At 41.4% G+C, this 144,179-nt stretch overlaps 1 protein-coding gene across 1 annotated transcript; it reads left to right on the forward strand.

Annotated features, from left to right (window-relative positions):
* The first annotated feature begins 40,410 nt into the window (after positions 1-40,410).
* On the forward strand, positions 40,411-105,319 carry LOC139465127 (calcitonin receptor-like). The gene is made up of 13 exons (XM_071246816.1): positions 40,411-40,543; positions 47,347-47,457; positions 59,164-59,264; positions 63,315-63,406; positions 73,753-73,879; positions 86,037-86,190; positions 94,467-94,533; positions 95,267-95,330; positions 97,214-97,299; positions 99,676-99,811; positions 100,754-100,795; positions 103,802-103,969; positions 105,269-105,319. The coding sequence occupies exons 1-13, from the start codon at positions 40,411-40,413 to the stop codon at positions 105,317-105,319; spliced, it is 1,332 nt and encodes a 443-aa protein (XP_071102917.1).
* The last annotated feature ends 38,860 nt before the right edge of the window (positions 105,320-144,179 follow it).

Here is a 144,179-nt window from a genome sequence, read left to right on the forward strand (position 1 = left end):
GTGTTAAACATCAGTCACTCTCGGACTATGCCTTCAGCAAGTGAACTCTGGTAATGGTGTCGAGTTTGCAAGAGATTTATAAATGCTGTACGATCAGTGAACAGAACGGTATAGAACAGAGGTTTATTCAAAGAAATGAAGACTTGGGCTACAAGCCCTGGTATTACAATTCAGATGCATGGCGGGGGAGTCAACAGTTATTAATACATGCAGGATATGTTTTTTTGTATTTATAGGGTACGATTCTTACTGTTACGTTTTAACAACTGCAGCATTTCAAATTCATTTGGATTTGTCAGTAATATTCAGTGAAACATTTAACTCTATATTTTGTTACCCTTTTGACACATTAATAATACGCATCCTCGATAACATCAATGTTAGATAACCTACACAAATCACAGTATCTAGAACTCGTTATGTCAACATGTCGTCTAATAAACGTGTCATTATGACCTTGGAGTTGTCCTTCATTGATAAACAATTGTTCCTTGGATTTGTGATAGGCGGAAATGATAGTACAATTATAACTTCCATTCGGAACAAGTTTTAATGTTCTGATCAACATAGCAAATACACTGCTTTGTCCAGAGGGCAACTAACGGGATCGGGTGGTCAGGCTCGCTGACTTGGTTGATGCATGTCATCGTATCCGAATTGCGTGGATCGATGCTAAGGATGTCAATCAATGGATTGTCTGGTCCAGACCCGATTATTTATAGCTGGAATATTGCTGAGTGCGGCATTAAACAGCAAACAAACAGAACAACTATAATCGACCGACCACTTTATATTCTCCGGAATATTAAACAGTCGAATTTAGATTTGAAATGTTAGTGTACAGGTTTCTAATAAATCATAGGATTACAATCTGGTCGTCAAATAGTCACAGTATATATATATATATATACAAAAATGAGGTAAATGTTCACTCGGTGTACATGTAATATATAATAAAATAATAAAGTCCACGTTAGTCCATCATCTTCTTTATATCTGTTAAAACTGATATAAAGAAGATGATGGACTAACGTGGACTTTATTATTTTATTATATATATATATATATGTGTGTGTGTGTGTGTTCTTACGGATATGGGTACATGTATCGTAGAAGCTCTATCTCTTGTTGATATTGATGAATACTGTAAGTCACTAAATTATTGCGAAAAATGCGAGTCCCTTGTTCTGATCATTGGTGAGTGAGTGAGTGAGTGAGTATGGATTTACGCCGCTTTTATCAATATTCCAGCAATATCACGGCGGGGGACACCAGAAATTGGCTTTACACATTGTACCCATGTCGGGAATCGAACCCGGGTCTTCGGCGTGACGAGCGAACGCTTTAACCACTAGGCTACCCGACCGCCCCTCTGATCATTAACAAAGAGACATATTGAAGTATACTACCATGTCAGGTTCCCTGCACATGGTTGTCGTTGCTTTAGGAGTTTGAGGTCGCCTTCTGCCTTCGCAATTTCGGCAGACCTGTCCGTCTTTGGAATTCATGACATTGTGTGTGAGTAGGGTAAACATATCTATTGCGAGTTTGGTATTCACAGAATTTCTGTTTTGGTATTGATATTATTTCTATTTTCGTATATTGATATAATTTCATTTTCATCTTTGGCTGCTCTGTTTATAAACGTTCGAGTAGCTGTCCATCTCTCAGAAATAGAGTTGGTTTAGCCTTCGCTATTGCATCATTTGTCTTTTGGAGATGATAGCGGATCTAACTGCAATTCTTGTTTAAACCGGGCCCGGTTTGGGGCGTGGTCTTGACATTCCAGTGACAAGTGAGCAAAGGATTCTGGTTGATTGCAAGATGGACAAAGCTTGTCATAGTGCTTTTTGTGACGAGTCTGAGGCGTGTGATGGCAGTTTCAACTTCAATTGATTTGAGTATGAGTATGGCTTTTGGTGGATCTTGGGTGCTGCACATAGCCGGAAACAATGGTTTATATACTAGTATAACAACGCTCCCAATAATCATTGGGATTGAGAGGTAGATTTAGATAGTGTGTCTTCCGCATCAAGTGTGGTTCATTCGCAGAACGTGCGAATTTGTCAAGCAGCTGGCCAAGGAATAATCCCTATTGTCCGGGGACCATCTCAAACACTGTAAGTGTACGACACAATCGCTTCATTTAGACAATACTTCTCATCAAGTTCTGCATCATGTGTGGGATATTGTTTACTCTAGTTGATCAAGCAGTTACCACAATTTGCTCTTGGAAAGCATGTCAAGTTCTGATTACAAGCAAACCACTGCTCACCCACGTTGAGAACATGTCCAGTACACCAACAACGGTCGTGAGGAATACGTACACACTGCTCATTTGCGTGAAGATATATAATGACAGCGCCAGAGAAGAACCAGTCTCGATTATCCGCCGAAAAGTTACAACACTTGGAACCTTACAATTCTCGTCATTGATCCGACCTCTCTCATTTGAATAAGCGTTATTTGGAAATTCCTGCTTTGGATTTGAAGGAGGTGAGATCACATGTCAGGTTGAATTTAGGTTTGTGGAGAAACCACCCAACACTGTGTCACGTGATGGGGGCGGAGTGGGCAAGCGGTCAAAGGCGCCAGGCTTGCAAGCCACAGGTGCTGAGATCGTAGCCCGCTTGTGATTGGGTTGTTGTTCAGCATACGACAGAATACTACAAGGGACGTTGTCGCGTTGTCGCAAGAAAAATGAGTCAAAATTAACCAAATTTTGGCCATTTGTCGCATTGTCGCGCTTTGAATAATCTTTTATATTTTACCAAAGCGCGACAATGCCACGACGCGACATAATTTGACCTTGAAAATGACCTTGCCCCATCAAAAATGTGTAAAAAAGGCGTTAACAAGCGCGACAACGCGACAGTGCGACAACGCGACATTTGATAATGTCACATTGTCGCGTTGTCGCACTTTTCGATTAATGGTGCACATGCGTAGAAAGTGGATTAATCTACGCATGCGCCGAAATGGTTATACTCCTTTTCAAACTCCACTGGTCTTTTGTTAGTTCCAATGGTTCTAAAACCAGCTAGTTCCTGGTCCTGTCGTGGGCGTCTTTCAACCTCATGCCAGACACGTTCTATGGGGGAGAGGTCTGAAGAAACAGCCGACCATGGTCGTACAGCAATGTTTTGCTGCCTCAAAAAATATGTAAGATCACGTGCTACATGTGGGCGGACATTAACCTGCTGCATCGGAACATTACGTCCCTGTATTTGCGACGGTAGAACGTGATCTCGAACGATTCCGTCCCTGTAGCGTACGCCATTCAAATTGCCATTTACAATGATGAGTTGTGTTGTGATGTCACCCAATTACAATTACACTTCCGCCCCTCAACTGACGGCGTTGAGTAAATCAAACGTCGCTAAAACGTTCTGCAGGACTGTAGACCCTTGCACGACCATCAGAGCTGTCCAGATCTCATCTTTAAACAGTATTTTGTCTCACTGTCCCAGTTGTCGCTGGCTACACCAAGCTTGATAGGCGTGCCTGACGCTGACGTGGAAATAAAACTGTACCTATCGCTGGACGTCGGGCGGATGTTGAGCTCCCTCATTATGTTGCGTACGGTTCTGCCATAATTTGGTCTCAACCCGTAAATGTGTCATTTTGGTATCGATTCCGTAGATACACCAACCGAATATGGTTGTCTAAGTGACGTTACGTCACACGTCGCAAGACACAGAGATGATATTGTGTTTCAAAGAAGATGAAAATGTCTCCGTTTTGGGTCCTTTCCTCTTTGCAGCATAACCACGGCACGTAGACATTGATTTTCAGCAAGCGCCGTCCTCATGAACACCTGATAGCTAAACAATCGTTGTGTTCTGTTCACATTCAAAAAACACGTGTGTGAGTATCATGCTTCCAATAAACACGCAAACATGCACGTGCAAATTGTGATTCACGACCTTATTGTGGAGGAAATGTCAGCGAATATGTATTCGAAATATGCATATTTATTTTCAGAATAAACTTATTTGTGTTGAACTTTATATGACGCAGAGCTTCTTTTTATCCGCTAGTATATTTAGTTTAGCGCGGCATGGTGTGTTTTCGAACAGCGAGAAAACGACATAAACTGATATGAAATGACAATTTTGTTTCAAGCGTGGGATGATGCAAGATATCAATTACACTAGTACTGGATGTGGTGAATATTTGAATATTCCTCAATGGATGTTGATTGTCGCGTGGGCGGAGGTACTGCCGTGCGGCGTCGGGCAATAAATACTTACTTTTTATGCAAATTTTATGCATCGCTCCGCCGTTTTAATTGCCTGGCTTCCGACACTGTTCGGCAAAGTCCGGCGGTCCTCGTTGTACAGTGTCATTGCATTCCTTGTCAGAGAATTAGTGACCCGACGATTTCATTCTCTTGTGATTTAATTGCACACTCTTACCATGTATTGATTTGAAGTATGGTATCTCATATATGTTTGCTGCCTTTTTCACGTGTTTTAAATGTTTTATGATCGTTTGTGTCTCCTCAATAATTGTACACAGCTTGTTGTAAATCTTAAGTGATACTGGTAGATAGTTAATGTTCAGCGCTTTACTTTGGTGCATACATAGTTCATATGGAAATAGTAGTAAGTTTGCTATTCGTGTTTTTCCCATGTTAAGTTGTTGTTGTTGTTGTTTGTTTGTTTATTGTTTAACGCACTCGGCAATATTCCAGCTTTTTGACGGCGTTTTGTAAATAATCGAGTCTCGACCAGACAATCCATTTATTGACACCATGAGCCTCGATCCACGCAATTGGGATACGATGACATGCATCAACCAAGTCAGTGAGCCTGACCACCCGATCCTGTTAGTCGCCTCCTACGACAAGCAAAGTCGCCTTTTACGGCAAGCATTGGTTGTTGAAGACCTATTCTTCTCCGGATCTTCACAGGTATGACGAAATGTATGGTGTCAGACTCGGTGACTCGGTCCATCGTTGCTCATAAGGACAGGAATATTGACAGGAGTGCGGCGTTACGGGACAAACATCAAACACATATATTATCAGAATTGTCTTACGAATATTCTGAACTCGGTATGAACACTCTTAGCTGAGAGTTCCACTTAAGAGTGTAGTTGTAATGCCTCTGGGAGCAACTTTTAGCTAGGAGGAAAGTAAAACTCTGAGAGTAACTCTTAGTAGTCCTTAGGGGTAATTTCCACTTTATCTAAGGTAAATCCGTTGCTAATAATAGAAATATTAGAACGCTTAGACTTTGGAGGGAACATTACATGTCCTGTCACGTGTCATGTGACTCAATAATAAGCACCTTTTCAGAGATGAAGTATCTGGAAAATAGGATACATGATTATTTATTCATTCATTTGTGTGTGTGTTGTTTGTATGAATCAATATGTTAATGTTCAATCATTAATTTTAAATTCAATGAACAGGCTATATTTAATAAAATAACTTTAAATATAGATGTATTATCTTTTCTTATTGATTCGAATTAACTCATTTCATCAACATTATTAATACGTAATATATTTTGATCACTTTTAAGAGCAAACTTCTGCACAATACTAAAGAAGTTAACAACACTTCGTCCAAAATTATTTTTTGAAAAACGAATTATATTTTTACCACGCTTTCATATTTCTCAAATCCTTATGATTAATCCCCTCAAATATATTTCTTAAAATAGATACCCAAAAGAAAGTTATGAACATTTTCCTTGACAGTTTTATGAAAACAATTATATTTCAGTGATTTTCCTGTATTAATTTAGGAGCAACCTAAATCGAAGGGGAACCAATCTAATGATCAAAACTTAGAAAGAAGCGTTGCCTGCAGCACAATGCCACACACAGCTGCGCCCCTTGTAATTATTATTTGTGATTGTTCAAAGCCAATACACACACCAAATGCAAGAGAATATCCCAGCAACAGTCGTAAGTGAATACATAGGTCATATATAAACAAATATTATGATACTTAATCATAGCCATTAGTAACATGATCATTTGAGTATTAAGTCAAAGGATGTGGACATCCGAATTAGACATGAATGTGTCATTAAAGTGTGATATTACAGGGTCCAGTGTGGCATATTGCCCAGGTAAGCATCCTCCACGTTTCTTTCCTGCTTCAGTGAGGCCACACCATGTAGTGTTGTTGTCCTTTCCATTTGAGATGCTCAAGTTACATGGTTAAACTCCAATACTATCTTTGTGAGTCCATGTCTGAACATGAAATGATTGTCACAGATTGTATGGATATGAATAAGTACCTAGCAGTGACTTCAAATACCACCAAATACTCTCTCAAAGTTCCCAGGTGGTATATGCGTGTCTGTGAATGACGGCCATTTTGAAGGGTTAAGAAAATTCTGAAATCACTGAAAGTCCTCTTGGGTACTCTTAACTCTTAACTCTTATCTCTTATCTCTTATCTCTTAACTCTTATCTCTTAACTCTTAACTCTTATCTCTTAACTCTTAACTCTTATCTCTTATCTCTTAACTGTTATCTCTTATCTCTTATCTCTTAACTGTTAACTGTTAACTCTTATCTCTTAACTCTTAACTCTTAACTCTTATCTCTTAACTCTTAACTCTCTTAACTCTTAACTCGTAACTCTTAACTCTTATCTCTTAACTCTTAACTCTTAACTCTTAACTCTTATCTCTTAACTCTTATCTCTTAACTCTTATCTCTTATCTCTTAACTCTTAACTCTTAACTCTTATCTCTTAACTCTTAACTCTTAACTCTTATCTCTTAACTCTTAACTCTTAACTCTTATCTCTTAACTCTTAACTCTTAACTCTTATCAAATGTAAAGTTCTTATAAATGTTTTTTTAAGAAAATTCGTGTATTTAAGAGTAACGTTTGGTATTTTCTAGAATTTTCTCAGACTTATGACTTTTTATGAATACGGCCCCTGGTATATAATGATGCCTGGTTTGGTGCCAGGAATACGTGACACGATATATACTGAACAACAAAAGTTCCTGTGACATTGAATAAGATTTAATGCAGAGTTATGTTTTTTACTAAATCTGAAACCATTTCGGTTTGCAAAAGATAAATGACTCCTGTAAGTGTTCAAATGGTTTAATTTGCCACACTGACTTCAGAAAATGCGTGATTTCATAAAAAAACTAAACATGCCCAAATGTCATTTACGAATCAATAACGTGTGTGTCCACCTCTGGATGCGATGCAAGCAACACATCTTCGTCTCATGGAATGGACCAGGCGTCGCACAAAGTCCTGTGGGATATCTGTCCATATCTGCTAGAGCATGTTTCGAAGTTCCTGGAGTGTCTGTGGAATACGTGGTTGACGTCGAAGGCGCCGATACATCTCATCCCACATGAGCTCGATTGGTGAGAGATCAGGGGAACGAGCCGGCGAGGGGATGACATTCACGTTGTTTTGTTGAAGTGAATCCTGAACAAATCGAGCACTATGAGGCCGGGCGTTGTCATGTTGAAATGCCTGGGCCATGACGACGCAAAAACGGTAAAACAACAGGGCCGATGATCCCGTCGCGGTAGCACTGTCCATTGAGATTTACATCTACCACTATCAAACGGGTCCTCTGTCTTGCTGTAATCTCACAACATACCATAACGCTGCCGCCCCCGAACCGATATTCTTCCATGACAAAATGATTGACGTAAAGTTCACCTCGACGTCGGTACACTCGAATCCGTCCATCGCTGTGGCTGAGGTGAAAACGAGACTCGTCAGTGAATAGAACTTGTCCCCATTTCATGGCCGTCCAGCGTAGACGTTGTTTGCACCACTGTAGACGTCAATCCCTTCACATAAGAGGCGGCGACGTACGGTTTGTGAAGATATTCTTCGAAGGCCAGGGATGCTTCTTGCAGTCACTGTTGCTGGTTGGAATCGATTTCGTAGGTGTGTTGTTCGAATCCAGTTCTCTTGTCGATATTTGGTTACGCGTGGCTTACCACTCCGAGGATGGTCTCTGACTGCATTCGTCTGTTGCCAACGTTGCCATAAACACCAAATGGTGTATCTGTGGACGTTAAATTGTCTTGCAACATCACGTTGACTCGATCCTGCTTCAAGCATGCCAATAGCTCGCAGACGCTCATTTTCGGATAGGCGTGGCATTTCGTAAAGATGAATAATTGCGTAATTTTGTTGTTTTTCTGAGTGGTTGTTGTCAGCACAATGCTAAACAATGGATATGGAATCCCGTTAACGCACATGTTGTTAGACCCATTCTTGGGTAGTGAAATGCCTGGGGCTTGCATAAAAGTCAGCTTTTGCATGGAATTCATGCTTTTCTATAGCAGTTGAGTTTTTGTGACTTGATTCCATACATGTACATGTACTACAATATTGAAAACCAAACTTTACTTGTTTGAAAAATACACCAAAATATTGGTGTCACAGGAACTTTTGTTGTTGAGTATATTGACACTCTCCGATATGTTTCATTCGTATCATCAGGGAGAATAGGCTTACACAGATTATGACAGTATGCGACAATACATTGATAGTGGAGAACGGCGCAGGTGTATCGTGCAGTTGTGTGCCAACAGCTTTTGATGTAATATTTATGTTCTTTGGATGCAGGATTGAATTTATTTATGAAATATTGTTCTTTGAGTGTTCCTTTCAGCTTATCCGTTGTAGACATTTTATTAACAGGAAAAAATTGTAAATAGTATTTCCTCTTTCCCGCGCACATGTCGAGATGTACAACTTAAGGCATACCACGTACTTCTGGGTATTTTATTTGTTGCTTGCGCACTCAGATTCCAGCTCAAATATTCAGATTGTCCAACATATGTTTTTTTCCACCCCAGTCGAATTCGAGTGGAGGTGTGGCATCTACATGAAACCATACAAACATATCTTGGTTAAATAATGCATGGTGTGAACATAAATACATAATTAATAAATTATGCAAAGAGAAAAAAATCTGAAAACTCTCTCCTCTTTTGTTCTTTCTTTTTGAATTTCCACTTCTTTCAATTTTAGTTCTCTCGCCCCTCTTTGAAAATCCATTTCCAGCTTTTTTACTTAAAATTCTTTTCTTTGAGCAAAGCCAAAGCTGAATCACCCAAAAGTTCCTCCTCATCCAAATATTCAACAATTTTCTTAATTTCACCTTTTCACTCATTGGAGATTAACATTACGACTAGAACACTAATCCTCAGCTTACAATATTGAGTTCAAAACCACGATTTTCTCCTTACTCGGAAACTACTCAGATGTCTCAAGCTTAATCTCCATGTTACAAATACCGATTTCACAATAATCCTGTGTAAAGCAACGACGGGACATGGACACATCTAGCACTGAAGGATTTGTGTACAAATGTCGAATTTTCGGCAAATTTAATTCGGATCCCGGACGAGCCCCCGCTATCTGTTGAAAATGATTTCCAAAATTAAACGCAGAGGTTTTTCCAAAATTAAACGCAGAGGTTTTCCAAAATTAAATGCAGAGGTTACACAGAAAACGGATAGTACTGAACTAAATTGTGAAATCAGGGAATGATCACACAAAATCAATGAATAATCAATTAATTATATTCACGCACACAGTTTTAGGCATGAACATATAACAGGAAATGCTATGGATCAACTAAGTAACAACAACAATAAGTAACAGGCTCTATACAATGTAAGTACACTCACAAATGTCACGAAATGTGTCACTGTTGAATGTCATAACTGTCTCCCTTCTTGAATACAAAATAGTGTTGGAAGTTGACACGAATTCGATGTTTTTAGGTAGCCAAATCGCACATGGGAAATAAGAATCAAGTCAGGCCGAAAACGGCCTCGCATCGCCTCTTTTATAGACACTGCCAGCATTCTAAAAACTGTCCCATCCTGAAATTTCTCGTACGATCGAGCTTGCCATGTTTGTTGTTCAAACACAAGCGGATTAGCCTAATTATAATTTACGCGAGTACCGTTAGATATATGGCCACGACAGCACCCGACAGCACTCAATGTTTTACCAACGCTTCAATCATTTACTGCCACATAACAGTTAAATGGAAGTCTTTGATCAAATATCTCAGGTGTGGTGCATGCACCCGTGGCAAGCATATTAATGCCTTACGTTTAAGTATTGTAATCTAATACTTAATACTCCTGCCTTCAGTAGGAACTTGAATGAAAGAAACATTATGTTTCAATCTCACTGATCACTATTGAAAACCCTTCAGTGTTTCTTCTAAGTGAGTCTCTAACACAACTTAAGCCAGAACAATATATTTTCTCGATTACGTTAAAAACATTTTTAGCAAATAAGAACGTTAGCAACACCCTCACCAATCCCTACATCCCTGTGAAAACCAAACACTAATAGCAACTTCTGAACAAACAATGTTGCGTCTCTTCCTGCAGTTTCACACAGCTGTAAGTAAATGTTGATAGGAAATGTTCATTTAATAATCTGACCAATCAGCGTCTCTCATTCTTGTCCACCAATTCCATACGTGTAAACCTCTCTACATTAACATTTGTTTACATTGGCTTTAATTGGTCAACACTCCCATCTGATTAAATCCCTTGCCCTCACAGTTAGACTTATTGATCTGAGGTTGGAGCGAAGGGAGACACATTGTACGGGATACAGAGAGACTGTGCTGGGTACAGCAGCGTCGCCCACAGAAGAACAACGTGAAAGCAGGGAGGATATTGAAGGAGTAACATCTGTAAGTTGAATTTGTTTTTTCTTCTTCGGGTGATATTTATAATTAGATAAATAATGACAACATAGGATGGATGATCTATTTCTTATTGCAAACCTTAATAAATGACAGAAGTTAGATATTCAACTTGTATGTCACTCTACGCAATGTTTCATGGCGAGTCTAACACTTAAATAGGAACACGTATGTTTGAACTCGCACCTCAACGAGCGATAGGTAGTGAAAGCGTAGTTCAGGCATCATTGCAATTGCTTGTAATTAGTGACAGTTAATCCCGTCTACACTCCAAAATGTATTCTCTATAAACGTTATGTATTGCCTATGCTCTCTTGCTATAGCTCGCTCATTTCTTCTCCACTTCCATCACATCGCCTAGATGCTTATACGATTGTATCTCCTTTTCTTTGCTTATCCCTTATCTTCTCTCAATACCTTATAAGATCTACCATTTGACTTAAAAATATTTTTAATATACTCTGTATTCTCAATCACTCGCTCAAACTTGTTTATACCTTGCCGAATCTACTCTCAATCTCACTCAAACTCTACCCCTCTCATTTCCCCCAGCCTCCTCCCTAGACAAGAGCGTTTTCGTGCATCATTAATAATCTTGACCCACAGTATCACTATTAGGAAATGAAACAGTTATTTCAATTTGATTCGGGATTTTCAAGGCGTGTAGATGGGTGATAGGTTGACTATTGTTCGCACTATCTGTGACCACACATTTGTTGATTGTAAGGACTTCTTCACACAGGTTAACAGTGCCTTATCATTTCATCATTGATTACCAGTAATTGACACGACACCTTTGGTTTCAGTTATAGTAGTCTTAAAGGGCAAGGCGCGCAACTGAGACTATTTCATCGATCAGTTTCCAGCATAGCTAAGCCTTCGCGACGTTCAAGCCGTAGTTCAGTCCGATATGCACAATCGTACAAGCTAAGTGTATCCTGTTTGCTGAACTAATAATGTATGAATGCTCTCCAAGATAATTTTTGTGCACAACCACCAGTGGTTAAAGTGATGACGTTAATCCTGCTGGGGTATCTTGTAGGAAGCAGAGGTACTGTAAGTCCCCATGATCCCAGCGAGGTGGCCTAGCTTTGGTTACTGGTGGCCTATAGCTCGTGTTTTAACCTGTATAAATAATATTGTTATGGCCAAATACGTGTGACAAATTTGTTTATAAATATATCGTTTTATTATATACTTCAGTATATTACTTGCCTGATAAAGGTGTTAGGATCTACACCGAAACGTCGCACTAATTGTAATAAAGAAGTTGTTCATCCATAGAACATGTCTTTCTTCATCACACCAACTTCTAAATGCCACTGAAAGAAGTCCAGTGTGAAAGATGGATTTTTCCGAAGTTGAGAAAAGTGATATTTTCACTGCAGTGAACATAACACGTGACACTTCACTGTGGTCACACACTAGTTAATTCACCTCTAATGTCCTCCCTTTATCGTACGTGTCTTGCCCCTACACAAACTCTTGACTTCCTGTTTACTTCAGTTTCACATTGACAAGGCAAAATAATGACAGATTGTCATTTATGGAGTAAATATCGCCTCATGCCGTTTGTTATTCTCTAGAAAATGTTTCGTTATAAAATGTAAATGTCTCATGTAAGTCGTCAATCGAGACTGTTCGTTTTGAAAGCGCCATGTTTGTTACTTGACCAGCGTGTATTCTTTCGCTTCCAACAGCAGTCTCGTAGTTTTCAAGCAAAATGTTTGTTGATTTTGTATATAATCATATCTATGTATGATACACAGTTTTCATGTTATACTTTTTAAGATTTTGCAACCACGAAACTACGTTTTTAGTCGCAAATACAATGGGGAGCGAACCGTCCTGTGTGTCAGGTAGCGAGTATTTACTTATCAAGGTATTACATTTGTAATGAGAGAATTTAATTTCCTGGAAGACAACTGCACAAAAAGTACATAATAAATAGGATATTCCATGTGTCTCATGTTATTATTTCATGTTTCGCACATCGAATGACGGAGTTAAAGGATATATTTTCACAAGGGGCTACACGAGACACATGAAATACCCAATATGTATTCATGGTTGGTTGGTTGGTTGGTTGGTTGGTTTTTTTACGCCGCACTCAGCAATATTCCAGCTATATGACGGTGGTCTGTAAATAATCCAGTCTGGACCAGACAATCAAGTGATTAATATCATGGGCATCGATCCACGCAAGTGGGATTGATGACATGTATCAACCAGGTCAGCGAGCCTGACCACCCGATCCTGTCAGTTGCCTTTTACGAAAAGCATAATCACCTTTTACGGCAAGTATGGCTTGCTGAAGACCTATTCTACCCCGGAATGTTCACGGGTCATATGTATTCATGAATCACTTGTACATGTATCACCATGTTCTCGTCATTCAGAGGGAGTGATATGTGCATAAGCGCTGCATCATTGCAGTCACATGATGACGTGCATCCCGAAAAGACGTTCTAGTTCTGGTTCAGAGCCCCTGTCCATAAAGCGTCCGTAGCGCTTCAACATACGTAAGCCTATGGTAAACTACAGCGTAATAATAGGTTGTAAGGCTGTGTGCACTTAGTGGGTCGGGACCCTGGCACACAAAGGATCATATAAGCAAGACAAACTCGGCATTTGAACCCTAGATATCATGTTATTTACACACTGGCGGTATGGTAGCCTGATGTTAAATATTCGTTTGTCAGGCAATGCCATGGAATGTGCAATGTGAAAAGTCCAATTTATGATGTTCATCATCGTAGTATGATGATGATGGACCCGTGAAGATTCCGGGGTAGAATAGGTCTTCAGCAACCCATGCTTGCCGCAAAAGGTGACTATGCTTGTCGTAAAAGGCGACTAACGGGATCGGGTGGTCAGGCTCGCTGACTTAGTTGATGCATGTCATCGATCCCAATTGCGTGGATCGATGCTCATGGTGTTGATTACTGGATTGTCTGGTCCTCGATTATTTACAGGCCGCCGTCATATAGTCAAGACAGTGACTTAAGAAACGACAAGCGAACATAAAATGATTTCATTAACGCCCATATGTTCCTGTTCGTCATATTCACCTTCTTATAATTCGGGGGGCGGTCGGGTAGCCTAGTGGTTAATGCGTTCGCTCGCCACGCCGAAGACCCGGGTTCGATTCCCGACATGGGTACAATGTGTGATGCCCATTTCTGGTGTCCCCCGCCGTGATATTGCTGGAATATTGCTAAAAGCGGCGTAAAACCATACTCACTCACTCACTCTTATAATTCGGGGATGCATATTCATGAACCGTAGAGGTATACCAAGCTATGATTTTGACTGAAATTAAACAGACCCGTGAATATCAGGGCAGGAATAGGTCTTCAGCAACCAATGCTTGCCGTAAAAGGCGACTATGCTTGTCGTAAGAGGCGACTAACGGGATCGAGTGGTCAGGCTCTCTAACTTGATTGATGTATGTCATCGATCCCAATTGCATGGATCGATGCTCGTGGTGTCAATAACTGGATTGTGTGGTCCAGACTCGATTATTTACAGACCGCCGTCATGTAGCTGGAGTATTGCTGAATGCGGCGTTAAACAACAAACCGACCAATTAAATTAAACAGCGGACTTGTGCATGTGCCAATCTACACACGCATATAGTCATTTGCCTGTAAGGTCTACATTTTCTAGAATGACATGGAGAAATATACCCGTGGGGACTTCGCGTTAGATGAGGCCACTTTGTCAGACTTGGAGATTTGGTTGATTGCGTGTCAACGTTCCCCGGTGGTATAGATCGATGCCCACAGCATCATGACGGGAATGCCAGTCCAACTCGATTGTTAACAGTTCGAAATCATATGTAACGTTAAGACTGAGTCACCTGGTTGTTTGTGGCGATCTGCAAGGTGTCAGACACGTTTATGATACTCAGGTCGTCAATATAATCTCATTAATATAAGTATTCCAACCAGGGAAGTAAAGATTTCGATAAGTGTTTCCGTGGATTTCTATCACATTCTTAACAAAAAGAACGCAGCGTGACTTGAGCATCAAATAATTACAATATATATGGTGTTAGCCATTACCACTCACGTGTTGACAATTGATTTGCTCTGATCTCTGTATTGCGAGTATCGATCAGGTAGACTTTTCTATGAGTGCTTACATGCACAGCTCAGCGACAGCTCAAGGAATAGAAATGTATTCATTTTGCACTAAAGCTAACACCTCACTACCGATCCACACTCCTGGTCAGAATTGGCATCTGGCAAAAGCGATCGACAACTGTGTGGATTCTTGGTCGGAATTGGTATCTGGCAATGCCGATTAACACTCGTGTGGATTCTTGGTTAGAATCGTAGCAATAGCGATCTACAACCGTGTGGATTCTTGGTCAGAATTGGTATCTAGCAACAGCGATCCACACCCGTTGGGCTGTTGGTTAGTTTGTTATTTAACGCCACACTCAGCAATATTACAGCTATATGACGGCGGTCTGTACATAATCGTGTCTGGACCAGACAATCAAGTGATTAATATCATGAGCATCGATCAACCCGGGGTAGAATAACAACCCATTCTTGCCGTGAAAGGCGACTATGCTCGTCGTAAAAGGCGACTACCGGGATCGGGTGGTCAGGCTCGCTGACTTGGTTGATGCATGTCATTGATCCCAATTGCGTGGATCGATGCTCATGATATCAATCACTGGATTGTCTGGTCCAGACTCGATTATTTCCAGACCGCCGTCATATAGCTGGAATATTGCTTAGTGCGGCGTTAAACAACCAACCAACCAACCAAGTCTTGGTCAGAATTGGTATCTAGCAATAGCGATCCACACCAGTTGGGATTCTTGGTCAGAATTGGTATCTAGCAATAGCGATCCACACCCGTTGGGATAGGATTCTTTGTCAGAATGGACATGCTCGAATCCTGTGATCGTTGGTTCCGATCATGATGATATTATATTTTGTTGCCAGCACCAAAAGTTCATCAACGTAGCAAATATCCAAAACCTGCGACCCTCCCACATTAAACGACATGCCTTCATACAATTGAAATACTGTTCAAAACGACGTTAAACCGTCGCAATTACGTTCTTTATTTGTCTGCTTGTTTCCCTTGATCCTGCTCAGTAAAGGTAGGATCGAAAAGGAATTAATAACAACCACTGCCATTATACTCTCAAGTTCTCTAGACTCTGTGAAGAAAGGTCCAATGAAAGACCTAAAAAGTATTTTCGTAAAATCATCTGACCAAAGATGAAGCATTTGAGTAATTCCATCTACACATGCTCCTGATATAGTCGGAATCGTACAATAGAGTCTGTTTTTGGCAGATATATGGACACCCGTGAAGATTCCGGGGTAGAATAGGTCTTCATAAAACCCATGCTTGCCGTAAAAGGTGACTAAGCTTGTCGTAAAAGGCGACTAACAGGATTGGGTGGTCAGGCTCGCTGACTTGGTTGATGCATGTCATCGATCCCAATTGCATGGATCGATGCTCATGATATTAATCACTGGATTGTGTGGTCCAGACTCGATTATTTACAGACCGCCGTCTTATAGCTTGAATATTGCTGAGCGCGGCGTTAAACAACAAACCAACCAACCAACCAGATATATGGAACTGGTTTTGTCGCTTTTATTTACACCGTCAAGATTCATGTCCGGTTAAAGGCATTCGATTTAATGAAGTACAATCACATGTGGAAGGATGATTCTTGGCGGATGGACACACTCAAATCGAATAATTGTTTAAACATTTGTAGTGTTTAAGCCTCTTCGATGAAATGCGTTGTGTTTTCAGGAGGTTGCAGCAAGTCCCAAGACACGTTAATGTTTGTTTTCATCAGACATCAGGTACGAACAGATGAATGATTGTACCTCCTGCTGCAGCAGTATGTAGAACATCATTAAGTGCCTAAGACAAAGAAAAGAATTAATATGCAAAGGTTTAGTACCGTAACGTATTCGTTATGTAAGAACAGTTTGAACAGGATAACTTTGATCCACAGGATCAACACGACGCCATATTAATTTTGTCAATTTGTTGTTTAATGTCTTAACGGTATTAAGCAAATACCAGCTTTATGGCGGCGGTCTGAAAATAATTGAGTCCGGAGCAGACAGTCCAGTGTTTGACATCATGAGCATCGATCTTCGCAATTTGGATTTGATGACATGCATCAACCAAGTGAGCGAGCCTGACCATCCGATCACGTTAGTCGCCTCTTACGACAAGCATGGGTTGCTGAAGACCTGTTGTACCCCGGATCTTCACGGGCAAAATCGCTTTTTACGGCAACGCATGCGTCGTGGAAGACCTATTCTAAACCGGATCTTCACGGAAGATAAAACAAATTGTATGTGGTACCTTCAGAATCAGGAACAAAAATACAGCCCATTTCAGTTTAAATATGATTGTCATATAAAAGTAGAAAGCAAACATGAAACACAACTAGTAATATGTTCTCACAACAATGACTTCCTGAAACATTTGTTATAATTGTTTTCAAGGGTCCTCGGCACAATCATAGTGGAATACGTGGTACTGTTGACATTGATATATCTACAGTGCTAAAGTTATTAATATGTTTTCATTATTATAATGAGTAGTAGCTACAATGTTGTAATATTATTTTATAATGAAGCAGATCAGCACATGGAGTGACCCGTGAAGATCCGGGGTAGAATAGGTCTTCAGCAACCCATGCTTGCCGTTAAAGGCGACTATGCTTGTCGTAAAATGCGACTTAACGGGATCGGGTGGTCAGGCTCGCTGACTTGGTTGATGCATGTCATCGATCCCAATTGCATGGATCGATGCTCATGATATTAATCACTGGATTGTAAACATGATTATCAGTCACTGGATTGTCTGGACCAGACTCGATTATTTACTGACAGCCGTCATATATAACTTGACTATTTGCTGAGTGCGGCGTAAAACAACAAACCAAATATTGTAACCCATGTAGCTATATCCCCATGTAATTTTCTCAAACCCATAACAAATAAGGCACCGTGCATGAATTATAACCATCAAAGGTAATTCTTTTTGTAAATTGTTCGGGCGAGGAAGCAATGCGTGCATATTTGGAGTTTTTACCTGAAGCGGATAATGGCAGACACATTTCTTATGAGAACATTAAATTTTCTTTAATTTCACCCCGAAACATTTTGCAAATAACATTGAAGACAATCACAAACTGTCGTCGTTTGTTGCACACAAAAAAATCTCCTCCTCTGTTGCCCCCAGTCTCAATGTCTCGTTATGGAGGCTTACACTGATGCCTAAATAAGCTTCTTATTAAGGAACCCCACAATCCAATTACGGAAAGGCTTTGACATCATTGCGACGGTCACATTTTCTATACCCACTGTGGATTAAACTGCTAAATTGGCTTGGCCTTACGTATAAATCGATCAAATATAGGACCCTTGATTGTTAACTGATGTCAAAGGGTTATTTTTATTCTTCCATAAAGTAGGCTCCCGACAAATACCGAGTCTGAATTGAAAAGCTCTTGAACAAAAGCTTGATTTTTAAACGCCATGCTTTTGTTATAGGTATACTCAGCTACCCGGGATCCCGTTGCCAGTCATCAAACCGTTATCTCAGAGACTGCATATGTCTTAATCTAGTGAGTGAGTGAGTGAGTGAGTTGGGTTTAACGCCGCTTTTAACAGTATTCCAGTTATATCGCGGCGTGTCAGCTTAATGTGGTAGGAAAGCCCGAAGTAATGCAGGTCTCAGACGTTTACCAATTCGGTGAAACCCTAGAGCACGGGTATGGTGCTGAAAAACCTAGAAACATAATCGGGGCGAACCGGGATTCGAACCCAGAATCATAGGTTTCTGGCGTGCCCAAGGGACGCAACTCTGCACAGCGAATCGCGGCGCCTTAGACGACTGGGCCACCCGTGGTTGGTTGGTAGTGTTGAAGCTGTTCTGATGAAGAGTAATGTTGATTATCCCTATGTCTGTATATTCAGCAACCCATGATTGCCGTAAAAGGTGACTATGCTTGTCGTAAAAGGCGACTAACGGGATCAGGTGGTCAGGCTCTCTCACTTGGTTGATGCATGTCATCGATCCCAACTGCGTGACTCGATGCTAATGATATTAATCACTGATTTGTCTGGTCCAGACTCGATTATTTACAAACCGCCGTCATATAGCTGGAATATTGCTGAGTGCGGCGTTAAACAACAAACCAACCAACCAACTATATACCCCAAACCTTGGAAAATACTCGTACATGATTCTCCAATCAGAGGGAAAGAAACCGTGGTTGAAACGGCCTTAACATTATCAGGAAAGTACTTCCTACTCAATCATTGTCGGTGGGGGCGGTCGGGGAGCCTGGTGGTTAAAGCGTTCGCTCGTCACGCCGGAGATCCGTGTTCGATTCCCGACTTGGGTACAATGTGTGAAGCCCATTACTAGTGTCCCCCGCCGTCATATCGGGGGAATATTTCTAAAAGCGGCGTAAAACCATACTCGCTCACCCATTGTCGGTGGGCATTTGTAATACTGGTATGTGGATAGAGCTTACAAAGTCAAAGACCGATGAAGATGCGGGTTAAAGTTTGTCTTCAGCAACCAATTGTAAGAGGCGACTAACGGGATCAGGTGGTCAGGTTCGCTGATTTGGTTGATGCATGTCAGTATATCCCAGCTTCTTAGATAAATGACTCAATTGTTAACATATCAGCTTGGTCTTGTCGCTAAATGGCCGAGATAATGCTGATGCGACGTTAAATTTTAACTCACTCACTCTTAGATAGATGCTCATGATGTCTATCACTAGATTATCTGGTCCAGACTAGATTATTTTCAGACCGTCGTCATAAAGCTGAAATATTGCTGAGTGCGGCGTTAAACAACAAACAAACTAATGCATAGATCAAGTTCTTACACGTACAATATTCGACTTTGGACATGTTATTAATCAACTCTGAGACTGTATTTCAAATTAAGGACTTCTCTCTTACGGCGTCGTCATCACGGCTACGTCACATTGAACAGTGTGACGTTACAATATATATCTGCGTGGGGTTTAGAGGAAAACATTGCAAGATTAGCACCATTCCATTAGAAGTGTCAAAGACATGTTAGCTTTACATGAAACTCTCATATATGCGAGTGAAGGATATTAATGTGAACACGATATCTAGATATAACAGCAACATACTTTCAAGACTTATTGACGTTTCCTTAATTCAAATCAACAACCTACCTAGTGTTAAATTACGCCATTTCCATGGAAAATTGTGATCCCGTCAAAACTTAACGAGACTAAGATGGAATTAAAGCTGAACGCAATAAACAACACAGACTCACAAAGGGAAGGTGATAAAATCGTTTCATGCGAAGTATCTGCCACCGAGTCGTGACATGCTTCTTGTACAAGGCCACAGACCGCTTGTGGCGACAGTCAGACGTCTTCGATATTCATGGAAGGTCCTTGTCCGGTCAACTATACCCTGTAAATGGACCGCTGACTTGGTTTTACAGTTGTTTTAGCGTACATCAATGACGCGGATATATGACGTACGGCATCCCACTGGTCTTTTCAACGGAATTGCTTGGTCGGCCTTTGAAATACTCATAAGTGCCGGTGAGAGTAATGGCCGGAGCATCTCTAGGAGCTGTTAACACACGATCAAATTACATGTGCCATAGAACTTACACAGCGAACCAGTCATCGTTTTATCTGTTTTTATCCTAAGCTTGACGTGACTCGTTGGTTTTTCGCCTCAACATTTCCCCCTTACTTCGATTGATGTTAGCAATAAGTAAAGTGGGAATGTATTTTATTATTTATTCGATATAAAAAGGAAGATTTGGCGTTTGTTTTATCATTCTTTGTGATCAAGAACTGGCGACCGATCACATATGTCGTTGAGGGACTCGCGCGGCAGGAGGAGGTGTGGACTGAACCTACAATCACTCAGGGCTGCATCCTAAACGACCCGTGAAGATTCCAGGGTAGAAAATAGGTCTTCAGCAACCCATACTTGCCGTAAAGGCGACTAACGGGATCGGGTGATCAGGCTCGCCGACTTGGTTGATACTTGTCATCGATCCCAATTTCGTAGATCGATGCTCATGATGTCAATCACTGGAATGTCTGGTCCAGATTCGATTACTTTACAGACCGCCGTCATATGGCTTGAATATTGCTGAGTGCGGCGTTAAACAAGAAACAATCAACATCCTAAAATGATGCGACTTACTTTACAAAGGATGAAAGATAGCACAAGAGTATTATTAGACGTACGGTTAGTGCTACGGTTCGTTCATCAGATCTTGGCTTCAAGGGGAATTAGATTTTGCCAGTTGCATTTCCGATTTCTCGCCGCTTTAAGAACTTAGTATCCAGGACGCTCAAACTTGAAATGTCGCCATCTCCCAATTTCCTTGACTTAAACATGGAGGCCTCTAAGGACTTATTCAAAAGTATTGATGCTCCTATAGACTTGATGCTATCGATAGAGGAGACAAGCTCCACCGTCCTTTCACAATCCACATTGCCATATTCTTCAGACCAGGAAGTTCGCTGGTCTTAATAAGATTTAACCTTTACTGTGGTAGGCATTTGTTAATGTTAAATAATCTAAGCTCTCTTTCAAATTGAAAACAGTAGGGCGTTACTTAGTAATATATTGCGGTTCACAGTCTACTATATGGTATACAGGTAAACCCCTCTCTTAACCAGATGTACACACAAGTATCATTTATAGTATTTAACTTTATAAAATATTTTACCATATAAGTTAAAACGTTCCTCTAAAAAAAGACACCATAATATACATTATGTAAACATACTAAATTCTGAGGAACACGACAATCGCTACCAAAATGTGTAAATGACATTCCAATGACGTAATTTTCACATTCATTTGTGATTTAATAAATACGAAAATAATAGCGTCACAGACTGTATATTTAATCATCAAAAAACCGTATACAGCCTTTCGTACGGAAGCGTAGTAGGGCCACGGAGAAGCATTTTTTTGTCAAAGTATCTCCTACGTAGGACTTATTATGTCCTACGTAGGACTTAATGTAAGTCCTACGTAGGAGATAGTAATTCTAGGCCATACTAAGTCCTACGTAGGAGATAGTAAGTCCTACGTAGGAGATAATAAGTCCTACGTAGGAGATAATAAGTCTTACGTAGGAGATACTTATACAAAAGAAATTCTTTGCTTCCGTACTTTCGAAAATTGTCTAGCGCCTAAGTCCTACATAGGAGATAGTGATTCTAGGCCACGTAGGACAAAGTAAGTCCTAGTACGTAGGAGACACTAAGTACGTACGTAGGACATAGTAAATCCTACGTAGGAGATACTAAGTCCTACGTACGTAGAAGATAATAAGTCCTACGTAGGAGATAGTTAGACAAAAATAATTTCACCGCAATCCTACTACGCTTCCGTACTTTCGCAGTGAATAATGTCCAGCGCAATGAATAGTGCAACATTCCATAATCAGCCAATCAGGAAACAGTATTCCGTTAGACTAATTCTTTTCTGCTTAGCCAATCAAATGCCACAGAATCACTTTTAATTTATTGTTTGATGCTGCATATTCCACTTGCGTTCTAGTCTATGATTCTCGGTTGCACCGCTGCTACAACAATTCGATTTGTGCAGTGAACACCAACCAAAATGATCCAGCCAGGGTCCATGCAGGAAGCAAAGGCACTGTAAGTCCCCATGGTCCCTGGTATGGTGTTCTCCCTTTAGTTACTGACGATCTCTAGCCCATTTTTATATTGTGTTGTTAATTCTTTCTGCTTTTATATGTTCCTCAACTAGTTTTAATACACTCTGTGATATTCTAGTTATTGTACTGTCCTTTGCTGACAGGTTTTTTATCAAGTATATATACTTATTTGTTATTAATGTATTCATTCTCGTCACGATATGGCTGAAATATTGCCGATGTGACGTTAAATATTAACTCACTCACTCACTCACCAACCAAAATGAAACAGAGAGTCATATTGTGCTTTCGTATGAAACCTATGCTAATTAACCCATCCAAGGGGAGACGTTAAAGATAAGAAAATATATTGATTCACCATGACGTTTCCTGCAACAACTCTCAGTAAATTGTTATTTAATGGCTTATACGTTTGTACGTGACAATGTTGTCTTTACACTCAAGACCGCTTTCCGTGGTCTAGTGGACAGAGCACATGCCTTGGAGCGGAAGGGCTGTGGTTAGATCCCCGTTCACGTGTTGAAAGAGTGAGTGAGTGAGTATGGTTTTACGCCGCTTTTAGCAATATTCCAGCAATATCCCGGCCGGGGACACCAGAAATGGGCTTCACACATCGGGAATCGAACCCGGCGTGACGAACTAACGCTTTAACCACTAGGCTACCCGACCGCCCCTCGTGTTGAAAGATGGTACTTCTTGTATCCCTGTCCGGCACTCGACAATTAGGTGATAAAACAAGGTCGCCTCGGAGTCTGTATACACTGCGTCTGAGTAAGGTATTCCTGTTAAAACTATGACATAATATCTCAGCAGGCTGGCATTATATAATCGGCATAAGCCCGAACCAGTATAAGAGCACGCACGCACACGCACGCATGCACGTATCTTGAACACGACCTAAAACCCCATTTGACCTGGGCCCACTTGCACAAAGCGATCTTAGCGCTAAGATGATCGTAACTCCCATACTTTAACATAGGCTTACAATAGTCGTAGTGCTAAGATCGCTTTGTGCAAGTGGGCCCAGGTCTCGTGCCTTAAATGGCCCTTTTTTAAGAGTGACGTTTAAGAAATCGACGGGGTGTACGTCTGCGTCTCACTGTCGTTTGATTGACGAAAATAGTGTGAGCACCTTCTACACGAGGCAGTTACACTGAGATGCATGGCTTCCCGCGGTAACTGAAAAAGACAAGCACTTATGGAGCATGACGGTAAAGACGGCATGGTCGCATCACAAGCGAGGGATCGGAAATACATGTCTTGTTCATACCTTTCACTTTGTATACGCGAACAGATGTGCACTGTCGTCATTTCATAAGCGGCTTGATAAGTGTAAGGAAAGAAAGTATATTATTAACAAGTGCCAATGAGAGACAGGCACATGGTTCTGTGAACGGCGCACAGATCACTGATCGAGAGAAGTGAAGCAACATGGTCGGGGAGAGGAGGTGGTTGGTTTGGTTTGTTTTTAACGCCGCACTCAGCAATATTCCAGCTATATGACGGCGGTCTGTAAATAAACGAGTCTGGACCAGACAAACCAGTGATTGACATCATGAGCATCGATTCACGCAATTGGGATTGATGACATGCATCAACCAAGTCAGTGAGCCTGTCCACCCGATCCCGTTAGTCGCCTTTTACGACAAGCATGGGGTGCTGGAGACCCATTCTACCCCGGGTATTCACGGGTATAAGCAAAGGAATATCTAAAATCAATTCATGAATACAATATTTAAAAACAATTTATGAAACATATTTGAGCATAACAATATAAAACAGTTTTAAAACACGGGCTATAGGCCACCAGCAACCAAAGCTAGGCCACCTCGCTGGGGATCATGGGGACTTACAGTACCTTGGCTTCCTGCACGATACCCCAGCAGGATTTACGTCATCACTTTATAAATTAGCCACTGGTGGTTGCAAACAATACTAGCCAATATTAAACAAATGTCAGCAATGAGTTGGCTTAAAAAACACTGGTTGATGATAGTAACGTCGATTATGATAGGATTACGTGTCACACACGGGGACAATATTTTTACGCTACGTTAACCTCCTGGACAGAGCCTTCAATAATGTCAGTTGATAATAGCATTACACCAAATTTAAGAACAAACAATTAATTATTCACATACATATTTAAAATTTATTACACAGACCGATTTCTTTCAAATAGCTGATAATGAAATGCCCGCTGACACGGGAAAAGGGATCTTACAGATTTTCGCTTTGATAAATTGAATCCCTTACGATTGCAAAGTCCACACAGTCAAGCAATTATTCGCTTGACGGTGAACCTTCAAAAGGGATACACATAGGAGGTTCGTCCTCATCTGTCTTCTGCAGATATTCGTGTGTAAACCGACTGTGGCCAATACGACATCGTCGTAAAACGACCTCATCATGTCTTGACTGACAACCCAAGTCGGTATGACCGATTGTTGGTTTCAATTCTTGTAGTTTATTGCTTCTTACGTGGGTGTCCCACCTCCTTTGCATGAGACCCCGAGTATCAGATTTGATGGTTGGTTTGAAATCACTGTACGGGATCAGAAGTAGAGATAACAGTTTGTCAAGAGCTGCTTTAGCTGCAGCATCGGCTTTTGAGTTGCCTATATGAACGTATATGTGCCTACATGCGCTTACCGTCGGATCTATGGCAATAACTTCTGGTATTTTATACAGCGAAACATATTGAATATTACTGAGGGAAAACGTCAAAGAATCATTTCCATTGACAAAGGATTAGTTGTTCATTGCGAAAGAAGACACTTGTGACATCAATAAGTAAAATAAATTGATATAGATACATCCATCACACTCTATAATCATGGGCTGTCGACTTAATGATGAATAATACTTCATGTTATTAGTCTGGTATAGTAGATTTGCATAACAGACGCAGGGTGGATATGAGAAAGAAACAAGAAACCAAGAGTTTGCGGATCATAAAAGTGACAGCATAGGATCAATAATAACATCGCTGTTTCTCTGTACAAAGATTACATTACATTGCATCACAATACAATGATGTTCTGTGACGTTAAAGCTTCTTCATAGGTTTATTTCTTTACATTACTTTACCTTGGTTGATTCATGTCATCGATTCTAATAGGTCTTCAGCAACCCATACTTGCCGTATGAGGCGACCATGCTTGTCGTAAAAGGCGACTAACGGGGTCGGGTGGTAAGGCTTGCTGACTTGGTTGATACATGTCATCGTTCCCAATTGCGTAGAGACCCGTGAAGATTCCGGGGTTGAATAGGTCTTCAGCAACCCATGCTTCCCGTAAAAGGTGACTACGCTTGTCGTAAAAGTCGACTAACGGGATCGGGTTGTCTCGCTCGCTGACTTGGTTGATGCATGTCACCAATCCCAATTGCGTGGATTGATGCTCATGATATTAATCACCGGATTGTCTGGTCCAGACTCCGTTTATTTACAGACCGGCGTCTTCACGGGTCACAACAAGCATAGTCGCCTTTTACGGCTGAAGATGATTTACCTGCTTGAAGCCGTTATTGTGTCGGGCTTCCGTCAGTCGTGGCATGTTTTCAGTTGCTGTAAGATTGTATGGCATGCAAATGAGAACCCCACGTTTTTCTCGCCCAACAAGTGATGTTGAACGTGTAGGTCATGTGTTTCGGCGTCAGGCTCTCACGTCGTGGTTGTGTTTGATACGATTTTCCATCTGTTCACCAAATTTCTGCAGTGCCTAATTCTTTCCACATAAATCAACCCCAATCCATGCAGAAATAACCAATTCTTCTTTGGTATTAATTTTGTATATACATGTATATGGGCAACACTCTCAGATAAGAACAATTTTACTGTTTTTGCGGTTTTTTTTTGCAGAGTATATTTCCCCAGATTCCAAGGTTTTGTTGACATGATCTTATGCGAAGATACTTTGACAAAGATGTTATTTTGTGCTCGTCTTTTGTGATTATCGTAAAACTGTTCCGGTCTACTACACTCTGCAAGAGTGAGTGAGTGAGTTAATATTTTACGTCACATCGGCAATCCTTCAGCCATATCGTGGCGAGAAGTTAAACATTATCAATATATATATTTAGACTAAATAAAACCCTGCGATCAATGGACAGTAAAATAGCTAGAATATCACAGATTAATATTTAAGACTAGCATACAACCATAAAAAGATGCCACTGTAACATATTAATATAAAAAAGGTTATCGCCAGCAACTGAATGAACATCACCATACTATACTGACTTACAGTACTTTTGATACTTTTGGACCCCCGCAGGATTTACTTCACCCCTTCAACTGTTGGCGATGGCTGACAAATTTTGCCATTTAGAACATTAAAACAACAAATATGCTACGATTAAAAGCGTGGTAGAAATAAATACAAAAAATATATATTCATACTACACAATTCAAGAAAGGAAACGCATAGGCCAACCTTCAAACATTTTACTTTGTTCAGTTAAATGGGCATATGTCATATGTAATCTGATGGACACAAGGATGAAACTTAGCATGTTGATTGTCACATGTTCAGTGGACGCAATGACAATAATGATTGTCCTGTCTGAAGACGCGTACGTCAAGGAGGGGGCGTTCCGTCCGATCAGTACCTCATGTGACCACCGTGTGGTGTTATCACTGCTCTCCACCTCCTTGGCACAGACTAAGTAAGTCTACGGATTCTGTCCTGTGGAAATCGCATCCATTCAACTTGTTGGCCAGTTGTGCAAGTGTCTGTGGCGTATGTTTTGACAAACCCGCATATCGTGTTCATCCCACAGATGCTACATCGGGTTCAGATCCGGAGATCAGCAGGCCATGGCAAGATATTGGCGTTTGAATTATGAAGAAAGTCAACAGTGACAGGAGCTGTATGTGGGGTAGCGTTGACGTGTTGAAACAACTCCCTCTGTCGGTCGATAATCGAAGAAGGTGATGTTGAAGAATTTGGTCGAATTACCGATTTGCTGTGAGATTCCTCTGAATCACCACCAAGTCAGATCTCCATGTGTTGGATGCGGCATCCCACATCATCATACTTCCGCCACCGAATCCGTCGACCTGTTCGAACGCAGTTCGGTGCAAAACGTTCAGTTCGACGTCGGTAGACACGCTGTCTTCCATCTTGGCGTTGGAGAATTATCACTCGCCGCCAGTCCAAGTCCAAGCCTGTATCGTGTTTCTCAATCGCATAAGTTGTCGTAGATTCAAACGTCTCAATGTAGGGACAAATGCCGCTATTCTTGGTCTAATTGGTCACCTCAAGCAGACCATTCCTGATTGTTTGGTCCGATACTGTCAGTTTTCAGTTGAAACAATAAGCCTTACTACCAGTATTGTTTAAAGATAGACGCCTTGCAACAATGTATTTTTGTGTGGCAGACAATTTAGTTTTAGTTTTCTACAGTCTGAAGCATAACAACTCTTTTCAAGCCTTTTGGAACAATTTCATACAGCCGATGAAGTCCAAAATTCATCTTCGAGACTTACATTTACCAGCAGGCTATATTAGGATGTGATTCGATAATGAATGTTGCTTGGAAACACGATGGTTAATTAGCACTGGGACGGGCACCATCCTTACAGCATATAAGCTATTGTCAGTTCACACAATTACTTGCAATCGGAAGCACAGCTGACCGCATGTAGATGAATGTTCGACTTCATAACACCAACAGTGCTGAATCCCTAAGTGTTGGAGCGAACAGGTAAAGCATACATCTTGCTTATAACTGCATGTACTTCAGAGACACATTTAGGTAATAGTGGACCCGTGAAGATCCGGGGTAGAATAGGTCTTCAGCAACCCATGCTTGCCGTAAAAGGCGATTATGCTTGTCGTGAGAGGCCACTAACGCGATCGGGTGGTCAGACTCGCTGACTTGGTTGATGCATGTCATCGATCCCAATTGCGTGGATCAGTGTTCATGATGTAAATCACTGGATTGTCTGCTCCAGACTCGATTCTTTACAGACCGCCACCATATAGCTGGAATATTGCAGGGTGCGGCGTTAAACAACAAACAAACAAACAAACTAACTTAAGGTAATTGTGACTGTTGTCAAGTAGAACATATATAACATCGACACCTATGCTTGCGTAACGTTAAGAAGGGTAAAGATTTGTATTTTGAATTGAGTTTCCATTTCTCTGACAACTAGGTTGAGTTGTGTTAACGTTATTGAACCGAACTAATTCATGGCTCATACGGATCTCTCTCTCTCTCTCTCTCTCTCTCTCTCTCTCTCTCTCTCTCTCTCTCTCTCTCCGAGCGCCACGATCGACGACGCTTTTGTGGTTAATTTGCAGATTAATTCTTCAACACGATTGCCAATCTGTTTTATGAAGGTAGCTCAACACACCGTACAATGCCGTCTCATTGTAGAAAAAGTTCTGAGCAATTTGTGAGAAATTACTTTTTACCACTGTTTATCAAGAAAGATACCATGTATTGAAAATAAAATGTTCTTACAAGTACGAGAATTTCATGCCATTTTGTACGCAATTTACAGGTGGCCAATAATCCAATTTCCCCGATACAGAAAGAAACGTTATTATGCCTGTTTGATCTCAAACGCACTGTCTGAAATACCCAGTGTGTCAAAACACGCGTTGTTCGCTAATTACTTGGACATCTTTCTGTAGTTCAAATGACAAATAGAAACCGAGGATCTCTATTCCTCTCGATAGGTTGAAAAAGCTCCTTTCCTTCGTGAAGTTTCCAATCATTGCTCCCGGAAGGCTGAGAGTTTACAGTTTGGGGTGTTAGTCTCAGTTTCCAAAGATCTTGACAATCATCTAGATGTTGATCTCGACATGCAGCATGTCGTCGTCTGAAATAATCCATATTATTTTTTTCATTGTTTGTAACACTTTCAGTATTACCAAGGTGTTCGTAAGCGTAGTTGCTCTTGGAATGTGAAATAGAACGAGTGACTGAGCGTAGGCTGGAACTCTCACGCTAATACACACTGAACTAAATTTCGTCAGTTCTCATTTTATCCTGACTGTGATGTTTTGTTTGTTGTTTAACGCCGCACTCAGCAATAATACAGCTATATGACGTTGGTCTGTAAATAATCGAGTCGGAACCAGACAATCTAGTGATTGACAACATGAGCATCGAACCACGCAATTGCGATCGATGACATGCATCAAACAAGTCAGCGAGCCCGACCACCCGATCCTGTTTGTCGCCTCTTACGACAAGCATAGTCGCCTTTTACGGCAAGCTTGGGTTGCTGAAGACCTATTCTACCCCGGATTTTCACGTTTTTGGAAGTAAAACATTTGTGTATTTAAGGTAACTTTGTATGCTTCCTGTTTCAAAATGTATAATGATAATGCTCTTTGTTTCCTTAACAATGCAATGATCCCCTGGACGTACATGTAGGTCTTTGGATGATCTTTGGTGTGGTGAGGTGAAATGGGGTTTAAAGTCGCGTCCAAGAGTGTTGCACTTACATATCGACGGACACGATAACATGAATACCAACTCAGACACAGAATTCTGACTCCGAGACGACCAGTCCTTGTTTTAGCCCCTTAATGCCGAGCAACAGGAAGGGTAACAAAAAGTACCATCTGTAAATGTCTTTTGGCAGGACACGGCCGGGGATCGAATATCGAAACTTCCGTTCTCCGGGCGGACGATCTACCACTAGTCCACGGAGGTGGACTCTTTGGTGTGGTAGCATCCTACCCGTGCTTGTGGGTTGCATAGAAGTACATTGTAGCCTTGTGTCATGCTGGACCTTTCAACACTTAAGCTGAAACATTGAAGTCTTAACTTAAATACTCTGTAAATTTGCCTTAAACCAACCTTCCAACCTATCCACGTCTTTCTCCGTGGCTTCGAATCCAAATCTCGTACTCATCTGCCAGTACCATGTCCACGTTTGCAATCCTGAGTTCCACTGAAGTGACAAACGTTTAAAGGAGCACTCAAAGGATGCAACCAGCCGTGGACAGTTTATAGCATGCAATGCAAAGCATCGTGTGTACCTGCAAGTCGAATCAACTTGTTCATGTCACAAGTTGTATGCATGTTTTCACGTCGAAACAAACACGTGAAGCTCCGGGGTAGAATTAGTCTTTAGCGACCCATGCTTGCCATAGCAGGCGAGTATGCTTGTAAGAGGCGACTAACAGGATCAGGTGGTCAGGCTCACTGACTTGGTTCATGCATGTCGTTGTATCCCAATTGCGTGGATCGATGCTCATGATGTCAATCACTGGCTTGTCTAGTCCAGACGCTTCAAACAACAATCAATCAACCAACGAAACTCGCTTCAGTTCAATGTAATTTCATTTTGTCGGACCTATGAAAAGTAGGTACGTAGAATAACTTGTCACAACTCTAGGTTACGCCGCTTTTAGCAATATTCCAGTGACATCACAGAGGGGAACACCACAAATGGGCTTCGCACATTGTACCCATGTTGGAAATCCAAACCGAGTATTCGATGTGACGAGCGGACGCTTTAACAATTAGGCCACCCCACCGCCCCTGGCTATAAAGAGATACCTACGGTAGGTCCATTTCATTTCATATAAGAGAAATACATACGTCCACAAGAACACTTCACAATTTCGGATTCTGCATTTAATCATCTATTGTGTGATATCAGTTACAGTCACATTAGGCAAACCTATAGTACAATAAACGTCAACAATCTAACGCTTGCCATTTCGACATTTTACGAAGTCTCCATTCCAGAGCAATATGTGTATACATAATGGATAGTTAATTTAAGAATTTAATTTCAAATTTAAAAATAGTATTTTGATGTGTGCCCTTTGTCTAAACAACGATAGCAATTCTGAAAGGTCGGCAACATCCCTATTTTCGTGTTAGAAAATTAACGTGTGAGTGAGTGAGTGAGTTACGATTTAAAGTCACATCGGCAATATTTCAGCCATATAGTGACTATATCAAGTTATGCATTAATACATATAGACATTAAAATCTGTCGACAAAGGGCAGTAAAAGAACTAGACTATCACAGATGTAGATTTAAAACTAGCATATCATCATTTGAGCTATTCACAACAGTACACAATAACAATGGGCTACAGATAACCAATAACCAAAGGTAGGTTACAATACTAGATACGTCACAATACTAGATACCACGGGGTCATACGGTACTACTGTTACCTACATGGTACCCCAGCAGGATTTACACCATCCCTCTTGTTAGTAAGTTTTAGCTAAATCATTAAAAAACAGCAAGAATTCTACGATTAAAAACATGGAAATGAAACATGCTTTGAATGAAGTGGGACTTACGTACCCTCTCGGGGGGTCAATTATTTTACGTTACTTCAACCCCCTTTGAAGGCATAGCCATATAACAATGACAGTTATATCATTATTTTACCAATTAAAAATCACATACTTTTTACAATACATCTTATCAAAATGTATCTATTAACTCAATGTCTTTTAAATAACAAAGAATTAAACGAGTACTTATCTGATTAAAAAGATCCTTCATGGATGAAACCTGGAAGAAATTATCTCTTGTGATGGAAAAATCAATACAGTCAAGCAGGACATGCTTAACTGTGATTTGTCATCACAAGGGACACAGAATGGAGTATCTTCACCTTTTAACAAGCATGAAATACTCATATCTCCCGCCAATATGACATGTCCGGTTGTGTGCAATGCATTAGCTCCTGTGAACTATGTTCACTGGGCCATTTTGTAAATGGCCTAGTTTGCAGCACTAAAAAAAAGTAATTACTGGTGTTTCCCATCTGCAGTTTATGATAGAATTTGTAACTGTATTTGGAATGAGTAAGGATGAGACAAATGGACAAACAACTTCTTTATTACAATAAGGATAAATGATTTCGGTGCAGGTTCTAACACCGTTATCAAGCAAGTGAAGTACAGAGTATGGTTGACAAGAATATATACAGAATAGGAGGCAGTGTTTACACAGTTGAGTAGGTTTAACATCAGTTACAATGTTGTTTCTGCTTTAAGTTAGCCAATGAATGCAACAACCTTGTCCATGACACTTTTGGAGGAACATACACACAAGCAATGCAGAACTTACCAACAAGGATGGAAAATTAATGTATTCAATACTGCGAGATGGCATTATGTGCCAAGTTTTGTGAAGAAATATAGTACGGTTTTCAAGATCTGCTCCTGAAACGAGGACTATCGCCATTTTCAGGCTAGTTAAAGTCGTTGCCATGGAAACTCGAAAAATAACTTTAAAAAAAATTCCCAATCTATCAAAAGGCATAAATATTCATGTGTAAAACGCGAATGGCCAATACGACATCGTCGCATAATTACCTCATCAAATCTGCACTGACAACCCAAGAGGGTGTAACCAATAGTTGGTTTTATTGCATATAATTTGTCAATATCTACTTCTTTTGCATTAGGTCTTTGATATAGCATAACAGGTTTATAGTCACTGTATGGTAGAAGAAGTGGTGTCACAGATTTGTTTAGCGCTGCCGCTGAAGTGAAACGCGATGTTCGATAGTGCCACCAAATGTATATACGTTGTCAGTGCAAGAGAATAACCAGCTTAGATTTTCTGCCGAAACCGATTCAACTTAGCGTGAAAGGGAAATAGCTGTGACAATAATATGAATGGGAAATAGCTGTGCCAGTTGTATGAATGGACCACTGAAAACCAGTGATGACACCAGATGTTCGCGAAAAGTTGGTTTGTTGTTTAACGCAGCACTCAGCAATATTCCAGCTATATGACGGCGGTCTGTGAATAATCGAGTCTGGACCAGACAATCTAGTGATTGATATCATGAGCATCGATCCACGCAATTGGGATCGATGACATGCATCAACCAAGTCAGCGAGCCTGTCCACCCGATCCCGTTAGTCGCCTTTTACGACAAGCATGGGTTGCTGAAGACCTATTCGACTTCGGAATCTTTACGGGTCCGTAAACTAAGCAAACGTTCAGTTTTACACTTTAGCATTTTCTACTATTCCGAAAGATCCAGTCGACCATTTGTTGCCTACATTGGCTCAGATTATTGCGACGATGCATGTGGTGTCTCTTTAGGCAAGTCACTTTGTTCGAAATATCCCACTGTTCACCCAGCAGGATAAAAAGGTATTGTGCCTGACAAGGCAGATTGGGTTGTATTCTTCTCAGGGAGCTGAGATTACAAATCGAGTGCACACTGATCCACTGACCCGGGTAATAATGTTGGGGATATGAGCATGCTGCCCGTGTATGGAGTATAACCCAATCCAGGTCCATTTCATTCAATATTTATTAATTGAGGAAGTAACCATTAGATACCTGACAATAATTTGAAACATCAAGACATATCGTCCATGTTTGAGCTATATGTGACTTACACACAAGATCTATTTTTTAATGAAATCTCAAGGCTAGAATGGAAAACACCCTCCTCTGGTCAGTCCACGCGCCATTGTGAAAGGACTGCTCCGAGGTTACCGGCAGTGACGTCATACGAAAATGGTTCTACATATTTGGTGTTTGCTTGGAGGTGCGGCTGAATAAATACACAACAATATTCATTTCATGCTGCAGTTTACAGTTTCAATTGTGAAGTGCAACTTGAATATTGATGGGACTTTCTATATATCAATGCAGATTTGAAATGATATCAAATGACAAGCAGTAAATGAACCAATGTGAAACCCTTTGTTTCAAAATCGACATTTGTGTGAAAACACATTATTGTGACATTTTCGTTACACATAAACAAAAAAAATACGAGATTGAAATGTCGTGAGCCACACAAAAATAATTTTCGTTCCACGAAACCTTAATAAGTGTACGACTATAAGTGGCAACATTTTAAAAGTTTTCTGATAAATAAAAAACAAACTTTAGCACTATCAGCTTTTCAAACAGATTTTAAGGTTACACCCTGTCATAGGAAAATCAACACTTTACGACTCCGTTACATTGTAAAGTCAGAGGTGGGCTCAGTGCCATGCGACCGCAATGTTCGTGAAAAGTTCATTTATCAGAACTTAAAAAAGCATGTGCGTCTGAAAAGCTTTTAGTCCGAGATCTCGGGAGATCCGAGTTGCATAACTCGCAGCCGTGTGAATGCCGAACGATACCTGTACGTTCAATCAGTTCGTACAACAAATGACATACAGTGGTTGGTTGGTTTGTTGTTTAACGTCGCACCCAGCAATATTCCAGTTATATATATGATGGTCTGTGAATAATCGAGTCGGGACCAGACAATCCAGTCATAAATACTGTGAGCATCGATACACGCAATTGGCAAGCCGATCCCGTTAGTCGCCTTTGGGATCGATGACATGTATCGACCAAGTCAGCGAGCCTGACCCTCCGATCCCGTTAGTCGCCTTTTACGACAAGCATAGTCGCCTTTTACGGTAAGCATGGGTTGCTGAAGACCTATTCTACTCCGGATCTTCAAGGCCGTCAATGTTGAAATCCGCGTCCAGCCCTGCTTGGTCATAACCGTTAACATAAAAATAAAACCAGAAGTACTTTATACGCTTCCTGAACTGAACTGACATGCGTTTTATTACGTCCAGGGTGATCTCGACGACATCTCATCTCTCTGTCTCTGTCCCTAACGCTTTCATGGTTTAAGGATTGACAGTGCGGTATATTGATAGTTCCAAAAATATTCCCTTGTCTTCCTCGACGGCACTGGCTCTAGCCTTCTACACCCACAGCATCCGTGACGAGACACTGACACTAATGATCAATAAATGGACCCAGGTTTTGTCAGCGGAAGAAATTAGAATATCAGAATCGAAGACCTATTAAAGGTTGACCCTGTTTTTCAAAAGTAAATACGACAGGCAAATTAGCATCTGTGACGTAAAACACTCCGTTCAGAGGAAAAATCTAGGAAACAACGACCCAGCACATTACATCAGACAAATGCACTGACAAATATTGACCGTTGGTGAACTACAAATTTAAAATGTCTATCATGAAGCAAAAGAAACTCTATGACAGCTGTATTTGGTTACGGTTGACAAATGCTTTGAGACATTTATAAAACATTATGACATTGGAGACAATTTGTTATCATGACTATATCTGCAGATTTCCTTGCGCATCAAGTTTTGATCTAAAGAAGAAAACATGACGTTTATCACCTCCATAAAAGTGCATCATCTCGTGACGTCTTCTGGGAATGGCGTCTTGTGTAATGTGTGCTAGATTAGGGGGCTAAGTTATTTTAAATTAGATAATTATATGAAGTTGGTTTGGTTTGTTGTTTTAACGCCGCACTCAGCAACATGCAAGCTATATGGCAGCGGTCTGTAAATAATTGAGACTGGACCAGACAATCCAGTGATTAACATCATAAGCATCGATCCACGGGATCGATGATATGCATCAACCAAGTCAGCGAGCCTGACCACCCGACCCCGTTAGTCGCCTCTTACGACAAGCAAAGTCGCCTTTTATGGTCAGCATGGCCGGGTTGCTGAAGACCTATTCTACTCCGGATCTTCAGTGCGGCGTTAGACAACAAACAAACCAAACAACCTTTAGGAAACGAACTTTACAAAACTAGCCACATGACTCACGTCGTGGTACTAGGTGACCAATAATAGGGCGTGTGCTTATATATTGCTAGCCTCCGTGCACTCTGTCCATGCTCACAGCGCTATCATTATCACCCCACTCAATATTGGATCAGTGCTCAGTCGATTTTCAAAGCAGCTACCTGAGGAATATACAACCCAAGCTGCCTTGTAACGCTCTAGAAAGTTAAGTTTGTTTGTTTGTTGTTTAACGCCGCACTCAGCAATATTTCAGCTGTATGACGGGGGTCTGAAAATAATTGAGTCTGGCCGACCCAATCCAGTGATTGATATCATGAGCATCGATCAACACAAATGTTTGGTTGGTTTGTTATTTACACCACACTGAAGATCCGGAGTAGAATAGGTCTTAATATATTAAGCAATATTCCAGCTATATGACGGCGGTCTGTAAATAATCGAGGCTAGACCAGACAGTCCAGTGATTAACATAATGAGCATCGATCCACGGGATCGATGCCATGGTTGGTTGGTTTGTTGTTTTACGCCGCACTCAGCAATATTCCAGCTATATGACGGCGGTCTGTAAATAATCGAGTCTGGACCATACAATCCAGTGATTGATATCATGAGCATCGATCCACGCAATTGGGATCGATGACCTGCATCAACCAAGTCATCCCGTTAGTCGTCTCTTACGAGCTCTTACGAGGAGCATAGTCGCCCCTTACGGCAAGCATGGGTTGTTGAAGGTTAAGAGTCACATTACTATCTCATCCTCGTTATTATCTATTAGTAGGTGACTAGGGACATATTCTGACGCTGAATTCTCACAATGGTACTACACCTAAGAAAACCGTCGGGGTAAATACATACAAATGCACTTGTCAGCGACTGTGATGAGCAGCATACTGCTAATTGCCTGTGGCGTCTTAATGCACATATCCAAGCTTGTGACGGCCCTAGACTGCCACTTCCGTGCCTTCTGCCTGAGTGAATTATAAAATTCAGTTGAGTGACGGGAGCCGAGATCGGAGTGGCGTAATTCAGTCACAGGATGTTGAGGTTATTAATCTTTTTCAGAAATGTCAAGTCATAGAGGTCTTAATTCGAATATAACATTTTGAAAATACTCCGACGCTTACAGTGATCTGAAAAACCAGGTACATGTATTTTTTAATTACAACCATGAACCGAAATAAAACAAATTTTTAAAACACCTTGCACCAATGTAATTCTGCAAGGCAGACAATTTCCTTTCTTTAACGATTCCGGGGTAGAATAGGTCTTCAGCAACCCATGCTTGCCGTAAAAGGTGACTATGCTTGTCGTAAAAGGCGACTAACGGGATCGGGTGGTCAGGCTCGCTGACTTGGTTGATGCATGTCATCGATTCCAATTGCGTGGATAGATGCTCATGATATCAATCACTGAATTGTCTGGTCCAGACTCGATTATTTACAGACCGCCGTCATATAGCTGAGTGCGGCGTTAAACAACAAACCAACCATCCAACCAAACCTTCTTCAACAGACTGAAGCATAATTTTTCATAGCATTTCCTGGGACAAAATGTTTTTTTTTGATGAAATTCCAGTCAGAATCGTAAATGCTTTCATTAGATAGTTTTATGATCATGGAAATTTTATTTTCGCTTTTATTCAATTAACAATACATTAGGTTACACGTGATCAGTATGAGGTTTAAATTGGGCCACAAAATGGAATTTGAAACACATTACACAACGCTGTGTTTGCTTTGAATTTGACTTGCTCACACTGTAGATACTGACGTGTTGCAAGTTCCTCATTTCCGTCCATGATGAAGGTAACACTGGGGAAGAATAGGTCTTCAGCAACCCATGCTTGCCGTAAAAGGTGACTATGCTTGTCGTAAAAGGCGACTAACGGGATCGGGTGGTCAGGCTCGCTGACTTGGTTGATGCATGTCATCTATTCCCAAATGCGTGGATAGATGCTCATGATGTCAATCACTGAATTGCCTGGTCCAGACTCGATTATTTACAGACCGCCGTCATATAGCTGGAATATTGCTGAGTGCGGCGTTAAACAACCAACCAACCAACCAACCAACTCAGTGTTACCACTTAAGGTATGTTTACAGTGCTACAACGCTGATACAGATACAGAAATGATTCGGTATTTTAATTCAAGAAGACCCATGAAGTGTCCTGTCAGACCATAGAGGTACATTTAAAGGTTTTTCTAAAAAGGAATGTTTCTAATTTTATTTGTAACTTGACAGGGATTCCAATTCAGTGCTGGTTAATGGTATAATGACGTTGTGATGAACTTTCTGTGAACCTCGCTTAATGATCAATTTCATTTCAGTTACTAATTCATACGTTTCTAAACGCCTTTGAAGTTTCTTGAATCGAGGGAAGAAAAATAGAGATAAAGATATTAAAACTAATCACACTGATTCACACTCAGATGGTTTTACATCCCTTTCAATGTCTTTAAAAGCAACCAAAAAGAATCAATACAATTCTATTCAATTCCTTATGAGTGTGCACGATCGGGCAAATTGAAATCATCCGAAAATATATAACTATTCCAATGTTGACTATATTGTTGATCCGCCACCTAATGCCACATCTGTAGAGATGACAGAATGTAGTTTTGAAAACACTTGCACTTGAAATGAAACGCAAACTGAACAAGCAAAGCTCACATACCCCCGTTTTCCCCGCTGGTCAACAACAAATTGTAAATAGTTGGTTAATTAATGAAATATTACATATTTCTAACTGATTTTAACTTCAATGTTTTAAAAATTAAGATTGAGTTCCAGTGACAATTGACAAGTTGAAGTTTCTAATGTTTCCATGGAAACGGCTAAAATTAAAACATTCAGAATCTTCAAACTAGCAAAAGGCACAAGTACTCATTGTGGTTAATGTGTGTAGAAAGTTTGGTAAAGCTAGGGTGCATAGTTAAAAGGATATAGGCCGTATAAAACACCCACCCTAAAAGTTTAAGTTTCTTAATGTTTCCATGGAAACGGCAAAAATTAAAAAGTTCAGAATCTTCAAACTAGAAAATGTGTGCAGTAAGTTTGGTGAAGCTAGGGTGCATGGTATTAAAGTTATGGGCCGTACAAAAGCTCGGACGGAAGGACGGACGAACGGAACGCTGTATACCCCCAATTTACTTCGTAAACGGGGGTATAACTAGAAATATAATGGAAAATGCAAATATTTGTTTGTTAACGAACCTTTTTGACACTTTGAAGTTTTTATTGAAAACTTTTTATCACTTAATTGTAATATTATATGAAAGAACTATACTCTTCCAAAAAAAGGAGCGCGATTCCAGATTTGTGTGAGGTAGGAAAATACATATATACGAGGAACCGTACAAGATATTGAGCCAAAATGTTGTGGAGTGAACAGTTCGTGATTTTAGTCATTCTCAGTTATCGGTACATTGGAAAAGTCCAAGGTGAAGGTCAACTACCATGGAAGAGACGAGTATGCGAATCACATACTAGGGAATGGTTGCCCACTCGGCCTGCAACGCAACATCCAACTGATGCAACGTCTGGGGTTGTGGTTGACGTCAGCGAAGCCGTCTTTCCAATTCATCCCACAGGTGCTCTATCGGGTTCAAATCCGGGGATCTGGAGGGACAGGGGAGAACATCAACATTGTTGTTGTGTAGCGCTTGTGATCGTGCTGTATACGACCGAGTGTTGTCCTGCTGGATAACACCGTTGCCGTAGGCTGCAATTTGGAGGACGTCTGCGGGGAGAATTTCGTTGATGTATCGTTGAGCCGTAAGACTGACTTTGATATGGAGCCAACCTGTCCTGCTATCATGAGAGATATCCTCCCACATCATAACGCTACCCCTACCAAACATTCCACTTTCTGTACGCAGTTTCTGGCGTAACGTTCTGTAGACCCGTGTTCTTCCATCCCCATCGCCGGAGAAGAAATCTCGATTCGTCGCTCAAACCAGACATCTCTCCATCGCAGTTGAGCCGATACCCTGTGTTGATTACACCAAATGCAGTAGTTGTTGACGACTCAATATGACGCGTCGAACAGGAAGTCTTGCTCAGTTTGATCGGAGATTCTGCGCAGTCTGGGTATTTGGAATGTGGTTGAGGTGGCTGTGGTCGTCCTTTCACGTAGGTGGCGCAGTCGGATGTAGTGACCTTGGGCGGGGGTGGTTACTCTTGGTCGTCCTGACCTTGGAAGATCACGTGTTGACCCATGCTGTTGAAACCGATCCCATAGCCTCGTCATGGTGCTGGGCGCTACATTGAAAACCTTGACTCAAAATAGTATTATGCAAGACATACGTTTTACACCAAACCTAGTACATAGTGTATATGTTTATAATTCGTGAATCCCTTTCTGGTGTCGTGCTAATACTGGAATATTACTAAAAGCGGCGTTAAACCATACTATCTCACTCATCATTTGTATTTCAGACCATGAACAAGACTCTCCTCGCTGCCCTTCGGAAGCTCCTGCTGGAGCGGTTGATGGAGAAATCGCTGCCTCTGTCTGTGCTGGATGAGCTCATCTGTAACTCAACAGTTAGAAACAGACCATATCCCAATGATGGTGAGTAGTTGGACTGTTTGTCTCTTGAAGGACAAATCACAAACTTAACGACAATAAACGTCCTGTATATTGATTATCAATCGGAAGTCATATGCTAATACTTGGTTTGTTGTTTAACGCCGCACTCAGCAATATTCCAGCTATATGGCGGCGACCCATGAAGATCCGGGTTAGAATAGGTCTTCAGGACCCATGCTTACCGTAAAAGGCGACTATGCTTGTCGTAAGAGGCGACTAACGGGATCGGGTGGTCAGACTCGCTGACTTGGTTGATGGGTGTCATCGTATCCAAATTGCGTGGTTTCATACCGCTGTCCTGTAGCTTGAATATTGCTGAGAGCGGCGTTCAACAACAAACAAACAAACAAAATAATAAGGTTCAACATGTGGAGCTCCGTACAATTATATAATTATATATATAGAAACATCTTGAGTTTACGCATTGTTTTATCAATGAAAACATACGGTAGCAACTTTTGAAATTTACGTGGAATAGGAAACTTACAAAAATACGTTTACAGAATCTCAAGTCATTAATACTTTGATTCATGCAGCTCATTACCGTGTACACCTAGGTTGCAAGTATGGATTTATTTCTGGCAATATGCACAACACCATTAATAATGAGTGAGTGAGTGAGTATGGTGTTACGCCGCTTTTAGCAATATTCAAGCAATATCACGGCGGGGGACATCAGAAATGGGCTTCACACATTGTACCCATGTCGGGAATCGAACCCGGGTCTTCGGCTTGACGAGTGAACGCTTTAACCACAAGGCTACCCGACCCCCCCCCCCCCCCCCCCCCCCCCATTTATAATGAGGACATCACAAGGGCGGTGACTCAGTATGCACTTGATGACGTCTGAAAGTTCGCAATTCGTCACGCTGCGGCAATGAGGGCTTTGGAAGAAACGCGGACGTGTTTTCGTTGAAGAGGAGCGCTCCTTCAAAGCAATGATGTAACATAGAAGATAACACAAAACATAAATAGATAAAATACATCAAAGTGAGTGAAGTAGATATAACATAACAGAAGATGATAAGAAAAGAAAAAGACGAAAAGACATGGCGACAAAGAAATATTACAAATAGAACCATACTGATAATGAGGGATAAGGCCATTCTCTTGATGATAACAGTGACAAAGTCCTTTCCATTGCCACAAGAAATCTCTGCCAAAAGTAGAATCGATTGTACCGTTCCGATTGTATCATGAGCATGTGTTTATGAATCACTATCAAATAGTGATGGCACCAGATGATCGCGAAAAAGTAAGCATATTCTGTCGCACCGATGCCACAATTCGTCACGACCCATGAAGATCCGGGGTACAACAGGTCTTCAGCAATCCATGCTTGTCGTAAAAGGCGACTATGCTTGTCGTAAGAGGCGACTAACGGGATCGGGTGGTCAAGCTCGCTGACTTTGTTGATGCATGTCATCGATCCCGACCCGTGAAGATCCGGGGTAGAATACATGAAGGTCTTTAGCAACCCATGATTGCCGTAAAAGGCGACTATGCTTGTAACATGCGACTAAGGGCATGGGGGGGTCAGGCTCGCTGACTTGGTTGAAGCATGTCATCGATCTCAATTTCGTGGATCGGTGCTCATGATATCAATCACTGGATTGTTTGGTCCAGACGCGATTATTTACAGACCGTCGTCATGAAGCTGGGATATTGCTGAGTACGGCGTTAAACAACAAACAAAACAACCAATTACGTGGATCGATGCTCATGATATCAATGACTGGATTATCTGGCGTAAAACAACCAGCCAACCAACCACGACGAAGGCAAACAAATTGTTTACCTGAAAAAACAACAACAGGAGAACACATGGTTTAAGTACAGATAGAGAGTTGCACCGGACCTCATTTTCGTCTCCGAAGCGTCAAATTTGGAAATGTCCTTCACGTGTCTTCCACAAACCTTTTTGAAAGCTTTAATGAGTCCTTGAAGGTTGTAACCTTGATCAAGCAGCTTTTGAGGAAGAGGCTCTTTAAATAAGACAAGGTTACAAAGGGAGATGAGGTGAGGTGAAATTGGGTTTCACGTCACGTGTGTGTGTGCTTGTACTAGTCCGGAGTGATGCCGATTTATAATTTAACATGAATACCCATCTCAGACACAGTATAATGACTCCAATCCTTGTTCTAGCCCCTTAATGTCGAGCGCCAGACAGGGTAACAATAAGTACCATCTTTTAACGTATTTTGGTATGACGCGGTCGGGGATGAAACCCGGACCTTCCGCTCTGGCACTAGACCACGGGGGCGGTCAAAGAGAGATGAAACATGTGACCATGATGATAGTATGTATTGCCGGTCGTATTCAAGGACATTCTCTGAATCTCTGTAGTTATTTGTTGGAACAAGGAGGTTCTTGATGTATAAAAACAGAAATTGCAATTCCTTCTTTAAGATGATGTTGGCTTTCATTCTTAGTTGATAATCTGGCAGCAATAATTTCGGGTCATATCCATTGGGCAGCAATTGTCAAGCATCGAAGATGTATGCATGGCCAAATAGGATAATTCAGATATGGAAAAACGCACTTGGAGCAATTTGAGAAAGAACGTTGTATTATTATGCCTGTAATTACATAGCCAGTATTCCTCTCATACAGATAAAATAACCACTTTTATTATTATATATAAGTATGAAATATATAGATATATAGTGAAAATATAAATGGTATTGTGAAATAAATTTGAAAATTTCGATCTCGAAACAATTTGGTGTTTGAGGCTTCACTCGACGAAATATAAATCGTATTCGACAAAAAGCATGAAGTAGCCTCTATTTATCATGTACTGTAAGCATCTTCCGCAAGATCTATTTTGAAAATTCCAAAAATTTACATGATATCGTTTGAAAGCTGTCCTCATTTTTTTCTTCAACGCTTCTATTTGGCATTTCAAATCAGTGGCGGTGGGGTAGCCAAGTGATTAAAGCGTTCGCCAGTCACGCCGTAGACCCGGGTTTGATTCTCCACGTGGGTACAATGTGTTAGGCCCATTTCTGATGTCCATCCGCCGTGATATTGCTGTAATATAGCTAGAGGACGCGTAAAGTACAACTCACTCCAGCAGCATCCAAGAATGTGGGGTAGTTTTTGGTTACAGCGTCGGCTCCACACAATGTATGAAGGCCAAGCTTGGCGTCCCATCCTTGGTATGACTGGAATATTGTTAAAAGCGGCTTAAAACTACGGAAGCCTTTTAGGGCCATTTGTTTTTTTAATTTTCTTTCGATACTATCTTGAAATTTCAAGACACTAAGTTGAAATTGCAAGAAACTAAGTTGAAATTTCAAGATACTATATTTAAATTTGAAATGTCAAGATAGTATCTACAAATTTCAACTTCTGTATGTTCTAAAGAGTATCATTATTCTTCAAATTTCAACTTAGTATCTTGAAATTTCAAGATAGTATCGAACAAAAATATAAAAAAACAAATGGACCTAAAGGGTTCCGTATAAAACCAAACACATTTAACAACAACATTCACAAGTACATAAATGTCATCAAATGTATGTATTGCTGTTATAGCAAATATGAATTGATAGGTCCTTAATTAAATATCACACGTCTTCGCCAGAGAATATCTGTCTTCATTATCTGTCAAAGACAAAAGGAAAATACAATGAATGGATCATTGAAAAAATCTGTGACGGTAATAGGTGCAAGCGTCTCCTGCGTCATAAAACTGCGTCAGAAAATGTATTGTTTTTCTGGTAAAAATTACATTATGTTCGTGTATTTTTTTCAAATAAACATTACCGAAACACTTAGAAGCGTGCGACGTTTGTAATTGTTATGGATAGGGCAATTCGTGTCCAACAATTGTGACATGACTTCTTCTGTAATGATTATGAATAGCGTGTGAGGGTTGGAGCCAGTGTAATAAGACCACATTGCAATCGAGTTCATCGGGGTTTCACAATGGACTCATAACTCGGAAGGTCTGAATCGACGTTGCATTATGTCAGTAACAAGCAACAAACGACCCACGGGGACGCAATACACGCGAACACCTGGTATCGTCACTATTTCATGTGATTAATAAACACATGCTCCTAATATAGCTGGAATCATGCAATAGACACGGCTTTCGGCAGAGATTTCTAATGACTATATATCGAAAAGGTATTGTCGCTTTATTCACAATAATGCAATAGTACGGAAGCCTTTTAGTGCCAATTGTTTTTTTGTGTTTTTTTCGAGCGGCAAGATAATAAGTTTTTAACATCCTAAGATGTAAAAATACGTTTGAAGTGAATAATCTTGAAATTTCAACTTAGTATCTTGAAATTTCAACTTCTCTATCTTGAAATTTCAACTTAGTTTCTTGAAATTTCAAGATAGTTTAAAAAAAAAAAATAACAAATGGCCCTAAAAGGTTTCCGTACAATAGTCAACCATTACATTTTCAGAGAGAAAGGAACGTCCGTCGTTCCGTCCGTCCGCCCGCTTTACCTAAAAAGTATTTGAGTTAGAGAAATGAATATGTCGCTCATATTACTAGTCCGAAATGAATGACGTGATGAATTATTTTGCATGCTTATCTGTAAGATATTTGTCAAAACTGAATTCGAAAATTGGTCCCGTATATTTTTTTCCAGCGTTACTTCTCTTGCTTCATGTTGGTTGGTTGGTTGGTTGGTTTGTTGTCAGCAATATTCCAGCTATATGATGGTTGTCTGTTTATAATCGAGTATGGACCAGACATTCCAGTGAGTAATATCATGAGCATCGATCCACGCAATTGGGATCGATGACATGTATCAACCAAGTCAGCGAGCCTGACCACCAATCCCGTTAGTCGCCGTTTACGACAAGCATAGTCACCTTTTACGGCTATCATGAGTTGCTGAAGACCTATTCTACCCAGGAATCTTCACGGGTCGCTCGTTAAACAACAAACAAACAAACAAACGGTGTGCATACTCGCAAGTGCATGGCGATTATGTAGACAAAGGAATCTGGTGCTATTACACGATAGTGAAAAAGTAAAAAGATGAAGATGTAAAATGTTCTGAAGACAGGGAGAACCTCAATTATTCGTCGAAATATTCTACTTCCAATTGTTCATTGATTGGAAATATGGAATACTATACACTCTTGCTGGAATATTGCTGAGTGTGGCGTTAAACAACAAACCAACCAACCAACCAGCTACGAGCATGCTGCGAAATATAAAAACAGTTTATTCCACTGTTTGTGTATCCTGGCCAAACCTCTCTCTTTAGTTTTCAACGAGTAAAGGAAAAGAAGATATATGCTCCTGGCATTACTGAAAAAAAGTCCACAATGTAATTAGATTCGTTACATTTATTTCATACACTTATCAAATTAGGCCATTGGCCGTGTTTTTCAAATAGTGTGCGTTAAAATAATTCAGATAATACTTCCTTCATCTTGTAATAATTTTTTCAAATGCATTTTTGAAATGTCTCGTCTTTAACTATGAGTTCTTTGTGCACTTTGTCCGTTTTATTTAAATTTGTTTCAAGATACAAAAACTCACACGGGTTAAGAGTATTTACGGTAATTCTGACAATCTGTCCCTTTAGCCTTAAGTAAAATAATGTTTCATCCAGCTCATCTAAAGTTGCCCAAAGTCATCTGTACAGAGGGCAAATGAATTTTGTTTGGTTTTCAAATGAATTAATAATCAAATTGTTCAAACAATGGGAACAAGCTCGCTCGTGGTCTTTTTGAAGTAATAGTGAAAAAGGTTTGATACGAGCTGGTCAATGTTTTGCATCATGTAGTACTTCTAAGCTGAGTTGGTTATTATTAGAGGTTTTGATAGTTTTAACAGCGCTTGTGACGATATGATCTGTTTGAACTCAACTCAGGATGTAATTCCAAGATCAATACGATATCGCATTTTCACACAGGGCCCCGTTCCACAAAGCGATCTTACCGTTAAGGTGATTGTACCATGCCTAATTTCACTGCATACCCTTAATTGTGAAAGGCTTCTTTAACACAGGACGAATAGGGAAGGGCCTCTGTCGCTATTGGTTACGTACGTAGTCGTTGCGTTAAGATCACCGGAACAGCGCCGAGATCGTAAAACTATTAAATTGTCATCAAAATAGAAGAAACAAATGTTTTCCTCAACGAAGTGGTCCAGGTTTTAGAATCGTAACTGAATATCACCTGATGAGTTTAAAGGTATTTTGGTATGCCGGGGCCGGACCATCGACCTCCCGGAAAGACACTAAGTCCCTTTTTTCCGCGGAGGCGGTCGTATGTTAAATAGGTCTCAATCCACTGATTTACCAATCGACTCTTGATTCCGGGGTAGAATAGGTCAGGAACTTATGCTTGCCGTAAAAGGTGACTATGCTTGTTGTAAAAGGCGACTAACGGGATCGGGTGGTCAGGCTTGCTGACTTGGTTGATACATGTCATCAATCCCAATTGCGTGGATCGATGCTCATGATATTAATCACTGGGTTGTCTGGTCCAGACTCGATTGTTAACAGACCGCCGTCATATAGCTGGAATATTGCTGAGTGGGGGGTTTAACAACAAACCAACCAACCAACCATTCGTATGTTAAATAGGTCTTAATCCACTGATTTACAAATCCACTCAAATCTACTTCATACGTTTTAGTTTTGCTATTTCCCTTGACGATGGAAACTGTTTCCTTAACATGTTAAGTGGGTTTTCTTGTGTAGTATCGTAAAGTTTCTGTCAAGTTTTGAATTGCACTGCAACGAAGTGTATCGTTACACACTGCCTAGTTGAAAATATGATCTGGATGTATTTTGTTTCAGGACAGCTGTACTGTAACGCTACATTCGACGGGTTGCTGTGCTACAACTATACCCGAGCTGGTGAAAGCGTCTCGGTTCACTGCCCAGATTATCCTGGGTTCAATACTCGAGGTAAGTACGGTAATGTGACTGTTAGCGTCACCTTGGCTGGTCAGTACTCGTGGCGAGAACGGTAATGTGACAAGTGTTAGCGTCACCTTGGCTGGTCAGTACTCGTGGCGAGAACGGTAATGTGACCGTGTTAGCGTCACCAAGGCTAGTCAATACTCGAGTTAAGTACGGTTATGTGACTGTTAGCGTCACCTTGGCTGGTGAGTACTCGTGGCGAGAACGGTAATGTGACAAGTGTTAGGGTCACAATGGCTGGTCAGTACTCGTGGCGAGAACGGTAATGTGACTGTTAGCGTCACAATGGCTGGTCAGTACTCGTGGCGAGAACGGTAATGTGACAAGTGTTAGCGTCACCAAGGCTGGTCGGTACTCAGGGTAAGTACCGTAATGTGACAGCGTTGGCGTCACAATGGCTGGTCAATACTTGAGGTGCGTACGGTAATGTTACCGTGTTAGCGTCACCAAGGCTAGTCAATACTTGAGGTGCGTACGGTAATGTGACAGTATTTGCATCACTGTGGCGGGTCAATACTCGAGTTAAGAACGGTAATGTGACCGTTAGCGTCACCATGGCTGCGCTTTACTCGAGATAAGTACGGTAATGTGACAGTCTTAACGTCACCATGGCTGGTAAAAACTCGAGGCAAATAGGTAATGTTTCAGTGATAGCGTCACCAGATCGGGAGTGTTATCTTGATAACGTCTCTTGCCAGTTGATTAGGAGATAAACATATGTGTTTTCAATGTAGAGCTAGGTTACCTTAGATTTAACCACGCTAAATAGAAATTGGAACCGAACCCGCAGCGCGGGGTTTCAAATGATAAATTTTGCGCGGTTAAATAATCTATAGGTATAAAAAAGCGCAAAAATTCCGAGCTCTCTGTTGTCTCCTAAACGTAAATACATTCCCTTTGTAGATTTCTAGCGTGTTTTCTGCACGAAATGTATTGCCACACATACTTTGAATATGTAGTAACCGCATCTTTGCATTTTGTAACCTGTAATTATAGATATAATAAAACCGACAATGACCGAAAAATTATTAGCTTCCGCGGTAATGCGGGCGACAAACCATCTGTTTCAATCAGAGGGGGTTTAATGTGATTTAATAGCCTCTTACTGACCAATGAGAATTTAGTAAATTCCAAATTCATGGTAGAATTCCTGATACACGATATCCCAATGTTATCATACCCCCGTTTACGAAGTAAATCGGGGGTATATAGCGTTCCGTCCGTCCGTCCGAGCTTTTGTACGGCCCATAACATTTTAATCATGCACCCTAGCTTCACCAAACTTGCTACACACATTTACCACAATGAGTACTTGTGCCTTTTGCTAGTTTGAAGATTCTGATTTTTTTTATTTTTGCCGTTTCCATGGAATCAAGGTGAAACATAAATTTTGGGTAGAGTATTTGTACAATATTATTGTATACTAGCTTCAGCAAACTTGCTACATTAACCACTATGATTGTTTTTTTTCATCTTATATAAGATTCTGAAAGTTTTCTCTTTTGCTGTTTTCATGGAAACCTGATGGAATTTAGAAATTTTGATGACTGGTTTTGTATAGCTAATATATTTTCCAAAATTGTTTCCACTCATGTACATGTAGATCATCATAAGTATCTGTGCTTTGTGTTAGTTTGAATTTATGAATTCTTTACCATATCTGTTAGGCTAGATGAAAATTATTAATTTATTGATTTTCTTATACGATATTGTTCCATGTGTTTTTACATCAACAATTTTTGGTTGTCGCTACATGCTTTCTTGTGCATCTGGAAAAGGTCACTGATCAGAGTGAGTGAGTGAGTTGGGTTTAACGCCGCTTTAACAGTATTCCAGTTATATCACGGCGTGTCAGCTTAATGTGGGAGGAAAGCCCGAAGTGATGCAGGTCTCAGACGTTTAAATTACCACTTCGGTGAAACCCACGAGCACGGGTATGGTGCTGACAAACCTAGAAACGTAATTGGGGCGAACCGGGATTCGAACCCACAATCATATGTTTCTGGCGTGCCCAAGGGACGCAACTCTGCACAGCGAATCGCCACTGATCAGAAATACAGAATGATTAATTATGTACACTCCTTAGAACCTTCAAACTCATTTCTATATATTCCGTTTGAAGCAAAAGAATATAAAAGGACTCTATTTTACACCATCAAACATTTAGGCTCAGCGAAGCTTGGGCTCTTTTATTTCTGGGATCTGGTTGATAAATCAGTGGAAGGGTATTGGCTTCTTGACAATTATTACGATTCAGTTCATCGATACATCTAAAGCTGGAGTTAAACTTCTTGGCCAAATTCCCTGGTTATGATTTTGCCAATCCGAGCGGAAATTCCGATTTCTGAAACAGATGAGCAAGAAAGGGGGCATCACTTGTGCCAATCAACCATTCAACCAATTTGTTTCAGTGTATGTTTCAATAGAAGGGAATTGGCATTTGACAATTATTGAACGATATCAGATCATCGAGATGGCTGATTATTAACACTGGCAGATCTCCTCCAAAAGAACAGCACCAGTGTTTTGGGAAACGTTACACGAGTCATGCTGTGCGTAGTTTTGCCACTGGTGGTCTGTATGAAATGCATGTCTTCTTTAGATTTAGGAGTCTTGTAATTAAACCTGAAGAAATCCCTACTTCAAACGCTGGGCTTCAGTCATTGCCTCTAGCTAATGTCTGCTCGGATCCCTGCGCTCGGCAGTAGAGAAGCAATTACTTTGTACAGAACTAAACCAGATACATCCATTCAAGATGGACTGGTTATATGTCTCTCACCTAAGGGCATTTTAGATGTTTTTCTTGTCTTCCCTTTTCTTCGTTACTGCACTGAATACATAATATGACTAGTATTAGTTTCTGGGGGCCCAGTCGTCTACGGCTTTGGTTTGTTTGTTTGTTTGTTATTTAACGCCGCACCCAGCAATATTCTAGCTATATGACGGCGGTCTGTAAAATAATCGAGTCTGGACCAGACAGACCAGTGGTCAACATCATGAGCATTGATCCACGCAATTGGGATCGATGACATGTATCAACCTAGTCAGCGAGCCTGACCACCCGATCCCGTTAGTCGGCTTTTACGACAAGCATAGTCGCCTTTTACGGCAAGTATGGGTTGCTGAAGACCTATTCTACCCCGGAATCTTCACGGGTCCAGAAACCTGTAACTGTGAGTTTGAATGCCGAGTGGGCGCACCGTGCTCGTGAGTCACCGAAGTGGTAAACGTCTGAGACCTGCCTCACTGCGGGCTTTCCTCCCACATTTAGCTGACTTGCCGTGACATAACTGGAATACTGTTCAAAGCGGCGTTACACCCATTCACTCACTGTTTCTACATTTAGTGGTGACAGTTTTAACACAGCATCCAACACCCACTGATACTAGGGACATAATTGATTGGTTAGCAAATCAATGGTAAATTTAAACCAAAGTTTAATGGCCACGATGATGTATTCTTCGGAATTTTTGGTCAAAAGTGTAGTGCAGGCGGACATTATTATCAACTATTTTATGAGATATGTGTTAATTTTGATTTCATTTATTCAAAATACAAATATTTGTGTAAGAGACTGTTCCAAGCAAAACAACGCATGAAAATACAACATGACTAGGGTTCATTGAACGTGGTTGTTTTTGTAACAGTTGGTATAAACAGTTATCACACTTTCTTGTACCTATGTTGGCAGTTAGTCTAACCAGTTATTCACACTTTCATAGAGTGTACGAGGGCATTGCCTTCGAGCATCAGAAATAATTTTGTTTCGTAAGAAGATTAGGTGAATGATTTCGAAAATCATTTTCTGTAAATTTGCAAATATCATTTGGGCTTTGGGCAAATATTTTACCCAAGGGGGTATCTTTGAAACAATCACAGTGCAATTTGTCAGAAGAACACTTTCTAGGGCTTCCATGTCTGCCAATCACAGCCTTATCGTGACTGCTGGAGGAATGTTATTCTCTATTAAGATGCCAAGAAATGAATTTCCAGAGACAAAGTTTATCAGGCTACTGTAAGGGCATGTCGACAATAATTTAACAGTGGTACGTAAGAAAGTAATTTAGAAACAAAGCTAGTTCCTTAATAAGATGTGTCAAATCTAAACCGACGGCCACAAGAAACTTTACCACAACTTGTACAAAAATATGAACACAAGTTCAAACTAAATCAATGCAAGACATTTCTTCCAAAAACAGCAATGGTCTTTGCAGAAAGTCATGCACGCCCACGGCAATATGTTTTGTAGAAACTCCGAAAAAGTGAAAAACATGTGCCGCTTCGGCAGCCGAAACTACACGTGCAAATAAGGGTATATAAATGATACCAACTGTATGTCAGACGCACGCACTGATTAAAAAAACATCACAGAAATGCCGACTGCCTCCGTGGTCTAATGGTAGAGCGTTCGCCCGGGGAGCGGAAGGTCCGGGGTTCGATCCCCGACCGCGTCATACCGAAAGACGTTAAAAGATGGTACTTGTTGTTACCCTGTCTGGCGCTCGGCATTTAGGGGCTAAAACAAGGACTGGTCGGCTCGGACTCAGTATACTGTGTCTGAGTGGGGTATTCATGTTAAACTGCGGCATGGTATCTCAGTGAGCTAGCGCTATAAATCGGCATCAGTCCGGACTAGTACAAGCAGCCACACAAACACACACTCGTACATGCACGTCGCTATGCAATAATCTTGAACGCGACGTTAAACCCCATTTCACCTCACCTCTCCTCACAGAAATGTCACGACTGACATCCGAACAACGCAGCGTGTCATTGATATGATACAGATGGGAGCCACCAAAGCCCACAGCGTTTGAACTTTTGGTTTCTCTCGTGTTGCTGTAACTAACCTGATGCAACGTCACACACAGACGGGGCACATATCAGACAGGCTAAGAACAGACAGACCCATGGTAACTACTCCCAATGAAGTCTGGTACTTGCGTACTTTGCATCTTATTCCTGACAGTGACGTCATCAGCGACGATGCCTTTGGGCATATGGTCAATCGACAGATAGTGACCAGGCGACTCTGAGCTCAAGGAATTAAGGCTTAAAGACCTTACGGAGAACAGTTATTGACAGCGCACCATCGTCGTCAGAGATTGAGATGGGCCCGGATGTCGTTGGCAGCGATCTAATGTAACATGTCATTGACTTTAGATGGTGTGCCCGTTTCCATTACGTTGAAAGCTTGTTTTAACTACCCGACTTCAATTTAGGCAATTGTCGTGCCGATATCGGATGCTGCATGACTGTCCTTCTAAATGTTGATTTCCTTGAGATTTTGATCTTTTCAATACGGCTTGCTTCATGCACTTATCTATTGTGGTTCTCAAACTTGAGTGATTATGGTAAAGTTCTTTTTGCCGGCAGTTTACGTAAAAGAGTGGCAGTGGAATTTTAGTTATTTAACAAATAAAAACACGCGACCCGATATCAGCTCATCTTAATTCCCATTTTAGATCCTGAATTATTTTACTGTTGTACTCGTGCTCCTGTTTTAAGAGATAATCATGCAAATTGGAGTCACATTCAGAACATTGGGCGTTCAAATGGTCGTATCAAAGATACCAGAAAGGAAAACATTGAGGCAACTGACATTTCCTGCCGAGGGAATGTTTTTCCTGAATCTTGTTAATCACATTTGTGTCAAAAGGGACAGGTCTGAGGCCTATTCCATGACGCCCCTACATATTCTGTGTCGTACCATAGATGGACCTCTGTGTCAAAACCTCAAGCATGCCGAAGGTGGTAATAAAATGATCGGGCCACTCCATCATGTCACTTCAGGTTCATGTTTTTTCTGCCAAAGCTGGGCATCCACTGACAATGTATTGGGCAGTTTCATTAAATGAATTGCATAATCTACAAACAAATATTGACGGTTTCGAGTGGGAAGTGACTGGTTCTGAGGACGCTTTCTGTGTGAATGTTCAGTCCAGCGATTTCATCCAAGCGAAGTATCTTCTCAATAAACTGCACGTAAACTAGATGCAGTGGTCGTTCAGATAGCCTCTCCTTGTTAAACTGGGTTGTCAGCCCAGTTTGGGCTGATTTGATATGGCACTTCAGAACCATCAGCAAAATCAACATTGACATTGAGATTATGTTCCACATCCTTGGCTTGTTTAAGAAAACTGTGGAATTTCTTTTTCCACGTGAGTCTTGACACGCTTGACATGAGGATCATCAGACAGATACTTGTGTGGAAAAGTGCACAATACAATTCGAGGGTGGTGGGATCTACTGTCTGACATTATTCTTCGTGTGAGGGTTTCAATTCAGTAAATTTATTGTTTCGTCCAATCATCCACACCAAAAGAATACAAAAGGACGGCTACAGCATAAGTATTTTTGGCTCTTTGTTATTATTGCTTACGGGCACTCGAAGGTTTTTACATCCACCTCACATGCTGGGTATCCATTCCCTGCTGGGTGAACAGAGGCACATTTGTGCTTAGTCACTAAGCCCATAACATCATTTGTGTTTCGGGTGTATGAACGTATTCGTGTTTGCACCATCTGGTCATCTACCATCGGATGACTGCTCAGGGTGAACGTGTTATACACAAGGGGTAGTGACAACCCTTGAAATCTGTCAACATTGTTGGTTCAAAGGCTGAATAAAAATCCAGTCACTAGCGGGATACGATCTCACCGTCAGCCTGGTGCTTTTGCCCGCTTGCCCACCCCACCCCGCCCCTGTGACGACGAAGTTTCTTCAGGTCCAAACAGTCATATATTTTCGATGGTTATGATCGCGATGACTTTGAGTGGGTTGCACTCCGATCCCTGCGATTTGTTCGTCGTTGGACGTGCAGTCTGGAGTCAATTCATTTGAGTAATCTGTTAAACCTATCTTCCACATTGCTTGTCTCAAACCTTTTTCTTGGTCACGATGACTTACACCGATGTGGATTCCGGGTTAGAATAGGTCCTCAGCAACCTATGCTGGTCATCAGAGATGACGTAATGGATCGGGTGGTCAGGCTCGCTGACTTTAGTTGATAGTGTATCATCGTACTCGGAGGGTGTGGATCGTTAGTCATAATATCAATCACTGGATTGTCTGGTCCAGGCTCGATTAGTGACAGGCCACCGTCACACAGCTGGAATATTGCTGAGTACGGCGTAAAACACAACAAAAAGACAACCACGATGACTATGAGTGGGTTCTCTTCTCTTCGTTTCAAGTGTAATCTAATAGCAGCTGAGCTATCCATTAAATATACATCCCTGACAGTCGATATTATGAAACTGAAAAAGACCACCGAGCTTTCGACATCCTTCTTAATCAACTAAGTCGTTTATTTAGGTTTTACTGCTTGCCAACCCACGTATTTCCCCAATAAGTGTATAACTTTAAATGTTATGCAATTTTTACGAGTATACGTATTAATAGCGTAGACTAACCTTTAGTGTATGAAATCCTGTATTACACAAAACCCTTCTCGACTGAGCTGGCTAGAGCTGCTTTTGTATATATCTCCAGATTGGTTGTTTAGTAATAGCGGATCCAGGCATGTCTACCGGTAGCACAATTTGTATAAAAATGTAAGTAGTGTTTGTTTGATGCCTAACGCCGCATAGCAGTACTCCCAAATAGCAATTACGGTACCTTTGGTCGTTTATCAGCGCTTGCACACTATATATGCTGGTTCGAATCCTAAATTTGCCGACCCGTGAAGATTCCGGGGTAGAATAGGTCTTCAGCAACCCATGCTTGCCGTAAAAGGTGACTATGCTTGTCGTAAAAGGCGACTAACGGGATCGGGTGGTCAGGCTCGCTGACTGTTTATACATGTCATCGATCCCAATTGCGTGGATCGAATCTCATGATATTAATCACTGGATTGTCTGGTCCAGAGTCGATTATTCACAGACCGCCGTCATATAGCTGGAATATTGCTGAGTGCGGCGTTAAACAACTAACCAACCAACCAACCTAAATTTGCCGCAACGGATTTCTGGTTCATTATGCAAAAAAATAATTGGTGTTTTAGCATCATAACCATTTCGGGGCGGTCGGGTAGGCCAGTGGTTAAAGCGGTCGCTCGCCACGCCGAAAATCCGGGTTCGATTCCCGGCATGGATACAATGTGTGAAGCCCATTTCTGGTGTCCCAGCCATATTGCTGGACTATGGCTAAAAGCGGCGTTGAGTCATACTCACTCACTAACTCACTCATAACTGTTTCACTAAAGTGAGAGGTGCATCACTCTCGGCTTTCAATTCACATGCTGTCATGTGACTATAAGGATGTTCGAAACGACTCACTCATGAAGATTGGTTGGTTGGTTGTTTAACGCCGCACTCAGCAATATTCCAGCTATATGACGGCGGTCTGTAAATAATCGAGTCTGGTCCAGACAATCCAGTGATTAATATCATGAGCATCGATCCACGCAATTGGGATCGATGACATGTATCAACCAAGTCAGCGAGCCTGACCACCCGATCCCGTTAGTCGCCTTTTACGACAAGCATAGACGCCTTTTACGGCAAGCATGGGTTACTGAAGACCTATTCTACCCCGGATCTTCACAGGTCTCACTCATTATGAGACACTTATTTGTTAGTGTACTGACCCGTGAAGATCCGGGGTAGAATAGGTCTTCAGCAACCCATGTTTGCCGCCAAAGGCAACTATGCTTATCGAGAGAGGCAACTAACGGGAGTATTTACAGAACGCCGGCATATAGCTGGAATATTGCTGAGTGCGACGTTAAACAACAAACAAAGAAATACTCTCACATGCTGTCATGTGACTGAATGGTTGTGCAAAACGACTCACTCATGATGTCTTAGTGTACTGGTGCTACTTGTGTACCCTGAGTTTAGTATCGCTTCTTTGAAAACACTTGTCTCTGACAATTGTGTCAAGTTGTCTGACATCGAGCCTGACGATCCCTTTAGTCGCCTCTGACGACAAGCAAATCTAGCTGAAGACTAATTCCAACCCAGCTCTTCAAGGTTGTATCTTTTGTTAGCAAATGGGAAATGTGTTGTTAGCAGACGTATTTGTAAGCGAAGGGATATTTTTTTTTCTGTAACTGCTTTGAGACGTTCACTCGTGGTCTCTGTATTTCTTTACCAATGGCACAACATTATACAGGCGTCAAGTCGAGATCTAGATGTAATTACTCGTTTCTCAGACTAGATGTCACACGAATTATGTGATGAGAATCACAGAGGATAGCTGGGCTGAGATAATTGTCAGCTGTCGCCTGAGAAACATGATGGCTTTCTTCAATGTTCATAGGTTTCATATTAACCATGTACGCACACATAAGTTCCTTGTTGCATAATGCAATGGAATGGTGTGGAATTGAGGAAAATAAAAGATTATATTTTACAAATCATATTTCTGTTTAGATTTTAGTTTTTATTTACATAATTTCTATTCTTAAATGTGAATAGCAAACCCGCTGCCGGATGGGTTTTATGATTTAAAACTTCTGAATAACTAAACCATATATTAGTCATCCTACTGTCCTGTACTTGTGAGACTCCTTGTAGGTACAGTGAGTGAGTGAGTATGGTTTTACGCCACTTTAGCAATATTCCAGCAATATCACGGCTGGGTACACCAGAAATGGGCTTCACTCATTTTGACCATGTGGGGAATCGAACCCGGGTCTTCGGCGTGACGATCGAACGCTTTAACCACTGGGCCACCCCACCGCCCATTAGTAGATACCGAGTAAGTCGTTCTGTTTAGCGGATTGTGCGTCTCTCGGTGTCGGTGTGTGTGACGATATTCGCGAGCGGTGTATGCTTTGTTTGTTTGCTTATTTGTTTTTTAACGCCGTACTCAGCAATATTTCAGCTACAATCGACTCTACATGACAGCGGTCTGTAAATAATAGAGTCCTGGCCAGCCAATCCAGTGATTGAAAACATGAGCATAGATCCATGTAATTGAGATCGATGACATACATCAACCAAGCCAGCGAGCCTGACCACCCGATCCCGTTAGTCGCCTCTTACGACAAGCATAGTCGATTTATACGGCATGCATGGTTTGCTGAAGACCTATTCTACTCCGGATCTTCAGGGGTCCGGTGTATGCGTCTCTGATTAGGTGTTGGTTTCGGTGTGTGTAACGGGACGCGTGTGCGGTGTATGCGTCTCTGTTGGGTATTTATTGTTTTAAGTCAAAATATCATTAGAGTTAGCCTGTTTGTCCATGCCAAGTTCAACTTAGTCTCAAATATAACCGTCAGCAACATCATTAAATAATGATACCTGTAAGTAAAAACAACTATGTATGTAATATTGATGAAGCTTCTTACTTTGCACAAAAAAACACGTGTCTCTTTCAAGCTGCCGTTCATCTTTCACGGGCATAAAAGTAGCCTGGCTGTTTCACCATGAAGTGTGTAAGAAAACTGTAACATTTTTCTTTTAGTGAAAAACATTCGAAATCCTTAAAACATCCATAAAGTCTACCATCAATCAATTTAAATACCAGTGAACTTTTAACTTCCATGCAAAAACGATCAAAGTATCTACTTTTAAAACCGACAATATCATGATCAAAACACATAAAAACTTTGATCTCTTTCAGTTTGCACATCTCAACCTTGAGTTCCCTGCCACATGATTCATAATAAGCTGTCGCATCGCACACAAATAATTGCTTTTTCAGCGGATAAACATATGTGTTTTGGGGATAGACTCGATCGCCCAACGAAGCGTGTGGTATGCCCGCCGTGTATTAAAAGCCCCGCACACTGTAAGCAGTGTGTCATCTTGGAACTGTCACTCTGCTGAGAGCGAGATGCTGAGATATTTATGATGTGCTAAAAGAACATATCACTTACTGTCTTGTCGATTAATCAACTCATGCAGAAACAAATCCGCAGAGGCAGAAATGGAAAGACGGAGAGCGCGGGACAAGCGAGCCAGGAAATCGTGTTTTACACGCCAGTCAGCAATATGTACGAGGGTATATTAGAAAGGTTTGAGCCTGGCATATCTAGGTTGTTTTGCACACGTGTGACATATTGGTCTTGACCTGTTTGTTTGGCTTTTCTTTCACACTGTGGTGAGCTTTGGCGAATATGGAAAGGGTTTCGTGGTTTTTATATTCCAGTGAGTCGACAATAGCTGCAAGATTGCAGATACGGCGTTTAACAATATTCATTTACATGAACTCACTTCATTTCTATGAATTTCTGGTAACTGACTTTGTTTGTTTGTTGTTTAACGCCGCATTCAGCAATATTCCAGCTACATGACGGCATTCTGTAAATAATCTATTCTGGACCAGACAATCCAGTGATTAATATAATGAGCATCGATCCACGCAAGTGGGATCGATGACATGCATGAACCATGTCAGCGAGCCTGAATTACCCTACACCTTATACTGTAATATCGAGTTATGATGGAAATGAGCGTGTCAGGATCGTTTTGCCAACTGGTCATAACAATTTTGGCAAATGTGATGAATATATATCAAAATGTCGTCGTCAGTCTCGACTATTTGGCGAAAGTGATTCCACAGGCTACAAAAAGGCAAAACCGTGATAAAAAATTTATGAAATGATCGCTGAAAATAAGTGAAGACACAAGGTGTTCTCTATAAACAGTAAGCAATTCCTGATTTACCGGTAGCACCCGCCAGTCTCTCAATGTTTATAAGGAAGTATTTTTGCCTGACGGTAACCTTTGCTTTTTCAGCCTTTGCTCGTAAAACATGCATGGACAGTGGCCAGTGGTACAGTCATCCCAAAGTGCCCAACAAACCCTGGACAGATTACACAGCATGCTCCAAATTACAGGTGAGTGATCCGCACTTCTTGAGTGAGTGAGTGAGTTGGGTTTAACGCCGCTTTTAACAGTATTCCAGTTATATCGCGGCGTGTCAGCTTAACGTGGGAGAAAAGCCCGAAGTGATGCAGTTCTCAGACGTTTACCACTCCGGTGAAACCCACGAGCACGGGTATGGTTCTGACAAACCTCGGAACATAATCGGGGCGAACCGGGATCCGAACCAACAATCATAGGTTTCTGGCGTTCCCAAGGGACGCAACTCTGCACAGCGAATCGCGGCGCCTTAGACGACTGGGTCACCCGTGACGACGAAGTATCTTCAGGTCCAAACATATTTTCGATGGTTATGATCGCGATGACTTCGAGTGGGTTGCACTCACTGCGATTTGTCCGTCGTTGGACGTGCAGTCTAGAGTTTTTCCCCAGTTTTTCAGGTGAACAGTTGACTTGCCATTGCATGTGTTTGTGACGCTCACCTTTTCGCGAACACCTGGTATCATCACTTTTTTATGATAGTCACGTCACTATATAAGTGCAATAATCTTGGACGCGAAACCCCATTTCACATCACCTCCCCTCACCTCACTATATGATAGTGATTCATAAACACATGGTCATGAAGTAGTCGGAGTAGTAGTTAGTAGTCGGAGTAGTAGTTAGTAGTAGTAGTAGTCGGAGTAGTAGTTAGTAGTAGTAGTAGTCGGAGCATGCCAACGCAATCCGAAAAGGAACGATGACATATAACCGCAGTCTGGATAACCGAGACTGTCACAGCTAGAGTATATGTCACCTGTGACTGATCATCTTGCAAAACAAACAACGAAAAGAATTTAAGACTAATACATTCTCCAGCTAACTGTTTGTGCAACAAGTAGGGGAGAACTCGGGTTTAGGGCCTCTTTATGGGAAATATATCAATTTAAAAAAAAATATTTCTTCAAGATTCAGTTGCGACGGCCCTATAACATTCGATTATGAAAACGTCACAAACATGAACAACATGTAATGCCTTAGAAGAGGTAATAACATTTTTTTCGCTAAAAACCTTCCGGCTGGAGAAAAAAACAAGTCGTAAGTTCATACAAGTGCTTCAGGGAAAATTGGAAGCGCTTCATATAATGAAAGTGTCATGTTATGTAAATATTTTACAGAATCATTTCCCTTGTGTGTGCAGGTATTATACCATATTTGTTTTCCGTTCTTTTTCACATCGTCTTAAGCTGGAGTATATCATACCACGTCTAGGATTTGATGTATGTCTTTAGGCATAATGTTAAATCATTTTAGACAAAATGTTTTAAACTAACTTTATTAGAAAAACGTTGTTTCGTAGATCATCGAAACTTAAGGGTGTTTTGTACCCTTATTGATATGACGTTATAGAGAATTTGTTCAGTATAAATAAAAGCGACAAAACCTTTTAGAAAGTCCTAACATGTCGTAAAAGGCGACTGACGGGATCGGGTGGTCAGGCTCGCTGACTTGGTTGATGCATGTCATCGTATCCCAATTGCGTGGATCGATGCTCATGATGTCATTCACTGGATTGTCTTGTCCAGACTCGATTATTTACAGACCACCGTCTTATAGCTGGAATATTGCTGAGTGCGGCGTGAAAAAACCCAAGAGAGTCATAACAAATCGCCGCTAAAGCAAAGTCAATTGTACGATTCCGACGATATCATGAAAATGTGTTTGTGAGAAACTATCAAATAGTATGGTACAAGTCAAAATAGAATATTCTATTGGACGTAATGATTGTCACTTGTGCGTCAAATTTTGGAAATGTACTCTACATGTCTCCAATAAACCTTTATGAAAGCGTTTGAAGACAAACCCCTCAAAATTAAGTGATATCATCATTCCATGGCAAGGCCCGTGAAGATCTGGGAAGAGAATGGGTCTTCAGCAACCCATGCTTGGGATTAGAGGCGACTATAGGCTGGTCGTAAGAGGGATCGGGTGGTCAGGCTCGCTGACGTTGATGCATGTCATCGTATCCCAGTTGCGTAGATAGATGCTCATGATCTCAATCACTGGATTATCTGGTACAGATTGCTGAGTGCTGCGTTAAACAAACAAACATTGCATGGACGTACACTGGTGAAACATAATTTTGTTAGTGATACATGATATAATGAATTACTATGTTAACATTTATTTTTCAATATATCAACAATGACGCAAATAATCGTGTCTGCGAGGAAATATTACCTGAACTAGAGTGAGTGAGTTGGGTTTAACGCCGCTTTTAACATTATTCCAGTTATATCACGGCGTGTCAGCTTAATGTGGGAGGAAAGCCCGAAGTGATGCAGGTCTCCGACGTTTACCACTTCGGTGAAACCCACGGGCACGGGTATGGTGCTGACAAACCTAGAAACATAATCGGGGCGACACCGGGATTCGCACACGCAATCATAGGTTTCTGGCGTGTCAAATCAAGTACCAAGGCCAGAACGTCTTTGTCCGTTTTGTATTGTGCCATATACAGAAACTGAATTCCACTTTCGTCTCGAGGGTCCATTCTATTCGAATTTAAGGGAACAGGTACTTCCTAAATATTTTTGCATAAGTCCAACTCTGGATAAACTAAAACAATTATATAGCTGCAACCTCTATGTTATAAGAAGATTTGCAAAGTATGCATTTCTCGCACTCAAGAAAAGGAACACTCTTCTTAAAGATGTGCCTGTTATGTAACACTATGTTATTGTAACAATGTGAGACTGGTCGTTGCCAGTGTGTGTAACATGTGTTGGTACCCGATCCGGGGGGGGGGGGGGTTATGACCGGCCTCAGGAACCTTTTGTGCATCCCTCTCAGCACTCTGATGAGTGTTGACCACTTGTTCGTGGCTCGCGGTTCCCTGATGTAATAATCAGCGCTCTCTGTACATGTGAACTGACTAATCCAATGTACCTTGTATAATGGGCCGGTGGCCCCTTTACGGAATAAACTCAAACTCATTCAATAGACGCAACTCTTCACAGCGAATCGCGGCGCCTAAGACGACTCGGCCACTCGTGCCCCCACATGTAACTAGACAAACGTATTAAAATGGATTTGTGTAACCAGTGAACCTGTTTTATCTTGTTGGCGTTCTTGCGATGTTGGAAACGCCAGGCAAGGAATTGAAGACAGTGAGTGAGTAATTTAGCTTGTCGGAGGAAAGCTGAAAGTGATCCCGGTCTTTGACGTTTACGTGCTCTGGTATGGTGCCGATGAACCTAGAAACATTGATACGTGATGAAGTGGAAATTGAACCCACTTTAACAGGTTCCGGACACGTCTAGAGGGCGTAGCTGAGCCAGCCGTAAATATACACATACATGATGGCATGGTTCTGTAAATCTGTATCATAAAATTCAAGTTGGACCTAACTAAAGAAACGAACGTGCTTGTTGTATAACCTCATCATATATTGACACATACTTTAATCTTTGAGTGACGGGGCCCACTGTCATTATCTTGTTTCTTGTTTAACGCCGCACTCAGCTATATGACGGCGGACTGTAAATAGTCGAGTCTGGACCAGAAAATCCAGTGATTAATATCTTGAGCATCGATCCACGCAATTGCGATCGATGACATGCATTTACCAAGTCAGCGAGCCTGACCGCCCGATCCCGGTAGTCGCCTTTTACGGCAAGCATGGGTTGCTGAAGACCTATTCTACCACGGATTAACCAACTAACAAACAAACAAACATACATGTAAGTGAATGATCTCACCCTTGTTTATCATTGGACCGACCTTCTGTTATTAATGTTTAATGGCACAAAATGTCGGGCGCAATTACACATAATTTCGACTTCACAAACTAGGGATTTCAGGAAGATTGATCATATTGATCAGATGAGCTACCAACGTCGTTTACGGCGTGGTGTCTAGACTTTAAATATTGCAGTAAGGATCCACAGGATCCGCATTTTATTATCGACATTAACAGTGAGTGAGTTAAAATGTAACGTCGCATCGGCAATTAGCTCAGCCATATAGCGACTCGTCATTAACATAATGATCATTATTTACATTGTTATTTATATCCTTTTCAGGAAGAGAGAGATGTCATCATGGTATATATTTCCGGGTACTCCTTGTCTATTATTCTCTGTGTCCTGGGAGTCATCATTTTCAACATGTTCAGGTGAGCTAATTGATGTAATTATGCACGTGATCCTTTGTCATTGTATGAAAACATGTCCTCGTTTTGAATACTTTAGCTGACCAGTACATATTTCTGTCCTACCTGTTAAACCGTTTTCAGATTCAGTTTCGGATGTACTGCCTGATTTTATATCCTGTTCAAGCCCCGACAGGTCAATATAGTGAAAACTAGGTATCCATCGTTGCGCGTGTCATTTGTCAGGAAATGTAGCTAAAATATTACTGTAACATATTTGAATGCGGAAACGTAACCACTGACGTTAACATGAAAAACGGGCGGTGTGGTAGCCCAGAGGATAAAGCGTTCGCTCGTCACACCAAAGACCCAGGTTTGATTCCCCACATGGGTACAATATGTGAAGCCCATTTCTGGTTTGGTTTAGTCTGTAAATAATCGAGTATGGACCAGACAATCCAGTGATTGATATCATGAGCATCGATCCAGGCAATTTGGATCGATGACATGCATGAACCAAGTCAGCGAGCCTGACCACCCGATCCCGTTAGTCGCCTTTTACGACAAGCATAGCCGCCTTTTACGGCAAGCTTGGGTTGCTGAAGACCTATTCTACCCCGGATTTTCACGGGTCCTAAAACCGGCGTAACACCATATTCACTCATTCACTACATTAGACCCGTGAAATGGAAAGTCAAACAAGTGTTTTTTTGTGGGGGTTTTTATGCAAAAAAATGACAAATTACAAGAAACAATAACTAAACAAGCGTATAGTCAACAAAGTCATCTATATGCCCCGCCCATTTTAACACGTTACGGTCCCAAACATTTCTCTTTGCCCATGTCAAAATAGCTGCAATGGAAATTCTAAAATAAACATTTCTAAAACTCCTGAATATCAAATGGCACCAGTTTAGTATATGTTTTATATATAGAAATGCAATGTTTGGCAAGGAAATATTTAACAGTCAATTTGTTATATATACTCCTTAAGTGAACCCACCCTATGTTAAAACTTAAATCCAACTTGTTGCCACACGTAAAAAAAAAAAAATTCTAAAATTCCTAAATAGCAAAAGGCACCAGTTCAGTATGTGCCTGGTAGACATGCTAAGGTTTGTAAGAAAGTATTTTACAGTTTTTGAGTTACGCTCCGGAAACGAACACCACCCTAATAGAAGTCCAACTTGCTGCCATGGAAACGTACAAAATAAAAATTTCTAAATTTCCGAAATAGCAAAAGGCACAACTTCACCACTTAAGTGATATAAATGCAAAGTTTGATGAAGAAATACAGACGGCCGGACATGCCCATAGCTATATCCCCTCGCATTACATGCCGGGGGATAAGAAAGCACAAATGTGACTCATTGGTTTCCGGGTTAGAGTAGGTCCCTACCAACCTGTGCTGGTCGAATAGCAACTTGGATCGTCGGACCCGTGAAGATACCGGGTTAGAATAGGTCTTCAACAACCCATACTTGCCGTAAAAGGTGACTATACTTGTCGAAAAAGGCGACAAACGGGATCGGGTGGTCAGGCTCGCTGACTTGGTTTATGAATGGCACCAGGGCACCAATGCGACCATGCTAGTAGTAAGAGGCGACGAACGGGATCGGGTGGTCGGGCTAGATGAATTGGTTGATGCATGTCATCGTATCCCAATTGCGTGGATCGATGCTCATTAGATTAATTACTGGATTGTCTGGTCCTGACTCGATTATTTACAGACCGCCGTCATATAGCTGGAATATTGTTGAGTGCGGCGTAAAACAACAAAACAACCAACAACTATTGGATCGTCGGGCAGTCAAGACTCGAGGACTTTGGCGACAGCCTGACTTCTTTACCCTTCGAAATATACGGCACCGCAAGTAACTGTAAGCTCCAACGACGGGGACGCAGGTGCTTGCTCTACACGTGATGAACTCGTCGGTTCAGCAGAACAGGAAGGAAACTCGACAACTATCATTACGCCAGATATATTGCAATGAAAATTCATAGAATCTGAAATAGGATTCACATGACCATGAGCTAAAAGTTTTGACCTTTGTGCATCAATCGCCACACATCAGTCCCAGACGAATTATGCGATAAAAATACCAAACGTTTAGGGAAAAAACAATTTTCCCCATCAAATATTAATATAAACTCAATTATTTCTCTACGACTTTTAATCTATTGCATTTAGACATTTCAGGTTTGGTTTAACATGTCAACTTTTTGTACATGTAGTCGGAAGAACGATTAAAGTGAGAATTATTTATTTAAAGTTTCGGTAATTATTGTAGGATTTATATTGTGTGTGTTTTAACATACGAATGACCAAGTCGATAGAAAAGCTTGAAAATAATGAAAATTGTGCACTGATTGACAAAAGGTTGGTTGGTTTGTTATTTAACGCCGCACTCAGCAATATTCCAGCTATATGACGGCGGTCTGAAAATAATCGAGTCTGGACCAGACAATCCAGTGATTGATAGCATGAGCATCGATCCACGCAATTGGGATACGATGACATGCATCAACCAAGTCAGCGAGCCTGACCACCCGATCCCGTTAGTCGCCTTTTATGGCAAGCATGGGTTGCTGAAGACCTAAAAGGGCAGGTTCCGTGATTGCGACCGCAATCACATCATTCGTCTAGGACTGACATATTATATAAGTCATCAAAACTTTTGTTAAATAATGATTCGAATAATGAGTGAGTGAGTTATAATTTTTCATCGCATCGGCAATATTGCAGCCATACCGCGATGATTCGAATAATGAAAGCATTTCCTGTATATATTGCTAGGATGGAGGGGATTCTTCGCAATCGCAGAATTCGTCTATGACTGACATATGTCATAATTCATAAAAACTTTTGATAAATAATGATTCGGATAATAAAAGCAGTGCCCGTATATATTGCTAGAGTGGAGCTGATTCTGCCTGTATTGCACAGCTCTCTGCATTAATCAGGGTTCCCGGAGTTACATTAATCAGCATGCATTGTTTCCTTGACACTGAAATCCCAACAGGAGGTTTATCAAGCAATCTCATTAAAATCAGATCTAAGTTCTCGCTGATACGGAAGCCTTTTAGGGCCATTGGTTTTTTAAAATTTTGTTCGATACATATCTTGAAATTTCAACTTAGTATCTTGAAATTTCAAGATAGTATCGAAAAAAATAAATGGCCTTAAAAGGCTTCCGTACGCTACCGCAAAACAAAGCGTGTAGCGAGAACTAAGATCTGATTTTAATGAGATTGGTTTATCAAGTAAATCAAACTCTTAACAATTTGAACCGACATTCAATAATTTGAAAAGTTTGTGACGACAAATCCCCATTCGATATTTTTGTGGGCCCTTAATGCCCTCTGGGGTTTCTCAGAGGATTCTTTGTTTAAACCAAATAAATGATTGAGCAGGGCTTGCTTGCCCTTTTCGCGTTTACCTTGCATCATCACTGATTTTCCGGACCCGTGAAGATCTGGGGTAGAATAGGTCTTCAGCAACCGATGCTTGCCGTGAAGATCTGGGGAAGAATAGGTCTTCAGCAACCGATGCTTGCCGTGAAGATCTGGGGAAGAATAGGTCTTCAGCAACCAATGCTTGCTGTACAAGGCGACTGTGTAAGAGGCGACTAACGGGATCGGGTGGTCAGGCTCGCCGACTTGGTTGATGCATGTCATTGATCCCAAATGCGTGGATCGATTCTCATGATATTAATCACTGGATTGTTTACCTGACCACCCGATCCCGTTAGTCGCCTTTTATGACAAGCATAGTCACCTTTTACGGCAAGCATGGGTTGCTGAAGACCCGGAATCTTCACGGGTCCCCTCGGTCAGCACGTGGAAGGGGTGGTATCCAAGATGTACTATTGTCACTCAGACTCGGTTGTGAGCTGACGCATACTGTTTTCGTGGAAACAAAGGCACATTTAATCATTAAGGCAGCAACAGCATTGATCATGCGACGTGTGCAAGGCGCTGAACGTTTCCCTGCCATAGGCATGTTGCAGGTGTGCACACGTCGGAATATTGTTGGCCAAACGCTGCACGTTTCTCAATCTTGTCATCAGCAGAATGTTGGCCCGATACCAACAAACACATGACGTCGATAATCGCCACTCATAAGGGTATCGGGTGCTAGAGTACATCCCCAGACGGTGCGAAATCGTCCGCACAGATGACATATGCGTGCACGACTAGCATGCCTCACCCCACACCTTACTGAAATTCAATGGTGTTGAGATCGATGTTCGACTAATGCCAAGTGTTCTGACTAATCGAGGTTCACTCTCGACTGACATAATCGAAGGAATCGAGTTTGGAGACCTAATGAGCGTTTTATGGTCGTTAACGTCGTACAGCAGGATCGTTTGCGGGTGGGTCCTTCATGGTATGGGGGGTGTCACAATGACTGGCCGAATTGCGCTCCATATGGTCCATTGCCGAATTTGTGGCCACCAGGTGGCTTTGATGACCGAGTTTCTTATCTAAAAGTGTTTACTATATTTCAGTGAGTTTGTATGCAAAGTAATAATTATGCGTAGAAGTCCAAGTACGCTGTTTTAGGGTTAAAAGATTCCAGTCTAAACTCATATTAAGGACACTTGTCGGCCATCTTGAAAAGTCGAAAACGGCCAATAGTTGAAAACGCTCAGTAATACTGAATATCTTTTTGGAAACACAATATGGCTATTTCGCAAAAGAGCACATGCTTTATCCATCAAGATTGTACCTCGTCTGAAATATGGAAGATACTTATATTGATAATTGATGGCCATATTGGATTATGCAAATTGGAAATATTTCCCAAACTAGGATTGCTTGGGACTCTTAGTATCTTGTTCTGTGGACCTTTTAGAAATGCATAGTGGTGAAATAATTTCGGTTGCAAGTTGTTCCAAGTTCAGTGCAATATGGCCTAGATGGCCTGGACTGTATTCCGCAAACCATGCGTGTCGTAATAGGCGACTATGCTTGTCGTGAGAGGCGAAGAATGGGATCGGGTGGTCAGGCTCGCTGACTTGGTTGAAGCATGTCAACGTATCCCAATTGCGTGAATCGATTCGCATGATATTAATCTGGTCCAGACTCATTTTGTTTGTTGTTTAACGCCGCACTCAGCAATATGACGGCGGTCTGTGAGTCTGGACCAGACATTGCAGTTATTGACATCATGAGCATCGATCCACGCGATTAGGATCGATGACATACATCAACCAAGTCAGCGAGTCTGACCACCCGATCCCGTTAATCGCCTCTCCAGACTCAATTATACTGAGTCAAATTAAAAACTTCATATTTTAAAAGTAATTCCATATATTATATACAACGGACAAATGTATCAGAAGGTAATTTTTAATCATTAATGTCCAAAGAAGGATCTAAATTAACGGTGGTAACCATGATATGTCCCAAGCACCTCGGTATTCGGTAATAACATCAACAGTTTAAGTCATAAGTCCCAAGCACGAGAATCTGATGGCACACAAGTTCAGTAGCCTGTATGGCCACCATGTGCGTTGACAACTGCCACACAACGCCTCCGCATGGACCTTGTGATGCTTGTGAACACGTGATTGGGAAGACGACGCCATTGTTGCTGCAAAATGGTGCCAAGATCTTGCAAATTCTGTGATTGGTTCTGGAGAGTGCGCAGCCTTTTGCCAAGAGCATCCCAGACGTGTTCGATGGGATTGAGGTCGGTATACATTGACGGCCAGTCCATGACGTTGACTCCCGCATTCTGAAGGAAATTGCTATGTGGGGTCTGGCATTGTCGTGTTGGAAGATCAAACCGGGTCCATGTGCTGCCATAAAAGGCAGATGTTCTGGTGCCAGTACCTGGTCGCGGTAAGCAGCAGCGTTGAGGTTGCCACGGATGACAAGAAGCCTGGAACGTGCATTGCCACAGAAAGCACACCACACCATGACACTTCCGCCTCGAAATCTGTCAACTTCCTGTACACAACACTGGGCGTAACGTTCATGACGGCGCCTCCACACCCTCGCCCTACCATCAGCAAATCGAAGATTAAATCGGTATTCATCACTTAAGACGACTTGATTCTAATTCCTCTGGGTCCATCGTAAGTGTCGCTGTGCCCACAATTGACGTTGACGTCTGTGTAATTGAGTCAGAATCGGCCCGCAGTATGGCAGTCGTGCTTGAAGATGAGCAGTTCTCAGACGGTTCCGAACAGTTTGCGCACTCAGTCTACCCCTAAACAGTTCATTTCTGGTTGATGTAACCGTCAAAAATCGGTTACGGAGGTGACCTAAGACAATCTGACGATCCTCTGCGTGTGACGTCACACGTGGTCGACCTGGCCGAGGGCGATCAACGGTGGTACCCGTTTGCTGTAGACGAGTCTGTAAATCTTAAACAGTCCGTCGACTACAACCCATCGTCCTTGCGATTTCAGCTACGGACGTTCCCGTCTGCAACATGCCGATGGCACGTTCACGTTGCACATTTGAAAGGCGTTGAAAGACTTAAAGTTTTGTTTTCTTGTGTTTTTCTTTTTTGGTTAATTACTGCTAACAAGTATGGCTGAAAACACGTGCGGTTTATGGCCACGTGACCAGTTGCATGTGAAAAACCACTTTTGCCACTATAGTGCTGTGCACATGATTTTGATCGATTCACCTGAAACAAAAACGGGTGTTATCTGAAGACAATACGTGGTCATTACTGTTTAAATACACAATAAGGGCCCACAATTATAACTGGTCAAAACGTTAAAATTTTAGGATTGTGAAGTTTTTAATTTGGTTCAGTATATTTACAGACCGTCATCATATAGCTGGAATATTGCTGAGTGCGGCGTAAAAAAGCAAACAAACAAAACAAACCCTTTTCTAAACTATGACAGATACGTCTTTCCTGCAAATACATCTGCCGATGCTAACCAACAACAGCGTCAGATACCTGTTCACAAGAATCTCTTCCTTGTGTACCATTTACTCTCTATTCATTTAGATGTAGGGAATGTGCTTTATTCAAATTGGCACAGAGTTGGCAAAGGCGACAGCGCAATCTTGGCTTAAGCCATTTTTAATACGACGGCTGGAAAAGGATGATATTCGTTTACCTGACGCTAGAGCATCCACAGGAGTATTGGTGACCCAATCAGCTTCAAACTGACGGATCTTGATGTCTTCAGCATCCAGTGTTCATGACTTTGTGGATATCAATATCAAAAGGACAGGACGACTTATCCATCTTTATATATGTCAATTACAAACGGTTGTTTGTTAAACTCGAGGACAACCACAATCCTTAATGTATTTGAGGAGCAACTTTCTTAAAACTCACAGAACGTATTTAACCGCCGTCATATAACTGAGTACGGAGTTAAACAACAAGCAAACAAACAATTGAGACAAGTGGAATAACACCAAAGGATTTGCTTGAATTCTTGCAATCTCAGAAATGAACCAAGTTCTACAACGTCAAAACATTTGCGTTGACTTTGTACACCACTATCCCAGCAATTAAGGGGAAACTTCATTATTGTAAGCACAGGGCATCTGCCAATAAACTAATCCCTATCCTCAAAGGCTCAGGACATTGTGTACAAAAACAAAAGCACATGTCATCTGAACTGCACTGAAAGACAATGTTTTGGTTTGTTGTTTAACGCCGCACTCAGCAATATTCCAGCTGTATGACGGCGGTCTGTAAATAATCGAGTCTGTCAAGACAATCCAGTGATTAATATCATGATCATCGATCCACGCTATTCGGACAGGCATCAACCAAGTCATCGAGCCTGACCACCCGATCCCATTAGTCGCCTTTTACGACAAGCATAGTCACCTTTTACGGCAGGCATTGGTTGCTGAAGACCTATTCTACCCCGGAATCTTCACTGGTCGAAAAAACAATGTGTGAAATGCTGGACCTTGTCATTGATAGTGTCAAGGTGTAAAATGCTGGACCTTCACATTGATAGTGTCAATGTGTAAAATGCTGGACTTTGTCATTGATAATGTCAATGTGTGAAATGCTGGACCTTGTCATTGATAGTGTCAATGTGTGAAATGCTGGACCTTGTCATTGATAGTGTCCATGTGTGAAATGATGGACCTTGTCATTGATAGTGTCCATGTGTGAAATGATGGACCTTCTCATTGATAGTGTCCATGTGTGAAATGATGGACCTTCTCATTGATAGTGTCCATGTGTGAAATGATGGACCTTCTCATTGATAGTGTCAATGTGTGAAATGATGGACCTTCTCATTGATAGTGTCCATGTGTGAAATGCTAGACCTTCTCATTGATAGTGTCAATGTGTGAAATAATGGACCTTCTCATTGATAGTGTCAATGTGTGAAATGATGGACCTTGTCATTGATAGTGTCAATGTGTGAAATGATGGACCTTCTCATTGATAGTGTCAAGGTGTGACATGATGGACCTTGTCATTGATACTGTCAATGTGTAAAAAGCTGGACCTTCTCATTGATAGTGTCAAGGTATGAAATGCTGGACCTTCTCATTGATAGTGTCAAGGTGTGAAATGCTGGACCTTGTCATTGATAGTGTCAAGGTGTGAAAAGCTGGACCTTTTCATTGATAGTGTCAAGGTGTGAAATGCTGGACCTTGTCATTGATAGTGTCAAGGTGTGAAATGCTGGACCTTGTCATTGATAGTGTCAATGTGTGAAATGCTGGACCTTCTCAATGATAGTGTCAAGGTGTGAAATGCTGGACCTTTTTATTGATAGTGTCAATGTGTGAAATGCTGGACCTTCGCATTGATAGTGTCAAGGTGTAAAATGCTGGACCTTCTCATTGATAGTGTCAATGTGACATTTTGGGATAAGACATTCAGACAAGAAGTAGGCACCCCCATAGTTCTTGTTTTGTTTTGTTTTGTTTGTTGTTTAACGCCGCACTCCAATATTCCTATATGACGACTGGTCACTAGTTGTGCTTATCACATTGAACGTTTAGAAGACTATTGATATTCCTAAAGCTAAACTTCCTGGCCAAATTCCCTTGTTTTTGTTTTTCCAGTCCGGGTAGGATTTGTTAGTTTGTTTAACGCCGCACTCGGCAATACCCCAACTATACGACGGAGGTCTGTACATAATCGGGTGGAGTACACCCTAATCGATTGACAACCTATCAAAACTATGAATGGCGTTCCAAGAAAGACTCAGTCGTTCCAAATTTCATATTGATACCTACTTAAACAGACTGGTCTGTTCTTATTATTAATCAGGGCGGAAAAGGCATTTGAACCCACGACCAACGGAGCAGGGCACGGCTAAGCGACACAGCTTTTAACAGCTACTTGCGGCGCCTTGAAACGCCGGCTACCCCAACGAGTGAGTGAGTTAATATTTAATGTCACATCGGCAGTATTTCAGTCATATCGTGACGAAAAGTTATACATTAATGATACATATATTTAGACTAAATAAAAAGCTGTCAACGATGGACAGGACAATAACTAGAATATCACAGATTTGATTTAAAACTAGTTGAATATTAAAAAGCAGTAAGTGTTAATGAACAACACAATATAAAAATGGGCTAGAGATCGTCGGTCACTGAAGGGAGATCACCATACCAGGGACCCTGGGGACTTACAGTGCCTTTGCTTCCTGCATGGACCCCGGCAGGATTTATATCATCCCTTCAGCCACTGGCGACAGTGTACTAGATATGTCAAAGATTAAAATGACGAATATACTACGTTTAAAAGCCTGGCATGCATAAAATACTTTGAATGATATGGGACCAACATACCCTCTTAGGGGGGGACAATAATTTTACGCTACTTCAATCCCCCTCGAGGGTACAGCCACTAACAAGCTCGGTTATAAATAAGCACTTCCAATTTATAAAATAATACACTAAATACATCAAAATGTATGAATAAGTTCATGACATATTTTAATAGCCCGAAGGCACGAAAGTGAATCTGACAAAATAATGAAATCTTTATATTTGGATTTGTTCTTGACATATTTAAGAGCTGTTAAAATTGCGTGTGCTTTTGCTGTGAATATTGAACTATTATCGGGTAATCGTGAAGAAACTGTTCAGGATCCAATGACAGTGGCACTAACAACTGCGCCACCATCCTTGGCTCCATCTGTAAACATAGATTTATAAGTGTCATAAGGGTGTTTCGTAATTGATTGTATTCTTGTTTATAAATTAGTGGATTTGTCTCAGAACCTTAAGTCTAGCTAATGTGAGGTCTACATTTGAAAACAGTTGTGTGGGAGCCATATCTTGAAAGTTAATGTTTGCCGCAGAAACGACAGATTTACTTCTGATTCCAAGTGGTGGAACAAGATGCTACCCCAACGAAACAGTGATGACAATCATGTACCAAATGTTTGTTTCAGGCAGCTGAAGTGTAGTAGGGTGACTATGCACCAGCATCTGTTCATATCCTACATCCTGACCGGAATGATGTGGATCGTCACCTACACCACTGTACCCATGCAGCCAGATGTCCTCCGCAGCAACCCGGTAGGTACCGAATTATACCACGCCTACCTGCATACAATATACGACGTGTAGAAAAAAACCCGTATGTTATTGTCGAAAATCCCGTGAAGATTCCGGGGAAGAACAGGTCTACAGCAACCCATGCTTGCCGTAAAGGGTGACTATGCTTGTCGTTAAAGGCGACTAACGGGATCGGGTGGTCAGGCTCGCTGACTTGGTTGATGCATGTCATCGATCCCAGTTGCATGTATCAGTCATGTGATATCAGTCACTGGATTGTCTGGTCCAGACTCGATTATTATTTTATACAGACCGCCGTCATGTGGCTGGAATATGGTTGCGTGCGGCATTAAACAACAAACCAAACCAAAACCAAAACTATTGTTGAAAATGCACATCAAATTACCAACTGAAAGCACTAAAGGGTTTTTTTGGTTCGTAACGTTTGTTTAACGTCGTTCTCAACAATAGTCAATCAATATGACGGCGGTCTCTGTAAATAAACGAGTGTAGTCCAGACAATCCAGTGATTAAATGTCAAGAGCATCGATCTACGCAATTGGTTGCTTGGTTTACAGCTACATGACGACAGCCTGAATAAAAAAATCGAGTCTAGATCCGAAAATCCAGTGACTTATATATCATGAGCATCGATCCACTCATTAATGTCACGATGACATGCATCAACCAAGTCAGCGAGCCTGACCACCCGATCCCGTTAGTCGCCTTTTACGGCAAGCATGGGTTGCTGAAGACCCATTCTAACCCGGAGCTGCACGGGGCTGGTTCGTCACGGGCACAATAGTACAAACTGGATGTAATGTACCAACGGTAATTTCCAAAGGGCAGTATCCAATTGTTTTCAAGCCGGATGAATAGCTCCAACTACGCCGTGCTTGTCATTCGAGACGACGTATGGGGTTACAGTTTGTCATTGTGTGACACGGTGTTGGCCGTTCCTCCTGCTATTAACCACGACAAAGCACTCGACAAAACCACGACATACAATCCTTTCCAATGCTTGGTCGTCTCATAAAGGACGCGACCCGTGAAGATTCCGGGGTAGAATAGGTCTTCAGCAATCCATTCTTGCCGTGAAAGGTGACTATGCTTGTCGTAAGAGGCGACTAACGGGATCGGGTGGTCAGGTTCGCTGACTTGTTTGATGCATGTCATCGTATCCAAATTGCGCGGATCGATGCTCATGATGTTGATCACTGGATTGTCCAGACTCGATTATTTTACAGACCGCGGTCATATAGCTGGAATATTGCTGAGTGCGGCGTTAAACAACAAACAAACATAAAGGACGCAGCACATTATGTATGTCTATATTTCGGCTGTTTGGTTTCCTGGTGTGCAAATTTATACAAGTAACATCTTATCTTTGTAGATCGTTTTGTTTTCATTGGTACGCATGATAGAGATGGGGTCATTACTATCAAGCTCCGCAACGCGATGAGCAGGATCCGCTAGTTGTAGGTTCCAGTGTCATGTTTAATTATATCCCCGACCTAAAGGGGCAGGGTACATAGTTATACCAAGGAATTCCGTCCGTCCGTCCGTCCGTCCTTCCTTCCTTCTACAAAACCTTATTTTCAACTTTGGTAAATACTTTTAAAACCAAAAGGAGAGGTGCAGTAGGAAGCCAGATTTCAATATCTAAATTTTCAGAAAACATACAGCTATTTTTCACTGTTTAACTAAGAATCTTTTCACTAAAACATTCGTTCGACCAAAACAAGGACATAAGAAACGTCACCTGAATATTTTTCAATATATTTTCAACCAATGTCAAAATACCTTTTAATGTAGTTTAGAGCCTTGAAGATCCGGGGTAGAACTTGCCGTAAAAGGCGACTATGCTTGTCGTAATAGGCGACTAACCGGATTGGGTGGTCAGGCTCGCTGACTTGGTTGATTCATGTCATTGTATCCTAATTAATCGCGTGGGTCTATCACTGGAGTGTCTGGTCCGGACTCTATTATTTACAGACCGCCGTCATATAGCTGAATTGCTGCTGAGTGTGGCGTTAAGCAACAAACAAACCAATCGCGTGGGTCGATGCTCATGACGTCAGTCACTGGATTGTCTGGTCATGAATCGATTATTTATAGATCTATACTACCGTCATATAGATGGAATATATTCATGAGTATAACGAGATTGACCAGTACGACATCGTCTTAATATGACCTCTTCAAATCTGGACTGACAACTCAAGTGTGTGTAGCCGATATTTGGTTTTATTCCACGTAATTTATTCATACACTCTTGGGTGTCCCGCTTCATCTGCATGAGATCTCTGAAGTAACATCTAATTACAGGTTTATAGTCACTGTAGAGTATGAGAAGTGGTGTCACAGATATGTTGAGTGCTGCCTTAGCAGCAGCATCAGCCATTGTGTTACCAATGGTCCCAACATGGCTGGGTAACCAACAAAAGACGATGTCGTATTGGACAGTAGGCAGATTATTGTGTAATTAAATTATTGAGACGACAGCGAGTCTGCAAAAATAATAAATTCCTAATGTTTAGACTGTTAATATGTATATTCTAGTGCAGTTAAAATGGCCTTTGATTCAGCTGTTAATATGGATGAGTTAGCTGGTAATCTAGTTGATGAAATTCTGGATCCAATGATAGTGGCACTGCTGGCAACAGCACCTCCATCCTTGGACCAATCTGTAAATATTGATTTGGAAGTATTATATTCCTTTCTTAACTGATTATATTCTTGTTGATATTGTAGTTGATTAGTGTCAGATTTCTTTAGATTAGATAAGGCAAGATCCACGTACCGTGGCTTTAATGTAATTGCCAATGGGGAGAAGAAAGCAGACGGAAAAGAGATATATTTTCAAGTTTAATATCAGCAGCAGCAGGTTTAATTCTTATTCCAAGAGGCGGAATCAGAGATGACTTTATACTGTGCAGATCCTCATAAAGAGGGAGTGAGCGAGTGTGGTTTTACACCACTTATAGCAACATCACAGCAATATCACAGCGGGGGACCCCAGAAACGGGCTACACACATTGTACTCATGTCGGGAATCGAACAAGGGTCTTCGGCGTGACGACCGTACGCTTTAACAGATCGCCCGACAGATCCTCATAAGATGGATTAAAGACACAGCTGTATGCAGGATTGGACTCGTTAAAATGTAACTTTGTGTGATCGAATATTGGACAGTTAACCTTCGCAAAACATATCGATAAAATGAATTTCTTCCGCAGGATTTGTCAGTGCAAACATGTTGCAAAATTACCCTTTTTAATATACAACAGTAACCGTTAAATATATTTAGCTATTTTGTGGTGACGTTTCTTATGGATGGATTCTTTTAAAATTTCAGAAACACTTTCTAAACTAATAGTGAGTGTGTGAGTTGGTTAAACGCCGCTTTTAACAGTATTCCAATTCTATCGCGGCGTGTCAGCTTAACGTGGGAGGAAAGTCCGAAGTGATGCATGTCTCAGACGTTTTCCACTTCGGTGAAACCCACGAGCACGGGTATGGTGCTGACAAACCTAGAAACATAATCGGGGCGAACCGGGATTCGAACCCACAATCAGAGCTTTCTGGCGTGCCCAAGAGACGAAACTCTGCACAGCGTATCCAGGCGCCTTAGACGATTGGTTGGTTGGTTTCCAGCTATATGACGACAGCCTGTAAATAATAGAGTCTGGACCAGACAATCCAGTGCTTGATATCATGAGCATCGATCCACGCAATTGGGATCGATGACATGCATCAACCAAGTCAGCGAGCCTGACCACCCGATCCCGATCGTCGCCTTTAACGACAAGCATAGTCGCCTTTTACGGCAAGCATGGGTTGCTGAAGACCTATTCTACCCCCGGAATCTTCACGGTCGACGACTGGGCCACCCATGCCCCCTCTATACTAACAGGAGAGGTGCGGTGCAAAGTTTGATATCGATGTGGATTTTCGGAGACAATATGAGTTTTTACATATTTTGCTACCCGTACATTAAGCGCCCTATAACTGTACAATTTCGGGTACGGTTTCTATATCAATAGAAAAGGTGCAGTTGATTTCATGTTTTGAGTTAAAAATATGTTGGAGCCAAAGTCGGGGGTAATAGTCGGGGGTGTTCACTTTTTGCCTTGTTTATCTTTGAAGTTGCACCTTTACCTAACACACACACACACACACACACACACACACACCAATTGTGTTGTGATTTATTTGACGTAGCATAAGGACGATGAACCTTAACCCCTCTAAAAGTAGCACACCTTTTTATTAGTGTGATAACCCATAGCTTCTAAGAAAAGTATGCCATTTTACCCTTCGTCGATCTTCGAAAGATCAATCCTAATATAACCCTTGGGGTGACGGGTGGCCCAGTCGTCTATGGCACCGCCATTCGCTGTGCAGAGTTGTGTCCCGAACTCGGCAGAGCACCATGACTAAATCAAAATAACTCTGTATGGATTTTACCGTGAGCACACCTAATCGATTAACAACCTATCTGAACTACTAATGGCGTTCCAAGAAAGATGCAATCGTTCCAAATTACCTGCAAATACCTACTCAAACAGACTGCCCTATGATCATAATTAATCAGGAGCACTTTACCTTGGTTTTAACTGTTACCAAAATGTTGTTTGATCAATTTAGGTTATTCAAGGCCCGGGTGTAGCTTTAAAAAGAGTTTGACCTTTCAATCCAAGCCAGCAGTCGTCGCATACCACGCATCAGTACTATCAAATGCGGAGGACATTTTCACATTTGACGGATCAGTTGCAAGCATCTTTCCGAGGCACGTGAGTTAACTGACTTTTAAAAGTCCCGTTTCCACCCTTGCCTGGTATTATGGAGTTACATTTTGGCTGGACTAACGAGTCTATGCATTGTCCAATCAAAATCGCACAATGAAATCGAAATCCATTAAGTAAATTCTCATGCAGATTTCGGCCGATTGCAGGATTTGCAAAGCATGTGCACCTCCAATTCCTTGTCAGCAGATATTTTCCTAATCTTTTCATGTGTTTTAATCAAGGTGCGCACGTGATTTGTTGTACTTCACTATGTAAGACCCGTTTTATTACAATATAGATCTTGATTATCGATCAGATCTTCTTGACTGGGCGCCGCCATTTTTTTAAAGCAAATGCAAGTGACACGTGAGCTGGAATCTGATTGGTCCATAGGATAGGCATAGAAGGGACATAAGTAGTAATAGCCTCAGATGGCGCTATGATCGAACCCAGGAATTCCAGCCTAGTTCCGCAAGGGTGGAAACCGGACTTTTGTAGTTAGTTAACTCTGTTGCCTCGGGAAGATGGTTACGAAGTTATATCCGATGCAATTCGTTATTTTGACTTACACCATATGTTCCCGTATTTTTCAGAACACTTGACTTACCTTTGCATGTGTTTGTGACGAGTGCCACCGGTAGCGCGGGTTACGCTAACCTTTTACACCTGGTGTCATCACTAATGGCGATCCATAGACACATGCTCGTGATATGGTCACCGCTATTTTTCCCTTTTCCCACTGGATTCTATTTAGGCAGATAATATAGACTGGTTTCATATTCTCTAGCGTTGGCGTTCTAATTTTATGAATATGTCGCAAACATTTCATCGACGAAGCAAAGTGTACCTCTGCGGCTTGCGTCACAAGGGAGGTACTCTTGCAAAAGGTTGGAAATGTTATCCAACGAGATGAGAAGGCATAACAAACAGCCACGCAATGTATTTTTAAAGTTTCATGTGACCTTACTGTATATTGTTGATTGACTGGTGGTCAAGTGTTTCTTAGGTTTAGTTTGTTTGTTGTTTGACGCCGCATTCAGTTATATTCCAACTAGATGAGGGCGGTGTGTATAACAATCGAGTCTGGACCACACAATCCAGTGATTGACATCATGAGCACCGATCCAATGATTGGGATACGATTTGTTTGTTTGTTTGTGTGTTTGTTTAACGCCGCACAAAATTCCAGCTATGTGACGGCGGTCTGCATTATCAAGTGTGCTGAGTCGGCTACATAAGAAATATTCGGGCCGAGTGAGTGGGTGAGTTTGATTTTACGCCGCTTTTAGCAATATTCCAGCAATATCACGGCAGGGGACGAAGAAATGGGCTTCACACATTGTAACCATGTCGGGAATCGAACCCGGGTTTTCGGAATGACGAGTGAACGCTTTAACAACTAGGCTACCCGACTGCCCCTCTTTTGGTCGAGACATTGGAGATGCCTTCACTTTGTTGCGGGGGCTAATATCTTTTCTTTAACTTAAAATAGGTCTTCAGCGACCCACGCTTGCCTCAAAAGGCTCCTAATGCTTGTAGTAAGAGGCGACTAAAGGGATCGGGTGGTCAGGCTCGCGGACTTGTTGATTCATGTTATCGTGTCACAATTGCGTGGATCGATGCTCATGATGATCCACACTCAATTATTTACCTTGTGTAATGGTATCATATACACTAGACAAAACATGCAGATGGATGCAGAATACAGGTGGGTATTGATGGACATTGGAGCTTCTGTTTCCAAAACTGAACCTGCCGTTCTAGGCCTACTTGCAGCACATGCATTGAGAGGTTGTGATACAACAGCATCATGTTTTGAAGTTGGTAAAGGAAAAGTGGTCAAGGCATTAAAGGACGATCACTCTCTCTCTCACTGCTTGGAGATACTACAGCAGATTTACTCGTAATCTCTTTACAAGCAGCTCAATTCACGGCAACCCAAACTGCACATCTGTCACAGACGCTCGCTTACAAGTTCAGGCTACCAAAACATGAAGAGGCTGTTCTCAGATTCCCAACCTCGCAACTTTAACGCCACCAGATGCCTTTTTGGAAAACGTGAAGCGGACACATCTCCAAACCAGTGTGTGGAAGGCTGTGCGATGGTTCCAACCCAGTTTGGTTTCCATAAAGACATTACATCAAAGTGCCTACTTCCAGTTACTGTACTACCACAATATATTTTGAAATATTTTATATTTGTGAAGTTTACATGTGGCAGCGATACACCGTGGAGGACAAAGCAATGTGGCTGCAGTCACGCCGAGTTACCTTGCACAGTATTCTGCTCCTGTAGCTCCAGTGTCTGCTTCTACCCACTCACTAACCCTGTTATTGATGATGAGGAAGAAACCTAAACTGACTGATGTATGTGAAGAAATCCTTGAACCAATATTCACCTTAAAAGTTCAGAACAATCAGAATTCCTAGAAGAAGCACGTATTTGTTGATTTTTATAATATTTCGGTAGTCATTTTGGCAATTATCTTGCTTTTTTAACATTCAAATTATGTTTTAAATGATACCAGTTCATTTAGAATAACATATTCTAATTAGTTGAAGGCACAATTTGAGTGATATGCACCAAAAGTAGTTCCATATCCCATACTATTAGCAAAGAAGCGATATTTTCATGTTTCGGCGGCCATCTTGTCAGCCATCTTTAATATTTCAAAATGCCCAAAGATGTGTCATCAGTCAGTTTCATAATATAGAGTACATCATTAAACAAATCCAGCAATAAAAAAACAACTTTATCCCCCTAACCCTGGGTTGGGGTTGAATATTCATTTCTCTGCCGGACTAGTAGCTAGATAATTGCTGAGTGAAATAACACACAAACAAATCAGGTAACGTCTATAATGACATGGTGACTCAAAGGGGTAGCCAACTCTGTTGAGTGGAGTGCGGGGATGTCAATATTTCAATTTCTCTTCTTGAAAAAAGTGACAAATCAATAAAATATTTAGCCCTTGGGTTGTTAAAAGTACGCGTGGTCATGAATTGTGTGTGAATATTCCAGTCTAATTGACTTCTACAAGCTGTGCATACTGATATGACAAATTAAGTGAATGACAGACATCCCGAGGGTAGAGGTTGACACCCTCATTCAAGCGCAGTGTAATTGACTTGAATTTTCAAGTATTTTATACATTGACTGGACTTACTTTGACTGTAGTTGGTTGGCTGGTTTGTTGTTTAACGCCGCACTCAGCAATATTCCAGTTATTATATGACGGCAGTCTGTAAATAATCGAGTCTGGACCAGACAATGAAAAATGTCATGAGGATCGATCCCGCAATTGGGATCGATGACATGCATCAACCAAGCCAGCGAGCCTGACCACCCGATCCCGTTAGTCGCCTTTTACGACAAGCATAGTCGCCTTTTACGGCAAGCATGGGTTGCAGCTGAAGACCTATTCTAACCCGGATCTTCAGGGGTCCGGTGTATGCGTCTCTGATTAGGTGTTGGTTTCGGTGTGTGTGACGGTATGCGTGTGCGATGTATGCGTCTCTGTTTGTGTTTTTTGTTTTAAGTCAAAATATCATTAGAGTTAGCCTGTTTGTCCATGCCAAGTTCAACTTAGTCTCAAATATAACCGTCAGCAACATCATTAAATAATGATACCTGTAAATAAAAACAACAACTATGTATGTAATATTGATGAAGCTTCTTACTGTGCACAAAAAAACACGTATTCATTCGTCATTGGTACTTTGACTGTAACATAAGAACGTACTCACTGACAAACGTATATAAAGTCGTAAGCACTTGATATTTGACTTGCGCACGAGATACCAGCCCGAACATGACGCAAGTTGTTTTGAATGTCAGTAGTGTCACATAACACACAGACAGCTGCAGCTGAACAAAATTGAGTGGGAAACATTTATTACCAGAGGGATTTAGTGTTTTGAGCTGTTCATCTATCATGGGATTTAGTTAGTTTGTTTAAAGCCGCACACAGCAATATTCCAGCTATATGGCGGCGGTGTGTAAATGAATAATCGAGTCTGTACCAGTGAATCCAGTGATTGACATCATGAGCATCGATCTACGCAATTGGGGTCCATGGCATGCATTAACCAAGTCAGCGAGCCTGAACACCCGATCCCATAAGTCGCCTCGTACGACAAGCATGGGTTGCTGAAGCTCTTTGAACTCCGGATCTGCACACATTTGGACCCAATGCTTAATAGGTCTTCAGCAACCCATGCTTGCCGTGAAAGGCGACTATGCTTTTCGTAAGAGGCTACTAACGGAATCGGGTAGTCAGGCTCGCTGACTTGGTTAATGACCTGGTTGATGTATGTCATCGTGTCCCCGTTGCGTGGTGGATTGATACTCTGGATGTCAATCACCGGAATGTCTGGTCCAGACTCGATTATTTACAGACCGCCGTGATATAGCTGGAATATATTGCTGAGTGCGGCGTTAAACTACAAATAGAGTGACAAACAATCCTTAGACCCCCTTGAAACCGAGGTCAAGCTGTTCTGCTTCCACAGAGGTCTTCTCCTGATGTCCAGACGAGATAACATTTGTATGACCGTCTCGCAAGATCTGGGTTCATTATCGTCTTCTCAACTGTCAGTCAGCTGATGAACAGAGTCGCGCGTGTGGCGTATGTAGTTTGATGGTCTGATGAGGTTATCAAGACGTTCGATGTGTCTCTTCTATGGCATACGGAAGCCTTTTAGGGCCATTTGGTTAATTATTTTCTTAAAGATACTTAGTTGAAGTTATTATTTTGAAATTTCAAGATATATAAGTTCAAATTTCAAGATAATGATCTTGAAATTTCAAGATACTAAGTTAAATTTTCAAGTTATTATCTTGAAGTTTTAAGGATTCAACTTCACGAATTAAAACCAACAATCGGTCATACCTACTTGGTTGTCAGTCAGAGAGATGACGAGGTCGTTTTACGACGATGTCGTATTGGCCACAGTCGGATTACCCACGTATATCTGCTTAAGATCCGTGAAGATTCCGGGGTAGAATAGGTCTTCAGCAACCCATGCTTGCCGTAAAAGGCGACTATGCTTGTCGTTAAAGGCGACTAACGGGATCGGGTGGTCAGGCTCGCTGACTTGGTTGATGCATTTCATCAATCCCAATTGCGTGGGTCCATGCTCATGATATCAATCACTGGATTGTCTGGTCCAGACTGGATTATTTACAGGGTGAGTGAGTGAGTATGGTTTTACGCCGCTTTTAGCAATATCACGGCGGGGGACACCAGAAATGGGCTTCACACATTTTACCCATGTCGGGAATCGAACCCGGGTCTTTGGCTTGACGAGCGAACGCTTTAACCACTAGGTTACCGGGCCTCCCCGAGATGATTTAAAGACCGCCGTCATATAGCTGGAATATTGCCGAGTGCGGCGTAAAACAACAAAACCAACCAACCAACTATTCCGGTGGCGACCTTGCCCTTCTTTCGAAGCTGTCACTGACATGCAAGCAGACTTTGAGTTAGTTGATTTTCACGTCTTTGGCGAACACTCTGATTTCCCTACAGTGCGATCGAGAGAGCGACCGTTGGTGCGATATCCAAAGCGAGGCGCTAATGTGACTATTAAACCTATCTTAAAGGTGTCCTGCGTTTTAATAACAATGTTAAATGTTACCTCTCTCACTCAATATTCATGCGCAACCAGATTTTGCAACCGGTTTCAGTTTGGTCTGTCAACGAACGAAAGTTTTGTGTTTACACGTTAGATACCATTTTTACGAAACTCTTGAACAGATACCATAGAAAGTCCACTTGTTTCGTAACGGTATCTAGCGAAAATGAGTGTAGAACTCTTTAATCATTAGCCTACAGACAGTGTCTTTGTTTATTTGTTGTTTAACACTGCTCTCCGCGATTTTCTAGACCAGACGATCCAGTGATTGACATCATGAACATCGATCCACGCAATCAAGGAAGTCCGCGAGCCTGACCACCTGATCCCGTTAGTCGCCCTTTCCGATTTGTCAGCACCATACTTTGCTTGTGAGCTGTCACCAAAGTAGTAAACGTCCGAGACCTGCATTACATCGGCTTTCCTCCAACATTAAGCAAACACGCCGTGATTTAACTGGAATACTGTTCTAAGCGGCGTTGAACACAACTCACACACGTGATTCGACAGTTCATAGTTAGAACGACTATCGATCTTCGTCCGGTACAGATCATCAGTAAATCGTTTTAGCTCCTAAAATACTCCAGAGACTATGCTTGTCGTAAGAGTCGACTAACGGGATCGGGTGTCAGGCTCGCTGACTTGGTTGATGCGTGTCATCGATCTCAGTTGTGTGGAGGATGCTCATGATGTCAATAGCTGGCTTGTTTGGTCCTGACTCGATTATTTACAGACCGCCGATTATGTACAGACAAACAAACAAAACTAATCTACAGGCTCACAGCAGCGACAGCTTAATCGAGGAATCTTACATCATGCACCAAGGGATTGTACAGGGATTGGTCCATTTAATGGTCGAAAGCGCCAAGCAAATACACGGCTTATTGGCATTTTATTGCCCTCTTATTCACTTCGTCGTCAATTAGACTTATCGACCGACCATTTAATATGCTTGAGAATAGATTGCGACAGGCAGGTTTCTCTTTCTGCTTCAAGGCATTGAGCACACTGAACAATTGGTATTTCACAAAGCAATATTTATGGGACGGGTGCTAAACAACTATTTTTTCACAACAATATTTTCGAGACGCCTGCGTAACAATCGTTTTTCATAACGTAACATTTGCGGGACGTCTGCTGAACAATTATTTTTAACAACGCAATATTTTCGAGACGTCTGTTGAGCAAACGTTTTTTTTTCAAATGGCATATTCGCAGGACTTCTTCCGAACAATTATTTTTCATAACGTAACATTTGCGGGACGTCAGCCAAACAATTATATTTTACAACGTAATATTTTCGAGAAGTCGGCGGAACAATTATTTATCACAACGCAATATTTGCGGAACGTCTGCCGACGAATTATTTTTCACAACACAATATTTGCAAGATCTGAGGTACAATTATACTTAGTCCCGTGAAGATCCGGGGTAGAATAGGTCTTCAGCAACCCATGCTTGCCGTAAAAGGTGACTATGCTTGTCGTTAAAGGCGACTAACGGGATCGGGTGACTTGGTTGATGCATGTCATCGATCCCAATTGCGTGGATCGATGCTCGTGATATTAATCACTGGATTGTCTGGTCCTGCCTCGATTATTTACAGACCGCGGTCATATAGCTGGAATATTGCTGAGTGCGGCGTTAAACAACAAACCAACTTATTCAGTATTTGTTCATACTAACTTTAATTTCATTTTCCCGGATTGAAATAGTTCTTACCTACATAACAATGTTTTTATTCGTTTCAGGGTTGGTGTCAAGCTCTGCATGTGTTCACTCAGTACCTGACTGTGTGCAACTACTGCTGGATGGTGTGCGAGGGCTTCTTTCTGCATACGCTTATTGTCATGGCCTTCAGCAAGGAGAAGAAACTACTCTGGATGTGCATTGTCATGGGCTGGTGTAAGTATAGACTTGGAGTTTAAGTTTCACTATAGATTGAGTGAGTGAGTATGGTTTTACGCCGCTTTTAGCAATAGCACGGCAGGGAGCGACCAGAAATGGGCTTCGCACATTGTACCCATGTCGGGAATCGAACCTTGGTCTTCTGTGTGACGAGCGAACGCTTTAGCCACTAAGCTAGTAGTACCCAACCGCGCCTTTCACTATAGAATACATTTAACGAAAATATGAGCTGAGTTAAGTTAAGATCACATCAGTAGTATTTCAGCCATATCGTGACTAACAAAAGTTAAACAAAATATATACATTTAAACAATAAAAGCATGTCAACGAAGGACAGTAAAATAAGAAAAATATCAGATTATTATTTAAAACTAGTATACAAACATAAAAAGATTTCACTATATGTAACGATACAGTAAAAAAAAGGCTATAGATCGCCAGCAATTGAAGGTAGATCACCTCACTAGGGACCATGGGGAGTTACAGTACTTTTGCTACCTGCATTGACCCCAGTAATATTTACATCAGCCTTTCAGGTGTTGGCGATTAGTGACCAATTTAGCCGAATTAAAAGAACACATATTCTGCAATTAAAAGTGGCAGTAATAAATATACTTGGAATGACGTGGTCTGGCATTCCATCTCTGGGGGACAATATTAATCGTTTTACACTACGTCAACCCCCATCGAGGGTTCAGCCACTGACAATCTTGGTTATCAAATTTATTCTTCAAATATTAAAAAGGTAATTTATTTTATACAGGACTAACTATTCAAACTTCATGACACAATACAGTTTATTTTTAAAAAAGAACGTATATAATTAAATCGAAACTAACATTCATAAAAAGATCCTTGTGAGATGATGATTTGAAATATGTATCCCTTTTGATAGCAAAATCAATACAGTCAAGCATGTATTTATGACCTCTTCAAATCTGGACTGATAGCCTATAAGTAGGTGTAACCGATATTTGGGTTAATTTCATGTAATTTATGATACCTACTTTGGTGTACCACTTCTTTTGCATCAGATCTCGGATGTAGCATCTGATGAGAGGTTTGATATCGGTGTATGGGATACGAAGTGGCGTGACAGATTTGTTGAGTGCTGCTTTTGCAGCAGCATCTGCCATTGCGTTCCCAATGATTCAAACATGGCTGAGTAACAAACAGAAAACGATGTCGCATTGGCCAGCAGGCAGCAAGATCATTTTACAATTCAACAATTTCTATTATGAGAGATTCAAATGTCTTGAATAGCCTGGAGGCCAGAAAGAGAATCTGAAAACATATGAACTGTTTAGATTATGTTTAGATTAGCTGTTGGTGTATTTAAGTGTTGATAAAATAGAAAAGTTGTCTGGTAATAGGGAGCCCTAATGTAGCTTGGAGCAAATAAAAGTGCTCTATATAGTTAAAGGAGGGTTTTCGATCTCCTCCCCCACAAGTAGTGTGAGACTACTTTAAGTAAGTCCAGGACCTTCAGACATTTATTCTTCAAATATTTAATGTGAGGAAGAAAGGTCATATAATAATCTAAAATTATACCCAGGAACTTTTATTATACCCAGGAACCAGGAACCAGGAGTTTTATCTAAAATTAGTTCCGGATCTTTGTGCGGTTTATATTTTATACAAACATGAATACAGTTTGTTTCAGATTTTGAGAATTTAAATCCATTTTCCAAAAAACATTTCTGGATTTTATTTAAACATAGCCGCTGTTGCCTTGTATAGTAAGCATTAATTAATTGTATGAATGTTTTTGCCACGACAGGAAATATTAAAATCATCCACAAAAAGTGATCCATCAATTGAATCATTTAAAACTTTTGATAGGCTATTGATTTGAATGCTAAATAGTGTGACAGACAAGATACTGCCTTGTGGGACACCCTGACCCCATGTATGATAATCAGACAGGGTAGAACCCACAGGGACTTGAAATTGCCTGTCGGTTAAAAACTCGGATAGGAATTGAGGCAAACGGCCTCGCAATCCCAAATCATGTAAATCTTCTAAAATACCAGGTTTCCATGTAGTGTCATATGCTTTTGTCGAGATCGAAAAAGAGAGACACTGCATGTTGTTTAGTTATTATTGCATGTTTAACAATTGATTCTAAGCGAACCAAATGATCGACCGTACTTCTGTTATTCCGGAAACTACATTGTATGTTAGTTATGAGATTATTGGTTTCTAAGTACCATGAGATATTGGTTTCTAAGTACCAAACTAATTGATTATTTTTCATGCGTTCCTTGGTTTTACAAACGGAGCTTGTCAATGACATTGGTAGAACATATGCAGGGTCTGTATGATCTCGACTGGCTTTGAGTATTGGTATAACTACAGCATCACGGGGGCGGTCGGGTAGCCTAGTGGTTAAAGCGTTCGCTCGTCACGCCGAAGACCCGGGTTTGATTCCCGACATGGGTCCAATGTGTGAAGCCCATTTCTGGTGTCCCCCACTGTGACATTGCTGGAATATTGCTAGAAGCGGCGTAAAACCATACTCACTCACTCACTACATCATCACGCCATGAAGGAGAAAATGTCCAAATTTCATCAAAAATAGTCAATAGTGTTTCTAAAGATGATTCTTGTAAGTGTTTCAGAAGTTGATAATGAATGTTATCAGTTCCTGTAGCAGTATCGTGAGCTTGTCCAAGGGCAGTATGGGGTTCATAAATAGAGATAGTTCATTATAATCTTCCTGAATGAAAATCAATAGGTTTCTTTGCTTGCTGTTTTTGATACTTTTGGAATTGAGGTACATAGTTAGATGAGGAAGAGTGTTCAGCTAAAGTTTCACCATGTTTATTTGCAATATCTGATTTTTGAGATATTAAATAGTCCCCATTTTTAATATGATGTTTACTAGATTTCGTTCCCTTAACTTTGATTTTTTGGATCATGTTCCATACCTTGGACATTGGCGTTCTTGAACTTATTTTTGAAACATAATTTCCACAAGATTGGCGTTTACTTTGTTTAAATGTATGCCATGCTTTTGCGTTGAAAAATTAAGATTTATTTAAATTATTGACCGTAGGATGGCGGCGGAAATAACGCTCCCCCTTTTTCCTCGCCCTCCTAGCTCTCTTGCTGGTTTACGTATGTGTGGAATTCCAGAGGACTTCGGAACACATTCTTCAGCTATTTTGATGAGTTCATCAGAAAAGCATTGTACTGGGTCAGGAACGTCAGTAAAATGATCCGGGGTAGAATAGGTCTTCAGCAACCCATACTTGCCGTAAAAGGCGACTAACGGGATCGGGTGGTCAGGCTCGCTGACTTGGTTTATGCATGTCATCGATCCCAATTTTTTGATCGATGCTCATGATGTCAATCACTTGATTGTCTGGTCCAGACTCAATTATTTTAAAGACCGCCGTCATATAGCTGGAATATTGCTGAGTGCGGCGTTAAACAACAAACAAACAAACAAAAACAAACAGTAAAATTATCAGGTTTTAGTTTGGCTGTACAGAGACGGTCATATAGAGGTCAGTAGAGCGTTGGTTAAGTTCCATTGAGATGATGGCGGGACATCAGATGGGGAAGTAGGCTTAAGAATGGCTGGAAAGTTGTCACTTTCACAGATTCACTCAAATTTATTCAGCAGTTTGGAATCTGTAACAGACACATCAAGAGAAGGGTATGTACCTGTGCCAGGATATAAATATGTTTTTGAATTATCATTTAAAAGACATAGAGTGCTGTTGAGAATTACATCTTCTTGGAGCTTGCCTTTACTGCTTGTATGATCACTACCCTAAAGTGGATTATGTCTGTTCATATCACCCATTATGATACAAGGCTTAGGAAGCTGGTCATAGAGAACTTGAAGATCGGTTTGCTCTGGAGATGCAGATGGAGGAATGTAAAGAGTGAAAACAATGTGCATGGTGATACGAACTGCGATAGCTTATAGAGGGGTACACGGCTATGAATTACACCCTGCTTCACCAAGAATGTAGAACCTTCAGTTGCCTTAGCCCTGGAGGTGAAAAGAAATTATAAGAATCGTATTGTCTGGTGTTGAGCTGATCTGTATTTTTTGTAAGTACGTTTCCTGTAGACAAAATGCCCATGGCGTAAAATCGTGTGTCATTAGCTGCAAATCTTTGAAATTGTTCCTTAGTCCTCTGCAACTCCACTGTAAGACAGGATTAGAACTGGGAATCTTGACATGGAGGAGGTCTACTCCCATGGCCTGTCTGAGATGGAGTGACCTCCATCGCAAAAGGTTCAAATTCAACATTAAGACACCTCCATGTGTTGGAGTGCCCTGGCAGGGTTTTTTTCAAGGTTTTTTCTGTTTTTGTTAGATGTAAGCCTCTTTGAAATGTTAGTAATTCTTGTTCCAATATTCCATTAAAAGGATGTGATGATTGTAGATCCTCTGTCTGTGAGGTTGATGTTGCTGTTATGGTATCATCAGGAGATTTTGAGGTGTGATATCTACGATTTTCTGCTTATCACCCACGCAAGAGATGTTTGTCTGACTTCCTGTTGTAGTAACTTTGACACTAGGGATAGAAGTTACAGCTGCCGAGTAGGATTTTATAGAAATAATTTTGGTTATTGAGATAAAAAAAGAGACATTATTAGTGTGTTTTACCTTTAGTATTTTTGGTTGATGGATAAAATTTGGACAAAGTTTGGATGAGGCCTAGTGGTCCCCATCACAATTTGCAAATTTAATTGTGTCTGTGCACTGAGTTCTATAATGTGAGCCACTGCAACGGACACAGACTGTGTTGCGGGTGCAGGCCTTAGCACCATGTCCAAAGCTTTGACATTTGTAACATGTGAGTGGGTATGGGACCTAAACCTTAACTCTGATGTTAAAATACCCAGGTTTGATTGAATAAGGAATTTTCGAAAGTGACAAAGTGAGGATATAGGTATTGGTCTTGATGATGTTATCCTGTTTTCTCGTGAATCGCTTAACAGCTGTAACTCCTTCTTTTGTCAGCTTTGCAACAATCTCCTCTCGGTCTCTTACAATGACTCGACATGCGTTCAGCGCTCTATGTGCTGAGGCAGCAACCTCTGCATTTGCAAATAGCATTCCACAAGTATGAAGCCATTACGGAGGTGGTTGAAATGTTTAACCACACCACAACAGCCATTGATGGCCTTCGAAATGGCAAATGGGTTTAATTTCATGGGTTAATGATTTGATGCCTCGTTCACAATGAATCGAACACAGGAATCCAGATGGCGATCAATTTCCTCATTAGATGAGCTAGCATCTAAATGTTTCCTTCATGAACCAGAGTGTTTTTGAGACATAATGATCATGAGATAAAGTGGTTCTGCACCCCTGCGCTCCACCCACCATCGAGTGTCAACAAGGACGGTGTCTTATTGCATTAGATATCCAAAATGCAAAACAGCAGGCCTCTCAGGGGTGTTATACTCCAGCAAATATGACATGAATAGCTATATGTGTGTGATCAATTTATTGCCAAGCTTGTTCTGCCAATAACAATAATTTCCAGAATTCAACGGTCAACATTACCAGAATGGCCCGCCTTTTACGGCCAGCAACGGGGTGCTGAGTACACACATTACTACTTATTGTCCCCGGATCCACACAGGGAACTAAAATATGAAATAAGTCTTAGCTCCATTATCTAAAGACTATGACGTGGACGTTATATATGTATAAAGAAAGACTCTTGAATGTTGTTTCGTTATTGTATAGGTCAGTTCAATATTATATTCTAACTTATGACCCTAATCATTCTTGCAATAAGGTTATCACTTTAATAATAATCATCATCATCATCATCATAAAAGCTACAAAATATGAAACGTCAACGCCAGAGAATAAGCAGTCATCACCTTCATCTAAACAAAGCTACAACATATGTAACGTCAACGCCAGAAAGTAAACAGTTTCGAATATCTGACGAAACAGATTCTATGGAGGTGTTACAGGCTAGCGATGAATCAATCACCGAAATGTCAGTGTGTAAGGTCTAAAAACTGGATGTACAGGCCACAGCATGGGATAGCATCACCATCATGTTGACAAGTAATGTGACCTATTTATTAATTTCCTCTGAATGTCTTCATGATTTTCCTGGAATGACCTCTGACGGTAAAAGCTTGATTGATAAGTTTAGTTGCAAGCAAACGCGCCCATAACTCAGGAGACGCGGCTTGTGGATTGTTCTGATTCGGATGTTCAAATTTGGTGTTTGTGCAGCCTACAGGTTAATATGTTCGCTCCCTGTTTGAATAGAATTAAAAGTGATTCGCAGTGCGGAGCTGCTTTCCTTAGTCAGGCAAGGATCCGCCGATTCACCCAGTTATAAGTCTTGGTGTTTTTAAGCACCATACTTTGCTCATTCGTTTCAACACAGTAGTGTACCCGTTAAGATCCGGGGTAGAATAGGTCTACAGCAACCCATGCTTGCCGTAAAAGGCCTAGGCGACTATGCTTGACGTAAGAGGCAACTAACGGGATATTGTGGTCAGGCTCGCTGACTTGGTTGATGCACATCATCGTATCCGAATTGCGCTGATCGATGCTCATGATGCCAATCATTGGATTGTCTGTTATTGACACACCGCCTCATATAAGTGGAATACTGCTAAGTGCGGCGTTTAACAACAAACAACAGAATGGTAGACGTCAGAGATTCCACACACCTACAATACTGTTGAAAGCGGTGTTAAAATCAAGTAACTGACTCTTTGGTCGTTTTAGAAGCAAGACGCAGGTGGCACCATACCATATGTTGTTAAACGATACATATTTTACATGCGCTTCTTTATATAACTCACTTGCATGATTGTGTGTTTCTTCGCCCTTCTATATTCTTTCGTGCGTTTTTTGTTTCACCGTGTTGTATAGAATGTTCATTGCCCACAGCGCAGGTAAACACGTGGACTACAATGCATCTTGGCGTTAGGTAGAGTCTCCTATAAGTGGTTGGTGGTGAGAGAGTCGCCTACGGGATATCCTCTAAGCTGTTGGTGGTGAGAGGGTCGCCTACGGGATATCCTCTAAGCTGTTGGTGGTGAGAGAGTCGCCTACGGGATATCCTATAAGTGGTTGGTGGTGAGAGAGTCGCCTACGGGATATCCTATAAGCTGTTGGTGGTGAGAGAGTCGCCTACGGGATATCCTCTAAGCTGTTGGTGGTGAGAGAGTCGCCTACGGGATATCCTCTAAGCTGTTGGTGGTGAGAGAGTCGCCTACGGGATATCCTATAAGTGTTTGGTGGTGAGAGCAGTCGTCTGTAGCCACTATGTCATAGTTATGAGACCTGGCGTTGGGTTGTATTATGTTGTTTTTTTGTTATTTGATGCTGCATTCAGCATTATTCCGGCTACAAGTGGCCTGTAAATAATCGGGTCCGGGCCAGTCAGACAAGTGACTGATATTATGCGCAACGTCATACGCCGTCGAGGTGCAATAACACGAAATCAGCCAAGTCCCCGAGCTAACTACCCAATCCATTTATTTGCCTCGTACGACAAGCACGAGTTGCAGGGCATCAATTCATACAGGGACGGAATCCCCACGGGGCTGTAGTTTGGTGTGATGACATGCATGTGTTATGGAGTGCTTGGTTACAATGTTTTCACTAACAAAATCCCAGAGCGTTCTCGTTATAACTACAATGGCAGCAAGGGACATTCCGGACTCATGGGGGACCGTACGTGTATGGATCTTGTCAGTAATGACTTTGTAGTTATACCATAGAACCTATAATTAACTAAAGTTATATGTGCATTTAGGACTAATTTTTCTTTTAAAATAGGCAAATACTACAACGTATACAGCGTTTGAGTGTGCAAAAAGTCATTCCACCATCTAATTGTTACAAACGCGTCTTGTCCTTGATTTTCTGTAGAGGTACAATCGAGCATGCACTTTCTTAAAAGAGCATCGTACGACTCTCGGTCAAAAAGTGTTTCATCAGGGTCACAACATTCAGGACATGTGGGACATATTTCCAAATGTGACGTATCAGTGCCTTGTACATGGAGTCCCTGCATTTGTTTACGTGAACAATTGACATGCCTTTGCATGTGTTTTCGACGGGTAACCACCGGTAGAGAAGGATACGGTCATCTTTTCGCGAACACCTGGTATCGTTACTATTTGCCGTGATTTATAAACATTTGCTTATGATATAGTCGGAAGCGTACAATGGATTCTGCTTTTGGTAGAGATAGCGTATGATTATAGAAATGTATTTTGGCGCATTTACTGTTCATATGTATTAATTTGTGTTTAAGGCTTTCCCTTCGTTCCGTCTGTAATCTATGCTGCCATGCGAGGAATGGACTCCACAGACAATGTCAAGTAAGTATTTCCACTTCACCGTCAATCAATATTCCATATTTAAACTCAACCGAGCACAGTATCAAACAGCCGAAAGCGCCGACGTCAATACAGTTTGGCACTCGCTCTAAGAAGGTTCATGCTCCAATGAACTCTCACAAAGTGAAAGTCAGTTCCTCATTTTCTCATAACCATATTGTCGAAATACATATTTCATAATGACCAAATGTGTCGTTCCAAATTCACAACAGTTTTTACCCGTGAAGATCCGGGTGAGCACTTATTATCTACAATCCATGCTTGACGCAAGAGGAGATCTACGGGATTGGGTGTCAGGTTCTCTGATGCATGTCAATGTATCCCTCTTGCTTAAATTATGCTTATGTCAATAACTGGTTTGTCCGGTACAGATTCGATTATTTACAGCTCGCCGTCGAGTAGCTTTTGAGTGCGCTGTCGAACAAGAAAATGTAATTTTACGGTATCTCAGTATTAGCCTGGTATATTACCATGCATAAATAAAGAAGCATTCAGCTTTACGTGCAAGCTCATCTGGGACAAGGGTGCACCATAAAACGTCGCCATAAAATACAACCTGAACTCATTTACCAAGTCGTGGGACACCTCCTCAGAACAAAAGGTTTCCTTGCTTTAAAACCGTTCAATCCATTGTTCTGCGTGCGAAATAAATGATAATTTCAAGATGCGATTCAATGGACCAAGTCTAAAGTACAAACAAATCCTTCTTTTGCAGCTGTTGGTTGTACGAGTCAAGGTTCCTGTGGATCATCATCGGTCCGGTGATTCTATCACTGGTGGTAAGGAAGTACTCACAAGCGGGATTCCGGGGTAGAACAGGTCTTCAGCAACCCATACTTGCCGTAAAAGGCGACTATGCTTGTCGAAAAAGGCGACTAACGGGAATGGGTGGTCAGGCTCGCTGACTTGGTTGATGCATGTCATCGGTCCCAATTGCGTGGGACGATGCTCATAATATTAATCACTGGATTGTCTGGTCCAGACTCGATTATTTACAGCTCGCCGTCATATAGCTGGAATATTGCTGAGTGCGGCGTTAAACAACAAACAAAGGAAAGAAATGGCTTACGTCCGATTCATGCAAGGGATTGCAGGAATCTACAACGAGAGCATAACATCCTACAACGAAGTCCAGCTGTATACCCAACTTTCCAGTTTTACAGCTCCTTCATGCACGCCTGGCACTCACCCGGGGACGTCTTGTACGCAACTGTTTGCTTCTTTCTCTACACTCATACCCTGGGCACTCGGGAATAGGAGTTTGTAAAATTGACAATAAGGATTTTTTGTAACGCGGTTTTATTTTTTCCACATCTATGTACTTTTTAAAAAAAACACCTCTTATCATCAAGTGCCAGACTCGTATCATCAAGTGCCAGACTAAACCACAACTGTAAAATGTAAATTTTAAATCTCGTAAAATAACATACATTCAAGAAAGGATGTAGCAATTAAGCGCTTATTTAAAGCGTTGCTTTTTCCAACTTCCATGCTTACATTATGGTGATATTATTAAAGGTCTAGGGGCTTCTCTTTTTTTTCACACAAACCCGAAATGGAAGTAAGGGAGCGAACGTGGGTCTTTGTCAGAAAGGGGATTCCATTGCGACGTACCCCGTCAAGTGTTACTTAAGGTATCCCATCAATTGGGATTAAATCGATGGCTTTCTCTAAGTTTGTAGCCTCATTACAAAACATATTCCTGATAACTACCTTCAGAACACGGAGGCACGGCTGGCACAGTCGTTTAGGGCGCCGTAAATTGGCTGTGCAGAGTTGCGTCCCTTGGGCACGCCAGAAATCTATGATTGTGGGTTCGAATCCCGGTTCGCCCCGATTGTGTTTTCTAGGTTTGTCAGCACCATACTCGTGCTCGTGGGTTTCACCGAAATGCTAAACGTCTGAGACCTGCATCACGTCGGGCTTTCCTCCAAAATTAAGCTGACACTGGAATACTGTTAAAGCAGCGTTAAACCCAACTGACTGACTCACTCACTCTGAACACGATGTAGATCGGTAGGGTCGTTGAAAGGTATCCGTTTATATCTATTTCAGAAATATCATTAAAACGCCAACTTTGTACGTTGGAATATACATTAAATCTATCTACAGATAGCCAATTGTTTCACAGTGTGAATATCCGGGATAGAATTAGTCTTCAGTAACCCATGTTTGTCGTAAGAAACGACTAAACGGGATCGCGTTGTCAGGCTCGCTGACTTGGTTGGTGCATGTCTTCGTTTTCCAATTGTTTGTTGTTTAACGCCGCAATCAGCAATATTCCAGCTATATGACGGCGGCGGTCTGTAAACAATCGAATCTTGACAATCCAGTGATAGATCAGACAATCCAGTGATAGATATCAGGAGCATCGATCCACGCAGTTGGGAGACGATGACGTGCATCAACCAAGTCAGCTAGCCTGACCACCCGACAAGCATAGTTCGTAGATCTATGCTCATGATATCAATCACTGAACGTTTGGTCCAGACTCGACTATTTACACACCACCGTCATATAGTTGAAGTATCGCTGAGTGTGGCGTCAACCAAAGAAACAATTGACCACTAGTCGATAAACAATATACAGTAAGGTGAGATGGATTTATTAGATATCGTGCATTGCTGTTTGCTAATACCTTGTCATTTGAATTTATTTTCAGGTTAATTTGTTCTTCTTGGTGAACATTCTCCGGATCTTGCTGTCCAAACTCCGTGCCTTCAACAGTAACGAACAGCACCAGAACAGGTAGAAGGAAGATAATATATATGTTTGTTTGTGTGTTTGCTTGTTGTATAACGCCGCACTCAGCAATATTCGTCGCTTTGACCATTATTTCATTTGTATGGAACTTTGTAGGGTGGTGGGTTCCTAGGGTGGGGCTCGTTTATAGAGCACATATACGATTACCAGTTTGTGATGAAAACGACGAGCACAGACCAAACCAAGTACCTATACGTTTACCAGTTTGATGAAAACGACGAGCACAGACCAAACCAAGTACCTATACGTTTACCAGTTTGATGAAAACGACGAGCACGAACCAAACCAAGTACCTATACGTTTACCAGTTTGATGAAAACGACGAGCACAGACCAAACCAAGTACCTATACGTTTACCAGTTTGATGAAAACGACGAGCACAGACCAAACCAAGTACCTATACGTTTACCAGTTTGATGAAAACGACGAGCACAGACAAAACCAAGTACCTATACGTTTACCAGTTTGATGAAAACGACGAGCACGAACCAAACCAAGTACCTATACGTTTACCAGTTTGATGAAAACGACGAGCACAGACCAAACCAAGTACCTATACGTTTACCAGTTTGATGAAAACGACGAGCACAGACCAAACCAAGTACCTATACGTTTACCAGTTTGATGAAAACGACGAGCACAGACCAAACCAAGTACCTAATATACGTTTACCAGTTTGATGAATACGACGAGCACGAACCAAACCAAGTACTCCATGTTGCCATCAAATTTTGTAATCGAATCCTGATCATCGGATGCTTGCACAGTTAAGGGACTTAACCTACATAACAAATTACTTTGGCGAATGGGCCACCCATGCCCTTAGTGAAGGTAGAACTGGCATTTTGAAGAAATGTTCTCTTCAATCTTTTTCAGAAAAAAAGGACACACAAAAAATAGTTGCAATGAGTAATGAACATTCAATGTTTTTTTTGTTTTTTGTTTTTTAACGCCGCACTCAGCAATATTCCAGCAATTTGACGGCGGGCTGTAAATAATCGAGTGTGGACAAGACAATCCAGTTATTGACATGATGAGCATCGATCCACGAAATTGGGATACGATGACATCTATCAGCCAAGTCAGCGAGCCTGACCACCCAATCGCCTCTCACGACAAACATGGTCGCTTTTTACGGCAAGCATGGGTTGATCAGATCTATTCTACCCCGGACCTTCCCGAAAATTCAATGATGTGATATTTGTTGTTGAACGCTGCACTCAGAAACATTCAAAGAAATCAGTTAATTACACACTTTATTTACGGTTTTCTGGACGAGTAGACTGACGGCCAAAAAAAACTTTACCATAGTTTTAAATAACTCCATTTATAAAAACCACCAACCATAGATACACGAAGTAAAATGCATCGAAAGAAACAAAATATCAACGAAATCAACATTTAAAAAGGACAGTCATACAGCTTCCGTTATTGGCCAGTTGAGGTCGGGTAGGAAAAACAAGCTTTTAATGTAATGGACAAAGGGCACACATCTAAAATCGCTCAAGTTTAATCACACGTCACATTAATAGCGTGTATGATCACCCCTGCTGCAAGACACGCCCATTTTCAGCGCCGCACAGAAAGTCAGTAGTCTGATGACCCGTCGACATTCTTTTTGTTCAGTTCTTGTCAGTTGGCGTTGGCCTTATTCTGAGCAATAACCTGAAAACCGTTAATCTCTTTCAACTTACTGTATGTATTGCTCATCATTTCACAATATTAGTTTTATATGTTTCCATGGACACAATTTCGACTTAGTCTCAATCAAGAGTAGGGTTCATTTCCTTGCCATAACTTGAATACCTTCAACATTTTTCTACAAAACTTTACATATGCATTGGTCATCAGCTTAACTTGGGACTTTTCCTATTTATATATTTGACAAAAAATAACTTTTTATTCTCCCGGTATATAACGCGGGGGGATGTAGTCGACGCCTCGTCTCTCTGTCCGTCCGTGCGTAATCATTTCGTTTCAAGAGCATAACTCGAAAACCGTTCAGTATTTTGCTATTTGCAGATTTCTGGCATTTTTACGTTTCTCGAATTTCAGGAAAGAACTTCGACTAAGTCTCAAAAGTGGGGGGTAGGTTTCGTTCCTGGAGCACAACTGGAAAAGTGTGAAATACTTTATATCTAAAACACTTCCACACTATTCTGTGTATGTATTCTGTGGTCTCGGTCTTTGGTATAATGTGCGCGCGCTAACACACGCACGCACGCACGTCACTCACTCACTCACTCACTCACACACTCTCACACACACACACACACACACACACACACACACCATCACCAATCAGCTATTCATGATCCAGGATCCACAGAGCGCCTCTGCAACTTCCTTGTTTTATTTCAGGCGTGCGGCCAAGGCCATCCTGATTCTCATCCCGCTCCTTGGACTCCAGTACCTGATCATCCCATTCCGACCTACATCCGGACTGCGCGAGCTGTACATATTCAAAATGGTGTCCGCTTTCTTGGTATCTTATCAGGTGTGTCATCTTCAGCATATATTTACTCTGTTCTCATTAGTAATGGTGAAAAACAACTATGGCTGGGTAACCCGTACATTGTACCTTTCAAGTTTTAATTGAGTTTTTCATTGTCGTAAATATAGAATACTAAACGAGCTCCCGTGTAATACCAATTTTATGAAATGAGTGAATAGTTGTGGTATCTGACGAGCGAAAGCGAGTTAGATACCACAACTGTTCACGAGTTTCATAAAATTGGTTTTACACGAGAGCGAGTTTAGTATTTTATTTATTACTTGCAATTTATAACGTTTTTTGAATTATACTGTGGAGTATGAATAGGCTGACACCTACACGATCCACGGCATAATCCAACTGAGTTAACACAGTAATACTTCAAATACGTCAAAAGTTGAAACGTATGAATTTAATACCATCCAACGGTCCACCTTTAGAATTCAGGCGTCCGTTCCACAAAATTATCGTAGCGTTAAGGTTATCACAACTCATATACTTTACTTTAGACCAACGACTGTCGTTGCGCTACAATACGATCGCCTTGTGAAACGGGCCTTGCACCTTCAAAGTTTTCAATAACGTCACAATACCCGATGACGTAATTTGTGGAATTTTGATGCAAGATCCATCGGCGAAACAATGCCATGTGACGTCAGCCTAGCAACAAGGTTGCTGGGGTCATCGAGTGTGCATAAGCTCCTCTCAGTGATCTATCAACTCCACACGCAATGTCGTTGAATAAGCCAAGGGATGTTGAGAGCTTTCAATATTTGTTCGTGAAACGTGTTCCGAGAGTACATAAGCACGCGTTTTGGTATTACACAATGTGTAATAAAGCTGTATGTTTATTAAACGGGCGATCTCTTCACGGGCAAGTAATAATATTCATTACAAATAATGCATAATGCATTTAATATTCATTTTCAAATGATTTTCTTTCAGGGCGTTTGTGTTGCGCTCATTTTCTGCTTCTTCAACGGCGAGGTAAACACTCTTATCTTTTCTTTTTCATTCTTTTGCGTTCAGTGTTGCAAAACAACAAAATATGGCTCGATTGATTGCGTTCAGTGTTGCAAAACAACAAAATATGGCTCGATTGATTGCGTTCAGTGTTGCAAAACAACAAAATATGGCTAGATTGATTGCGTTCGGCTAAACCTGGTCTCATCACTGAATTTCAGTGATTCATTCATATAATGTTCACTGCTATTTCGCCTCTTACGCCAAATGGGATCTGTTTTGGCGGATAATCGATACTGGTTATATTTGGCGTTTACGATTTAGATTAACGTCGCTCTATGTCATTGCGTACCAGCGTAGAATGGCAAGGAATGGCATGGCATCATACTTCCCCATAATCATAGGAAAGTCCGACTATAAAATAAGCATCTATTTACGAATGTTGGTTGTTTAACGCCGCAATCAGCAATATTCCTGCTACACTCTTAAAAAAAAGAAACGCACAGGTGGATGTTAAGTAAACTTGTTGTACCTAATAAAGTCGATATATTCAATTTAATATCATAGATGCAAATGAAATTTTGGAGCTCGATAGTCACATGTTGCCGTAGTACGAAGGCATTGAAAACTGTTCATTGTCATGTCATATAAGGCCACAAGGTGGCGCTGAACGTAGTATCTCGTGTGACCGCCCCGGGCAGCAATCATGGCTCTGCATCTCCTCTGCACTGACTGGACAAGTGTACGAGTTCTGTCCTGCGGTATTCCACGCCATTCTGCTTGTAACGCGTTGGTCAGTTGTAGGAGTGTCTACAGCGTGTTCTGACGTTGACGTACACGTCGATCGAGTTCATCCCAGAGGTGTTCGATTGGGTTGAGGCCTGGAGATCTCGACGGTCAGGGCAAATCGTTGATGTTGGCATTATGGGGGTTGTCTACCGTGACACGAGCTGTGTGCGTTGGAATGTTGTCCTGTTGAAACAGCTCCCTCTGGTGGTCAATGATTGGAAGAAAGTGAGGTTGAAGAATTTGATTCATGTAGCGATTTGCTGTCAAATTTACCTATCCACAACCAAGTCAGATCTCGTGTTGTAGGATATGGCCCCCACACCAAGATACTACCGCCACCGAAATTGTCGAATTCACGTCCATCTCGCCGGTGAAGAAGAAATCCTGATTCATCGTTAAACCACACTCGTCTCCAGTTTCTCAAATTCCAAGGCTGTTAGGTATGGCACCATCGCAAGCGTCGCTGTCGATGGATCTGTTGCAAAAGAGGGACGATAACTGGTCTTCTGGGTCGGATTCCAGCCTCGCGAAGATGGTTCCTGAAAGCATAGTCGCCTTTTACGGCAAGCATGGATTGCTGAAGGTCTGTGTGTATCGGTCACAAAGGTGGCAACTGGTGCTTTGGTAGACGATGAAGTGGCGTGCAACAAAAGCCTGCGATTCCCCTCTTTGGATACGTCTGTCTGAGTCTCGGCATTTTCGAACTTGAAAAAAGTTGACAATTGAATGACAAATCATTGGCTTATGCTTGCCCTTTTGTAGCCACTACCACGAGTTACAAATGCCATAATACACGTGCATTTTGCTTGACTGTTTTCCTCCATGACATTATTGAACAAGTATGAAACCAATGCCGTTTAAGACATTGCAAATCGACAATGGTTGCGTTTCGACGCACCGTTTATCGAATATCAAGCCACATTTTCCAATAACATATTTCCAATTTATATACCAGATTTGTTGTGAAGTCAGGGTCAATGAACTACATACTACCTGTGCGTTTTTTTTGTGTGTTTTTTAAGAGTGTATATGACGGCGGTCTGTAAATAATCGAGTCTGGACCAGACAATCCTGTGATTGATGTCATTTGCATCGATCCACGCAATTGGGATACAATAACATGCATCAACCAAATTAGCGAGCCTGACCAGTCGCATCTTACGACAAGCATAGTTGCCTTTTACGTCAAGCATGGGTTGCTAAAGACCTATTCTAACCTGGATCTTCACAGGTCGCGTGTATTTATGAATCATTTTCAATTGGCGATCTTGACCAAGAGTTCGAAAAATTAGCAGTCTTCACCAAACACCAAAACGCAGTTGGTGACTCGGCAAAACACCCCACTGCCACAAGCTAATTTGCATATCAATATCGTGAACGGATTTCTCTCTTGTTGGCATCAAACGCGCATTTTAAAAAATCAGAATGGGGGCGATTTACATATTGTTTTGCATAATTACATAGATATGCCTCTACAACTGCGACACTTAGTTGCATGACAATACATATAAACACATCAAAGTGACCTGTCGCTCTCCATAGAGCTTCGATGACAGCACGTGGAGCCGTACAATCGATGTAAACATAGGATAACTATTCAAATGGAAAATAGTTTTTCAAGATTTAGGATATTTTCTCAATGAAAGTTAACCATTCTCTGACGTATGTTTATCTAGATGTGTAGACTTGTTAAAAATGAAGCAGATGAAAAACATATGCAATATCTTGAAAGGACTGTGTAAGATGTGACGAATCGTGGCAGAGATGTATTATGCTGGTCACATGGAGCACTGGGTAGGAAAGTGCACGAAACATATCCAAGATACAGTATTCTGTATTTTAATAATAGTAACATATGCGAATAATATGGAAGCCTTTTAGGGCCATTTGTTTTGTTTTGGGGGTTTGTTCTTGAAATTTCAAGATCTTATGTTGAAATTTCAACATACCATCTTGAAATTGCAAGATACTAAGTTAAAATTACAAGACAATCATCTTGAAATTTCAAGATAATAATTTGAAATTTCAACTTAGTATCTTGAAATTTCAACTAGGTATCTTGAAATTTCAAGATAATAATTTGAAATTTCAACTTAGTATCTTGAAATTTCAATTAAGTATCTTGAAATTTCAACACAACATCTCGAAATTTCAAATGAGTTACTTGAAATTTCAAGAAAAAAAAACAACTAAAAGGCTTCCGTAGAATAATGTAGCAGTAACTTTCATTCGTTTGTTTAGGTTATAGCGGTTGTCAAAAGAAAATGGATGTTGTATCGAAGCAATTTTGACTCCAGCAGTTCCGATCGGCGCCGCAGCATGACCAACAGCATGATGTGCAATGACGTCACGCTCGTCAAGAACGGATCAAGGCACAGCAGCTGCCGATTCGTCATGAAATCAACTCATGTAATTTCGCACTACATGTTTTTCCAGCATATAATTTCAACCTCAAACCACCCAGTGAAGATACGTGTTTGAATTTGTCTTCGGCGTCCTATACTTGTCGTAAGAGCCAACTGACGGGATCGGGTAGTGAAGCTCGGTGACTCGGTTGATTTCGTGCTATGGTACCCCCACTGAGTGTGGCGTTGATCATAGTATCAGTAAATGGTTTGTCTGGTCCAGATTCGATTTTAAAGGCCGCATTTAGATGTTTGTTTATTGTTTAATGCCGCGCTCATCAATATTCCATGTATATAATGGCGGTCTGTAAATAATCGACTGTGGAACAATCAATCCAGTGAGTAACATCATGAGCATTGATAACGACGAAATGCATCTACCAAACCAAAAAGAAAACTACGCCAATAAGTAAGCATTTTTATAAAAATATATTCATATTATGTGTTAAGTTGCACGCACTTACTTGTCAAGAAAGAAAACTTCGTGATGTTTATGCTTCCACCTTTCTTCGGGAGAAAGTAAAGTACCTTTTGTTTATCATTACCAAACCACATTTTCTGTATGGTTTGTTTGTTGTTTAACGCCACACTCAGCAATATTCCAGCTATTTGGCGGCGGTCAACAAATATACGAGTCTGGACCAGACAATCCAGTGATTGACATAATGAGCATCGATCTACGCAATTGGGATGCATTAACTACGTCAGCGAGCCTGACCACCCGATCCCGTTGGGCGCCTCTTACGACAGACAAAATCGCTTTTTACAGCAAGTATGTGTTGCTGTTGACCTAATCTACCCCGCATCTTCACAGGTCGAATACTTATGAATAAAAAGGTGTTACATATATATTAGGTCATAAGGCATAATTTTAGTGCGAGATTAGAGCCAGAGTGGGGTGGTTTAAAGCGCTTTGAACAGTATATATATGGCGCCGTGGGTGATAAGAGTTTAATATAAAGGTCACAACCAGTGCTATTGACTGTTTCATTTTTTTCGAAATTTTGCTGCGATAATATTGTTTCAAATCAAGATCACGAGTGGATGAGTGAGTTAAGATTTACAGTCACGTCGGCGGTATTTACGTCATATCGTGACTACAACAATTTAAACATACAGACGAAATATGTAACGAAATAACAGCACGTTTCGATGTTTTCATTTATTCATTATCTCGCCCTTTGTGATCCTGTGGTTTGGGACGGATTAAATGGCGATGTTATTGTCTCAAGATCACTAAAACGAACTACTCAAGGATGAACATAGATATTCGTAATGTGATTAATGTCTTTGCTCTTTGCAGGAAGCTACTGAAATGCAGTGTATGGCCAACGGGATCACAGAACACGTGTAACTCTCTCTCTCTCTCTCTCTCTCTCTCTCTCTCTCTCTCTCTCTCTCTCTCTCTCTCTCTCTCATCAAAGTGTATACGTATACAAGTGTAACCGGGGTTGTGTAGATGTACAGGAAGACCATTCACTGGATTGTCTGGTCCAGACTCGATTATTTACAGACCGCCGGCATATAGCTGTAATGCATTGCTGAGTGCGGCGTGAAACAATAAACAAACAAACACATCTTGTCTGTTTTGAAATAGTGTTACTATGTACGGTTCAAACTGGAATAACACTGTTAAACATTCATATAATCATGATTAGTATCAAATTTCTGTTAACGATACTTATCTGATTACATATTTCCAGTGGCATTCCAAATGACAAATCTCAAGACTCTTTATTTCTGATTCATGTTCACTGAAAAGATGCTCAATGGGTCATGTTCTCTAGCAGAGCCGCGCCATGTATGTGATATACTTTGTGTACTCACGGAAGCAGTTAGTGTCAAAACCAAAACATTCAATTGTCATGAGCAAAACAGTTCTCATTTATATGAACACATCTCTTTTAATTTTAAGTTTTCACTTTTTTCACAGATTCTGTGGCCCCAGAAAGGCCCTTATTCTACTTTCTCTTTTGTGAATAACTGAAACGTAATACGAAATTATATTATATGGACAACATGTCCTTAAATATTGATCATTCTTCTCAGTGTGTCCATAGCTTGTTTGAGGAGCACAAATATGTATGCCCGCAATCATGTAATGTCACAGTGAGTGAGTGAGTTTGGTTTTACGCCGCTTTTAGCAATATTCCAGCAATATCACGGCGGGGGACACCAGAAATGGGCTTCACACAGATATTGGTGAGAAGTGTTTGTAGGCATTGCATGTTGCGTCTGTTGTAGATTCAAGTACATTATCATATCATCGGTTAGATCTTGGATCAAAATGAATATGGAAGAGAATTAATGTCATGTCCAGTTTTGGTTTGGATTGTTGTTTTACACCACACTCAGCAATATTCCAGCTATATGACGGCGGTCTGTATACATAATCGAGTCTGGACCATACAATCCAGTGATTGATATCATGTCCAGTAATGAAAATAACAATTTCGGATTCAGAAGGGACAAAGAAGATGCACTACTACTTCTATCTGGTGTTATTTGGCCACAGTCCGCCGTCATATAGCTGGAATATTGCTGAGTGCGGCGTAAAACAACAAACAAACATAAAATAATTTCACGTCATGTTAATATATGTGAAAAGAATTCCCTTGGGGTAACAGCGTATTGTCATTGTCACACACTTCAATGACGCTAAAACTTGCGCTTATAAATCATTGTAAAATGGTCCCATGATATTTATTTTCAATTGTATAAATAATCACTACACTTATTTATCGTGTGATGCTGTTCATTGATTTAGACGACCGGGTACGGTCCTAGATTCTAGCTTCATTTTAATCATGTATGTTCCCAAGGTACCTTGGTAGTGGAGACCCATGAAGATCCGGGGTAGAATAGGACTTCAGCAACCCATGCTTGCCGTAAAGGTGACTATGCTTGTAAAAGACGACTAACGGGATCGGGTGGTCAGGCTCGCTGATTTGGTTGATGCATGTCATCGATCCCAATTGCGTGGATCGATGCTCATGATGTTAATCACTGGATTGTCTAGTCCACACTCGATTGTTTACAGACCGCCGTCATATAGCTGGAATATTGCTGAGTTGGGCGTTAAACGACAAACAAACAAACAAAAAACCTTTTGATGATATTAATACTTATGGCAGCTTGATATTTCCTTAGTTTCCATAAAAATGTTTTGTTGCAAGATGGGTGGATTTTAAATGTGTTATATTAGATTCTTGAGAAATATATTCAGATGTTATAACTCAACACGTGATCAAATATTTACCGTGCATGTTAACATCACTGTATATTGTATATTGGGCACCAACACATTACGACAAGTGTATCTTCGTAAAGCAGGATGGAAAGTCATGTATAACAGAGTATGTTTCTACTACCTTTGTGTGTGTAGAGCATTTCTATTCATGACCTTCACTTGTTAAGTGATGTTAGTATTCAATGAATGCTTATCGCTGCTTTAATATGAATAATTCTCTTCAGTGGAAGGGTACGGGGTACGTTCATTTTTTTAATTGTCCCACTGAAACGACTTACTTTGATGTATGTTGTATGTTTTGGTGAATCATCAATCAACATTAAGGTTATCATATTATCATTTCTAATGGTGTTGCTTGGTGCTCTCACAGTATATATGTATCCATGTCCATAACAGTCACCTTGGCGTAATCCTCCGATTGGCAAAGGCAGGAGAACGACTGTGTTATAACACGGGTATTGAACAAAATTCTCACAGAATGCCATAGTTTATTCATTGTAATGTAGACTTATTTTTCTTTCAAGATATATTATCTTTCTTTAAATTTGTCTTTCAATGTATCGCATTATGGTGGTGTGTCTTTCAAAACATTCTTTTATCAGAACGGTAGATAAACCTTCAGAAATGACATCCCTTGACTCGGTGTGCACACGACCCGTGAAGATCCGGGGTAGAATAGGTCTTCAGCAACCAATGCTTGCCGTAAAAGGCGAATATGCTTGTCGTAAGAGGCGACTAACGGGATCGGGGGTCAGGCTCGCTGACTTGGCTGATCCATGTCATCGTATCTCAATTGCGTGGATCGATGCTCACGATGTCAATCACTGGATTGTCTCGTCCAGACTCGATTATTTACAGACCGCCGTCATATAGCTGGAATATTGCTGAGTGTGGCGTTAAACAACATACAAACAAACAAACAAACGGTGTGCATACTCGCAAAAGCATGGCGATAATGTAGACAAAGGAATCTGGTGCTATTACACGATAGTGAAAAAGTAAAAAGATGAAGTTGTAAAATATTCTGAAGACAGAGAGAACCTCAATTATTCTTCGAAAGATTCTACTTCCAATTGTTCATTGATTGGAAATATGGAATAGTATACACTCTTGAATTTTAACTCACTCACTCACTCACTCTAAATTAAGTGTCAGTTGCATGTACGTGTTGAATCTATGCACACGTTAACGTATGCTTTATATACATGGAAGATATTACGACAGCATCAGTATATAGAATAGATATTTCTCAACCTTGTGTGACAATGACGTTTTTTATTTCCATGAAGTGTAAATAGTTACCGTACTGTAACCACAGAAAATGGGAAATCATTCAGTATGAAGAAAGTCTAAAAGTCTGGCGTTGACATGTTAATTGTGTTTTCGAAAGTACTCTCAATCTCATTAAAATCAGATCTAAGTTCTCGCTGAGGACATCCCATTACGGGTCATGTCAGAGCGACCTTTCGGGAACTTTGACCGATCACTGAAACGTCTAACAAGAAATCGACATCAATTGGAAAGCAGTTTTCTCGAGCTTAACGGCATTCGTTTCAACCTGGCAACTTCCATTTCTTGAAAAACATGTTGACACAGCTCTCGATATAAAATCTGAAAACTGAACAAACGCACAATCCGGAATGTCTAATATCTTTTAAGCAACGCTTTGATTGGTCGGATGAAAGGTCGTTATGGCGTGAAGGAGGAGATCTTTGTTTAGTGATAGCGACAACTAAGATCTGTTTTTAATGAGACTGAATGTTGTCTCCTCTTGTACTTTTTACTAGGCAAACAGAGTTAACTCCCTTCTCGAACCGCCGATAATGCGGTTTCTCCAAGAGAAGCACACACACACAAAATACAAATTTAGGGCCTTAGGTACGTATATGTTTTGTTAAGACAACTTTGTATAAATGTTAGTGATATATACACACGGAAATGGTTCGTTTCAACATAGAGTTTCAACTTTATTCAACTGTACGGTAACGATACTGGTGCCTCCATCAAACAAGGGGCGGTCGGGTAGCCTAGTGGTTAAAGCGTTCGCTCGTCACGGCGAAGACCCGGGTTCGATTCCCGACATCAGTACAATGTGTGAAGCCCATTTCTGGTGTCCGCCGCCGTGATATTGCTTGAATATTGCTTAAAGCGTCGTAAAACCATACTCACTCATTCACTTCATCAAACAAGTGATCAACATCAGGGAATGACATGGTTACACGCCAAGAGTGAGTGAGTGAGTGAGTGAATTGGGTTTAACGCCGCTTTTAACAGTATCCCAGTTATATCACGGCGTGTCAGCTTAATGTTGTAGGAAAGCCCGAAAGTTATGCAGGTCTCAGACGTTTACCACTTCGGTGAAACCCACGAGCACGGGTATGATGCTGACAAACCTAGAAACATAATTGGGGCGAACCGGGATTCGAACCCACAATCATAGGTTTCTGGCGTGCCCAAGGGACGCAACTCTGCACAGCGAATCGCGGCGCCTTAGACCACTGGGCCACCCGTGCCCCCCAACAGTGTGAGATTCTAGTTGATGGTTGATAGGATAAAGTGGCCCTTATCTCAAATCAAGTGTACATTTTATTTCTGGTGCGTGGTTATTTGATATAATTAAAGACAACCTTGCATGGAAGATGTGTCATGTACAATGATTAAGATATTTATGTTTGTTTGGTTTTAAACTTCTTACAACTGTGATGGTTCATTCAGTCATTGTGTATATAGTTCTGTGTCTTGAATGCTGGTAATAAATCATATTATACGTGCATATGTATTGAGCACTTTTATGTTTCAGAGATGGGACATACATACATATACACATGCACACAAGTTAAGCGCCACGATATTCATAGTCTCTTCATTTCACGTGTGGGAATCAGAAATACGAAATATGATGATGTATGACGGAATTAGGCTTCCATAGTTTCATGAACTCAAATTTGTCCAGATATGTAATGAGTATGAGGCGTAGGGTTGAAGCTGTGGTCAATGTCCGTGGATCATACACACGTTACTGACGCTTCTGTCTTGCAATAGACTCTGCACTCCCTAGGGTGTATATGTGACACCTGATATGGTCTGCTGATATCATGACAGTTACATGACAAAAAAAGTTTTTCAATGTTTTCTAATCCTTCAATTTCTGGTCTTCGGTAAAATTCCTTTCTGCTCATATTCTTTTGGAACACACGATAAACTTGCTTTTGGACAACTTGTGCATCACCGGAGGTTGACATATACGGCTTCTAACAATCATACATTTCGTTATAATAGTCATCATTATAGTACCAAAAGTAACAGTTCACAAATATAGTGGGTGGCGCTTAACTTTTGTGCATGTGTATATATAACCTGGTCACATCTCCAAAATATCCAGCACACATATATCCCGAACTGTTGGTACGCGTGGTCTTACGCAACACAATCTCAAATTGTTGTTCTTTATCAGCAGATTGTGATCAGGGAACACTTGAATGGGACACTTTGCTACATTTTGAGGATTATTTGGGAATAAGAATGATAAATCCAGACAAGGAAATTGTGACAAATGTGACAAACGATACCGTTCGCATCTTCCAGAAATAATTCACCAGCACCAGCACCTGCACCGACACCAGAACCAGCGCCAACATGAGCACCAGCACCTGCCCCAGCACCGACACCAGCACCTGCACCGACACCAGCACCAGCACCGACACCTGCACCTGCACCTGCACCTGCACCAGCACCAGCACCAGCAGGAGCACCAGCGCCAGCACCGACACCAGCACCTGCACCAGCACCTGCACCAGCACCAGCACCAGCACCTGCACCAGCACCTGCACCAGCACCAGCACCAGCACCTGCACCAGCATGAGCACCAGCGCCAGCATCGACACCAGCACCGACACCAGCACCTGCATCGACGCCCGTACCGACACAAGCACCAGCACCTGCACCTGCACCAGCATGAGCACCAGCGCCAGCACCGACACCAGCACCGACACCAGCACCTGCATTGACACCCGTACCGACACAAGCACCAGCACCTGCACCTGCACCAGCACCAGATACCAGCACCTGCACCGACATCAGCACCAGGTACCAGCTCTGACGCCAGGCACCGGGCACCAGGCACCAGCACCAGTACTGTATGCCTCAAATGTTAACTCAAATGATTACTCCAAGTCGGGTGCTTTCAAGACTGGGTAATTCATGTGTATTTCTTTTGTTCTCGCGAATGCTGCCTGGGGTTATTCCAAACAAATTGTGTCTTTTTGGCGAACAAATATAGTGTGAGGGGCCACAACACCAGAGACATTTTGACAAATATGTATATAGAAACTAGCTATACCCAGAAATCTCCTTCCCATTTGTTGGAACTGGTTTATTTGCAATAGCTTCTACTTTTGCATTGACCAGTTGAACCTGACCTTGACTGACTACATGACCTAATGGAAAATTTCTAAGCAATTTTACTGTCAAATTTTCCTGTGCCAATCTCTTAAAGACTGCAAAGAACCTATTCATATTGTTGTCCAACTCCACTGGGGTACGAGTCAGTTTTAGGTAACAAATTCAGGTCGGTACAACATTGGTAGGTGTTGTCAAGACTGGGTACAAGATGCCTTGTGAATTACACTCACTGTCATTTGGCTCCCTGATGTCGTTCTCAAACATTAACTTGGCTTAACTTTGGAGTGAGACGGATGTTGTATAACAGTCAATGCATCACCTACATCTATGTCATACTAGCTAAGTCGGCATGACCAGGTACATCTGGACACAAATGGACTCATGGATCAAATCTGACTACTGTTGCTGTTGTTCTCTTGAGCTAACTTCATATATTTGTTTAACACCTGACATTGTAAGCCTAATTCTGTCTTTCTTTCTCGCCCAAATCATAGTCAAAGATGGCTTTGATTTTGTTCTGTGACAATTTTCCCCTGGCAACTCGGTAATCTTTGGAAAATAGACACACAGTCAAAGGAACAGTGTGTGTGTGTGTGTGTGTGTGTGTGTGTGTGTGTGTGTGTGTGTGTGTTCTGATTAGGTTTTCCTACCACCTGACATGCATGACAATCTTACAAAACAGTGACACATTCTGACGAAAACTAGAGCAGAAAAAATAAGCTAGATACTTATCACAAGTTTTGTTAACACCCACATGACAAGCCATAGGGTGTTCTGGGTCAAACACATCACATATTCAAGAAATCTCTGTGGAATATATTCAGCAGAAACTTCAAGTGAGGACGTAAATCCTGCTGGGGTATGATGCAGGTAGTCAAGGTACTGTAAGTCCCCATGATCTTTGGTTACTGATGGCCTATAGCCCGTGTTTACAAAAATATATACATCATATTGTTATGCTCAAATATGTTTCGTAAATTGTTTTTAAATATAAATTTGCATAAATGCCTCAATTGTAAACATATTAACTTGGTATCGTCGCTATATGGCTGGAATAATGCCGATGCGACGTTAGATTTTAACTCAATCACTCAGCAGAACCTATCAAACCACCGCCGCCATATAACTGGAATATTGCTGAGTGCGACGTTAGACAACAAACAAGCAAAACAACAAAACAGAATCTTATAAAAACATCAATTTGGTAGTAGAAACGGGTACCCTGGCTCGCTCATTGGGCGGCAGTGCAAGCTGATAGCCGTATATGTCAGGGGTGCTGCTCTGTGGTGTCAGGCAAGAACCAAACACTTACTTTTTATTCAAACCATTAGGTCAGGATCTGTTTACCATTTTCACGAACACCGCGTGTCATCACTAGTTTTCATTAACCATTCATATGATTTTCACTGCAAGTTTACCTTTACGCCTATTGGAATCTGTTTGGACGGATAATCAAAACTGGTTATTTTCTGGCGTGGACGTTGTATGTTTGACAGTTGATGCCAGAAGATTGATTGATTGATTGATTGATTTTTTTTTGTTTAACGCCGCACTCAGCAATAGTCCAGCTATATGACGGCGGTCTGTAAATCATCGTGGTAGAATAGGTCTTCAGCAACCCATGCTTGCCGTAAAAGGTGAATATGCTTGTCGTAAAAGGCGACTAACGGGATCGGGTGGTCAGGCTCACTGACTTGGTTGATGCACGTCATCGATCCCAATTGCGTGGGAGAATATGTCTTCAAGCAACCCATGCTTGCCGTAAAAGGCGACTAAGCTTGTCGTAAGAGCCGGCTAGCGGGATCGTGTGGTCAGGTTAGTTGACTTGGTTGATGCATGTAATCGTATCCCACTTGCGTGGATCGATGACCGCCTCCGTGGTCTAGTGGTAGAGCGTCTGCCCGTAGAGCGGAAGGTCGAGGGTTCGATCCCTGGCCGCGTCATCCCAAAAGGCGTGGAAAGATGGTACTTTATACTCGTTGACCTGCCTGGCGCTCGGGCGCTCTGAAACAAGGACTGGTCGGCTCAGAATCAGCATACGATGTCTGAGTTGGGTATTCATGTGGCATGGTGCCTCAGTAGGCTAGCACTATAAGTCCGGACTAGAACAAGCAGTCACGAATCTGGCAATGTATCTTTCTTGCCCTCGTTTAACTTGAATGGTTAAGTTGAACGAACAATACTAGTCAATCGTGTCAACCGAGTTCATAGCAGCAATGTCAGACGCTGAGGGGTCCTTGTATGCTCCCATGGGGATTCCTGGTCAGAAAAGATTCAACGCAACCAATGCTGGTCGATAAAGGCGAAATAATGGATCGGATGGTAAGGCTCGGAGACTGATAGTGTGTCACCATGGGCGACGGAGTGGATCGTTGATCATAAAATCAATCGCTGTTTGGTCCAGTCTCGATTATCTACAGGGTGCTTTCATAACGATGGACTATTGTTGTGGGTGGCGTTAAACAACAAACAAAGAAACAATCAATAGTTGTTATGATCAATGACTGAGTTAACACATAGTCCTCAGAGATCGAACTTTGCCTCCATTGTGCATTCGTCAAGGTTTTAATGGAACACTTTTATGTCACACATCTTGTTTTCATGAAAATCGACGACATTTTTAAGATGCCAAAAATGTTCATTCTCGAGAAACAATCAGTACAAAACGCATCACTTTCTTTATACACTATTAACTCACCAGTAAGTTATACACTGTTGTTTTATCAATCACCAGTGATATTCATTGAAGGTATCTGACAAGTAGGAAGACCCAAACGTGCACCATTCCAATCTCTTTTTTTGCTGAACAATGTATTTTAAACTAGGATACTATATCTGATTGGCGCAGTATACAGAGGACCTTTTGACACGGTATTGGCTGACTGTCGTCAAGGAAGACGATATATCTTCAAACATATCTTACAAAAGAAGAAACGCTTCAAAGGCTGCGAGAGCGAGTGGTTACGAACTGAAGATCTGTGTAATATAGGCGGAAATTCTGCACATGCTCTATTTTTACACAATATATTTTGAAATAGTAATGAACGGCATGAAATTAAACCAAATATTGCTTACACCTTCTTGGACTGTCACGATGTCGTATTGGCCATTCGAAATATACACATGAGTATTTGTTTAAAGGTGAGGATGCTCCGTTTTGTATCCCTTGTGATGAAAGAATCACGGTCAAGCATGTCCATCTTGGCTGTATTGATTTTTCCATCACAAGGGATAAATATTGCAGTGTAAAAACGGTCAAGGACCTTTTTAGTAAAGTTAATTCTAATTTAATACTATTTTTTTTAAAGTAATAGAACTTATTCATAAATTTTGATGTACTTACTGTATTGTTTTAAAACATGGTGCTAATTAATAACTTAACTGGTAAACTATCGCCAGTGACTGTAGGGTGATATAAATCCTGCTGGGCTCCATGCAGGAGTGAGTGAGTGAGTGAGTTGGGTTTAACGCCGCTTTTAACAGTATTCCAGTTATATCACGGCGTGTCAGCTTAATGTGGGAGGAAAGCCCGAAGTGATGCAGGTCTCAGACGTTTACCACTTCGGTGAAACCCACGAGCACGGATATGGTGCTGACAAACCTAGAAACATAATCGAGGCGAACCGGGATTCGAACCCACAATCATAGGTTTCTGGCGTGCCCAAGGGACGCAACTCTGCACAGCGAATCGCGGCGCCTTAGACGACTGGGCCACCCGTGCCCCCCTCCATGCAGGTAGCAAAGGTACTTAAATCCCCAGGGTCCCTAGTATGATGATCAACCTTCAGTGACTGACGATATCTAGCCCATTTTAATATTTTGTTTTATATTCTCAACTAGTTTGAAATTGCATCTGTGATATTTTAGTTATTGTACTGTCCATCGTTGACAGGTTTTTTATTTAGTCTAAATATATGTGTTGTTAATGTAGTTTTCGTCACGATATGGCTGAAATACTACCGATGTGACGTTAAATCTTAACTCACTCACTCACTCACTCACTCACTCACTCACTCACTCACTCTATACGTCGGTTTCAGTCAGTAGTGGAAATGTAACAACGTACAAGTACTAGTATCCAAGTGAGATTTCATAATGGCAGATTTAAAACATGTATTTGTCCAAAGATTACTAAGATACAAGCGAATGTGTCCATGAAACATGAATTCATCATGACAGTGTCAACACATCTCCTCTTTAAACGTGACCTCTGGCAGAAAGTGGCGTGGGGTGAATTATCTGTTCACAAGTCAGTATCAGGTATGACCATCATTAGCGTTGACACCAGCTTGACAACTGCGCCTCATTTGACGACACAAGATGGTTGGGGAAGGTTTGTGGAATGTCATTCTAGGACTGGACCAAGGCCCGTCGCAGCTGGTCTAACGTCGTCGGTTCGATTAGAAGTCGCGAAAACGACGTTGTATTTCTTCCTACACTGGCGAAACAAGAAGGACATGGAAGTGTGGGAATGTTCTGTTGTCCCAAGAAACACTGCGCGTTGTCCTGTTGTAACGTGATGTGACATCCATTGGTCTGAAGGAACCGGAGGACGTGAGGATGGATATCTCCGTCACGGTTCCAAACACATGTCAAATTGCCTTCGATGACCACTAAAGGGGTCCTTTTGAAGAGCCGTGATTACTCCCCACACCATTTAGGCAGACCACCGAAGGCAGAACTTAGAACAACGCACAAGTCAGCATAACTTTCCATCCAAGATCGGAGATTGTTAGTGGCAGTATCCTCGAAGGGGTTAAAATACCGTCAAATTATTGTCCCCCTGAGAGGATATCGTAAGTCCCTGTCATTCAAAGAATATTTACTTCTACTACGTTTTTAAACGAAGGATGTTTTTCATTTTAATTGTAGCTAAAACGTACGTACAATCGCTAATGACTGAAGAGATGGTGTAAATCCTACTGGGGTCCATGCAGGTTGAAAAGGTACTGTAAGTCCCCATGGACCCTAGTATGGTGATCTACCTTCAGTGGCTGGCGATCTATAGCTAATTTTCATCTTGTATTGTTGCGTATGGAGTTATATGTTTATGGTTATCTGCTAGTTTTACTTAAAATCTGTGATAAATCTAGTTATTTTACTGTGACAGGTTTTTATAGTCTACGTATATCTAATTTGAATATAGTACTTTTTCTCGTCACGATATGGCTGAAATAATGCCGATGTGACGTTAAATTTTAACTCACACACTTAACTCACTCCATCCAAGATCGAAAAACAGGCTGATGGGCCAACACTGCTATCAAAATGAAACATGGACTCATCGGTGGACAGGAGTAATGTCCAGTTCTGTAACCAGAACCTCAGATGTTGTCTTGACCATGCCAGGCGTGCATGAAGGGGCTGTAAAACTGGAAAGTTGGGTATACAGCTGGACTTCGTTGTAGGATGTTATGCTCTCGTTGTAGATTCCTGCAATCCCTTGCATGAATCGGACGTAAGCCTTTTCTTTCCTTTGTTTATTGTTTAACGCAGCACTCAGCAATATTCCAGCTACATGTATATGACGGCCAAGGATGTTGCGAACTCTCAAAGTTGTAGTTTGAAACCGATTTCACTGGTGAATCACACGGGTATATCTTGCCGACGTGACGTCACTCGTAGACTGCTGGAACCGACTCCAGAGTGACTGTATGGTGGTACGATTATCATAAAAACGCTTTGCAACAACGTTTGGTACAGTTCCGGTTTCAAGCGTACCATCCTCTCATTTTTTTTAGATAGGCGGGTCATATCGTTTACGATGTTTGGCCTTCAACAAAGTTGCTTTTCACAGTTGCTACACTCCACCGGTTTACTTTGTTAGAGTTGCCATCCCAGGTGTAACTCAATCTAACTCATGGGATTTTATGCACAGTGTTTAATCGGTAATTGAGGCTGGTTCTTCTCTGGCGTGGATGATTTCTATTGATGTGCATGTATTGACCCGGGTGTACGTGAAATGTCAGTCATCATGGGTAATCATGACCAAGTGTTTGCACATGTCATATAGTGCATGTTCATTAAAAATCCATGGCGATTTTTCTAATGTGATTTGATATGGTTCCCCTCGAATAGTTAACATCTTTAATGTCGTTAATACGGTTTCTTTGTTAACAAGGAGGGGGGGGGGGGGGCGGGGGGGGGGGGGGGGGGGGGGGGGGGGGGTAGCCTAGTGGTTAAAGCGTTTGCTCGTCACGCCGAAGACCCGGGTTCGATTCCCCACATTTCTGATGTCCTCCACCGTGATAATTTGGAATATTGCTATAAAAAAACAGCGTAAAACTATATTCACTCACTCTTTAACACGTCATCGAAAACAAATGACCTTGTGAAATAATAGTAATTCCATTCACAAGTGGAAGCGCTACGGAGCTAAAAAACAGGCAGGATATAAGGTCAGTTCTGTTTTCAGTCTACTGTCGTTAGATGGAAGGGTGGGTGACAGTCTCAGTTCTAGTGGCAGTTGGTTCCACAGTGAAGCGGAAGAGAACTTGTAAGTTCTCTGACCAAATGATTTCAATCTGGTTGCATGGATATTAAGGAGACGTTGGTTATAAGAATGGAGAGATCTGATAGGTGTATCATTGTTCAAGAGGCCAGAGAGATATTCAGGTGTTGTATCCGTATGGCACTGGTGTGTGAGTGTGATGATTTTGTACTCTATTCTTGCCTGAAGTGTCAGCCAGTGCAGTTGTTTCAAAGTTGGTGTAATATGGGAGTATTTGCCGGATCGGGTAACAATGCGTGTACATCCGGGGTAGAATAGGTCTTCACCCATGCTAGCTGTAAAAGGCGACTATGCTTGTCGTAAGAGGCGACCAGCGGGAGCGGGTGGTCAGGGTCGCTGATTTGGTTGATGAATGTCATCGATCCCAATGCGTTGATCGATGTTCATGTTGTCAATCACTGGATTGTCTGGTCCAGACTCGATTATGTACAGACCGCCGTCATATAGTTGTAATATTGCTGAGTGCGCCGTTAAACAACAAACAAAAACAACACAATGCTGGCTGCTGTATCTTGCACAGACTGAAGTTTACTGAGATCTTTTGAGATTCCAGTAATCAAGTCACTATTACCAAAGATTTCACCTGGAGATGTGTTGCTTCTGTTGCTAACTGTGTGTCGTCAGCGTAGGAGTGATGGTTAATCTCGTGTTGAGCTACGATTTTGGCTAGACTTCCTGTGTAAACGGTAAACAGGACGGGCCAGAGTACCGATCCTTGCGGTACTCCACGTGTCAGTACACATTCTTCCGATATGGCTCCAGCTATCATCACAGATTGACGTCCACCAGACAAATAAGAGGAAAACCAACACACAGCAGTGACGTTGATGCCCATCTGAGATTATAAGCGCTTAATTAGTTTTTGATGGTCTATCGTGTCAAATGCAGCTGATTAATCGAGGAGCAACAAATCGTTGAGAATCTCGAGAAGCTGACTCGCTGTACTTTGTTCGGTTTGATAAGCAGATTGGACTTTATCCAAAAGCTTATTGGAGTTAACTGCCGTGTTTCACACAACTTTGAAGACATTGTAGAGGAAGGGTAGATCGGAAACAGTACTGTGCGACAATGTGTCCATTTGTCGTTTAAAATATCTGAATTACACACACACAAGTATGATCCAATTGCAGAAGGGTATAAATACAGCTTTGGATACTCTTTCTATATTTCTTTTTGAAACTCTGAGTAAATAAATGAAATGTATTTGTGTGCATATGTTTAACGTTTTACTCCGACAGGAAAAAATAGCTGGCCATAACAAGATAAAATCGATTTTGTAAAGACCAACGGAGCGATCCTTTTTACACCTGATCAATTCACAAAGACAGGTTGTTTTTATTTTAAAATGTTTGTGTATTTCAGTGATGTATGCATTGCAGCGGTGTTTGAAATACATGTCATCTTATAGACGTCTCGTAACCGGCATACACGAAACGAGATTTTGTAAACACTATCCAATGTGGCAGGAAGTTCATTTCGGCGTTTGTTTTTGCGTATTTTCTGAAACAGTCTGAACGAATCTAGGGTAATTGGCGATTCGAAACAAAACCAGCGGATACCCGTGATCGCTAATGTCCTTTTTGTTATTGAATTTTCCGAGTAAATATCCTTTACTTAAATTTCAAAACATAAACGAAAAAAACGCTATGAATGATGATTTAGTAAAATGTCAAAAGTAGCGATATGCATATATGATGAACCTCATTTTAAGAATCATGCAATAATAATCCTACTTTGTCTTAAATGACTGCGCGTGATATCATACAATTGCCAAAATTCCCGCAACATGAGAACATGACACTTTTTACATAAACGATATGATGGTGATGTTGACCGATCAAATCACCATGCATAAACATTTAATTAATTCTTGGTAGATTATGCCTTGTAAGTGTCAAATGAGTTATCTAAATGACGTCACACGCTGAGTGAACGAGGAATGACGTAAAACAAGAAGCACTTCGGCATGTATTTATCACATACACTGCGGAACAAGCCGATTAAAATCGGAATGTTTCACAAGCCATCTGGCGTTCTTTATTGTTAACGTTGGCCCTTAAGAATTTAGTGTCCATATTATGCACTGACGTTCTTTAGTACACATTGTTCTTTCTTTACATATGACGTATTTTGATTGCGAGTTGTTCATTGGCATTGTATTATGTTTTGAGTTCAGTATTCGTATGTATGATAGTTATTACATAAGCCTTACCTACTTTACCATTGCAAGGTGTTTATATGTAGCTACTTGTTAACCTTTACGCGAACAAGTAGTATCATAGGCTTAATAACAGCTGCTTATGGTATAGTCGGAACCATAAGTTGGAATTTGCTTACAGTGAGTGCGCGAGTTGGATTTAACGCCGCTTTTAACAGTATTCCAGTTATATCGCGGCGTGTCAGCTTAATGTGGGAGGAACGCCCGAAGTGATGCAGGTCTCAGACGTTTACCACTTCGGTGAAACACACGAGCACGGGTATGGTGCTGACAAACCTGGAAACATAATCATGGCGTGGATCATAGGTTTCTGGCGTGCCCAAGCGATGCAACTGTGCACAGCAAAACGCGGCGCCTCAAGCGACTGGGCGACTGCGCGACTTTGCTTACAGAAGTTTGGAAAAGGTTTTGTTGCTTCTTTTTTACATACATGTATGTCCTCCCCTATGTTGTATGAGTCACAAATGTGAAGTGTAGATATTTGATAAGTAGGAACACTACACACATACACACACCACCCACACCAAGCACATGAACAGAAACACCGCACTGAAAGAATAAAATACAATACTGAATTGTAAAGTATGTGTTAGGGAAAACCATAATGGAAGAATTTGTACTTGTCTATTTCCCTTCCACGGAATGGAACATTATGACCATAATTACTTCAACTCAATCATTCGAAATTTTTGATAACATACATAAGTGGTTTATCCTTGGCAAGTTGCAAATCATGTATGCCATTTTTAATCTGTCTCAGATACTCGTGCATTTCCACTAAAACCACATTGAAACCGACGTAAATAGGAAATGATACCTACGTACGTGGACTTAACATTTCTGTAACATAATAATCAATAATGATGTTGGTAAGTTCTGAAAGGAAGACCAGAGAGACAATAATAGACAACATATTGATGGAAGAATATGACAAAGTTTTTGTTCCTTAAGATGTACTGAGGCCTCCCTTTCGTCTAATTCAAAATGTCGAAACCCTTTCGTTTGGAAACAATCAGATATGTCCGTTATTGATTGGAATTGACATAAAGAAGCATGATGCCAATGATGCCTTATTGTTTGAATTTTTACTTTGTACTTAAGAACTCATTTATATAACATTTCCTCAGCACTTCCGCTATGCATGTGTGGTTAAAGAGACACAAGCCTTTCAGCAACAGTCAACACCAAGTACCATCAAGTTCACTCTTATCGAACTTGACTTTGATAGATCGGTACTGATGTAATATGTAAATGGTCTTTCTTGTAGTTTATTCATGATTCTAGCAATGTGGGTTCGGCTTATCTTGTACTCGTTTAATGGTTACGTTAAACGAACAATGTCATTCAGTGGAAGGTTCGAGTTCATGGCAGCAATGGTACCCTACAGCCACCCTCAACGAGTTTCATTTATGCTCCACGAAAAGATGCTGGTCGAGAAGGGCGACTTAATGGATTGAATGGTAAGGCTTGCTGACTGGAAGATAATGTGTCACCATGCGCGACCGCGAGGATCATAGCTCAGTATGCCAATCAACGTCTGGTCCAGTCTCGATTACTTACGGAATGCTTCCGTGTAGATGGACTGTTGTTGACTTTGGCGTTAAACAAAATATAAAGAAACAAGAAATAGATAGTTTGATCTACGGCTGTTGATGTTGAAAGAAACCTTAACACCATCCATGCAGGAGTATAGACTATTTCAGAGATAGAAATCGGTCTCCATGGCAACAAAGTGTTTTGTGCATTAGTCAAGGTTATAACAGAACACTGTTTAATTATTCACATATTTGGTTTTGACAAAAAACTAAGCCAAAACATGTTCACTCTTTAGAAAAATCAATATGAACCACTTTCTGTTTAAACTGTTAATTCACCACTTAAGTAATTAGCCATCATCTTAACAATTACCATTATTTATGCACTGAAGGTATTTGACAATTAGGAAGTTCTATATATACACCATTCCAGGCTTTCTAAAATCACTATTTTATTGAACAACGTACCATAAACTGGATACTTATCTGACTGGAGTAGTATACAGCCTGGCTCTCTGTACGGGATGAATGACCCAGAACAGAGATAATTGCGCTACTGACAAGGTATTGATAGGCTGTCGTCAAGGTAGAGCTTGTATCGTTATCTTACAAAAAAAGGGAAACTTGCATGACGGAGTGGTAAAGATGAAGATATTCCCTGCTGTGCTCATCTTTATTCTGCGAGCTGAAAATCTGCATGATGTGGGTTAGTCGAAAATATATATTATCGGGGGTGCAATCAGATCCATATTTCTACACGTTTTAGTGTGACATATTATATTTTAAAATTGTACTGAACAGTAAAACACTAAACACTCACCACAAAGGGTTTATGAATGTGTAGACGAGATTGTTTTTGTCTTTGTTGTGCCTTGTCAATTTAGTTCGATGTCTGGTCGGTCATGGAGGTGTATGTGATGCAAAGAAGCTCGTCATACGACTCAACCGTTTTTTTTTATCAATGTTAAAATATTCAAGGCATTGACAAAGCTTTCAAAAAGTTTTATGGTACACATGAGCACATTTCCAACTTGATGCATCAGTGTCATGGACGATGCAATTCCCTATTTCGACTTGAACCACACGTTCCCGGGTTTTGTCATGTGAATAATTTGCTCGACTTGACTTGAAGATGTTTATGATAAAGTCTGAAAAGTACAATGGACTCACAGTTTAACATATTCTGTTATCAGCTTTTTCAAAAATAGCCTCCGTGGTTTAGATAACTTATCAGGAACATAAATTATTATTGAGTTTTATGTTAAACAAATGTGAAGTAATGTGTTCCCGAAAGGTAGGCATCAGTGCTTCTGTGGGGCGGTCGGGTAGCATAGTGGTTAAAGCGTTCGCTCGTCACGCCGAAGACCCGGGTTCGATTCCCGACATGGGTACAATGTGTGAAGCAAATATCTGGTGTCCCCCGCCGTGATATTGCTGGAATATTGCTAAAAGCGGCGTAAAACCATACTCAGTCAGTCAGTCAGTCAATGCTTCTGTACGTCGGTTTCAGTCAACAGCATAAATGTTCTAGTATCCAAGTCAAGATTTCATTATGACAATCCTCATTTGTAACTAAAATGGTGGTTTTCTCAAAGATTTGTAATTACTAAGTTGAAGTATAGAAGTGGAAACAACAGTCCCGCGCATCACTTACTATTATGGGAAATGACCACGATTAGCTTTGACACAAGGTTCACAACGGTGCCTTATTGACGTCACAAGATGGTTGAGGACAGCTTTGACACAAGGTTCACAACGGCGCCTTATTGACGGCACAAGATGGTTGGGGACAGCTTTGACACAAGGTTCACAACGGCGCCTTATTGACGGCACAAGATGGTTGAGGACAGCTTTGACACAAGGTTCACAACGGCGCCTTTTTGGCGGCACAAGATGGTTGAGGACAGCTTTGACACAAGGTTCACAACGGCGCCTTATTGACGGCACAAGATGGTTGAGGACAGCTTTGACACAAGGTTCACAACGGCGCCTTTTTGGCGGCACAAGATGGTTGAGGACAGCTTTGACACAAGGTTCACAACGGCGCCTTATTGACGGCACAAGATGGTTGAGGACAGCTTTGACACAAGGTTCACAACGGCGCCTTATTGACGGCACAAGATGGTTGAGGACAGCTTTGACACAAGGTTCACAACGGCGCCTTTTTGGCGGCACAAGATGGTTGAGGACAGCTTTGACACAAGGTTCACAACGGCGCCTTATTGACGTCACAAGATGGTTGAGGACAGCTTTGACACAAGGTTCACAACGGCGCCTTATTGACGGCACAAGATGGTTGAGGACAGCTTTGACACAAGGTTCCCAACGGCGCCTTATTGACGGCACAAGATGGTTGGGGACAGCTTTGACACAAGGTTCACAACGGCGCCCTTTTGGCGGCACAAGATGGTTGGGGACAGCTTTGACACAAGGTTCACAACGGCGCCTTATTGGCCGCACAAGATGGTTGGGGACAGCTTTGACACAAGGTTCACAACGACGCCTTATTGACGGCACAAGATGGTTGGGGACAGCTTTGACACAAGGTTCACAACGGCGCCTTATTGACGGCACAAGATGGTTGGGGACAGCTTTGACACAAGGTTCACAACGGCGCCTTATAGCACAAGATGGTTGAGGACAGCTTTGACACAAGGTTCACAACGGCGCCTTATAGCACAAGATGGTTGAGGACAGCTTTGACACAAGGTTCACAACGGCGCCTTATAGCACAAGATGGTTGGGGACAGCTTTGACACAAGGTTCACAACGGCGCCTTATAGCACAAGATGGTTGAGGACAGCTTTGACACAAGGTTCACAACGGCGCCTTATTGACGGCACAAGATGGTTGGGGACAGCTTTGACACAAGGTTCACAACGGCGCCTTATAGCACAAGATGTTTGAGGACAGCTTTGACACAAGGTTCACAACGGCGCCTTATTGACGTCACAAGATGGTTGAGGACAGCTTTGACACAAGGTTCACAACGGCGCCTTATTGACGGCACAAGATGGTTGGGGACAGCTTTGACACAAGGTTCTTAACGGCGCCTTATTGACGGCACAAGATGGTTGAGGACAGCTTTGACACAAGGTTCACAACGGCGCCTTATTGACGGCACAAGATGGTTGAGGACATCTTTGACACAAGGTTCACAACGCCGCCTTATTGACGTCACAAGATGGTTGTGGACAGCTTTGACACAAGGTTCACAACGGCGCCTTATTGACGGCACAAGATGGTTGAGGACATCTTTGACACAAGGTTCACAACGGCGCCTTATTGACGTCACAAGATGGTTGTGGACATCTTTGACACAAGGTTCACAACGGCGCCTTATTGGGGGCACAAGATGGTTGAGGACATCTTTGACACAAGGTTCCCAACGGCGTCTTATTGGCGTCACAAGATGGTTGAGGACAGCTTTGACACAAGGTTCCCAACGGCGCCTTATTGGCGGCACAAGATGGTTGAGGACAGCTTTGACACATGGTTCACAACGGCGCCTTATAGCACAAGATGGTTGAGGACAGCTTTGACACAAGGTTTACAACGGCGCCTTATTGGCGGCACAAGATGGTTGAGGACAGCTTTGACACATGGTTCACAACGGCGCCTTATAGCACAAGATGGTTGAGGACAGCTTTGACACAAGGTTCACAACGGCGCCTTATAGCACAAGATGGTTGGGGACAGCTTTGACACAAGGTTCACAACGGCGCCTTATAGCACAAGATGGTTGAGGACAGCTTTGACACAAGGTTCACAACGGCGCCTTATTGACGGCACAAGATGGTTGGGGACAGCTTTGACACAAGGTTCACAACGGCGCCTTATAGCACAAGATGTTTGAGGACAGCTTTGACACAAGGTTCACAACGGCGCCTTATTGACGTCACAAGATGGTTGAGGACAGCTTTGACACAAGGTTCACAACGGCGCCTTATTGACGGCACAAGATGGTTGGGGACAGCTTTGACACAAGGTTCTTAACGGCGCCTTATTGACGGCACAAGATGGTTGAGGACAGCTTTGACACAAGGTTCACAACGGCGCCTTATTGACGGCACAAGATGGTTGAGGACATCTTTGACACAAGGTTCACAACGCCGCCTTATTGACGTCACAAGATGGTTGTGGACAGCTTTGACACAAGGTTCACAACGGCGCCTTATTGACGGCACAAGATGGTTGAGGACATCTTTGACACAAGGTTCACAACGGCGCCTTATTGACGTCACAAGATGGTTGTGGACATCTTTGACACAAGGTTCACAACGGCGCCTTATGGGGGCACAAGATGGTTGAGGACATCTTTGACACAAGGTTCCCAACGGCGTCTTATTGGCGTCACAAGATGGTTGAGGACAGCTTTGACACAAGGTTCCCAACGGCGCCTTATTGGCGGCACAAGATGGTTGAGGACAGCTTTGACACATGGTTCACAACGGCGCCTTATAGCACAAGATGGTTGAGGACAGCTTTGACACAAGGTTCACAACGGCGCCTTATTGGCGGCACAAGATGGTTGAGGACAGCTTTGACACATGGTTCACAACGGCGCCTTATAGCACAAGATGGTTGAGGACAGCTTTGACACAAGGTTCACAAAGGCGCCTTATTGGCGGCACAAGATGGTTGAGGACATCTTTGACACAAGGTTCACAACGGCGCATTATAGCACAAGATGGTTGAGGACAGCTTTGACACAAGGTTCACAACGGCGCCTAGCTTTGACACAAGGTTCACAAAGGCGCCTTATTGACGGCACAAGATGGTTGAGGACAGCTTTGACACAAGGTTCACAACGGCGCCTTATAGCACAAGATGGTTGAGGACAGCTTTGACACAAGGTTCACAACGGCGCCTTATCGGCCGCACAAGATGGTTGAGGACAGCTTTGACACAAGGTTCACAAAGGCGCCTTATTGGCGGCACAAGATGGTTGAGGACAGCTTTGACACAAGGTTCACAACGGCGCCTTATTGACGGCACAAGATGGTTGAGGACAGCTTTGACACAAGGTTCACAACGGCGCCTTATTGACGGCACAAGATGGTTGGGGACAGCTTTGACACAAGGTTCACAGCGGCGCCTTATTGGCGGCACAAGATGGTTGAGGACAGCTTTGACACAAGGTTCCCAACGGCGCCTTATTGACGGCACAAGATGGTTGAGGACAGCTTTGACACAAGGTTCACAACGGCGCCTTATTGACAGCACAAGATGGTTGGGGACAGCTTTGACACAAGGTTCACAACGGCGCCTAGCTTTGACACAAGGTTCACAACGGCGCCTTATTGACGGCACAAGATGGTTGAGGACAGCTTTGACACAAGGTTCACAACGGCGCCTTATTGACGGCACAAGATGGTTGAGGACAGCTTTGACACAAGGTTCACAACGGCGCCTTATTGGCGGCACAAGATGGTTGAGGACAGCTTGTGGTATGTGGGCTTGTGTCTAGATCTGGACAAAGGCGACCAACGTCATTGGTTGGTTTCAAATGGCGTAAACGACGTTTAAGGACGTTTCATTTCTTTCCACGAAAAGGGGGCACGGTTGGCCCAGTCGTCTAAGGCGCCGCTATTCGCTGAGCAGAGTTGCGTACCTTGGGCACTCCAGAAACCTATGATTGTGGGTTCGAATCCCGGTTCGCCCCGATTATGTTTCTAGGTTTGTCAGCACCATACCCGTGCTCATTGGTTTCACAGAAGTGGTAAACTTCTGAGACCTGCATCATTTCGGGCTTTCCTCCCACATTAAGCTGACACGCCGTGATATAACTGGAATACTGTTAAAAGTGGCGTTAAACCCAACTCACTCACTCACTCTTTCCACAAATGTTCGAGGGGTGACACATAGAACGAAACAAGGACAATGTCGTGTGGAATGTTCTGTTTTCCAATGAACTTTGTGTAATCCTGCTATAAAGTGATGTGAAAGACCGGGAGGATGTGAGGACGGATATCTTCATCACGGTGGCGCACACCTGTCAACTTGGCATCGATGACTACCAGGGCGGTCCTGTGACGTTTGTTTGGTTGTTGTTTAACGCCGCACCCAGCTCTATGACGGCGGTCTGTAAATAATCGAATCTGGACCAGACAATCCAGTGATTGACATCATGAGTAAACACGTCCCATTTTAATTCTTGAAACCCAAAAGTCCAGAAACTCTTCGCTCTTTGCCCAGTCTCGGTTAAAAGTATTTACAAAATTAAACATGACGTTTTCATGGGAACATACCAAGGAAGAAAAACTGAAAAAAAAATTGTTTAAAAACTCAATATTTAGACTATGTCGCCCATGGGCCTGCCCATGGGCGAAGTCTGGCCCATGGGTAGGCCCATGGGCAGGCCCATGGGCGAGAATATGTTCCTTTACTTAAAACTCATGTTTTTGTTTCGCAAATACATTTAATGTATTTATTCAAGTATCATGACACAAAATTTAACTCATTTTAACTTAATTCAACGATTTTATAGCGATATTGAAATATTTCGCCCATGGGCGAGAAAAAGGTTTGGCCCATGGGCGAGAATATGTTCCTTTACTTAAAACTCATGTTTTTGTTTCGCAAATACATTAAATGTATTGAAAGAAGTATCATGACACAAAATTTAACTCAGTTTAACTTAATTCAACGATTTTATAGCGATATTGAAATATTTCGCCCATGGGCGAGAAAAGGGTTTTGGCCCAATATTTAGACTATGTCGCCCATGGGCCTGCCCATGGGCGAAATGTGGCCCATGGGCCTGCCCATGGGCGAAGTCTGGCCCATGGGTAGGCCCATGGGCGAGAATATGTTCCTTTACTCAAAACTCATGTTTTTGTTTCGCAAATACATTAAATGTATTTATTTAAGTATCATGACACAAAATTTAACTCATTTTAACTTAATTCAACGATTTTATAGCGATATTGAAATATTTCGCCCATGGGCGAGAAAAGGGTTTGGCCCATGGGCGAGCATATTTTCCTTTACTTAAAACTTATGTTTTTGTTTCGCAAATACATGGAGGTGTTCTTACTATTTTCATGGCACATAATGTAACTCAATTTTACTCAATTCAGCTATTTTACAGATTTATTGAAATATTTCGCCCATGGGCGAGAAAATGTTTTGCCTTCGAAATCCTTGATTATTATATCATGCCAGAGTTCTGAAATACAGTGACAATGTTGCTGAACAGTAGAATCTGATGGACGTATTGTGCAGAACCTGTTTGACACTATGGGTTCCAGGACCACTAACACTCTGAGCTGAAAAAGTTTGGTCCTAACCGCACCCAACATCTTTAATGAACCCGGCCTTATCTCTCAAAACGTTTTGGCAGTTTATCATACGAAGTCATGTGCGTGTACAACATTAAATTTTAGTTAGTTTCTATTTCATTTCCCATTTTATGACCCGTTGATACATCCCACTGTGCAATTACGTGACAGGTACGCGTGCGCGTATTTTAATGGAAAGAAACTATTCGTCTTTTATTGCATAACGTTTGGCTGAATATCTTACATTCTAACGAAATCTCGAAATAATTATTTAATTACAAGCAGTGTCGAACTGACCAGTAGGAATTATGTTTCAATGCGATTGAGGAAAACGTGAGTGAATATTGTGACACTAAAGCAACTTTTAACTGCATTGTCACTTTTGGTATGAAAATGGTAACAGTTCAGAAAAAAACAACAGCCTTCTTATGATAATTTTCATATTCTCATTAGTACGTTGTGTCTAATTACAGCGTCGGCCTTATTTACAGGTGATTCTACAATACTTGTTGTCGGTCAATTACAATCTGCCACACCACGCGTGAATAAACAGTTATGCAGGTGTTGCTGTGGGCAAATACCTAGCCTGTACATGTATATTTTTGTGGATACATGTATTACATATTTTCGTTGATATGTGGATATATTAAGCTCCAAAACACCAAAAGTTTATGAAAGATGAATTTGTGCCTTGATATATATATTCAACGCGAACGAAGCTTGTATTTTCTCCGCGATCCTGATGTGTATCATCGTTTAATTGGTCATTCATTAAAAGTATGTTGGGAGGCGATATCAAAGGAGCCGCTCAATATACACAGTGTCGTATAGTGCGCATGCGTGAAGAGAGAAGGTTGTGTTGATCTCCGCTCCGACGAATTTGAAATTTGTTTGTGAGTGACTACCTAAAATCATCATCGTCGACAAGAATCGTGATTTTAAATCGACGATACAGGTCAGATATATACTGTGATCGTTGTGTTTGGTGTAAAAGTGGACTTTTATGGATATCACACAATCACAGGAGTTCATGGACTCGGTCATGTCGCTTCCCGCCATAACAGAGGTGAACAGGAGTAACGAGACCAGGAAAAGACACATCACAACAGAGGGTAGTGAGGTATACGGAGACACAACATGTAAAAAGCAGAAAGGTGAGACGAGTAATTTTCCCGTGCCCGATCGTATTGCAACTGAAAATTTGAACTGTTCGCCATCGTGTTCGAAATCAATCAATGATGTGTTGGAGGCAATACAAACGCTAAAGCTACATGTTGATGAACGTTTTAATTCTATGGAGGATAGGATAACTGCCAAACTGAAAACTAGTTTCGAGGAAGAGATCTCAAAGGTGAGAAAAGATTTTGAATCAGACATTGATGATGTGAATAGACAGTTGACCCAGTTACGTGATGATCAGGCCGTGGAGAACGAGAAAGTTGAGAAAAGCATAGACAACCTGCGTAGCGCACAGTCTTATGCAGACGCGGCGAGATCAGAAGCAATACACCTGAACATTGTTATTAAGAATCTTCCCGAATCTAGTAACGAAAATGTGGTGAATAAAGTTAACAGTCTCATTAAGGAAGGGCTGAGTCTTCGTAACATAAGCATTGTTAGTGCGGAGAGGAAACAGTCAACTAACAGAAGGTATGCAGGAGTGATCATTGCTAGATGTCGTAGTTTGGATGATAAAAAGCAAATACTGAGTGACAAAATGAAACTGAAGGACAGTAGAAATTACAGGGACGTGTTTATTACGAGTGATAAATCCCTACATCAGAGAATCCAAGAATCAAATCTGAAAAAACTGGTGGATGCAGTGGGAGGAAACCTGAAGATGAACGGAGGACGGATCCAAGTAATAGATAACCGGGAGACCTCTAGTCAGGACTCGAGGCCGAGGCGAGGAGACAATTATTCCCGGGGTAGGAGGGACAACTACGACAACCGGACACACAACGGAACCGGTGATCTCAACGGTGAAAGGCGACAAACCGACGTAAACAACACTACCGGGCATTGGGAGTACAACCGCACACGTGGCTTTGTTGACAAACAGCGACCACGTGGACCGCCAGCCAATCGGGAAGGAGAACGCCATCGGGACAAAGGTGAAAGGTCGGGTCGCGACGCCTATACCCACCGTAACTCCGTGACAGGCAATAACAACTAGGTTGTATGCGGGTTTTGGAATGTGGCCGGCTGGACAACTGATGTTTTAAGTGATAATTTTATTGTACGTGAATCATTTATAAACTTTCTAGATGTGGATATTATTGGTGTGGCCGAGTCCCATCTCATTAGTAGCACTGAATTGCATGTCGATAACTATACATGGTTTGGGCACAACAGAGTGCTACTTCACAGAAGTGCCAAATGTGGTTCTGGAGGGGTTGGTTTTTTAGTTAAAAATACTATATGTGATTTATATGATATCAAGTTATTAGACAATACGTATGAAGGAATCCTGTGGTTGCAGTTGAATCATAAAGCTATCCCAGGCTGTCAGTCAACTTTCTGTGTGTGTTACTTGCCGCCTGAGAACTCCACTCGACATGTTGATGCGTCGGAGTTTTTAGATACCTTACTGTCTCAGGTGTACCTATATCAGACTCAGAATATTAGGTATATATGCGGAGACTTCAACAGCAGGTGTGCGGGTCTACGCGACCACGTGGAAGGTGTCGACTTGCTGCCTGAAAGAGACTGTATTGATAACACACTGAATAACCATGGGCGTTTGTTTTGTGACTTTCTTTGTAATGCAAATATGTGTATTGTGAATGGACGGAAAGGAGTGAATGATTTTACGTTTGTAACCCCGAGAGGTAACTCTGTTGTTGATTTTTGTATATGTAACTATGAATGTTTAGAGAGCATTACTGATTTCCGTGTTGCGCGACCTAGTGTGTTGATTGAGGAAGCGGGGCTAGTTGGTGTGTTAGACGCTGAGGCAGTGAGTAAACTTGACCACTCTGTGTTAGTGTGGTCTATGAACTTGGACTCCTATGTATATAATACCCCTGTAGCGAAGGAGGATAATGGATCAGGTTTTAAACTCAAGTGTGATTCTACCAATATACCCGACAATTTCCTAAAATCTGGAGAGGTTCGTGATCGGATAGACAGTATCATATCAGTGCTAGAATCATCTAATCAAGAACAGTGTGACATAGACAATGCTTTTAACCTATTTCAAGAAACTGTTTTAAGTGAAATGTACAATGTTCTTCCGACGAAGCGTGTTTTATCTTCCTATGTAAACTCTAAACGGAAAAAAACGAAGAAGGCGTGGTGGACAGAGACTCTGACTGAGCTATGGAACGATATGTGTAGAGCGGAATGCACTTGGTGTAAATCCCGTGGTCCAAGACGTGTTTGTCTGAAAGCCATATACGTGCAGAAACGTTCAGTGTTTGATAAAGCGGTTAAACGTGCTAAACGTGAATACAGAAACAAGACTATTAGAGAGATAGAGGACATGTGTGATTCGGGGACAAGAGAGTTTTGGAAAAAGATTGGAAGAGTTGGGGTTGGGAATGAAAGAAGAAAACAGATTCCTATGGAAGTAGTTACAGACGATGGAAGTGTTGTAAGAGACAGAGAGGCTGTGTTAAACACATGGACACAAGCGTACTGCGCACTTCTCAACACTAACTCTAGCAGCACCGAGGAGGACGTTGTGCACCATAGTGACGTCACTGACATTAACCCCCATCTTAATGAAGAAATAACGCTACAGGAGATACACCATGTCATGATGCAAGCAAAGAAAGGTAAAGCTCCGGGATATGATGGTATACCTGTGGACGTTTTGAAAAATGAAGAAAGTCTTAAGTTTTTATACAGAACTTTTAACTTGTGTTTTCTTACTGGTAAAGTTCCAACTGACTGGTCAAAAGGAATCATTAACCCCATACCAAAGTCAGCAACAGATGACCCACGTGATCCACTCTCATATAGAGGCATAACGCTTGCCAACACATCTTATAAATTGTATTGTGGAGTTTTAAGCAATAGATTGACAGAACATGTGGAAGGGGCTAATATTTTATGTGATGAACAAAACGGTTTTAGAAGAGGACGATCAACTACAGAGCACATTTCTACTGTGACATCCATAATAGAGACTCGTAAGAGTATGGGGAAGCAAACCTTTGCTGCTTTCGTGGACTTCAAGAAAGCTTACGACTGTATTGATCGAGGTATTCTATTTAGTAAATTGAGTGACATCGGGATCCAGGGGAATATGTTTAATGCTATTGTCTCACTGTATCGGAATGTTCAGGCTTGTATGCGGATAAACGGGTCGTTTACGTCTTGGTTTAACGTCAAGAGTGGTCTACGCCAGGGATGCCTACTTTCTCCACTGTTATTCAACCTGTACATCAATGACCTCATAACTACGCTGAATGCCTTAGAAGTTGGTGTATCTGTTGACGATGAATGCATTTGTGTTCTAGCTTACGCTGACGACATCATTCTTCTGGCTGAGAGTGAGCAGGACTTAAATATACTTCTTAACGGGCTTGGGCAGTGGTGTACGACAAACAAGATGTCAATTAATCCCAACAAATCGAAGATTGTGCATTTTCGGAGCCAGGCAGTGACAAGAACGGATAGTTTATTCCAGTGTAGCGGTAATAATTTGGAAATAGTGGAGAGTTACTGTTACCTCGGTTTGTTACTAACAGAACATCTGGACTACACTCGGATGGGGAATGCCGTGGCTAGTGCTGCAAGTCGTGCTCTGGGACTTCTCATATCAAAGAGCAAGATTCTAGGAGGGATGGAGTACAAAACATTTACCAAGCTGTATGACTCCATGGTGTGGGCAACAATAGACTATGGAGCTGCGATATGGGGAGCTCATCACATTCCAGCTATCAGCACCGTACATAACAGGGCCATGAAGTATTTTATGGGGGTGAGGAAGTCAACCCCAAACAGCGCTGTATCTGGGGACATGGGATGGGAGCCACCGGTTGTACGGCTATGGAGAAGTGTAGTAAGGTATTACAAGCGATCATGCGACGTGAATCCGGACAGATTTATATTTAAAGTGTTCAAGTGGGCAGACTCAGCGGCGTCATTAGGCACACGTAACTGGAATCTCCGTGTCCACAAGAAACTACGAAGTTTACAGTTAGACCATTTTATCCCTATTGGAAACACTTTTTATATACACTTTTTAACGAGTACGGTTGGAGAAAAGATAAAGCAGAACTTCATACAGGAATGGAGTAAGTCAGTCAGACAGGAGGAAAGTAGACATGGAACAGGAAAGAACAAGCTCCGACTTTATCGACATTTTAAGACAAGTTTTGAAGTTGAACGGTATTTACAGTTTCCCCTACGGTCTCACCGCCGTGCTATAGCTCTATTCCGCTGTGGTGTTGCCCCGCTCCGTGTTGAGACAGGTCGCTACAATAATATACCATTGAATGAACGGGTGTGTTTTAACTGTCATGAATGCGTGGAGGATGAAAGCCATGTTTTATTTCATTGTCCTTTATATAAAAACATTACTGATAGCCTTTTAACTACATGTGCGAATCTCTGTGCTACTTTTCAAGTTTTATCTGATGTTGATAAGTTCTCTTTTATTATGTCCAATGATGATTTGTTGTTTCTAACGGCCAAAACCTGCAAACTTTTACTCGAAAAACGCAAGAATATTTTATATAATGATTTACCTTCGTGATATATTTTACCACTTATAAATTATACCTTGTATTTATTTTTATGTGACCTCGTCTCACATAACTCATACTGAGTGGTTCTGTACTTACTTACTTACTTACGTTTGGAGATTTAACTTGCGCTTTCCGACTTGAGCGTATTTCGCACACGGGCCCGGTCGGGCCATTTAGCGTGGTTTTGAAGGGAAAATAAAGGTGTTGCAACCAGAGGGGGGTTTTAGTGGTTGCTTATATAAGTTTTGGAGATTTTGAAATTTGGAATGCATGCCTAGGGGTGTGGTAGTGTACTAAGGGAATGTGTTGGTGTGTGTTTGTTTGTTTATGTGGTGTGGTTGAGTGTTTTTAGATGCGGATCATTAGATTGGTTTTAGTTAAGTATACGCCTAGTGCTTTAAATTTTTCTATATTGTTATGTGGATTTAGGATTGATTCTAGGGTTATGGCTTTATCTACTTTTAGATTTGTTTGGAGTGTTGCTCGGTGGGTTTGGTAGTGCGTGCAGTGTAAGAGTGCATGTTCTATTGTTTCCAGGTGTGGGCAGTGTGGGCATTTTCCGGTTGCGTGTTTTTTTATTTTTAGGAGTTGACTGTTTAGTTTAGTGTGACCTGTTTGGAGTTTGGTGATTATTCTATCAATTTTCTTGGATGGATGGAGGATTTTAGGTTTGGTTAGAGGTTTTTTGAGGATTTTGATTATCTGTGTGTTTGTTTTTAGGTATGTCTTATGCCATTTTTGGGTGATTTTACGTTTGTTAATGCTTTTGATCTCTGCTTTAGATATTGGTAGATTAAGGCTTATTTCAGGAATTTTGAGGGATTTTTTGGCGGCTTGATCGGCGTTTTCGTTTCCATATATTCCTACGTGGGCTGGGATCCAGATAAATGCTATTTGTTTGCCTGCCTCTGTTAAGTTATTTGCGCTTTTGAGTATTTGGTTAATGAGTTTAGGGCGGTTTTTGGTGTTTTTATTTTGGAGGGCCTGTAGTCCACTTAGTGAGTCTGTGAGTATTAGGATTTTTTTATGTTTTTTAGCATGTTGGTTATGGAGGGCGGATGCTATGCCCATTAACTCTGCAGTGAAGATGGATTGGTTGTTTGGGAGTCGATAAGATTGAGTGTTCCTATTTGGTTGTGCTATGTGGACTCCGAAACCAGTGCGATTTGTGATCGGATCGGAAGCTCCGTCTGTGTAGATGTGGCACCAATTTGGCCAGTTTTCGTGTATGTAAGCTAGTGTGGTGGATTTAGCTATGTTTGGATCGGTTTGTTTGTTTATTGAGTTTGCCAGAGATGTGTCTATTTGGGGGATTTTTAGTTTTGGGGTAAATATATTTGATGGTTTGCAGTTTTGTTGGAGGTTATCTATTTGGTTTTCGTTTAGGTAGTTGAAAATTCGTTGAGATATTGGAGTAAGTAAAGGGTGCTTCCTAGTTAGAGCCTGGTTACGAGGGCGGATATTTTCGTTTATGAGGTTTTGGATGAGAGGGTTTGATTGGGACGAGGCCCAGAAATTAAGGGTTAAGTGTTGCCTACGTAGGTTTAGTGGCATTTCTCCTGTTAAGGCCTGAAGTGAAGTGAGAGAGGTGCCATGTTGGGAACGTGTGACTATTTTAAGAGCTTGGTATTGGATTGAGTCTAGTTTTTTGGTTAGGTTATTGCTAAGCGTATCATAGATCGCACATCCGTAATCTAATTTAGACCTAATTAGTGATGTGTAGAGAGAGAGTAGAGTATCTTTGGAGGCCCCCCAGTTGGAGCCGGTGAGGCATCTTAGTGCGTTTAGATCTTTGCTGCATTTAGTTGTTAAGTTTTTAACGTGGGCCTCCCATGTTAGGTGTTGATCGAAGATTAGCCCTAGGAATTTGGTTTGTTTTTGGAACTTAATTGGTTTATTGTTTAATTTAAGATTTGGGGTGGTGTGTTTCATTTTTCGGTGTTTGAAGACTATTCCTGTAGTTTTTTCGGAGTTTAGGGAGAAGCCCCACTTGTCTGCCCATTGCTGTATTTTATTTAGGGATTTTTGGAGTAGATTTTGGGAAGTTGACATACTTTTTGTACGGATCCAGAGGGCTCCGTCATCTGCGAATTTGGATGTTTTAATTTTAGGGGATAGGCCCTCGAAGAGGTCATTGATCATTATGTTAAAGAGTGTTGGGCTAAGAATGCTGCCCTGGGGAGTGCCGTTTTCTAGGGGACACTGGTCCGATAGAACCTGGTCTATACCCACTGTGATTTTTCGGTTATTTAGGAAGTCCTGGATGTAGTTAACGATTTGTCCTTTTAGTCCTATTTTTTAAAGTTTTTGAATTAGCCCGTTGTGCCAAACCATGTCGAATGCTTTTGAGAAGTCCAAGAAGATGCCTGTAGTATATTGTTTGTTGAGTTGTCCTGTTTTGATCTCCTGTTCTAACCGGGCGAGATTGTCTAGAGTTGAGCGGCCAGGAGTGAACCCGCTTTGGTCTGTATTTATGGTGTTGTTTAGAGTTAGGTAGTGTTGTAATCTATTTTTGGTCATAGATTCCATTACTTTACATAAGTTTGAGGTCAGAGATATTGGCCTGTAAGAGTTAGCTTGGTTTGTAGGTTTGTCGGGTTTAGGGATAGGGATAACTAGAGCCTGTTTCCAAGAGGTTGGTACCTGGCCGTTTAGGTAGATTAGATTATAGAGTTTGAGTAGTGACTGTAGTAGCTTGGGAGGGAGTTTTTTGATTATTTGGTAGGATGTTAGGTCTAGTCCTGGGGCTGTTCCCTTTTTCCTGTTTTGGAGTACATAGTTTAGTTCTTCTATTGTGAAGGGTTGGTTTATTTCTAGGTTATCGTTTAATTCTTTGGTAGGTTTGGATTCTGTTTTGAGTTTTGTTTGGAATTTATCACTGAAGTTTTTGTTACTGCTGATGGTCGAAAAGTGTTTAGCTAGGTTATTTGCTTTTTCGCTGGGGTTGGTTGAGTTATTTATATTAGGAGTTTTTTTGTGTCTTTTTAGGCCTCTAATGGCATGAATTTTGCGCCAGACCGTCCTGGCATCTGTGCGGTTATTTAATCCCTCGCAAAAATTTTTCCAGTCCCTGGTTTTGGCTATTTTGACTAGGTTTTGGACCTCATGGTTTAGTTTGTGGGCTATATGTATGTAGTTATGGTCGCGTTTGGCTTTATTTAAGGCTTTTTTACGTTTTTGTCTGGTTTGTTCTATTTCCTCGTTCCACCAGGGTACTGAGGGTTTGCCTGATTTGTTTGCTTTTCTAAAGGGTATTGAATTTTTAGCTGAGGTGATTATGTATTCTGTTAGGTTTTTGCAGAAGGTTTCTGGGTCATTATGTTCTATCTCGTTTAGATTGGCTTGTTTGCAGATATTTTGGAATTTATCCCAGTTAGCCTGGTTATAGTTAAATTTGGGTTCTGAGTTTTCGGGTTTGTCGGGGACGTTGGTATTTCCTATGGTTATGTTTATTGGGAAGTGGTCACTTCCTAGTGGGGCGTCGTGAACTTCCCATTGAGTGCTTTGGGCTAAGTCTGAGGTGCATATACTTAGGTCGATAGCCGACATGTCTCTATTGCTTTTATCATATCTGGTTGGTTGGTTATTGTTAAGTAATACGAAATCGTTGGCCTCTATCCATTCAGAGATTATTTTACCGTGATTGTCTATTTTTTCCCCCGTGCCCCAGGAGGGGTGGTGGGCATTAAAGTCTCCTAGGAAAATTGTTGACTTTTTGCATATTTGTTGAAGTATGTTTAGATCCTCTGCTTGGATTTTTTGTTGATGCCAGTGGTAGATATTTATGATGTTTATTTTTTTGTTGTTTAGGGTGATTTGAATACCGTTGGTTTCTAGGTTTGGGGTGTTTATTTTGATCTCTTCATAGTTTAAGTCTTCTCTAATTAGTATGGCTAAGCCTCCTGATGCTCTAGTTGTTTTGGTTTTAGGACGATCTGTTCTGACTATGTTATAGTTGGCTAAGTTAAATTTTGATTTATTTGAGAATTTAGTTTCTTGGATGCATGCTACATGCGGTCCTTTGTTTAGTTTAAATTTTGCTTTTAGTTCGTGGCTGTGCGAGTTAAGCCCGCCAGCATTCCACTGAAAAATATTTAGTCCTGCCATTATTTGGGTTTTTAGTGTTTGGAGATTGGTTGTTTTATGGGATTATTTTATATATCTGAGATAATTAGTTGGTAACCTGTATTGAAGTCTTTATAGTTTTGGGTGGTGAGTTTGAGTTTGAATGCTACTTTATGCAGGGCTTTAGTGCTAGCATCTGGATTTATTTGTTTTAGCATGTAAGCTAGAAGGAGAGTAACACTATTTAGCGTGTTTTTGGGGAGAGTTTGGGGTTTACGTTGTAGTTTTTTGGTTCTTTTAGGTGCTGAGCGTGTTATTTCGTTTACGTCATCATCGGTTTCTACTTCGTAATAGTCTGAGTTATCGTTGTTTAGTTCCTCACTCTCCATGGGGGTTGGTAGCGTCTCTGGTTGTGTTTGCGTGTGCGTGCTGGGCGTGTCTGTGTCTTGGCTGCTGGTTGGATTTTCGGGTTTTGCCTGCTCGGGTGTGGTTGTTGTTGCCCTGGTGGCTGTAGGCTGAGTGGTGGAAGGTTGGGTGATGGCAGGTATAATGCGGTTTGTTTTGCGTGCAGGTGTGGATGTTGTGAGAGGGTTGGGGGTGGTGAAGGTTTGGGGGTGGTGTGGGTAGTGGGTGTGGGTGGTGATTGCTGGGTGTACTTCCTGGAGGATACCATCCCATGCGGAGTTTAGATGTCGGGGAATGTTTGGTTGCGGTGTGGGTATGAGTGGTTGTTTCGTGTGCTGTGTTAGTTTTCTTGTTTGGTGTTTGGCCGTATCTATATTAATGTGTCTGTTGGCCTGTTGTGTGAGAGTGTGCCTGTGTGGGCATTTGTTAGAGAGTGAGGAGTGGTTTGTTGTTTTACAGTGTATGCACCATGGTGCGCAAATCCCTGGGCATTCTGTTTGGGCGCATTTCCTGCATTTGGTTTTTTTAAAATTACATCCGTTTGCTGTATGGTTGTATTGAAGGCAGTTAGAGCATTGTTTTACCTGTTTAATATAAGGTTTTACTTCTAGTTTTGTTGATGCGCCGAAAGAGATGAATTTTGGGGCTTCAGGATATTTAGCAGTTTTTTGAAAGTTGACGATAACGATAGGGGTGTTTGAGGTCTTTCCATTCCTATTTGAAGTTATCCTCCTAGTGCTAGTGATTTTGGGTTGAGGGGAGGTGTCTGTGTTATCGTTTGCTTCGTTAGCGTACATTATTAAGTCACCTTCTGTTTCTCTAGGGTTAACCCTAATTACACCTCTGGTGTAGAGCTGCCAGTTTGGAGTTTGATGTGTGACTGTAAATTGGAAGATTTGCGTTATCTTTTTGGCTGCGTTTAGGGATTGTAGGTCGGGGAAGATTATCTGGAATCCTTTATTTACTTCTTTCTGTTTCGGTTCTGTACTTTTATCTATGGATATATGTATGTAGTATGTTGTACAGAAGTGAGACGTAAATAAACAATTGTCTGTCTGTCTGGTCGTCCGTTTCGCGTGAACTACCACCCCACCCTGTCAGTAAGAGTTATGTAATCGGTACACAAATATATTTGGTGCGATGTCATTGTGGAAGGAGTTTGAATTACGTCCGCCAGTGGCCACAGAAAGTATAGTACCAATCAACAAGGCCAATGCCGTACTAATAACCTAGTGACTCGCGTAACAACGGCTGTCAATATGTCTGCTACATCTACCATACCATCATCCCTGTCACAACTGGCGTATTAACGGTTTATTCAAAAAATTATTGTAGAAATGTCGTTACCAGACTAACGTACGTCGTATTCAGTCCTCAACTGGATGTCACATTCCTTATATCAGTTAACAGCCCTGTTTGTGAAAATATTTACTAGACATAAGATTTAAAGACTAATAAAATCAATTGTAAGACCGCATAGACCATAAAACCGAATAAAATATGTCTTGGTATCATCTCTTGTGTATTAGATGATGGCAATGACCGGAAATGTTATAACGTTAGATTAAGAAGGAGAAACATTAAAGTGTTTTACAATACTTGGAAACATGAGCAATAAGATGTAGCAACATAAACATGCATGGAATAGGGAAAAAGGATGAAAACAAATTGAAAAGGATTTTAATACAAAATTATCGAACTAAATAACTGAACCCTGAACAGAAGGGGTACCCAAACTTGTTTGACAGTTATTCGTGTGTTGTAGACTGTCGAATGGGACTCATGTGTGTACGTAGGGTACGCATATCTATTGCAAGTTTTAGTACTCATACACTTTCTCTTTTTGTGTTTTGTTTGTTTGTTAGTTGTATAACGCCACACTTAGCAATATTTCAGCTGTATGACGGCGGTCTGTAAATAATCGAGTCTGGACCAGACAATCCAGTGATTGACATCATGTGCATCGATCCACGCAATTTGGATACGATGACATGCATCAACCAAGTCAGCGAGCCTGACCACCCGATCCCGGTAGTCGCTTCTTACGACAAGCACTGTCGCCCTTTTACGCCAAGAATGGTTTGTTGAAGATCTTCACGGGTCTATTGAATGCAGGGATTTGTGTAAAGTCATCAGACAGCATACAATGCCAACTAAAAAATTATACTTACTTACTTACTTACTTTGTAGATTTAACGTGCGCTTTCCGACTGATGCGTATTTCGCACACGGGCCCGGCCAGGCCATTTAATGTGTTTCCGAAAGGGGCGAAAGTGGTGTGTGCAACCCAAGAGGGGGCTTTAGGGGTTGCTTATATAGAATTTGGGAATTTTGAGATTTGGAATAGATGCCGATGGGGTAAGGGAGGAGAACTAAGGGAGCTGGGTATGGTGGATTTTTGTGTGTTTATGTAATTTTGATTTGGTGGATTATAGTGTTTTTAGATGCGTTTTATTAGTTCCGTTTTGATTAAGAATACGCCTAAGGCCTTGAAGTTTTCTAGTTTATTTTGTGGGTTTAGTATTGCTTCTAGAGTGAGAGCCTGGTTTAGATTGAGGGTGGTTTGTAATGCGGTTCGATGTGTTAGGTAGTGTGTGCAGTAGATGAGTGCGTGTTCTGGGGTTTCTAGTTGTTTGCAGTGTGGGCAGTTACCTGTAGTATGTTTTTTTATTTTTTTTAGGTGGTTATTTAGGTTGGTGTGTCCTGTTTGGAGTTTAGTGATTACTCTGTCGATTTTTTTTGATGGATGGTGAATTTTTGGTTTGGTTAGTGGTTTGCTGAGTACTTTTTTGATTTGGCTATTTGAGTTTAGATATAGGTTATGCCATTTTTTGGTGATTTTTTGCTTATTTACACTTTTAATTTCTGATTTTGAGATGGGTAAGTTTAAGCTTATTTCTGGGATTTTGAGGGATAGTTTAGCTGCCTTATCGGCGTTTTCATTACCGTATATTCCTACGTGGGCGGGTATCCACAAGAAAGTTATTTGTTTGCCTGCGTTAGTTAGGTCGTTGGAGCTTTTAAGTATTAGATTTATTAATTTAGGTCGGTTTTTGGTATTTTTGTTTTTGAGGGCTTGCAGTCCACTTAGGGAGTCGGTAAGTATTAGGATTTTATTGTGGTTTTTGGATTCTTGACTATGGAGGGCTGAGGCCATGCCCATTAGTTCGGCCGTGAATATTGATTGGTTGTTTGGGAGTCGGAAGGATTGTGTAGTTTTAGTTGGTTGTGTGGTATGGACTCCGAAACCTGTGTGTTTGGAGGTCGGATCTGAAGATCCGTCCGTGTAAATGTGACACCAATTTGACCAATTTTTGTGTATGTATGCTAGTGTGGTGGTTTTAGCTATGTTTGGGTCGGTTTGTTTATTTATTTGGCTAGCTAGTGTTGTGTCTATTTTGGGTATTTTAAGTTTAGGGGTGAAGATATTTGATTGTTTGCAGTTTTGTTTAAGATTTTTAATTTGGTGTTCATTTAGGTAGTTTGTTATTCTTTGAGATATTGGGGTAAGTAAGGGGTGTTTACGAGCTAGAGCTTGGTTTTTGGGGCTGATATTTTGGTTTATTAGGTTTTGGATGAGAGGGTTTGATTGGGATGCGGCCCAGAAATTTAAGCTTAGCTGTTCCCTGCGTAGACTTAGTGGCATTTCTCCTGTTAAGGCCTGGAGTGAAGTGTAGGAGGTGCCATGTTGGGTGCGTGTAATTAGTTTGAGAGCCTGATATTGTATTGAGTCAAGTTTTTTAGATAGAGAGTTGTTTAGGGTGTTGTATATGGCGCAGCCGTAGTCTAGTTTTGATCTAATTAGTGATATGTAGAGTGAGAGGAGGGTATCTTTGGAGGCTCCCCAGTTTGAGCCAGTGAGGCATCTTAGGGTGTTTAGGTCTTTACTGCATTTAGTTGTTAGGTTTTGGATGTGAGCATCCCAGGTGAGATGTTGATCGAAGATAAGTCCTAAGAATTTGGTTTGTTTTTGAAATTTGATTGTTTGGTTGTTTAGCTGGAGGATTGGGGAGGCGGGTTTCATGTTTTTATGTTTGGATACTATTCCTGTTGTTTTTTCTGAGTTAAGGGAGAAGCCCCATTTGTCAGCCCATTGTTGTATTTTATTAAGAGATTTTTGGAGTAAATTTTGGGCCATATTAATACTTTTTGTGCGGATCCAGAGGGCTCCATCATCCGCGAATTTGGATGTGTTTACTTTAGGGGATAGGCCCTCGAAGAGATCGTTTATCATTATATTAAAGAGTGTGGGGCTGAGGATACTGCCCTGGGGAGTGCCATTTTCTAGGGGACACTGGTCCGATAGAGTATGGTCTATCCCCACTGTTATTTTACGTTCGTTTAGAAAGTCCTGAATGTAGTTTATCATTTGTCCTTTTAGTCCTATTTTTTTAAGTTTTTGTATTAGCCCGTTGTGCCAAACCATGTCGAATGCTTTGGAGAAATCCAGAAAGATGCCTGTTGTGTATTGTTTGTTGAGTTGTCCCGTCTTTATGTCCTGTTCTAGTCGGGCGAGATTATCTAAGGTTGAGCGGCCAGGAGTGAAACCGCTTTGATCTGTGTTTATGATGTTATTTTGAGTTAAGTAGTGTTGTAGTCTATTTTTGGCCATAGATTCCATTACTTTACATAGGTTTGAGGTTAGGGATATTGGTCTATAAGAATTTGCCTGGTTAGTTGGTTTATCGGGTTTAGGGATAGGGATGACTAGTGCCTGTTTCCAGGGAGTTGGTACCTGTCCGTTTTGATAGATTAGGTTATATAGTTTAAGTAGTGCCTGGAGTAGGTTGGGGGGGAGTTTTTTGATATACTCAGTGTCTCCGCAATATATAGTACGGAACTTAGAG

This window comes from Haliotis cracherodii, unplaced genomic scaffold (genome assembly GCF_022045235.1).
Source record: "Haliotis cracherodii isolate W230 unplaced genomic scaffold, xgHalCrac1.p SCAF_17, whole genome shotgun sequence".
Taxonomy (NCBI): Eukaryota; Metazoa; Mollusca; class Gastropoda; order Lepetellida; family Haliotidae; genus Haliotis; species Haliotis cracherodii.

What these genes read in the sequence shown, in the direction of transcription:
- LOC139465127 (XM_071246816.1), top strand. Translation starts at nt 40,411, where the DNA reads ATGAACAAGACTCTCCTCGCTGCCCTTCGGAAGCTCCTGCTGGAGCGG. An exon ending in GACTCCACAGACAATGTCAA is followed by an intron (nt 94,534 to 95,266) that starts GTAAGTATTTCC and finishes CTTCTTTTGCAG; the next exon opens with CTGTTGGTTGTACGAGTCAA. An exon ending in TCTGCTTCTTCAACGGCGAG is followed by an intron (nt 100,796 to 103,801) that starts GTAAACACTCTT and finishes TCGTTTGTTTAG; the next exon opens with GTTATAGCGGTTGTCAAAAG.